This window comes from Varroa destructor, unplaced genomic scaffold (assembly GCF_002443255.2).
Source record: "Varroa destructor unplaced genomic scaffold, Vdes_3.0 BEIS01000002.1, whole genome shotgun sequence".
In the NCBI taxonomy this organism is placed as follows: Eukaryota; Metazoa; Arthropoda; class Arachnida; order Mesostigmata; family Varroidae; genus Varroa; species Varroa destructor.
The window spans coordinates 31,270,382-31,414,560 of NW_019211455.1; the positions used below are offsets into that span (position 1 = coordinate 31,270,382).

Genomic DNA, 144,179 nt, shown 5'->3' on the forward strand with positions numbered 1-144,179 from the left:
AGTAAAAGATGAGAAACATTTTTACCAGAATGCTTTCTAGTTCAAAGAAGATTACCAAGAGTATGATTGAAGTTTTTGCTTAAAGTAAACCACCTTTATTAATTTGTCAAGTAAAACTTGTGTAACAATAAAAGCGAATATGGGCAAGCCTTAAACTCCAATTCTCAAGAAGCAGTGCAATGAAGCTGCTCAAGGTCAGGCAGGCAAATTATGTTCTGCTACCCTGAAGAAGTAATGTCGGTCACAACTAATCGGCTGCCTTACTATAAAAAGGCATTTAAAGGAACGTTTGCATAGAATAAAAGTAAGGCCATTAAATTACCAATTGCTGATGTAATTCGTGTTTTTTGAAAGAATTAAACTATAATTTTTTTAAGCTGCATTGCTTTAGCTCGGACCACCACGTTGGAATATGCCAATTAGGTTAGTAATAAGGTATAATGACTGCTTTAATCTTGCCTGGTGACTCGCTGGTGGTATGATGAAAAATAAAAATAATAATATTTTAAATGTAGAGAAGGGATGTGATTAAGTGGATTTGTTCTCTCAAGGGAAGGCAGCTTAATCTTTCACGTTTCCCTTACATGGTACTTACTACTTAACTTATGCTGAGTTCTTCCTGCTAATATCGAATTTTTACATAAAAATATTTGAACGCTAATGATGATGGCCAGAGATTATATTGTATAGGCCATTACCAGTATTGTTTGCATGCTAATGTTCAATGCATAGTTTTCGTAGATACAAGAGAACGTGGCTTCTATTGAGCGGTACAACGTAGGCTATTTGTAATGTCTGTCAATCAAATTCTGTAATAGCATCTCTCTTACAGACCTAATTAATTTCTTAATCACGGAGAAGAGCATACCAGTAACGACGTTGGTCTCAAGTGTTTAGCTTTCAGAAGATGTTGGCTTTGCGGCTTAATTCAGCTAGTATTTTTAGTTCTGCTATGCAGAAGACAAGCTGAGCGCAGCACGATCCTACCCTCCCCTCTCCTCTCTCACTTTTTCTTTATCTTAGGTTTGTTTTTACTTCATCTTTGTTGGTTTGTGCTTGTGCAGACGACAATCAACAACAAAAGCAACTAACACGAAAACACACGTTGGTACGGCAGGCGCTACCCGCGCTCAGCTCCTGCAAAGGCCCGTAAAAGCTTGGATTTCAGAAAACCTTCAGTCTGTTTCAGTTTTTAGCAGCTCCAGCTGATGTTTTTTCATGTTGTCTGTTTATATATTTGTTCTTGATTTTACGTGACCACTCCATATTCAGAAGTGCGCTACGACGACGAGTTAGAAGGATATATCGAAGGAAGCACCGAAAAGAACTTAAAAATTATGGAACTTCAAGAGAAATCTGTTGCAAGTGAGTAATCTAAACTGTGTGTTATGGCTCTTTTCTTGCAGTTGATGGAATTAACTGCATCTTTGTTATGGTGTCTGTAATTTTAGTATTAATGAAAGATAAGGACCGTACATAAGCCAACTAGCCAATGAACCCAACCGTATCTTCGATAAATAGCCATAACTTGTGAAAAGATAAAAAGAAAAGAAAGGTTTCATATTAGATATAATTCTCTTTGTGTTTCTCTCGTGTACACACATTGCCTTTGAACCTGGTCCGTTGTGGCTCGTGTACATTAGATATACACATATTTGGTAAAAAAAAATAAGAACAGGGACACTATTCCTTGCATCTAGCGTGTATAAATATCGCATTAAGCTGCTCCATTTTATCGAGACCTGCTTAGATCGACTGAAATTGCTTGAAAGCGTTTTTATCAAAACAAAAACATTTGGCCACTATTGATGCGAATTATAACGTTTATACAAGTAAAGCGTATACTGACAAAATTGTGCATTTAAATAGGACATCTAAACTCTATACGCATTTGTATAAGACCGCAATTATTTGTATTCAAGTATTTCATCTATAAAAATATTCCTCATTTAAGCATGTACCACTTATTTAGCAGAAGTAATTATGTAGATTAGGTAATGCACGCATTAGTAGCATAGATTGTAAAAAGAACCTGAAGACGAAAAAATAAATGGAAAAAATGATCGCTGGATTCAAAATTACAATTTTGACAAGTGCCCCTGTTTCAATGACTACTTTGTTATAAACGTTTAACCTTTCAGGAAGGGTTACGGCAGTCGACAAGCGGTTAATGGGCCGGCTTGCTTTGAAGTACCAGGTGGATTTGAGGTACGTTCTTGCGGTACTTAAGGTCACCAAATGGGACGCTGGAAAGGCCGAGCTGGAGATTCAAAACGGGGAGGAGTGCCGTCATTTGGTTGAGACAATGGCACAGGAATTCAATCGAGACTCTGCCGAAGTTCGTAAACTGTTGGACTCGGTTAGTTGGAATACTATGGAAGCACGAAAATTTGCCCAGCAGCACCGCTCGTGGCGTATACCTGAGGCTAGCAAAGCGAAAGAACGAGACATAAAGAACGCTGAAGCGCAGCAGAATCCCGAAAATGAGAAGAAAAAATTTGCCTGCACATTTTGCCCGATGTCATTTAATCGGCTGCGGTTCTTTGAGGTACACGTAAAGGCGCATGACGGGCCAAAACCATTTAAATGCCAAAGTTGTGGTTTTGCTTTCGGGGCTGAAGAGCATCTCTCAGCCCATATCCAGGCGCATATAGACAAGAGCTATGCATGCGACCTCTGCTCCGGTCGATTCTCAAGACGTGAGCATCTAATTAGACACTTGGCTATACACGCACGAAGCAGTAAAAAACATATGAAACAACACATTAAAAACCGAATCAAGGAGATCAGCAAGAACAAAGATAACGCATTCACGTACAAGGGCAGCATTAAGAAAGCGATCAGTATTGCTAATAAGGGTATTGGTCTCAAATGCCGTATCTGCAGCCGAACGTTCACGACGAAAACATGGCTAACACGCCATATGAAGGACACTCACGATGACATCCCATTTCAGTGCAATATCTGTGATCAAATCTTTGCCGATCGGGATATTCTAGAAGCACACGTTAAATCTCACGGAAAACAACGATTCCGCTGTACATTCTGCAGCAGTGCCTTCCTTCGAAAAGATCACCTCCAACGCCACATGAACAGTCACACTGGTGAGCGAAACTTTGCCTGCGACGTGTGCGACAAAACTTTTATACAAAAAGCTCACCTCAACGAGCACAAGCGAAGTAAGCATGGTGAAGTAACTGGTCAGTAGCTGTGTTGCCACGAGCGTTGGGAATATTGAGCCTTTAAGAACACTCACGAATAATTCTTCTGTACATTAACGAAATATTTCATTAAACTCATTACATTAATGTCCCCTTGCATACGCACGCATTTACGTTTCCCATTTTCAAATAATTACAAAGGCGACGCATCCTATATACTCATTTACAGCACACTTTCTGTGGTTGAGAAAGAGACTCCGCAGCACCCGACTGAAGGGCATTATTGATGCTTCATAGGTACGAATATTTTTTAGATCTCGCGGAAACCCATTTCGTGGAACAGTGAAAATATTCCATCGTAAATTAAAGTTTATACTGTAATTACTCCATTATGCATTTGTGGCAATAAGCAATGATGTCACAAGCGACTTCCATTAATATTTCGTGATGGTGGCAGGTTCTTTGGCGCTTCTCCATAATCTAACAGGTGGAGCCCAACGGGACAAACGATTTTACCGTCGTTGTATTTTGTTGAAGAAATGTTTGCTGTAATAATTCCATTGGTGCTAACTAGATTGAGTCATGTTTATAGAACAGTGAAAAACGTAACATTTACTTCTGTAAGAGGCGAAAGAGGTTTAAATTCTAAATTGACTTAATAATGTAATATGTGATAGCAATTGTATCTTGTCATCAGTATCTGTATGATTAATACGTGCTATATATGTCACGGGATTCAAATAGACGTATTGAGCCGTGGTTCTACTAGCGTCATGATGCACGAATGTTGTTCTATTTCCTTAATAATCACTCTAATAATGTGGATAAAATTCGAAAAACGATACGATTGATACCGTTATTACGGATTTTTGCTCTTAGCTAGATTTTGATTCTAGGTTTATAATAGAAACCATCTAAGTGACCTTTTCATATTTGATACGCATTTACACCGAGGGACCGAATGACTTTAAAGAATATTGTAATTCGTGAAGAATACAGGGATTTGTAATTGTTGCTACTAAACCCTGATCAGATCCACATACTCCCACGTTTATATTGTTGTTCGTATAGGTTTCCTACACCTCTTTTTACCACTTACCTACATAATTTTTTTTTTCAACCGAAGTAAAACCCACTTATGTCCATTAAAAGATATTCAAGTTGACACCGTCCAACAATATCCGAGTGAATGGTGGGACGCCCATGTGAACTAATGGAATAGAAAATAACCATCAACGAAACACGAATGTTTCGTTTTTCCGCTCTTCCTCCCCTAGGCACTCCAAACCTCATCACTTAACCACCAACGCTTTTTCTCGATGCACTCGCCAGCGTTAGCTATTAATAATCGCTACATTATGACAACTCATATGGGACGTTACAATCCCGAAGAAACGCAAAATTGAGATGATCTTATTTTTTACTATTGATGGAAAAAAGCTTTTTAGTTGGACCTTGTTCAAGTTAAGACTTTCGAAGGAAATACTAAAGTTGCTCTTCAAGATGCGCGATGTCTTGTAATCTGACAGTCATCGAATCCATATGTCATCGCGAAAAACACATAATTATAACGTGCAAATGAATAGCCACAACATTTAAGTATTAATGCAATGTATTCAAGTGGTTCATTGTTGTATTTCACTCTGACGACGCAAACAGATATTGAGTCAATACATATTTATTAATATCAATTTGGAATCAATATGGAAAGCACATTAGTATTGATTCAACAAAACACGGAAATTAGAGATATCATTTTTTCATACAAAGGTTTTGCGAAATCTCTGAAGTCACCTGTAATTAGAAGACAACAAAGAAATAAAACAGTTCACGTAAAAAATAACCTTAAATAAATTAAGAGAACTAAAACACTATATGTATATAGGTTTACGACACTTTTTTTTTGAGTGAAAACCCTAAAAAAACGAAGTCTATAGGTGATGGAGGATAATTTACGACAGAAGAAAAGAGTATTTTTAAAGGGAACATTAAATGCTACCACAGGTGCGTAACGGTGCGTTCTCGACGCGTTAGCTGCATTAGTAACTTGGTCGTCAGATGCAAAGATGTCTATTAAATTAGAATGCTGCACTAAGTTAGGATAACTAGATTCTACCTTAAAATGTACTACTTGTATATAAGTGCGCTTTCGAGTTACTGTGTTAGTCGGGAGAGTAGACGACGTTCCTGCTAAAAGGTTTGTCGACAAATTTGCCGTTTGCAAAAATATGCATTACATTTGGAACACTAAATTACGTTACATTAAGGTTAATTTTATGACACATTTATGATCTATTTTTCGGGTCTGTTTTGGAAAATAAACAAACGTAAGCGTACGTGTTACCAGTTCCTCGCAAATGCTAATCACGCAGCCACTATGAGGTTCGAAGCGGTTAAGTTATCCTGTGCTGATTCGTTCCAAAGCAGCAATTAGCTAGTTTTTTTTAGCATTGCTTTTGTCTTATATACGAAAAACGAACAAACGAGCATGTTCAAAGCTAACCCTTCGCGAAGGCGAAAAGGTGATGTGCAAGATTATCCTACGTCGATTCACCGTAGCCGAAGATGGGTGCGATCTTAGGTGCCTGCCCTCGAAAGAAGAACGCGTATTTCTATGGTAATAACCCTTAGGATATCTTTATGTGCGTACGTTAGAGCCTCCATTTATTTCTGAGACACTGAAATGACAAAAGCGCCGAAGTCATTGTCCCAATGTTTCAAATTGCCCGCTAGCTAGAAATGCTGTCTCCGCAAATCAACACGTCATCTAATGATGATGACTGCTTGGTACACGGTCGAGTTATTCAAAATGTATAAAATCTAGTTTTTTTTTTCGCTATTAACCTCTAAATTTTGGGTTGTCAATTATGCTTCAGATTTTTATTTTAAAGAAAGTCGTTCACCGTCCTCATTTAGTTTTGTGTGTTAGGGACAAGCCGTTTGCCACTGTTGGTCATCGAATTCATGTGCAATTAAACTCTATTAGCAATCTACCGCCAGAAAGAACTCTGGTCCTCCTTTTTGAGGCCTAGCTTATAGGACGACCGAAAAAAAGAGAACGGGGTGCAAATCCTAGGTTATGAGTTGTCGTCGCTCAAAGTACAAGCAAAGATTGAAGGAATGCCCCATTGCCCAAGCGAGAAGGCTAAATTAGTTCTTACCCTAAGCAGTTGGTAATAAAAGATGGCTAGAATTCAACACCATGATAATAGGAGTGTGAAGGATAAAGAAGTGATTGCAGCAAAGAATACATCAAAAGGGTAGCAACTGGGCTTTACTTAGAAGGTCGAACACTTTTCAGAGGCAGTTATGGACAAGGGTGAGACGCATATTGCCGATTGCTAAATTCGCCTACTGCTTGGCAACGGGCTCTTTTTTTTGTATTTTGTGGTACCTTCGATATTAACACGATGAAAAGCAAACTTGTATACATACAGTTCAGTCTTCGCTAACACCGCGAGTAAAATGCATTAAAATGACAGTAGGCTTCGTAACTATATCTAGCGCACTCTTTAAATAATTGAAAATTCCATTCTTAAAACTAAAATGTGTTGAGTACAGAGTGCAGCTGTTAGAAGAACGTCAGGGCTCTTTTTATGTTATTATCCAATTATGCACAACCTTTGACGTTTGGTAAAGTAGCGATATTTTTTCATATCTCAAGAGTAGAGATGGTTGAATGGATATCGTGCGCTCTTCTTCCCCGTGGGGTTTGATTTTCTGCAGCACCAAGAAGTTAAATTAAAATCCTATGGTCCCGTTGTACAATCTCGACGATGACATTCTAGTTGACGGAAACTTACACGTTTTCTGAATGGCTTACCATTCCCATACTACAGAAGTTCTAATGCTGTCGCGGACTTCAGCGATTGGAATAAGATGTGAGCTCTTGAGTGAGCGCTCGTGTAGGATGGAAGGCCACATTGCCATCTAAAAACTTTAATTTCTGTTGTATTTATTGTCCCGGTCCACAGCACCAAAATAAAATTTATTGGTTGTACCGTTGACAATAACCTATTTATTCGAGCGATGACAAAGCTCTTTGAAAGAATAGTATCAGGATCAATCGGCACGTTGCGACTGTTTTTCAAAGATCTGGATACCATGCATTAGAGATAACTACTGATTCCGATAATCCAAAGGTCCATGCTTCAAGCGTGATGTTCGACACCATTGAGCAAGGTCTTTTCTTAAGAAGCTTTCACCCGTTCAATCTGTGCACGATTTGCCTTGGTGGTGCTGTAGATGAATCGCTTTCCGTTTATAATAATAATAATAAAAGATAAACATCTTATATAAGATGTTTATCTTATCTTTTAATCATTAGTGCCCACAGACCGCAGATTTATGAGCGTGTTGGAGTTAAGCTGCAACAAATAACGTATCATGCGTGAAAGTACTCTATCTAATATAGAATCCCAGTTTGATGAATAAGATCAGATACAAATGAACCGTGGAAACGGAAATAAAAGAAACTGCCGATCACTCATAAATCACCTTCGACGCTGTTGAGAATAGTAAACGCTGTTACGCCAATACTGTATAAAACACATTCTTACCTCTGTATAGCTGTTGTTGTGAGCTATAAAGGAGCACAAATGTACGTATTTCTTATATATCATATAGTGTAACCTACGTGTCCTAATTTTAGCTGTAAGGCTTCAAGTGTTTGAAGTTTTGCTACCAAATGTTCTCTGTAGAGTCTGACCTGATCTTGAAAAATCAATACTGGACTCGCGGAGAAGAATTCAAACAAACCTTTCGGTGAGATTAAGCGATAGAGGTATTCGTGCTGCCATCAGTAGATTTTGCCCCGTTAAGATTTCACGGAGCTCTTTTAAAGAGTTATGCAAAAAATTATGCAGTACTGTGGAACACGTATGACTACGCTTTTACGAAGAATGACCGTCAGTTGAGCCCTCCGTAAGAAAATTATTTCGCCAGACATCAGAAGTGGGGGGAAGACGTTCTGTGGGATTGTGACCTCGACGTGGAAATTTATCGGCTAGACGTCAGACGATCTAGCTGCGCCGGAGGATGATTTTACGCTTTACCTCACGTACCGTCTAAATTCGTTTGTTAGATCATGAAGCACCCAGTCTCCGGCTCGAATAATGTAAACATAAGCTAAAAAAGAACTGGGCGGTCAGTGTGTCTGTGGTAACATTGTAAATGAGTCAAGACATGTTTGAGTAAGACGCAGTTTGCGTCTGTATTAGTGTACAGATGAAATAGTTCCTTTTATATTGTTTTGCAAAAGACTTCATCCCCAAAAAGCCTCTACAGTAAGCATTTTTATGTATGAAAATAGTCGGCAGTTTGCGTTGTGCTTAAATCTTATCTGTCCAATTTGTCGGTTCTGTCAGTTGCTGTGTGTAATGATTATAGCTATGACTTCGATCAGATAGGAGGAATTCGCTAGCAACGGTAGCAGGATTGCTAACAGAAGCCAAAGTAGTCGGGCAGTCCTAACTGGGACTAAACACAGTATGCAGGAACGCGTGTCCGAACATGCATCGATGCAACATGAAGGCTGCTAATCGTTGCTTTCCTCAGGCATGTTAAGTCTAGCAATATAGTCGCACGGCCTTCTATGAAACACTTTAGAAGTGGCGGAAAACTGCTTCTAGCGAAAGCAGCCGCCATTAGTACTGTTTTTCAGGGCTCCTTACCACTTCGACTCGATTAACGATTGCTTCCAAGTCGAAGTGGACGGGAAGCATAGGGTCAATGTTTCGGTGGGTTCTCCCTTGATCAGTGTTGCATTGTGTCACACGGAAGCGAACGGTACATAGGCACACTCAATTACACACGACGTACGCCATTCATCGTAGCATAATGAGGGAAAGACTGTCTGGTCAGAGAGAACAATTTGATCGAGCATATTGTCCGCGCCGGCTACAGAAATTATCCAGCTGTTCGTTATTGTCTAGAATCTCTTCCTCTGTACTAGAGCTTGCCCTTAATCATCACGTCCAGGACATAGAAGATTGCTGTTCATTTCGTTTTCCTTTGATAAACCTAGATGAACGAAGCGTTCTAATTGCTCAAAAAACGAAGTGTGATGTAAGAAAACAGAAAATTACGTATCAACTTTGTCCTTGTTTTTAATTTCAACGTAAACGTATGCAGTGATTCAAAAACCTCTGTATAATCTGAAAGTACTAAATCGTATTGTAGTGGTTTTGCCTTTAGCTTGTACAGTGTCTTCTACGCCATCGCATGCAACTTTTTAGACTTATCAATTTAAGGCTTAGATCAAGCGCGTCGACAATCGCTCTTTTGTCTAATAGTTCTATTTTGTAAGTCTACAATGCCATATGTGGTATACAAATAGCAGTAAGGTATAGAAAGTATGTGCATTGCATAACCCGCAGTTTCACTTTTTTATTATTTTTAATCTTCGGTTTCTACCATTCAAAGACATCTCTTGTAGCTTTCTTTCTGTAGATGAGTAAAGCAACTTTTTCAATGTTGTTTTCCATTTAAAAAAGACCTTTGCAAATATACAATACATATATAGCATCGTTTTAAACGCTCTAACACCTTTCCAGATTTCGGAGTATAACTCTTTGCTCAAAAGTAAACGACTCGTTTGATCCAAAAGATCGAACCGTAGCTATTCATGTCCTCCTTCCAAAGTATTCCCTGTCGGATGCAACTCGCCTTTGTCGCCGTATTTTTTGTACTCAGTATGTTTGAAATCCGTCGGGATAGTTGTCAACTCAATCAGCGTTTTCTCAATCGTGTCCAAACACTTTGTAAAAAAGTTTGTAAAAAACTTTTAGTTTTAAAAATTGAACATCGCAGGAGGTAGGTTCGGTGAGTACGGGGTTAAAACAACGTGCATCGAATTTTTGGTAAAAAAAAAAGACCGTTATGTGAGTTGTGATGTGTGAATGCATTGGCGTGATGGAAAAACCAGGATTGATTGTGCTAGTTCTGGTTTCTTGCGTTGATCTACCTTTCAGTTAGGAACTTGCGATTTTTGTTTTAACTTTTGATAAACTTACTGTACCCTTGGGTGACTGTAGAGCCAAACCTATTAAACTTATATTGAATGATTTCTCGACGGTCAAAGAAAACTGTGCAAGTGAACAAATTTTTTGACCTCATTCGCGCAACTTTCTTCAGTCGAGGTTCGTTATTGAAGCCAAATTTGTGTCTCGTCCCAGCCGTACACTCATATCTGGCCACCCGTAGTAACATTTTACTTAAGCTTAGCTCTTCAACAGATGGTAAAAACTGTTCCTGACACAGTTGTTCACGGGTATCCATATGCTGGATATTAAACTGTTTTGGCACAAACTTTGCCGTAGGCCTTCTGACGCGTAAACGATGGGTCAGAACTCTTTAAGATAAGCCGGTTGAGATTTACCTTTTGTGTTAGCGCCCTTATGATAATTCAGTGGCTGGCAATCATGAATTGTTTTACCCTTTTCACGTTTTTGTCCGTGAATCGTCGTTATCACAGGCCTTTCAGTAAAAGGACCGTCCATGATGACCTGTTATCTCTGTTCGGGACGCTTGAACTACCTGTATACTTACACATTACTTAATTTCCTTAACGTTTTACAACTTTATAGATAGTGTGCTTTATTTCACACCAAAGACACGCTTATTGCTCCATTTAAGAAAACTAGCAAAATGCTCAGTAGATAAGTTTATTCAATCTCGTCAGAAAACTTGAAATTGCACCAAATTGTTATCAAATTGATCCTGTGGAAAAACAAGGCTCTAAAGAGCGCCAAATTTGAAACGATTCGTTCTTTTTCGAGGAATTATTTCAAGCCTGCGCTTTCGATTTCCAGCCTTCGGCACATCCAGTACTTCTTCGTTTGAGCTTTTTATAATATTGGAAATATATAGCAGATTAGGCTGAATGGTTCTGAAAGCGACGAACGAGGGAAACCTCGTCCCAACTTCAAAAACCAGTGTCTTCTTATGTTCCAAAAGAAGCATTTATTGAAGGAATAAGGAATATCAAGTAACATTACAAGCCCTATAAAAGTCACTTTTAAAATAGTATTTCGGAATCCTGTGCATTCCTGAGTTCTGAAATTGTAGAGAACTTAGACGATTCCGCTAGTGAAACAACGGAAATGCCAACACCTAAATATGGTACTGGGAGGGGACCACAGAGAGGAGTAAAAAAGCGGATTAAGTACCTCGTGGGCATTCTAAATAGAGCTGATAAAGACACCCAGGCAAATGATCTCTAGTGGAGACTATGGGACCAAAAAATGCAAAAGACCGATTGGAAAAACCCGCGACTGCTGATAAAAACGGTCTAATGAGCGGTGCTTTATGTCAATAAAGAGCCCTTCGGCATCAGCGACCCTTTAAATCAAAATGAATATAAGCATACTGCTTGCAGCACAAAAAAACAATGGTGCGAATCTACCGAGCTGCGGTTATAGAATGGTGCCGACATTAGCGCCACTGGTGCTACTGAGTGTGCAGAACGAATTAAAGACATTATGACGAGTCAAACTTTTTATATCACTGGAGGCACATAAGAATTACTACCAATGGCAAAGAAACTGGAGTCACACGTCGGCAAGCGAAGAGGGGGGTGGACCTGCTGGCATATCCCCAGGATATCAGAATTTTGCATAATAGACAATGTCCTGTGATTATTTGACGCAACCAAAGGCTGGACGCGGATGCTTTGGTCAAGAAAATGAAGAGGCTTACGTGTGTCTACTTTGACCTTTAACGAAAAGCAAAGTTAACCAACAGTAGATTAAAAAAGGCAAGGAAAGCGGGTAGTCCTGCGCCACCAGTGTTGAAAAATAAACACACACGAATGACAGCAATCGGAAGTTTCATCAAAGCGACAGTTAGGAGAAAATTCTACCTAAAAGGCTACCTGCTAGCAGCGAGGAGGGAGAATATCGAAATGACGCCAGCCACTACGCAAACAAACGACATTGCATGCTTGAGGACCATGCATAGAGCCTAAAGTGCATAAAGAGGCTCCATAGGGTAATGTTTTATCCACAATGCTTGTTTCTCCCTGATATTCACAGAAGACGAAAGCTTGAAGGCATCTTCGTTTTACTATATTTTTTTCTCGTTTTTGTATTCGGCAAATACGAAAAAAGTGAAGAGGGTTGTGGGCTTCTTATACTATTATATATTATAGTAATGTACCTTCCTCTGGCAAAAAGGAGTTCGACTGCAAAGGATAAAAATTTTAGTAAAAAGTCGATACTACTAGCGTACTAGCTCGGTAAGAAATTCATGAAGTAACCGTCAGAAGTTTAACTTCGTTTGACTGGATGGGCTTATGTGGTTTTCTTGAGATTTTTACGGAATAATTTACGATCAAATTACTTCTGAGCCAACCAGGAAGAGAGTAGTACTATTTAGATTGGCTTCTTAAATCACTCTGTAGGCTGAAGAATAAGGTGTATCCATGAAAAAAAAAAATTAAAATTTCATTACGAAGCCATCTGTAGTAAGTGTTTTAACTAGAAAGAAAGTCACTTAATTCAAACTTTAGAAACGTTTCAAGTAGTTATTTTAATAATTTCGCATATTTATTTTATGATACATATGCGTCGATAGCCGCAAATCGTTATGCGTAATTAGAATTATCTCAACTGAACGACAAGTGAGTTGCATAAGGTTATTAAATTTAAATTTATTAAGATTTAAGCTTCACATTAAGCCATTTGAGTTCACGGTTGACATTTAGAATTCGCTCAGAAATACACTGGAAGGCAGCTACAAACGCATGGTCAACCTAATGTTATAAAAGTAGGTTATTATGTTTTTTGTCATTTTCACTCAAAAATAGCTATTTTAGGTATAGAGGTATGTATCGCACTTTACTCAGTTCATAGAGGTCTAGCGATTAGCGTCAAGAAAACTTCCATTACATAGAACACGGTACTAAGTGTTTACCCCCCCCCCCCCCCTATCTAGGAACATAAACATATATTTCTATTCAGCCTATCGAGAGCTGTCGACCACTACTAAAAACGAGTCTTCTTACACAGACTTCCAACTGGTAAATTCCTATCCCAGTGAAACGTAAGCGAAATTAGTTATCGCGTTAAGAAATACCTATTTTAAAATGAAGCACGTTGTGTTGCACTTTTACTTAGTTCGTCCGAACTTCTAGAATGTATAATATATACACAATGGCGTCAGAAAAACCATCAAGAAAGTGGTATTTTATGTGTCTCTCTTATAGAATTTGTCAAAGAAAATTTCAGCAAAAAATGTGTTCTTGTTCCTACAACTCCCTCAGCTCACAAAACCATTAAAAATTCCCTGGGGGTAAATTTCAACCTCATTGCGACATGAATAACACAGATACTACGTTCGGTTTTCGGAAATACTCGTTTTAGATATAAAGACATTATTACTCAGAGCGTGGACATCTATCGATCGATAACAATAAATTACCCCTTCAGTGCTAAGCTTTCAACTGTTATCAGCTTGTTAGAAGAAACAAAGATATCATACTTAAATATAGCCCACCTTAGCCCACCTTACAGCTTTTCGTCGAGATGTACAAGAGATTCTTGCAAAAAAAAATACCTAAAAAAAGCAGAAACAACAAAATGCACCCAATATTTGGACAATCTGGCAGCTCCTACCGCGTTAATTATGAACCATCTGGATAAAATATAAATACCGTTGTACCGTTAGATCAGCAAAAAATCAAATATCTAAATTACATTGTAGAGCTTAAATACCAACAATAAATTTTCCAACAGTTGTCGAGTAAATCTTGCCTAAATTAATATTGCCCTCAGTAAAAAAAGGAGTTCCCGCGGGAGGAAGTATTTATCCGATCAATGAATGTGAATTTTATATACTAAGGTAGTTTAAACTTGATCAACCATTTTGTAAATTTGCCATATATATACATATAATATATCATAAGTAAGTGCCCCCCGGAAAAATACTAACGCGCTTGAAAACGAACTGAGATAGCTCATATTTATCAATTATCAACTAGCTTGGCACAAACCTGAACTTTACCGTTAATTAATGAAAATACACAGAACCAAAGATTATATCAAATACTTAGTATTTAAATCCAATTGCACTCCTTTTGTAGGGCTTGAAAAACAAAAAAGGCTTTCCCATATAAATCTTTGAGAAATTATTAAGGGCTGTCGAACAAATTGCGAATTACAATTCTTATTTAAAAAAGTATTAGTTCAATCCGACCACTTCACGAGGACAATTTGGGTAATGAAGTAAACAGACACAGTGTTAATGTACCAGAAGACCATGCGGGTTTCACCCCCCAGCGTAAAACGGGGTTTGCGCCCCCCTGTACTGCTATTATTTTAACGAAATCGAATCGTTGGGAATACAGCTAGATCGCCTAACGGATATAGCATACAGTCGTGTTTACCGTTGTCATTTGGTCGTCATTTTATCAGATTGTTCATTAAATTTCATTGAAGAACACTTACTTTAAGATACTTTGTATGTTTCGAGTTTTATGTCCGGTATCGCCGATGGACATTCCATCACACGGTTAGCTCCCAGCACGAAACAAAGTCTGCTTATGCTTGAGTTCGAATGTAGACCACAACGTATGCCTAAGATTAGAAGGCAAATATATTATCTATCACCGAGATACCGTAATATACACTACAGCTAAGGTGTACAGATCGACAGCATCCGTTTCCAGATCTCCTGATGTCTTGCACTATAAGCTGTGTTATCCCGTTTTATGAGTCCTATTTGCCTAGTTCAGTTAATCTTCTACAGTCATTTCTGCTCTTCCATTGGAATTACGGGGAAAAATAAACCCTAAGTCGAGTGTTACTTGCATGATAAGTGCTCTCTTCATGCCTTTCTGGCGGTCGCTGGTCAGGATCAACAATAACGCGAGCGTGTCGTCAATTTTTAGGGCAGTCCTTAGCCACTGAGGTTCCAAATGTATGCATTACCCCATGGAAGAACGCTTTGCAAGAGTTCAGCGATGGCAGCAAGTTTGGAGTAAATATGTAACTTAAAAGACAGCCCAAAAAAAGGAGCAAGTTTACTTATAAAAAATAAGAGTAAAATAAAGATTATATTCGTGAAAGTTTCTTGAGCTAAATTTTGATTGATCTTGAGCTAAAAAATTGAATCGTCAACTGTATCAAATACTTAATGCGCCAGAAAATTGAAAATATTAGAATATAAGAATTATTATAAAAAATAGGGTATTTCTAAGATAAGATCTTTAGAACGAATTTCATTTAAGAAGAAACTCTTAAAAGAGCGATTAGCTAATATTAGTAATAAAAGGGCTTTTATTGTTGATGACCGTCCTGTCAATTACTTAATCTGAGAGTGGTAATTCCTTCATTCAAGGATAATATAGCCTTAAAAATTGCTCTGGATGGCGATGTGGATGGCATGCAGTCCTGTCTCGTCGATACCCCGGAGATTAGTAACACATGTGATATACTGATCTGCTGTTTACCTTAGGCAAAATCTGAGACGAAGTAGCACACCATTGCCCGCTGCATAGTTCTCTCACAGGTATTCAGCCGAGGCCAAAGCGAGCACAGCTACTCGTATGGCATTAGAGCGTAATGCTCAAGCTTGGTCTTAAGTGTGGCGTAGCGCTTGCGGTAGTACGAGACCTTGATCAGCGTCGTGTTCTTACGCTAGCTGATATTGTATCGAACGCGGAACCGCAGAGCGTAATAGGCGCGAAAACGAGTAGCCTGTGCAGAAACGTAAGTAGTGTCAGATCGGGACCAATTATTTTCTGGGTAGTATTACACCGACCCCAAAAAAATACGTTCTTGATAAGAATTCGATTTGCGTCGGGCAAACCGACCCCCTAGGTTTTTAGTGGTACATATATAACGACAAACGTTTTGAAAGGGTGAAATAAGCTTTAATGGCAACAGTAACCTTTGTTCGTTATCGTCCATTGTTTGGATAACATATGAAGACAGCGAAGGAACTTTTCATTTTACCTATTTGCGGAGTTTATTCAAAATAACTTGCTTACGAGGACGCGTTGGACGAATCACAGCCAATAGCACACAACAGGTGATAATCTAAAGGCCCTGAATATGGTAAAAGCTGCTAATAAAGGTTCTGTTATTCAGTGTTACGCGTCACTTTTACCACACGCATCAGGTCCTTGTTTGTGGAACGTGAACTACAGCGAGGATAAAAGGAATAGCTTTAAAATCAGCTCATATTATTTTTTCTTCTATTATTAGATTTATTATATATTATATATTATCAAAGACATATAGATTATATGTCTTTGATCTAAATGTTAGGGACTGTGATTTGGCGCATTCATTAAATCATTATATATATATATATATATATATGTGTGTGCAGGAAGTAACACGCTTGAAATAAAATTTATTATATTTATTAGATCCTCTGTTATTTGACAATGGTAAATGTAGCTACATTGTATGAGTTAGCTAAGAACTGTAGGCAATGTGTCGATAAGGTACATAAAAGCATATCCATAATTGAAAAACGTGTTCTTCTCATCTTAGATCACCATATCCTATAGAGAATAATTAGGCCAGCTATCGGGAGAATGGCACAGAACAGAAAAAACCACGGAGTCATACCGGTTGAAGCAGTGAAAGCAGGGTGGTCCTCGTAACTGAAATCGTACAACGAGCTTTTGATAACACTGTGTTCCGGTATCCTCATCTAATTACGTGTCAGGAGCATAAAAGGAAAAAAATGAATGTATAGATAGAATTCTAGTCTATTTAAGTTGACTATTATATATCAGTATCCAGTTTTCTTACTCAGAATATGGTGTATTTAACATTATCATATCAAGTTTATGAGGTCAGGTATGAATATACCTCTCAATATGCGGTTCTTATAGTTAGCCAATGCAGCTCGTTCATTCACTCTTCGATTGTTGTACAATTTTATATTTTATTTATGTTTATATTGTATCGTAAAGAGTTGATCAACGAATAACAACACGAGCTTGCAAGGGGAAGTAAAATAGGACCGATGTTAAGTACCTATGTAATGCAAGCATAATTGAATAAACAAGCAATAATAAAGTGTCTGTGTGTTAACATACAGATAATGAGGTTGTGAGGTAGTCTGAAGACGTTGATTATCGTGGCACTTAATAACACAGTGTTTTGCTAGCCACTCATCCGTGTCCCTGCGATAGTCATTAAACTCTTTCGATTTCCATTCGGGATGCGGCTGTTCCTCATGACAGTCGTATGTAACAAGACGGCTTGGACCATGCCTTTGCACGAACATGTCAATTTTGCAGGATCTGATTGGCTATATGAGGATAAGTGCAATTAGATGGAAATATTTAGAGGAGAGGACCAATTTTAGTTTAGAGCTGATTGCTTTAGCAAACCAATATGGAAGTAAACTTTTCATATGATAATTATTGTTTACGTCAAGTGTGCCAACAATCGATGCAGGTCAAAAACGCTCCTAGCATAATTTTTCTGCTCTAGGACTTATACTGGTCACCATTAATTTAACCTAGGGAAATTGGTCTTTTGGTTGTGAGTGGGTCTATTAACGTTTAGGTTTGGCATGAAGCATGAAAATCCCACTGTTTATTGTCGCTTATGGAGGTGCATGTTGTCGTTTTATGGTTTATGGGCGTTTTTGTTGCATGGTTCTACGTTTCCACTTATAATAAAATTTATTTCTTAAACAGAATATTCTTTTTTACGCCTTTTCATCGCGCATTGTTGAAGAACCATTTTGCTAAGTTAGCGTCACACGTAAAACCGCGCGGACTTACCGCTCCTGGCATTGCCACGCATTCGTCAAGGCTGTAAAAATGGGTTTCGTTTTTTGTGCAGTTCGAGGGCATGAAATCCGCGAATATTCTGTATTTGAGGTATTGGCAATTCATCACGAGACCCCCGATTACTCGAAGTAATACGTCTTTCCGATCGAGTTTGAATTGCTATGAATATTAAAAAGTATAGAAAAATATCATTAGCCGGACCAAAAGCATCTCATACGATAACGTAGTGCATGTATACTATGTAGTCTGGTTATTTTCAATGGATACTGAACTGAATAAGTGGTCTTGGTGTAGATCTGGCCTTTTCGGCCATTATATGCCTGGCCTCGATTTAGTGGTTTCTAACTTTGGATTTCTCCTTAGGACCTTTTTTCCCTATAGCTACTTGCACTGACTTAGCGAAGCCATCATTTGACAGAAAATAAGGTTCAAACATTACATGAGACTCCGCTTAATTATAAGCATGATGCACCAAACCTTTTGCTTTAATTAAAAGCAGAAAGATAGTACCCGTAATAGTAGTAGAAGTAGTAGTAGTAGATGTAGTTTAGACTCCACATAGATGACTAAGTGTGAGCCTAGTATATTTTGAGTTTATTCTTGTATAGCTGGCTATAAACAATTCACTTCGAAAAATTCTACAGTTCTATAGCAGGTGGCTTTAGATTAAGTATTGAATTGGTAGACGGTATTATTATTGTTTCATTTCCTCCGTGTTCATTTAGTTGTTTTTACAACTCGAATTGCGGTATAGCAAATAATAGGTGTTTCAAAGTCACACGATTCAATCTAGTCAGCTGGATATCTAGCTAGCTTTTGGTAACCAACAGAAGCGAATACGATTTCCAAACGTATATGAAAATATCAGATAGTACCTTGTATATATTATGTTTAGTATATAAGATGGACTTACCCTAAATGCTACGTATGCCGCATATTCGGCTGCAATCGTGAGGTCCTTATCAAAGATCATGGACTTCTCGTCACATTCTGTGGCTCGCTCAGCTGTCTTGCGTTCATCAATTTTATTCAAGAAAAGTGAATTAACTAGATGACAGAAACATACTGCCACAATGCCTTTAATAAACCAAAACATCGTTTAGTAAAGCTTGAAAAAAACGTGTAGATTTTCACAGTACGTGTTTCAGCTGAAGTTTCTGATGATCCCACAAGAAATAATTCCGATTGGTAAACTATTATTATTCTTTGTACGTAGAAAAATCATAGAGCAGTCTGCCACGCTTTATTAAGCAAAACGTCTACGAAATAATCGATCGTATGTCCTCTCGATGCTTGTCAATCCTAGCGCAGTACGTACATTTTTGCAAGATAAACCATCGCTCCAACACGACATTACTCATAGATCTTTGATAATATAGGGAGAAAGCAGGGTTGCGTTCTGGTCGTAGCCGAAGCTGAAGATGTCCTGCTGCAAATACAATAGCTCATCGATCAAGTCAGTCAGGCACATGCCCAGACCGATAACAATTTCGAGCGACTCAACATGTACACAATGTGATACGTCACTCTATAGGCTGACGTGGACGTTCTCTGCGGGCGCTATTTTATTTTATAGATGATTGATTTAATACGATTCTCTAACAGTGGAACAGGGATGTTGATTTTATTTGGCATCTTTTTATTTGATGATTCCAAATAATGGTAACGTTCAGCTTCGAATAGCTTGCAATTTCTTAGCTTGTTGCTTAAAGGGTTAACTGTGAAGGATCCTCGTTGTGAGTGCTTCGATGATTTTCTCATAATTTCATTTGTCACAAATTAATTTCAGTTAAATCTATATAACGATGCTACGAACCACACAATGGACGTTAAACATCTGTAATAATCAATATACGTTACAGTTTTACTTGTAACGGTATAATAAAAGAGTTGTTAAAAGAATATTTTGGGTGCTCAAACGTTTTTTTTCACTTAATTGTATTACGTTTCATTATCTCTTAAGGCGATGTTAATGCCGACCCTTTTGCCTCGATGTCGTAGAAAAAAACCACATAAAATTTTCAATCTTCCTTAAAAAAAACGTGTTCTAAATAGTTGTATATATTGTAGCGGGTAGCAGACAGCTAATGACACAAGAATGCAATTTATTCGAAAAACACCTTACTCTCCAGCAGTTCGATAGCAATGGAGACAATTCAGATCTTGCTTTGCCTTTCATAGGCACCGTAGCTATACACAAACGTGTAGCGTAAGAATTTTGTGCAAGACAAATCCTTGAAACGAAATTTGTTAGTCGTATCCGTTTTTTTTTCTTCAAATTTCTTCTTCTTAGTGTACTCTTCTTCTCGAAACCTCTGCTTAACATTTGTGGAATACTATAAGGAATCTCGTAAAATCTGTTTAGCCACGGTTAGGTGTTCGGTTCACTAACCAAATAACTTTAGCCTAAAGGCAGCGGCCAATGCCTTTTTTGTTATAGACACTTAATATATTAGGTACCGCCGAAGAAAGTCATTCTGGCTTTGTATGGTCATCCCTCCTTAATTCAAACCCGGTAACAAGGGGTCAGGTAATTTCTATCGAATGTCTGCATTTCCGTTCGTGCCGCACGAATCTCTAGCACGTAGGCCATTTGGTTCCAAAATGTTGGAACTTATCAAACATAGGCGTGATGCAGCTCGTCATCAACACATAAGGTGTATCTCTGTCAGCTGGTACATTGTATATAGCCGTCAGTTGGCGACGGCGAAACTATTTTTAGCTCCGCTTTTTTGGTACTGCCATTCTGCTGAACTAAGCCAGTAGGAAACATTTAATTGGCCAAAATGTCTACTGATTCCCGCTCGAAGTAGTTAGCATTTGACGGAAGCATCGTGTTAAAGTCTGTACCCAAGTGTCGTTCGGGGACAACAACCCAACCATAAAAATTCTGTGACTCTGACCCAGTTACTACGTCTTGCAAAACGGAATTTTTTCCTGCATTAAACGTATTTTCGGTGCTTTAAAAGTCTGCAATCGGCGCAATATCATGAATGTCTTCGTCAGTAGCTTCTTCTAAATTGAGACTCGGGAAGTGCAAGCAATGCTTGTTCTTTGTATTCCATCTAGTAAACGTTTAAAATATGATAGAAGATTTAGGACAGGATATAAGGAGCCATTCAACATTAGCACGTAACGCGTCCTGGCCTCGTATAGTGCTGATTACACGGGGGAACAGGAGACTTCAATTGGACCAATCTTCGATGCTGGGCGGTTTGTCGCCGTCTATGGGAAGCTGAGAGACGATCCTCCCTTCGATTATCTTTCTAATAGCTCTTCGAATCCGGAGTAGAGGCCTAAGGAGATATCATATGAGACGAAACGATTTCCACTACGCAACGTACAATCCAGGCCGATTTCTTATCCATACAATTAATCTGCTCAGAGCCTGATTTAGACACTGAGGTAGGCTCCTGCCAACAAGAAGCAAATTTTAGTGATGGTCGCCGAATTTTTTCGACCAGTGTGAATCCGGTCGCTGTGCAACAATATGATCTGCTGAAGGAGGCACATGCTCCAGTCTTACCAAGCAAGTTAGTCATAAGCAAAATATTCCAGGAAACTGCGATCGGACGAAGCGCCTACTGACATTGAAAATCCTGCAATTCTTTTCCTTTTCATTCACGCTGAAATCTGTTGCCTATAGTAGTCCTGTGGTCGATGATCTGTAATCGAGCAATTATTCTTGACTGTGATAATCATTAGTGAACGTTGTTGACGTAGTTCTTATTTCATAGAAAGTTTGACAAACTTCCTGTACTGAAATGCATTTAAATTAGAAACATCAACACGAAGTAAAAATGGCGAGTACACCATTATTTTTAGCTGATAACTGTTGGACAATGCAGCTTTTAACGTGCCTTCATCTGCTAGCTTATTTTGTGAGTAGGAAGGACCAAACAAAGAAGCGCATTTGAGCAGGCACGTAAGGCTGACTATAGCTAGAAGGAGGCTGGAGACTGTGATAATCGTTAGGTGCCACACTGTCGGGCAGCGCAGAAAGCTTGCCCTAAAAGTAAAGGCATTTCGCCGGGATTCTCATCGAGAGGTACCGAAAACTAGTGATTTATTAAGCTTATTATGGCGCTTGAACTATGGCCTAAGGATCCATCTAATAATCTCATACTAATAGTAAGATCTAATGTTATTTGCAAAGAAAATTTTCAATGTAGCTTGTACTTGCTCGAAAGTTTGCTATCTCGAGCTCGACTGAGTCTGTACTCTCAATACTGCTGTTGAAGCTGTAGTTTAATAGTTTAATACTTGCACAGTAAAGTGCGTCTAGTGTGCCAGCGTACCAAAAAAAAGGTTATCTATGGGCTTCGCAGTTAAAACAGGCCATATTGATATATAGTCTCCTGTAATATCCGTACAGCCAATCTATAAGGTATCGATAAGTCTCGGATTATCGTAGTATACCTTATTGTACTGAAAATTATAAAAAATATTAATATAAAGTTGTGCGCACTTTATTACTACGCAATTGGGTGCCAAGAACAGTCGGGTTCAGATATTCAAAGGACTAAGCATAGATTATTATAGATAATGTCAGCTAAAGTTAATTAATTAGTTGGCTATGGTTATTACCCATCAAAATATAACGATAATAATAAATGACATGAAAATTATTCGCAACCACTTTTACAGAGGTTGTGTATAAAGCCAATGACGGTATTGGCGAACCTCACCGAAATGGGCACTAAATAAAACGCATATCTGCTACGTTTATTTTGGCTTCCGGTAGATTATAGAAAGCCGATATGAGCACAGACAAGATCAGTCCTCTCTGCAGTTAAAAGTAAAGCATTGATGTATGCGTGCTCGCTTTAATAGAATAGGAACACAAACGCTATCAGGCGTTTATAGCGCAGGATAAACAGATTACTGCTCGAAGTATAATTGGTTTCGCCAACCTGCAATGATAGAAGTACTATAGATATCAGAGCCCACAAAAACCCCAGAATAGCAACAACAACTTTTCAATCGAAAGCTAACAGATGGTGCTGCCACACTTCTATGGCCTACTATGATTAGTAAGAGATTTATTTTATGCTTAGCTTTTCTTTCAGGTTTAGGGGAATGACTTTTGGTCTCTAGCAGCTTTTGTCGTTGTTTTAGTAGGACTGCTTCGTATACTACGATAATGTAATCAAACACAATGTGTTTATTTTGAACAACTCTATCGAAAATAGAAACTGAAGATTCGGTCGTACTTTTCCCGTAGTCAGCTCTAGTTTTTCCGCCATCTTGAATCGTTTTTGTACAGATAGAATCTCCAAAAAGTTTTCTAAAAACCATTCATTTTATCTTTAGCAATACCTTGAAAAAAATGTGATGTAACTAGAATCTAAGTAGACTAATAAAACAATTATACTGTACGTATTTTATTCTTGCAATCTATCATTTAGATAGCTCCATTCACTTGCAGAGTCCTTGGGTTTCCATCGTCATTGTTTAAACTCACACGGACAGGTTACGAGCAAAACAAGTTTAGCTAACCACAAGAAATACTGCTAAAGCAGAAATTACTCTGTGGATCTGAAATCTTTTGCAACTATCAGAAGTTGGTGATAGACCTCTACCTTTGTCGTTATGTAGCCTAAATTATAGAAGACGTGCGAACTGACCTGATGAAATAGCATGTATACGGCAGCATATTATTTCATTGGAGTCTATTAACTGTTTTTCTCTACATGATAAAACCTTTGAAGCATGACAAACTAAAATTTACATCGTTATAACCTATATAATAATAGTAATAACAACATAGCAGTTGATAGCTGCGCTTAGTTAGTACTGAGTATCTGTTAGCAGCACACACTGTCATGCAGAGCGCAAAGGCTTGACATGTGAATAGATCTCCATTATCCACGAATTAACGGGCCTTCGTAACATACGCAGCATGTAAGTGTCCGTAAAGTTACAGTTGTTCGTCTAAAGTGTAGGTAAACATAGCGATATAGGCATACTAGGTAGTCCAGTTTGAGGCCCTCCTCGCCTGACCTTTACTGAACGACGAGCTTATAACGATTGCCCGAATGGTTCAGCTTGTAGATGGAGCAGTGACAAGTCTACACAGAATACGTTCCGTATTCGACACGTGCAAGATGGCCGAATGAAAGATAGCTGGGGTTAACAAAAGCTGACTAGTTCATTCTAACAGCTGCAACTACTGGAACTAGGAGACGATTCGAGAATTTTATAGCAAGGCCGCCCTATAAAATATATGGCATACAACAGACTTGCATGGAGTTCGAGGCCATACAACCGGACATTCAAACAAAAACAAATATTTGTATTTGTTTTTGTTTGAATGACAGAAACAGGCCATATGTTGAGCTTCCAGATCGCAAATTACCAATCCATTCAGTATTGATTAATTCAATAAGATTAGAATTAATCACAAATGATAAGCAAACGTCACGATAGAATTGTCCCTGAATGTACCGTTCGAGGCGGTATGGAATACCTTGACGACATCTTGACGGATATAGACTCTCGTTACCGTGTTGAACTTACTGGAAATGCAGAAGCAAGACTTAAAATCGTCTCACATGAAAAATTACTTTGTGTTTAACATGCAGCAATAGTCAAGAGCCTAACGCGTTACTATTCTGTTCTCACGCCGTTTCAATATTTTTTTTTAATCAATGGAATGGTTCTAACTCTGAAAGACAAATACACCCTTGTATCTTGACCATCTTGAGTGTCAAATATAAACAATACGGATTTTTCACAACTGTGCAATAAACCTGTTTCAATTATACTATCATGCTGAAGTAATTTCTGCGATTGTCTAAATAAAAAAATAATTATTTTTTAATTCAGTCACTTTTAGTATAATTTAGATATTGTCTTATCAACAATGTTTAGTTGTTTTTAAGACACAACTAAATGTATCACAACGTAACATATCATTATCATTTTGATAGATGATCTTTTGCATTTTTTTTTCTAGTAATTCCACTACTGTCAATTTTCTGTGGTCTCCGAGCGAAAAGCTGGAAATTTTTCCATCCCTTTACTGAAACTAACTAAATACCATTTATGGAAATCGTGCAGAGAGTGGAATAGATGATGGTTTTATGGTGTATACTACATCCGGATGTTGCCGGGCTTTATGGCGGATGCATCAAGCTAACTCAATTTTCGCCGCGTAGCTAGAAATGTATGTGGGCATTTACGTGGTAGACGGTGATAGCTTATTACAGTTCCGGAGTTACTGACAGGGGAGATCCGAATCGATCATTTCACAAAGCGGCAATTCACAATATACAACATTTTTATTATCTCGCCAAGCCCATTTTCGAAGAACATCATTCGAAGACGTTCTTTCGACAATACGACTAGGGCCTGGGCAGCACTTTTACTACAAAATTGTTAAATATTTCACCTTTTTAAGGCGAATTTCTATTCCAAAATTTAATGCGAAACCTCGCTCATATTTAATACGTTTTTTTGGGATACCTTTACTTAGACCTAAGACAATTTCACATCTAACTTACCAGCAACCCTCTACTTTTAAGTGCGTCGGGTCGCCCCGACTCATGTTATCCGAAGTAACTGACAAAACGGCCAATGCCTTCGACAACGCAATATTTATTTGCGTTAACTAGCTTTGAATATTTTTAAATATGCGACATGTTGAAAATACTATTGATCTAGGTGTATATTCGTTATCCTTCTACAAAGATACAGTATTAGACCGGTGTAACGCATTGTGCTATGCTGTGACTATGCTATCTATAAACAAATCATGCCTAAACCTGGCGACTTTCATATGTTTTCACTGAAAGTAATGCCGCCATATTTACGTGTGCTAGTGCTCTGATGGTACTTGTGTCTTTACTATAACGGTCTAGTACAAATCATAGCTGGCATCCTAAAGCTAGTACTGGACCGTAACTACTAAGGGATCAACCAGCCCCACGTAATGGAAGATGTCACAAAGGGAAAATGAACATTGCCCTTTGTACTGCTGCAGGGACATATTTGTGAGCCCTTGAGCCATTTGAGAGGCATAGCTCTCTAGAGGCACAAGAAAACTGACTAAATTTCTAGACTACCATGAGGCGCAGTGTTGTGCTGTATAAGAAAACGGAAGTGAAAGTTGCTTTTATTTGGAAAAGGTATACCAGCAAGACCAAAATGTGTTCTCTTGCTTCTGCTAAGCCCCTCCAGTCTCTAGCGATTTAGCACAAGCGCGACCAGGTTGTCGAGCGAAGTTTATGCCAGTGAAGCAGAATTTGCCATTTCCACGCGTTCGAACCCGCAAATTGTGGCAAATCGTCAGGAAAGCCATTTCACGATAAAAACCCTCGGTCCGACTAACAGGCCAACGAGCGGGCAAGTACAGACTAAGCGAAGCGTCACTGAGCATTACTATTTTCATCGACGAGAGATCCTGCATACTGCCTCCGTCCTCAATTTCACATGATTCTGTCCAGGTAACGAGTGTACTCGTTGTTATTATTATTATTATTATTATTATTATTGAGTGCTAATGGTTTCACAACGGAAATTTTAGGGAAATAACACTTTAAGGACTGACAAATCGTACACATTTTACCGTAGTACTTTTGGTGTTGTTATTGTTACAATGGAGGAGATTACCGTGAGCATTTTTCTAACTATTTTTCACTTTTTTTCTATTATCCTTTAAGTACTCTGCCGGTAACTAGCTGAGTAAATGTAACGATACCTGCAGGATAGTCTAGATCGAATGAGAATGCCTCAGAAGCTAAAATAAGCGAATTTTCTTTCATTGTACCACTCTTTCTCTACAGAGGATCGACAGGCTATACTGTATACAAATACAGTATAAACAAACTAGTTTGTTTGTTTATTTTTTTTTAACTCCTGTTTCCGACTCTGCGTCGCGTGACTTTTCAAGCTAACAAAACTAACGGCTTGCATTATTGCCAGTATACACGGGGTGTCCCGAAATTCGAGGAAAGATTTTCAGTGGTTGATATATCACGTCTTCCGAACCGTTTTATATTTGAGACTGTCACCACATTTTGTTTTGCTAGATTCTTCATACCGTTCGTATTTGGGCGAACCTACATTTACCAGTGCTGCTTAATAAACTATGTCGAATGAATGTCTTGAAGATAATTAGCGAGTAGATTAAACGTTACATTGAATGGCATTTTTGTAAGCATACTTAAGAGTCATGTATATGTTCTGGATTATATATATATATATATATATAGCTAGAATACCACTTATCTTCACCTGTGTTTTAGGTCTCGACATGTTTTAAAATGCCTGGTCCTATTTCCAGTTAAAGTACTCACAACACCTGGCCGTCTTGGGAAGCCTGTGTTGAAACATACAAAAAAAGAGGAACGCCATACGCGTCGAGTCGAGTTGAGTGTAGAGTTTAAATAATGGGGCGGCCGCGGTGGGAAGTTTTTGCTATGTCCTACCAAGCAGATTATGCTAAAGATCGGTGGGTGTGCACGTAGAAGGCATTAGCATAAAATCGTTAGTAGTTGCTTGTCGACAAAACGATCTTTGTAGCGGTTCACCTTGCCGCTACCTCCAATTTAGAGGTCCAATAATGAGCTTGTATCCTACGGAAAACTTTTCTTCATGTGCACAGCCTCTGGCAACCAAATGGCCTATCCGGGACGGTGGTGAGGCTGTCCTTACGAGCGATACAACAATGAAGGATTGGCTGATGGTGACTCAAATCAACCAAAGCCCCCGACCGATGGAAAGTCATGAGTGACCGTCTGATGATTGATGTTTTCCTTCGTGCCTACCGGCCGTAATGTAACGGTGAACATTTTCGGCTTCAGCTTATAACCTTGCGCAATGGTAAATTTACATTAGGGCCAATTGATCATCCTACTTCTACTTCATAGGAACCTTGCATGAAGAGCCATTCAAGGATATGCTAAAAATATTGGAAATTGCAAACCTCGAACGTTGCAAACATTGTTACTTGGGCGAATCGCGTGTCGTCTGTCCAGTGCATCACCCCGTCCTGTTGTATGAGTTAAGTACACAAAGCACAATGGTACCAAGAAAAATACTGCAGCCAGTGGTGGGAAGTAATCACGCTTTATTAAAATTGATTAAGTCACAAAAAACGTGACGAATAAATACACACGTTTTAATATATTGTGACAAATATCAGGCAAATAATAGACGCATTTCTGACAAGGTTGATACCTCACTTTTCTGAATACCGATTTAACGTTGAAGCAGTGGTCTTAGAAGGGCTCAAAAGTTTAGCCATCGCTTTATTTTTTCAGTTCTCTTAGCATTCTTTCATTTCAAATGTACTTTATTAAATATATTCACTCTTATACTAAAGCCCTGTTGTAACTTTGGAGGATTAATAGGTAAACACTATTCTGGTCGTATTCGAGCAAGCCATCTGCAGTGAGTGTCGGTAAAAACAACATTAATATAAATAGCGGGGAGTGTGGGGTGTTAAGATTCAATTCTTTTCGCAGCTAAGAATTAGCTAAATTGACCAAATAAAAGAAATCAAAAGTTGTGGCAAAGCTGACCTTTGTTACGCTATTCAAACTGCACGTTTAAGCGATTCCTTGACGTCTAATCTGTCCTTGTTGTTGAATGTATTATTACACCAATTTTATATTGAAATTATTATAATATAATGGTAAACAATCGATGCAACATAGACCTCTTAGGTTAGGTTGATATATATCAAAATAGCTAATAAGCTTTTAAAATAGCTTGAAAATTTGGAAACGAAAATCGGAAGCTCAATTATCTTTCCACCGACACATCTTCGACGTTGTAAAAGCTAATGCTATACTAATTCATCGATACCCTCATTTAATACTACGTTCGCAAACATTTTTCCTAACCTTGCATGGCCATAGAGAGAGAGAGAGAGAGAGAGAGAGAAAGAAGAAGAAAATTTTATAAGTAGACACCTAATAGTTACGCTTTCCCTTGAAAAGACCGCAGCGAACCTTGTATCGCAATTCACATATATATATATATATATATATATATATAATATATATATATATAATATATATATATATTATGTATATATTAGCATAATAAATAATGTATTTGTGTAGTTTATGTCGTGCGTTCAATATTATAACTTACGGTTGTAGTTAGATATCAACTATTATACACAGAACGCTCAACGCAGACATAATCAAATATGTATCGTCGACCGGTTAAGCTATTAAAAAGCAAAAACAGACAATCTAAAAACCTTAGGTCATTTAACCCTAGTTATTATGTGCACTCCGCCCCAATTCAAACAACGAATTGATCTTCGTCATATGTAAATGATGAAAATAGGTATATTACCACACGTACGTGGGTTAGAAATGCGATCGGGGTTGCTGCCCAGTATTTGCCGCGAAAATCATATGTATCCATTTTCGTTTCTTTTCCCTTTACGTTCTGTTACGGTACCTTCTGCGGATACTCGGCAATGGTTCTCTACAACATATTTGATTTTCTTCACAGCTGCATCGACATCTTCGGCGGCGACATCGAGATGGAAAGTAGCTCGAACAGAAGTTCGAGTTATAGGGAACATCCGAACCTGAATTTCTTCGCCAAGCTCATAAACTTCGTCGTGGTAGATCTAATAATGGACGCAATACAAGCCAATTCGTAATAACGTCCCCGCTAAATTACAAAAACATCCCATTCATCTAATCTCCCTGATGCACATAGTACTTGTATAGTAAAGCTAAAAAAAAAAGCTTACCGTGTCAACAAGTTCACAGAACTGAACTGGGTTGTATCCGTTCTTCATGTGAAGAATCGTCATATTGGTTTGAACCTTTGTCAGGTCTATTGAGAATATGTCATTGTCAAAAGGGGCAAGCTTTTGCGCAAAGGCATAGTTTTTTTCATGATCCTGAAAAACGCCATAAACATTAACTCATTTTTTTTTTTATAGCGTTTCGTGTTAAATTATTTGCTTCTCATATACACCTGGCTTTAGCTAACAGGGTGAAGCAAGTGTGCAAGCAAAGTGAAAGCAAGTTCATTCGTCTCGACCGTAGTAGTGAGCTGCACTAGCTAGCCTATACAAGGTTGAGCTATTCAACTAGCATCCTTAGACGGCAATCAGTCGCGTTGCTCTTCACTTGAAAAACAAAAAACCTGTGACTCCAATTCAGCATACTATTAGCATTACACCAAGAGTGCTAAGTGGTCATTGACAGAGTACCTTATAAAGCCCTTTATAGGTCGTGTTTAATGCGACGATACCGGCTGCTGCCGCAATTCCCACCTGACGTAGTCCGCCACCGAGGACTTTCCGTATACGCCGAGCCCTAAACAAAAAGGACAAATTATTATTACGAACGAACGTTTCTGCTTGCGTGAAAAGAATTTCTTTTCTAATTATTATTATTATTGATAAACGCATCAAGAAAATTAAACTTCTATGGGGCCTAGATCGCTGTAAAAGTTACCGTGAGTAGAAAAATCAGCGATTATGCCTTCACCTGAAACAGCGTTGAGCTAGACAAATTGCTTTATCTGTATAACTAAAATAAATAAACAGATGGAATAGAAACTGTGCAGCGAGAACTTACCCTTTACAAAAGTCCTTGGTGCCTGCAAGAAGCGATCCAATGGGAGCCCCAAGACCTTTTGAAATACACATCATTACAGAATCAGCGTTCTTCGTCAACTCGCTGGGAGCGCAGTGTAGGTATGTAGATGCGTTCAGAATACGAGCGCCGTCGAGGTGTAGGGGCAGACGATTTACTTTAGCGAAATTACCTACAAATCCAAAACATACAGTGCGTAATTAACGCGAAAAAAACTAGACTTGATCCCATTGTATATTTATTGGTCGTAGAAACAGCCGTATGTATATATATATATATATTGGTTAAGTGAGCTAACCAATCTGCTTCATGTAATCACAGTTAAGAACAACGCCTCCCATGAAGTTGTGTGTGTTCTCGAGACATAGAAGTGCCGTTCGTGGTGTGCAAACATTCTCGTGGGGCCTCAAGCGCCGTTCAAAATCCGAGATTAGGATCCGGCCGTCGTCTTGCGTAGGAGCCGGATTGATACTCAAGCCACCTAGCTATGAAAGAACAACACAACAGCATAACTTGGGTTTGTATCTTTCTTCAGCAGAAGAGAGACTTTCTCCGTGCAAGCATATATAAAGTACTGCGTTAATGTAAATTTCGTATAAATTCTTAGTGGACTGCGCGTGATCATCATCGCGTCCGTTGGAAGTGGCTCACTATAGTAGATAGTGAATACATACACAATAACAATTTTACTTTAAGACAGTCGCTAATGTATAGCAAATCACTTTATATTAAAGGTGATTTACTGTATATACCGTAAAACGGTGACGACACTGTTCTACAGGTAAAAACCCCCTTTGTTAAAAAAATAGAAGGCTCATTTACGCGAATATCTAACAGAAATAGCAGGCCTCTTGTTACAAATAGATAAAATTTGATAGTAATGTAATGCAATTCCAATGAGATTGCGTCGATATTGAGCACCCTACGATTTTATTCGAACCAGGGGGCGTCTAATGTAAATAAATAAAATCAACTGTAAATAAAATAAATCAAATAAAATTTCGATCGAAAGAAGTCGTACGATATAGGCCGAAAATTTAGATAAAGTTATAATAATATAATCACTGAAATACATCATCATCAACAAATGGCAGCTAGACTGGGATATCTAATGCAGCAAAGGGTGATATTATACAATTATACCTTCACAATAATAGGTAAAAATACATCTAATTATTATTATTTTGCGTACAGTACGATATCTTTTTACCTAGTCCGGTTAATACATCGTCACATTAGATCTCAGCTAAAATTGATGAACAAAAAGAATAATGAGAAACCTACCGACGAAGCACCACCCTGCTCGTTCAGGAATATGTGACACATATCTCCACACAGAATTTCATCACCGCGTTGCCTGAAATGATCATTATTCCAGCATTAAGTATTCCATTTCTGCAGTATTGTCACATAGAATGTCATGTCTATGACATATAATTGTATGGTAATAGGTGTTCTTGGTATGAGCACCAGACTAATCACGCATCGATCAGGGTAGCCTGTTTTACAGGCGGCTTTAGATTTTTTTTGAAATACTTATCGATCGATCGATCCGTCCGCAATTAAGATTCACAAAGACAATTCTTCGCGATTAAATACTGAAACAGACTGATCAAGCCAAATTTAGAACTAATTTAAATAACAAGTAGGACCGTACGTACTTGCAGTGTGTCATAGTGGCGCAGATGTTCGCCATTGTTCCCGATGGAAAAAACAGCGCGTCCTCCTTTCCAAACAGTTCGGCCACCATACGCTGCAATTCTGCGTTACCCCATATTTAACATCATACACACGAAGTAAATCATCATAATGTACTTTTAAAGTAAAGTGAGTAAATAACCGCTAGGCGAGACACATTTTTAAAAGCCTGATCATTACCTATAACCGTTGGGTCCTCGAAGAACATGTCGTCGCCGACCCTAGCCGCAGCCATTGCGTCCCTCATAGCGGCTGTTGGTTTCGTGATCGTGTCGCTGCGAAAATCGCACACGTGTCGGGCACGCATTTCGGCGTTTGGAGTCGATCTAGTTTCAATAGAGGACACCATATGATTATGACGGTAATGTATGTAGCACCAATAATAATCTGTCCGCGTTCGAACAATAAGGACGACAACTCCGCGTAAACAGTCTGTGCAAACACCCATATTGTCTGCCGTTTCAAATATATGACGCAGACATACCTGCTTCACAGACTTTTTTACTTATTTGCAGGCAGGTCAAGTGTGTGTGGTATCAATTTCGGCTATTAAAGTTACATGTGACATTTTACGCCAGTACCATTCACCTGGATCTTCAGCGTCTCCAGCGTTGGTATAAATATATTATACCTGCGGAACGCGCATCAACTGTGTTACTATTAGCAGAAATTCGTTAGTATCGTTTGACAAACGCCGAACTCATTTTCTATTGTTTGTAACATCGATCTCCCATCATCCCGTTTGTATTCATCTATGAATGAGTACAAAAGATCAATAGGGAAATGCTGTTCCTTTTAGAGAGAACAATCCCGAAGCCGTGACTCCCAACATCGCTATATGAGAGAATACTGCCACACAAAAATGCCAAGCGTTAGTAACTTCATGTTCTTCGATGCCCTATTTCGCCGCGCTATGTGATTGATTAAGGGGGAAGGTCCGATGCTTGGTCCGCATGCAGTGGTTCCCCCTCGTTAGAAGAGGTGCAAGGAGCCGTAACAAATGTGTTCTGGTTACATCTAGTCTCCCAACATCCAGCAACACTACACAGTACGATCGAGAAGTCCACATGCAGTCGTAGGGGGCGTTCACTGAGCGTTTTCCAATAGAAGTTCACAGAGAGAGGTGGGTGAGACAAAAGTGAAAAGGCTTCCTACCCTGGCCGGTATACTAAGACCATAATGCGACTATCTAGTCATCCGCCTCGATTTGCCGCCCAGTCAACTCAATTTCTAGTCGTGATATTTTCCGTGCATGAGTTATACATACATTTACACTTCATAAAATAATCTTCTCAAAAGGCCAGTTGAAATATATATTTCATATTGAGAATATATATTCTCAAATATGTATAAGTTATTTTTGTATTACATCTGCCTAATGGACCTGCTAGCCCTTAGGACACTTTGGTTGGTAAATATACTCCAGAAGGAAAAATACCTCTTAGCCTTGAAAAATAAATGTTCGGTGGTCAAGTTTTTCTTCCTGTAAGACCAGAACGCTTCTTCAGCGTATTCTGCAATACGCTGGTATGCGAATAAATTGGGCAACGAGGCCTTAAGAAAAAGCACTGTACATGAATCTTGTAATCATTTGAAAAATGGAAATTGGAGTGCCGAGGATCAGGATGGCCAGACGTTGGCATCCTAGGACAAAGACGCATTGTAAAAGGGTTCTCACAAAAGCAGACCTTCGACTTCCGTGACCTCTGTCGACCAAAACTGAAACATCACGCGTAACATATTACCTAATTAAAACTTACATACTGAAAATGCGTACACTAAGTATAAAATCGATTTCTCGAACCAGCAAGAAATGTGCGTGGTATATGTCGCCTGCGAAAAACCTGCCAGGAGCATGCGGTTGCCCAAAATGGGTTTAAGTTCAGCATCTATTGCTACGACATATTCGCCAAAAATGAAACGATGAATGCAGCCAGCTATTTCGAGTTTCTCAAAAACCGTGGGAACGACAATCGAGTATACGCAGTGTGCTTACTGACGATACCAAACGTTATCACAATGACTTAATTGCTTTCTTATTTTAGCAGAGGAATACCCAACGTTGGCTTTTGCTCGCTTATTTCTCCGCCCTGGTCCGTGATTATGGTGCTTTTTATGACCTATGAACTATGCAGAAACTACTAAATATATAAGTCTTATAACTATATATGATCCATGTGTGGTATATATGTACATAAAATAAAACATACATTACTATGAGCCATTATCAATGTCACTTCACTGCGTTTTTAGAATTCTCTTGAAGACTTTCAAGGGTTTTTCCCTAGAAAATACTTAAAACAGTGGGAATGGACTACTCTATCACCGACGGTAGAGCGATACGATGACATAATGGAGCAAATACTTTTTGCTTATTAAAGGTCAAAGAAAAATTCCTCCTCACGCATACCTGTTTTTGTATAAACACTTGTCACAACTCAGTTGAGCTAATCGGGTAACTTCCATCACCAATTGCAACTTACACTATCCAGCCTTTCAGGAATCCAAATAGCGTAACCGATGAGAGGGCCTATTTCACAGATCAGATTTGGAATAGAGTTACACACTTGCAGGTTTTTTGCGACCGTAAACCTGCAGAGTTTTGTTTCTTCGAAACAGTCGATTTAAGCTCCTGGATAGAAAAGAAAAACCCCCAAATCTCCAAGTAATAAGAATATAAATAATTATATCTGGATATATAAATGGAAATATCCGTTCCAATTTCACCCACTGCGATCGATTACTTATAATAACAATATTCGTTGTTTTTGCATTTTGTGTCTTCGCACCCGTGCCTGCCGTTTGATCAACAGATTTAGCAAATTACATTTGTATAAATACGCTCAGTTAATTACAAAAAAAGCTGTTATGATGATTATTTGCGAAGAGAAAAAATACAAGAAGAACAACCTAGATCAATTGCTTCGATCAATTCATTGATTATATTGAAGTGTACATTATTTTTTACGTAGTATCGCTGATAACTTAACTGGCCTATACTGTGATAGATGGAGTCTGGAGTAGTGGCTTTTATTTCCCTAGTAATTTTTTCTATATATAAGAAGGTCCGACCATATCGTACTGCATATTAGCAAAACACTTATATTGACACTGGCGTATCATTTTATTGTTACCTGAGTGCTTTTTGGCGGCTATCATTTTACCACGTATTTCGAAAGCTGTACGTGCTGAAATTTTAGCAAACGATACGATCTTTTGCCGAGGGATCATTGCTTTAAGAAAAAAGTTCTGCGAAAAATATCATATTATTTGCTATGCTAAAATGTAACCATGTCATTGTCGAACAGGTGACGACGCGAATATGAGGATCTGATATGATTCATAAATGAAAAGGACCGTGTGTATTAACCACCCGTCAATTACTACGCATTTAATTTCGTTAGTTTTAGACCCTCTCATAGCAGTTGTGTTGAGAAGATCGCGTTCTTTGATTGAATCTGGGTGTTCCGAAAGATGCCTAAACTATTCGGATAGCAGTATGTAAGTGTAAGCTTCGCGTTTTTTAAATGCGAATGAACTTTTGCTCAACTCAAAGATAACTTATTCCGCCAAAATCACTAGATTCTGAAATTTCTATAATCAGAACTTATCCTTTGCCAATACACCAGTTCCTGAAACGATCGTACTGTGTAATGTAAGAGTGCGATCGTTTACCAAAAAGACTAATTCACTTATACGAAGTATGAGCATAAGGCGCTACACGGCCGACCAGAAGAGTTCCTCTTCCACTGTTGGTGCTCTACATGGTGTAGTCGCAGTATCATGGCCTAAAAAAGGACCGTCTACCATCATCGTCATAACACATATCCGGTACCAAGACCAAATAATCGAAAGCTTTGAAGGCGCTTTGGTGAAGATCCAAATAAGTAAATCGATTGTAACTGAGTGGAAGCGATTTAGCGAGAAGCCTGCTTCTCGTGTCGCCAGATTAGCACCGTATCTAAACGTATTTGCGTCTACTTGGGACAGGGCTGACATCTTCTATTAGCTACTATGGCAGTTTTATCGGTACAAGACACATTAATAAAGCGATCATGGTAAGCGGGACACCAAAAAATTTATTACTGGCGATCGAAGCATTGGAAATGGGGTCTAATCTTGATATTGGGCCATAAAATTGTCGAGACCCGCCGAGATTGACCACGCAGTCGGTCGTAATTGGTTTCATCCAGATCGAGTATCGAAAGTTGAAACGATGCAGCTCCGTAGACAGTTATAGCTTTTCCGATTTCCGGAAGAAGATAACAGATACCGAAAAATACAAAACGCTGTTCACCAGAAGCAATACAATTATGTAGATGTTTAACTATTGACAGAGGCTCGGTTTAAGAGACTGTATAGGCATAAATTAGTAGGTTTCGTAAGCTGATAAGCTCCTTTAGAGCTTTTGCATTAATATCAAGAGTTTATACATATTATTTTTTTCTTTTATTAATTTAAAATTTTTATGGTGACGAGATATAGCACGAGAATCTTTAGTGCCAGGAATGCATACATCGCTAGTTAAAAAAAGGGTTAAAAATAGGGGTAACTTTATTTGTTTTTAGAGAATTTTTTTTATTAGATTATTTTAGGCATTTCTTTCATAGAAGATTCCGTTCGGGTTCGTCAGTTTTTGAGTCAGGGGTCTGTTTTTGAAGCTCATCATTCAGGGCATCTTGTCGTTATAAATAATTAAGCTTGCTTGACCCAGTTTTGTTTACACTTTATAACATTTATATAATCTAATTATTTCTAACCAATTACACTTCAGTTCAGTGTATAGTACACTTTCCCTACGAAAACTACCGCCGATAAAGCTCTCTGCTACGTATGATGATAGGTAACCTCCCCACTAGAGTCGACGTGTGTTGGCCGATGATAAAATCATGCCAACCTGCCATTTTTCATATTTGCATGTTCGAATCGTAAAATAAGTTTTTTTTTTTCTTTTTTTTTAACGAAACAATGATAATTTGAGCGACTCATCAGTGTAGGTGATGCGTTTGTCAACGGCTCTCGCTGTCGCTCCGGCACTCGTTGCGTCTTTAGAATTCGATTCTTGGACCTCTTAAGTAAGCAGTATTAACGCTGTTGATAGTATTAATGACCTTCTTGATAGAATCAACTTGCATAATTATCTCCTTGAGTCATGTCTAGCAGGCGTCTTGGCCGTGACAGCGGTTTAATAACAAGAATATATTAACATAGATCGAAGCGATATGATAATCTCTATTACCAAACGTCGGCCATATCTGCCCCTATAACGCACGGGTGATAAACTGTTGGAATGACATGAGATCGTTACGGTTACGGGGTGCGACTACAGTTGACATTCGATTACGCGTCTTGTCGTTAACCGCTATTATGACAAAACGGGGGGGCTGGGGCTGAGTTTAATTGGGATTCCTAACAAAGGCTTTACTTAATATAGGTTACACGGAGTCGTGTCTGGTTACTGGAACAATACACTAGATGAGACTACATAGTACAACCGATAACCTAATGAGCTTAAGACGTACGCCAGGTTCGGGGGGTGGTAATGAACGTTGGTGGGGTAAGTTAGCAGCGAATTACATCTTTGGTCATTATGGACGGATTCTAGAGCAGTTCGATTTATTGATCGAATCTGAGGTTACGACAATTAAAGCAGCTATTCTTAGAATAGTCGAAGAAATCATATTGGACTCATGTTCCACATTAAAGCTATACCAATATTGTTTTGATAAGTATTTACATCACTATAGATACTATAATATATATATATATATATATATATATATATATATATATATATATATATATATATTAATCATTGGACGTAATCTACTATTGTAAGATTAATTTGCTTTTGCGGAAAACTGACGTAAACAGAGAATCACAGTTATAGTTCATTGCTCTTTTATTGAACAACAGATGCCGTCCAGATACTTTGTCCTTGAAGCTCCGCTGAAGAAACTCCGTGTGAATAACCCAAATCGACTAAAGCTCTATTATTTTACCACATGCTTTATGAGCGGCTCTGATCGCATAAGTTGTATTAAAATTGCATGCATTTTTTGCGTAGTGGTCACAAATTTACACTTACCTTTCGGAAAATTAACAACACATATAGAAGTGCGTAGTTGGGCTCGATTTCGTTGGCGGCTGTGTGAGTCTTCCTTTATTTCTTTGAAAACGGGATTGTAATCTTGCATTGGCTAGGATTTGGATGTGGAAGCACCCGAACGAAACAAACCAATTAAATGTGTCTATTATAGACCTGCACGCGTCTGAGATGTGAGAGTATTAGGGATCTGAGTGTCTAGGATCGTGTTTGCTGAGGCAATCTAAAGACCTCCTGTGTTTCGCGCGCTTAGCTATCATTTTACCCTCGTGCAGTAGCCGATCGTCTTTTGTTTGGTTGCTTCTCGTGACGTCACAGGACCGTGAGGGGTAGATCCCTTGCCCTCCCGGCCATTGCTGAATCATGCCAGTGACAGCAGCCGCGGAAGCAATACCGTGCTAACAGCCCTGTCCGAACGAAAACAACTACCTCTGTTATAATGTATCAACAACTGGGACGGCAGCAGCTGCTAATCAATTGAAAAAAGAAAAGGTTAGAAATCAGAGGTAGGTCGGCATCGAACGATCTATAATCGGTCATTAGGCACTGATCAGTTTTTCAATACCCCTTAGACGCGGTTTGAAACAGGTACATAGTGAAAAGTAATAATAACTATTTGGACATTTTTAGTGCGAGTTTTGCTAATGTATTTTTTATGTAACGCAAGATGAAATTAGGCAAGGCACCCTTGAATCTTAATTTAATATTCATTTTATTGGACCCTCTACTAATCGCATGCCTGGCATGGCTGAACATCATTGTGATTAATCCGAGCCTTTAGTAAAGAACTATTAACCGATCTGTAAAGTATAACATCTAGACAGGACGCTTCTGCGTGAATATTAGTATCTGACCAGCCCTCGAGAAACAACAAAAACAAATAATCTGAAAACTATCTTTGCCTAGCATTATAAAATCGTTGTAGCTACTTAATCGCACGCCAGCACGATACAAACTAAGCTTTCGTGTAATACCATAACCGCTTAGTAAATGAATGCTGTTAGTGAAATTAATAAGCATGAGTGAACTGTTCGGCGTGCAACTAATTGCCTCCTCCCCGTAAATATGAGAAGAATTTAATATCCAATTAGAACTACATCTCTACTATCTTTGAGAGCTCCTACTTTAAATCTGAACTACTTTAAATAGTACATTGTTCAGTTTCATCATTGTAGTTAGTTATAGTATTCACTAGTTTTTTTATACCTAGGTTGTTTTAGGTAGCTACCGTTGGCCTTGTGCATGTCGAGGAGTGTGCCTGTGGTTTTCACTACTGCTACTGCCTATGCAGTACCGTCAGTTCGGGTAATCGCGTAATCGGCTTCAAGTCGGAGATAACCTATCTACGCAATCTCTTAGTATGGCAAATTCGCCGACGCAGCACACTGTGGAAGAAAAGAGTAGGTTAATGATTATTCTTCGACGCATCCTTAAACGGGCTAGAGCTTCAAGAGTCGCTTTGATCCTCAGCAGACAGATCGAGAGGAAAGCTTGATTGAGTTTATCGCTCACGGATACCTGACAGTGAATTTTGCCACGAGTCATCGCGTTCCAGGGACAGCTGGAAGTATTTGTACCTTCGACGTCTGGTCACTACGTGTACTTTCGCAAGTTTGTTATTTGGCAGTTTGAGTTACTTATTTTTTAACATTTTTTAGCGCGCTAGTATCTGCTAGACCCAGAAAATTAACCACCCGGATATGGGTTAGTGAGTTGGGCGGCGTAAGGGTGTACGAACCGTGTAGAACGATTGTGTTTAATTTTACTAGTTACTAATAATTTTTTTTTCACTGCAATTTAAATTCACTCTATTATGGGTATGTTAATGGGCTTCGTAATCTAATACATTCAGAGTGCACTGTACCCGACACGCAACCATAACACGTCAGGCTGGCAGCTAAAGATTTCAATCTAATATATCTGGATAGCGGCTGGAGACAATAATGCACAGATAATGAAAACAACTAATTTACTGACTGTAGTCCTATCCTTAGACAGAGATCGAGCGTTTTTAGACATATAAATAGATCCCTGGCCTAGATTCCGAATCTCAAGCGACCGGATATTCAATACTGAATAACAATGGAGTCTAATGTTGATTAAGACTAAACCAGATAGGAACAAGGCGAGATGCTACCTACTTGAACGATTCATGTTCGACGCTGAGAGAATGTCTTTGTAAGAATGCAATGGTTAGAAATGAAGACTAGCTGACTATGACGGCGTACGACTAACCCTGCGTAACACTTTTTTTTGCTGAATTCTGTAACAAACAATGCAACATAAATCATTATATAGCAGCGTTACAAAAGTGCTTGCGGAACCGCTTGGACGATTCATATTACCTCAATTAAGTGATGACGAAAATGTGTCAATTAAATTAGCTATTTAGTTGTAGAAAAAGCTAAATTGTTTCCTAAATTCCCTAATTCATCTTAGCCAAATCGTTTTACTTAAAATTTAGATAGAAACGTATCTATAGAAGCGAAGTGATCCAGACCGAAACTTCTCAACTCAAGGTCATTTCTAAATAAAGACCTGCTTTGGCATTGGTAACAGAGATTTGGACAGGCTTAAATATTACTTTGGTAACGTTTTTATACAAACCTTTCTCTTTCGTAGTATATAAATTTCGTGGTAATAGTTCGTTTAAGTTGGAAATGAAACTTCATATGTGGCGCACTGATGCCACGCAGAGGCGTATGCCGCTTTAAAAATGTCTGCTAAATGAAAAATAAGTTTTCTCAAGTATTTCTTTAAGTTTCTTTTGGAGACGTTTGCCTAGCTTATGATTATTCTTTGGTTGCTTCTTACTCAAACTGGATGTATCCTCCTGACAAATGTTACGCCGTTTTATGATGCGGAACAAACGAAGCTTTTTTCGACACGAGGGGCAACAGTCTAATTTTAGCATATTGAATACAGCAAACAAAGACTGAATGATTATAGATCCTATTTCGGATACCTAATGACTAAAATCTATATTGTGCACCATAAGTATTGTGACAGGAAACACGAGGACTCTGGTAGCATCCTTATGGTAAAGTAGTAACAGCAGAATCAGAGATAACTAAACATCTTTGGTAAAGGTGTTTAGTCATCTGTAATTTATATATGTATATATATATATATATATAATATGTTAATACGACTGGAATCAAAATCGCTGATTGTTCGCATCGAAACGTAAACAAGTAATATTTATAGGAAAATCCTAAATAAGGTACGTTCTTTTCCTTTCGGCTACTTCACCGAACGGCATAACAACAATTACCACCGTCATAGCAAGGCAAGCATAATATCCACAAGATTCGTGATCGGACATTCCCTGCGTTTTGCATTCATTAGAACCTGTTCTTCGGCGGCGTTCCGTTGGAACTGCGTGATGGCAAACGATCTCATCGTTTTGCCTTGCTATGTTACACGAGGAAAAGTGATACCCCGGCTGCTCGCGGAGTATCGTCGGGATACTGTGTGCCCTCGGTGGGTGCTTTAGGAAGTGTAGGTTAGGTAAAATGTCACCTTTGACGACAGGACACGTTTCATATGGTTACCGCTTGCGCCTGCAAATAAACAACGCAGTGAAATGCACCTAAAAAACTAAGTGTTTCGAGCGCTACCGCCGTCAGAGGGATCCGTGTATAATTGTACTGACGTCAGTTACTGATATGGATACTTACAGACCTAGTACAAGATGAAGCGATAGTTTGCATATGTAAATAACTACAATTAAAACGTAGCCGACTCAAGCGGCCATAAAATATCGACAGTCCGATCAGTCAGCAATAGGGTCAACTACTATAAATACTGCCATGCATAAAATACATGTGATGCTTCGGTATCCGTAGCACAGCTGCGATCTTTGTTAGAGCCTGGCCTTCCTTTAACTGTTGTTGCTTCCAGATTTGGCCTATTAATACAGCAGCCAAAGTCAATCGTTCTATGTATAGGTTTTCTTCGTCTCATGTCGAACAATTTGTGTCTTGAGTTCAGCCTCTGTCGTAGCGATGGGCAAGCAGTGTTGCACTGATCAGTTTCGTTATACCTTTGACAGCAGCTCAAATCGGTAGTGCGACGGTAGTAACGAAGATTGGCCAATAACGACGCCTCTTAACAAAGGAATACCGACGGAACGAAAGCCCCATAAACAAATAAACGAAACACTCTAGAGAAAGTGACAAATGCGGTATGTAGGGTGTCGACCAAAGACACCGGGACAGCGATGCAATCACATAAGGCAGAGGTTGCGGTCCACGTACCCAGATACGCTATCTAGCGTTTTTCTTTCGTAGGGGCTAAGACCTGTTAGCCCCAATAGTTCAAAATAACACTTCTTGTAGCTCGTAATCGAAATAGTCCGGCCTTAACCAAATAATATTATTATTCGAATAATTTGGCGCGTACAATGCTTTGTTTATCACGTATCACATGGCATCAGTCCCGAAGATTTCAAGCAAATCTTGCTGGTATCATACACTACGTATATTTCTTAGAGCAAGACACGTGTTGCAAAACTTCGTCGAAGTATATATGTATCTCCCGTTCTCAGATAAGTATTTGCCTGCGGCTATACATTCTTATTTTAAATGACACACTCAGTCAGCGGCTATAACTAATACATATACGGAGACATACGTTCATCTGAAATCTGGTTCCACACATCTATGTGGAAAAAATGGATCTCTTTCATCTACGTACATTGATACACGACTTCGAAACTTACGAACAGTTCGAAGGACACGTGACTCTCCAAACCATGTGCTACATCCTAAATCATGAGCCTACTGAGATAAAATTGCCTTTCGTCCTTAATTTATTCTGTCCGTATTAGATAAAGCACCCCTAGGATTTCGTTAATCTTTAAGCCTTATGAGAAAATTACTTTTCTTTTGGATAACAATTGTTTACTGCGAGGTGGCAATTATAGAGAGCTAAATCTGCTCAACAGACTATAATTTTCACCAAGCGGACATCAATACAACCAGCGGGAACTTGCAGCATCCACTCTGAAATGAAATCGCGTGTTTGAAAGTAAATTTTACATAGTAATTTTTCTTCATAGCTATATTTTTTACCGTTTTCAGTCGTTATTTGCAAACTCAATGATACAAGGCGGGCCGAAAGCCTTGACAGCTCGGCAAATGTTTTGATAGTTGGAGCCTTCATTTCACATTTGTCGAAGTAGCAGAAACTTACATACGACTTATTGCACTAACAAGCTGAAAATTGGAACACGGAGTGCGAAACGCCGTCTGCAGTGATGGGTTAATGCCCTGCACTTGAAATAAGAAAAAAAAAATATTTCGTTCAGTCAAAGCTCATGGCTTCACAAACGGCACTGTACTATTTTTGTGTGAGCGTACGAACACGATCTTCGTTCTTACCGTTTACATGGCGGATACATGAGAAAGGTAAGCGGCGATGGTTCGAAGTACCATCCGTTGAGCCACATTGACACGTCTGCTGCTAAGCCTTCTGAGCTTTAAAATCGTAAATACTATAGCTTCTGTGTTTACATTTCGCGCCTCTTAGATAGTAAGCGTAGCATCATGCAAACTGCAAAAATGGTACCAAGATGCCCCTGATACAAATGTGTCGCGTAGTTCAATCAGCAATAATTTTCGTATTTGCTACTACTTTAACAAATGCGAAATAAGGATTTTCTAACTGTCGAGAAGCTTTTCTTCAAACAGTCAAGAGGTTTTTGGCCCACCCTGTACTGGTTAAGCTAGAACGACTCGCATTAGATTACTAATAAGCTAGAACCAGAACTAAGTTACACAAAATATCTTTTAGACGTTAAATCAAAAAGGGTGAGTATCGAATGAAGCACTCTGTATAAGCTGGCGGAAAATCAGTCTTTCCATGACATTTGATAGGCATAATTTAATGCGTTCATTTTATTTCAGTTACTTCCAGTTATTCATTTACCTATAGCTTCACATAAAAGATGCTGTTAAATGTTTTCTATGCCATTTTGCAACATGAGTACTTCGAAATTGGATTTAGCTATCATATGCCAAAAAACATTTACAAAGAAAATTATTTCGAAAAAAAAGCCAATAAGATCAGGTGGACCATATAACGCTAAAATGCTCCTTTCAGTCATTACAAGATACCATAAATGCTATATACTTTTTCTATAAAGTTCTTCTATGAAATTATAATTTCGAAGGAGATAAAAGAACGTGTCTCCGTCGAGAACTTCGTACATGCCAGATACCCAAGAGATATTTCGTCTCTACCCGATACGCAGCACAAAACCATAGCTTCCGTGAGAAAATAAAGCTGTGAAAGCGGATCTAGCGCGCTTTTTTAATTTTTGAACTGAAGCAGACGAAATTTGGCGGGTAAATACTCCAATCTTCAAAAATCGAGCAAGAACCAATTTAGTTTATTTCAGGGAGCTTAGTTTCAATATCAATGTTTAGTGATTAAGTTTTTGTTCCTCGAAAACCACAACGCTACGGAAATTGACCGAAGATTGGTAAAGACATTAAGAGAGGATGTTATAAGCGGAAGGACGGTTGTACCCGATGCAAACGTCTCAAAATCGAAGACTGAAATGCTGAAGGCCAGCGAGGAGAAGACCAAATGTACGGAACCGAAAAACAAGGACGCATTGCCGCAACAGAAGAAGCTTTTTACGAAAGCACAGCTCAAAACTTGGATGCCGAAACCAGCGTTTCAAATGCAAAGTGTTATAGAATTATAACCCAAACTCTAAAAATGGAGAAACTGAGTAAAAATAGGTCCCTGTAAATTGACTCTCGGCAAGAAGTGCATGTGGTGTATTCTACATGTAATTTATGGAACTTAATTACTAAACGGCTAAGCGGTTACCATAATTGAGGTATGATTTAATCTCCATTGCCAGCCAGAGAGGGAGCACCCGAGAGAACGGCGTCGTCTTACGAGGTCAAATTCAGTCGCAGTGTTTAATAGGTTCGGACGTAGTACACGCAACGGGCATCAGGGACATTTGCTTTTATGATAGTCGGCGAGAATGAACACAGCCTACTATTTCGAGTTCTTCAAGAGACTTATCGATCGCCGGCACGGCGATCGTCCCACGTCATGGTCGGACGTCTTGTTATCTGGTATCAACGCCAGGCCTCATCGCCATGCATCAATTACTTCCTGGACTGAGCAAAAGGGTATCCAACGTTTGCTTTTATTCGCTTTTCCTTCCTGTTGGAATCTATGTGACACTGAAACGTTTGACATCTTGGAAATGTTAACGGGTGGTCAAGCATATCCCAGTATCAACTTACTTCGAGGAGCCGTAGGAATTATATGAGTGATCGCGACGTTGCTAGCGCGCTGGGACAAGTTGAAAAGAAATAGGAAAGTACCTCTAATGCGTATTGAAAGCTCGACTAGTTCAACAGCTGTTGAATTTCAGAGTCTACCAGATTCGATTGTAATATATGTGTATAATTTTGACTAAATATTTCCACCTTTTTTTTAAATGCCCAAACATGAAACATTCTGAAATACAACTCTCAATTCATCCAAAAATTTCCTTATCTTATCCCCTTCACTGTTTTTTCAGCATACAATGTTTAGTGTAATCTCCTGTATGTTTCACTCTCTAGAATTACGCGAAGCCAATGTCGTTCATTAATATTGTTTTGAAGATCAATGAAGATTTCCAGTCGTTGTTGTGTCTCCAGATAGGATAATCTTTGGAAAACCGGCTAGAATTTTTCTCTCTCTCTAAGGCAAAGGCTGTTCTTGTCGGTAGCTATGGAAGCTCTTAAGGACTTACAGCCATCATCCTTCAAGCCTATTACAAGCAAAAAAGCACAAAAGTTTAGTATCACAATGATTGTTTTGATATTCGAATAATGGAGTTACCCGGACTCATTCTTGTTACTTCGCTCTCTTCAAATAGTTCTCGTATGCATTGAATATAGTTCACAGACAACATTTAACAACGGTGCGTCATGATAGCTCGCTTCAACGGGAAAAATTGAAAAATAGATCAGATGATAAAATATACACTTATTTATTTTGTTAGCCCTTTACCTCTAGATCTCAAAGGAAATGTGGATTAACTTTTTCTATTTCTATTCATGTGATTATATGAGCAACTATACGTACATGTCCTACCGATCGATACCGCCATATATAAGAGGAATTTTTCGAGTCAGCTCAAAAATGATGAGATTTATGGGCATAGACACGTCGGTTACTGGGTACGGTATTGACCCTTTATAACATACGTCGCTGACAACGAGACAAATGACGATAATTTTATATCTCATTCTTCTTTTCTTGCGCATCAGTTCTAATCGCTGGTCGAGTTCCTCTAAACGTATCTATGGAGATGGCGCCCGGATAATTTCTTTACTACACGTATCATGATGGGAATGGCTTGATGCTTCATCGCCCACTTCCTACTCTATCTGCACGTGTGTGTCGCTTTACGATACACCAAAAGGAAGTCGGCAACTCTGATTCAATGCAAGCACGCACAGGCGCTGAGCCACGCACACATGCGCATGGCTCGGTCTGTTTGAGTCAACCTCACGATTCGTTCGTTTCGTTGCGATAACCACTACCGGTATTCTGCAGTAATGTCTACATAGCCGCAGCAGTGACCGTGTAAGTATCGCTGGCTAAATGTTTGCTGTTGTTCTTGAGGGGAACGAGTCGGACGGGAAAAGGTCTTACCTTGTCGACTGACCTCCCTCGACATAATAGCCCCAAGAAAGTTACTGAACGCGTCGCTGGTCACTTTGGCGGCATTTAAACTACTCGATGTCTCAGTGACCATCATCACAAGAACGCCTATGCATTTGATGGTACATAGACCAATAGCCATCTAATCGCGATTACGCGACGCCAATGCTAATCTCTCGCTTCCAAGGCCAGTACGCACAATTATTATTGTATCGTATATAATAAAATTATTTATTAAAGAAATAGAACAGTAGTCATTACATTTATATGAAACGAACGACATAGATTTGTATAGCAGCACTCTTTTGTGAAATTATACCTCGGAGAGAACCAAAAATGTGAAAGATACGTTAACGCGACTAGTTCGATGAAACAGGCCGAGTTGTTCACCAGGCTTTAGAAGTTTTTCAGAAAGACAGCAGCCTATAAAAACACACAATTGATAATATCCTGCACTGCACATGGCTGTCAGTCTTGCTGCTTGTAGGCTTAGTTTCCTGCCTATGGAAACCCCAGTATTTTAAAGGAGCTAGACAAATGTCTCTGTAGGCAACCCAACAGAGTACGTTTTAGATAGGAACACCCAATAGCAGGTAATTACGGCGCGACGACTTCATATCAGATATCAGCAAAAGTCGACGATCTTAATATTTCGATCTACTTTAAATCTAGTGCGACTTATCGATGCCGGCCTATGAAAACGAGCCGATATAAAAAAATTCTAAATATGTAAATCTAACGGGAAACGAGGCACGCTTTGTCGGCGATAATTTCGCTTCACGATAGTGCGGTGGCAATGTGTCTGTTTGCTAATTTGCAGCGAATCTTTGGGGTCGCAATAGAAAGGTTAATTTCGTATTGAAGATAGTCTGTTGTCCTATGCCATGCCAAAACAGTTCAGTAGGTAAACCTCAAAACATCTGCTTAGGGACCTAACACATATAGTACAGGCAGCGTTTTCAAAGTGCCTCATATGAGCAGAATGCCAGTCACCATAATTACCGCTATATTTTTACCGACATTAACATGGATATTGTCAAAAGATACTGGCATGCAACGACCTAAGTTGTTTCTGCCCTCCTGCTGATTTTCATCTCACAGTAACATTGTCTTTAGCTTTGGCACAAATCGCTCACAAATAAACATTTGCTTTTGTGAAGATCAGATTTGTCTGGCTCGACTGTCCCATATTGAAGATCCGATAATTCCAAAATTTTAATCCTGCCTAAACGAAATTATTTCAAAATCACAAAACAAGTTGGTATGCTGATTCAAAGGAGCGAAATCCTAATATGCCAACATCAAATAAACAAATGTTTATGAAGACTTTCGTCTAATTGATATTGGCTATACGTCATAGCAATCCCAGGGCGCACTCCACGACGCTCTATTTTTGGGTGAGAAATGACCTATTCACGTAATCGCTAAATAAGAACTTGAAAGCATTTTCGTCTCTCTGTGCTCTGCCACAACGATCCCTTTGGAAACTACCAGAGTGTTGCAACAATCGATTAACACAACCTATTGTTTTCTTTTTTTTCTGGCTTTTAACCTGGATTATGATAGCATAACATGAGTGATTTAAAGACGAAAGCGTGTTCGTGGACATTTGGTAGGAGCCGCTTGGTATACGCATCGATATAGTTCAGCCTAAAATTGCTAGCCATCACTGCTCGTTCAATGTATGTAGCATACGACTGTCTCCGGAATTGCTAGACTGACAAAGTTAGTACAAGCTAAAACAAAGATGTCCAACATTCAAGATACTGCTGTGTAGATGTATAAGCATATATCTGACTAGCTATGAAGTTTTTCCTGCTACAGTAGCCCGACTTATATCGAGAAGAGGTAGCTTTAGCTCTCATTGGGTTCGTAATACCCTTGTATTTCGTAAGTAAAATGATAGAGTCGGTTTGCCTGTTCGTTCGACCTTAGCGGTAGGCTGGGAGAATCAGGAAAGCTGAACGAAGGTCCTGAATGAACGTCGGAGTGGTTGTCAGTAAATGTATTAGACTGCCGCAATTGCGTAAAAACTTCGTTTTGAGAGTGCCAGCATTACAGTATACAAGTTCGGTAGATATCGGGCGCTTAGCTTATCTTTGAAAATCTTGAATAACTATTATTTCGCCTGATTATTTACCGGGAACTGGGATAGCTTTAGCCTCCTTCGTTTTCCTTTAATGTCATCATTGACTAATCTCCTCGGTTAGCGTCAAGCCACGGTACATAAACGAGACGGAAGCTCGAAAGAGCTCATTACAATCGGAATCTACTTTTGCTGTACATGATGAGGTTGGCCATGTACAAGATTATGTACACCAGAAGGTGTCATTGTCGGTAGAAGATCGTTGACGATGAAGGAAAATCAGAGCAACGGATTAAGTTTGCCAGCTCATGCCGACTCATGGCGTTTCTCTTTATGACACCATTATGCAGGGTAATTCTAGCGTTGGGGCGGATGTTTTTCAATGGACCTACCTATTTCCAAACGCACTCAACGTTGTCCCAACTTTTCAAAAGGATGAGTCTCGGGTGCGGGTCGAAGTCTGCTTTGAACTTTACGACGGGGTCAATTAGGACGACTCTGTTTTGTCCAATAAAACGTTACACGCAGCCATTGTTGATCTGTCTACCAGAACGAAATCGATGCTGTTCATTCAGTAACGCTTAATAGTAGACTAGAAAAGGAGACAACCGCTATACAAATGTATTGGACAGAAATTCGTAGACAACTCTTTTAAACGATTTTTATTCGCCACTATAATTGTCTCGTTGTTCTGGTATTATCTATGTTTCAATCACGTCAAGCGGTGAACGTTTCGAAGCGGGACAGAATGCGTGCGCAATTGCCACTTCTGTGTTTGTCAAATACTCTGTCCGGAATGCTAGCTTTCTTATTACGGCGAACGTTGATAATCTCGAAATTCCTTGCAGTTTTGCCATTTTCCACGTTTTCTTATTGCTTCGCTTAAACAAAATTTCTCGGAAATAGCTCCCTAGAACCCCCGCGGGAAGTGGGTACCTTAGCTTGATTGGTCTGGCGTGTCTACACTATGTATGGTGGGTGTAAGAGTTTTGATTTAGTATCATTTTAGTAGGTCGGTCAGATGTCCACAACGCTTTAATGATTACTACATTCTACGGTGAATGTAAATAACTTGCATTGTTCTCTAATTATTCTACTTTCGATTTCATCGAGCACTGAGCCACGATCTTGCAGAAAAATTGATTTTTATTCGACAATACTATACAAATCGTATACCTGATAGTAGCTTGAGATGATTTACCACATAAAATTTCGCAAATGTCGTTTGAAAAACGGTTCCTTCAAAATTACGCATAAATAGGAAGCAGATGCATCCAAGCCCCCTTCACATTCTAAAATAACTACAGAGAAATAAATATTCGTCCTGGGTTCTAGAAGCAGGTCCACTTCACAGAGGCATTTTTTGAACTTTTCATTAATAAACCAGTAATAAAACGCTGATCTAAGCGGATCAACGTTAAGTTCGACGATCGATCATATTGTCTGATATTCACTACTGTGATGTATATTAATATTTGTGACGAATTATTTTTTCGCTTAAATAAATATATAAATTGGGTGCTTCTATCTTTAGTTTTGCATTCTACTTAAACTATCGACTAAAACATTTAAATCTGAAAACAAAAAATGTTATTGAAATCAAGCTATCCTCACTATTTATCTTAGGCGTATTTTTGCAAAATGCTGAAATATTTCCGTATAAATACGGTATGGGCCAACTACAACTAACAAACAAGTTGTCCTAGATTGGTTAGTAAATCGTTTCCTGAATTAAAATGAATTACTTCCGACCAGGCATATTGTCCATAAGACTGTGCCACTTCAATACTGCGTACAAGTTCAGCACGAAAATTTGCCGTCTTGTAAGACCGACCCCACAAGTTTTTCGATAGGACGAAGTATTCCATGTTAGAGTCCTCGATTACCATTCTGGCGAGGAAAAAGGGCCAGGACGCCTACAAGGATATTCGGATTTTTGAACAAGAAGCGTCCGTAATTATGCCGAATCTAAATATAGACTATGATTTGAAAAGCTGGCTAAGCTTCCAAATCGTAACGTTTGGTTAATCGCAGCATACCGCTAGAGCCCTAAACTTTATAACCGGTGATAATAGTATATACAGTCGTTAACTAAAAAAATGAGTCTTCATCATGAGAAGTTACCCATAGATTTCGTTAATTGATGGTTATGATTTTGTAAGGCCATGGAGTAATATTCTGATATTTTTTGGAAGGGTGGATAGGACTAGCATGTTACGGGTAACTTACGGAAACCACAGGTAATATCGTATATAAGCCAGACTTTATTGTTCTACATTACAGACAGATTATTCTACATATTACATTATTCATTAAGCAGTAGTAAATGTTTTTACGATACAAACACTAACCACAGGAGCGGTCGCTAACTTGCCCAGGGTCCAGGCATATTCGCGACTACTGAATGTTTTGAGCGTGTAATGTAAACGACCCAGAATGTATTATCGAAAAAGTATCTGCACATTGTGCAAATTGTTTTGTGACCGTAAATACCCAGAAACTTTACGTTTTCCAGCAGAACGATCTGCCGGTTCATACCAGTAAATTAATGCAGGACTCGTTGTTGCAGAACATGGACCCGTTGTGAAGTGTGCACATACAGCCGCCCTATAGGCCAAGATCCTCTGGAGCTTGGTCTATAGGGCGGCTGTATGGAGCTTTACCGAAGGAGTTTCGACATTACAACGTCGACGCTAAGCCGTTCGCACATTTGCAATAGGATTTAAAATGAGCCAGGCAACGCTTCAAATCCTGAACTGAAGCTGCAATTATGCTGAGGGATTATAATACTAAACTGTCAAAAATTATTTTTAGTGTGTTCCTACTTTAACTAAAGTACGGTACCAAGTCACCGATTCTCCATATTGACATGTGCAGCTACAACGACCCGCGACTGATTTAAGCAATGACCAATCCGATTTTGATTTTGTGTTACCATTGGATCACGTTAATGACAACAATAACTTGTTAATAAAATAAAAAAAAATTTAAGTCAATAATAGTCCAGTAGGTTGGAGGGTTACCTGTGAAAATTCATTCTAAACAAATGTATTAACGGAAACCTTTTTCGAACTATCGCTGGAACTTTAACGTGATTGCTATACGTGGATTGATGTCCATTTACAAATCTTTGCGATTAGTTTTCTATGCTCACTAAAATTCATAGCACTGCTGCATGTTTGACGATCTTTTTTACTATTTATTTTTTATTTACTTTAAGCAATGTAGATTTTTTAATCGTTCATTTTTTTTGCCAATATTCACATGCCAAAGGCTATACTTATTGTGATTTCTGCTATATGCGCAAAAAATTCCTAATGACCAACTCAATGTCGTTAAAAATTGAAAGAATCTTTTTAAAAAAATGGCCCATTGAACTACAATTAATTAAAATATAGCTATCTTATTAAAAGAACGCCGCCGTTGAAAACATTTAAATTCCATTGGAAAATATTTGAGATTAAGGACATATAGAGCCCGTACTTTTTCGTACGCAATGTTTGCTTGAAGGTAAGGTTCGACGATATCGACTGATTGTTTCATTAACAGTTGCAATAACGTATGGAATGTTTTTCCCTCAGATTGTTGTCTCTTGGTAGCTAGTAGCATGTATTGCTTTTTCACGCTAGAAAAACGAAATATAATAAAATTGCCGGTGGGTGTGTAAGTTCCATAAAGGTTTACAAAAAAAAAAAACTAATCTATAGCAAAGGGTGGGCCCGTATGCACACATTTAATGTTCGACACATCCTTTACCGCTGATTATTTTCTAGCTAAAAAAATTCAGTTATTTTACCATAGTTCTACAGTGATCTTCATTCAACAACTAGAATTTCCCGGTAGGCAACACTAGTTCTTGTGCATGACTAAAGTAGATTAGAGATGTCGAGCAGCCTGCCGAGCCGACTCGATCTGGACGAGACACTTTTGCATTGTGGTTTGTAAGAGATCGGCTGGTTGGTGGTAGCTTGAGAACCAGAGCAACGCGACCCCACATATACAGGCTATGAGTCGAATGACCTCGATCTAAATGACAACAATCAAAAATATACGTATGGATCATCATTCAAATATAGCATAATGAAGGCATATCAAGAAAAACGGCATACTGTGCTGTTACGCACAAAATTTTTATCCCTACAAATCTAATTCAGCCATCGTCTACTTAACCTCTTCATTGATTTTTCTTTGTTTGTGTTGCCTTCCTTGGATAGAACAGAAGTTCTAAAGACGTCATTAGAAGCCCGTTTATGCCCCTTTTTTTTCTTATGCTAAAGTTTTAGAGCTTCTGTAGTTCTGTGCTACCGACCTAGTCTTAGCCTATCGAATTGTAAGCTCTCACAAGCTTAGATATTTACTGTCGCCGCACTGTTTAGCTTAGCCGTATAATCATCGGGTAATTTCAATCTGACCGGAATAACTTCTGTGCGCATTGCTTTCTCCATCGCGTACATACTTTAATTACCCTCAATAAACTATTAACTTATTAGCTGAGTTAAATCATTTAACAATGAAACAACCTTTACACAAAGACTTTTCCTAATATATATATATATATACACAACCATACTGCATACTACTAATGAGGGTAACGTTCATGGAGTTCTATCACGATGACCCAATGCAACTGACAAACAGCGAAGCAGGTATAATAGCATTCGTTGCTCCAACCTTACATCTGTCAGAGTGTATCGGGATCGGGGGGTAAAATCTACAAGTCGATAGAGGCTGTTCATGTTGGTAGCTCTTTCTTATTCTGTTTTGCTTTTATTTAATTAAATCCGCTCAAGTGTTTTCTAGAATATGAGTAAAAAGCTATTTATGCTCTTAGGATAGAAGATATATAGACAGCTCCGCCTATACCTTGCGGAGCTGTCTATATACCTTCTTCTTTCGCTGAGTTTCCCTTTCGAATTGAGTCGTAGACGCATTGTGGATGCTCTGGGTTTTTATTTTAACATCTTACTTTATTTTTAGGTTCATATACTTTCACTGAACTCTTGCACGTTCAAAACTATTGAGTATAACGCAATGTTTGATGTTGTCGAAGTTTTCTCGGAATCATTGGAAATCATGTCTGGTGTCGATGATCCGCGCCCTAGTTACCTTTAGGGTATTGTTAATTAGCATTGGCCAGCTTTAGCGGTTAACTCATCACTTGTACATACACTATGCTTACGGCTGCAGTTAGTACTACTAACGAAGTGAATAGTCAACAGTTAAGCAAATACTGAACCTGGACGTTTTTTGGGATGACATCGTCTACAGGGAACAGGACGAGATTATGTTTAACCATGACCTCAGCCGTCCAGAATAGTCCGAAAAGCAATAAGACAGCAGTTATACGGATACCCCCAGCGTATCGCAAAATCAAAGCAATCGAAACATACGATAGCCAAGACGCTATTGTTGTCATGTGAACGGCTATGTCCTGGAAGGGGTAAATAAAAGAGCCGTTAGCTATAAACGCATTCACAACGGAGATGTATCCTTCATCGACATCGATCGAACCGAGCGTAACCCACCACTCGTGTATTTTTCGGCGGCCAACAGGACTACTGATTAAACGCAGAAGGCTTCATCTCCGAAGGGTGTTCCAGAAGCCAGCACCTCAGATCAAAACAGTTCGCTTACGCCTAAAGAATACTATAGAACTTACCTCATTTGAGTGCATGTCTACCATTTTTAATACCTGCAATTCAAGGACGTCCATTGTAACATGGCGCAACGTATCCTGTTGTTCCTTTAGGGTTTGTTCGTATTTCAAAACTTGTTTCAAATCTTCTTCCACTAGATCATATACAACCTGTTGGGTTACCGTCAGTTTTTCCGTACTGTCTGCCAGGCGAATGACATCCTGTAATAGGCTATTTCTCAACTGAAGTAGTTCGGTCGCATTTTTTAAATTTCCTTTCGTCCATTTTTGTAGGCGTATTAAATTGCACAGACTGAGAGAATGCTCATAAAATATTGCAAGAACTGCGGATCGCTCGCCAGCTACAATCTCCTTGAGGCCTTGGCAACCTGGTGGCGGTCTGTCACAGTGAACGCGCGGTTCGCCAAACAAAGACTCCATGAGATCATTGTACATCTCCAGGGACTCGAGATATGGATCTGCAGGGCTGTTCCAGGCGCACTTACGGAAGCCAGAAGATGACTTGATGCTGCTGACCGAGGCTATATAATGGGCCATAATTCCGGGTATAATGAGGAACGCATACATGATATTAGACTTCGTTTTTCTAGCCAGTTCATACGTTAGCGACACCCATACGTTTTTGCCTGCTAACAGTACCTTATAGATCGATGTTTAGAAAAACAACGACCCTATGTTAGGAGATTGATATATACAGGAAATTGAAATTTGCGATATAAGACAACAATCGTCGCATGATTTTGTTATATTTCGACGTTACGCAAGGTATAATCAGCCGCTGCAAAAAAAAGGAACACTTTAAAATATGAGATAGATAACTAGGATTCACATAACCTCATACAACAAGAACATTATCCAGGTTTCTTAGTTTCAACAAACCTTTGAAAGTCCTTTTCGTAAAGAAGTTGAGGGCAGAGAACGAGTGAGAATTGAAGAACTCTCGAGAGACTTTTGCGTAATAAACAACCGCGGATCGGCCTAATTTTTTGAGCGTGACTGTTGTCAACCCGCAGTCTTAACTATCCGAAATCTATATTAATTATATATAAGCTAGCTGGTCAAATATCGATTTCCTTTACTAGATATATATATAAGCTCACTTGGTGTTGTTTCAAGTAGGGCTCAATGTTTGATGTAGCATTCAGGCATTTACAACAACGACCTTTTCCTTCAATTAGTTCATATTAAGCCAACGTTTATTTCCTATCGAATCTGTCAGGACATGCTGGGCGTATTTGGCTTTTTTAAATAATTCTGTTCGGTGTAGCCACAACGAGTATCGAAAGTGAATTGTTTTTGGAGAAAGACGCCCTTGTACTATTGTAATTATTAATTAATGTATGTAATTAATAATCAGTCAATGCTGAACAGTTATTGTGTTAGCTGTTCAGGGCACGGGGCCTCGGTCTGAAGTTCTGAAGTATAGTGGAAAAGCTGTGTGAAGGTACGGCAGCTGACCAAGTTCCATTAGGAGCTATACGCAGTTCTTCCACGCAGCTTGTTTCTTCGATATGGATGTAGCGTTAAACTCTAAACACTTGACGTCTAATATAAAAAATAGACAAATCGGTATAGATAATCTTTGTACAGAAGCTTAGCACATATGTTTTTGGTTGCGTGGCCTGTGAAATATATTTGTTGTAATGGCCCGCTACGGACAGCTGCTCGAGCTGGAACTCAATATACACATCGATTATATGCTAGTTAATTTTACAAGACAAAATCACACAATTGTTACTGCCATGTACCGATGGCGTCTCTGTGATAAATGACGGCCAGGTACATCGATTCAATGACGTAAAAAAAAGCTTGAAAAGACTTGACCAGAAGGGCTTTCCAGCTTGCGCTGTATTTTGGTGCGCGTTAGCGCCACTTCTCCCACGCAGTAAATGATAGCTTGATTTCGCTTTTCAGCAATTTAACGCCGTTTTTTTGATATCTACTATGAATAAAATGCCCATTATATGAGCCTAACCTATATTTAAGCATTAAGCACTGCTATAATAACCGTTTTGCTGGTTAAAGTTAGCTTAGTTTGAGTGCTAATGCCCCTTTTTGGAGTGATTCTACGCTCGTGCTTTTCGTGTATTGACTGAGCCTTGCGATCACGATCACGATCACGATCACGGACATCGCTGCAAACGTAGAAGGATCGTCCGTCCAAGCTGAGAATAGAATCGTAGACAGCTGGGCGCGCCATCGGTCATTCCACTAATGAACGATTCAGTGGTTTGGTCATTTCAACAAGTTATCGACGTTTTTATTTTAAAGTCAATACAAATCGTCATCACCATAGTGTAGACGGATCAGCGTCGCCGGGCAGTACATCCAGTCGAAATTCAGAATCGACCAGGGCCGCTGGTGGCTTTCCCCAGTTTACGAAGCAAGCCAAAAAGGGCTCTTCTAAATACTGAATGCATTCTTTTGGTCTCCCGAAACCCTAGTCTATCAGCTGACATATGCCTGCGTTTGATCGCTTGTGCGAACAATCAACTCGGAAACGAGTTTCAATGTATAAATTTAGCGCGACGTGAGGGCAGGTCTGTTTTACGGTATGTTCGTACCCTTGAACTTCCCGACTGCTTCAATTAAAATAAAGAAAAAAGAAGTCAACATTTAACTTGAATGGTTGATTCTAGGAGCATGTTTGCGATGGCCGATACCAGCTGTTGATTGGGCTGGTTTCTATCGTTTGAAAAATATTTTATACAGGTCTCCGCTAAAGTTACAAAGCATCCTAAGCGTTCGTGTATACCGCCGTATTGCCATCAAGTGTCTAACATGCGATAGTAAATGATTCAGCGTGATGCACCAAATCGCTTCAAATTATAAATGTGTTACGCTTATTAAAGCTAAAATGAAATCATCTTTTCTTCTGTCACGAGAATTGTACATCCAAAATCTCTAGCTAGAAAGGACCACCTCCTAAATAGAGGAACACTGCCTGCAGGTTAGCTGCGTTGGAATTTAGTTTGTTGGCTTTCGGGTCTTGAAATATTGCCTTTCTTTAGTAATGTTTCATTTATGCGCCCGTCTGAGCAAAGATGAATGAGACAACATCCGCTGCTTATGTCATCTACAATTGTTCTCTTGTTTACGACAAATAGAAGCGATACTAAGAAGTATCGCTTCTTAGTACACATAGACAATTTTATTAATATCGAGCAACTGCGAGAAGCCATGGTAACGGGTTAAAAACACCATGAGGAGACATATTGCGACACTGGTTTGGCGGGAAACAAATTGAAATCGTCGTCAGTTCGGGAGAGCTAGGAGAAGCTCTACGCAAACGCTAATTGTCAACTTTTTTCCAACGCCAAACGTAAAGTTCGAAGTTGATTTAGCGGTCTGTATGTTGCGCGCGATTTCGTCAATCGTTTTATCGTCAAGTGTCAATCATACTACGTTGCTTGCTACGTACCACTGGTACAAATAACTATTATATTTGAATTGCCTACTTGTCAGCTGTCTTTTGAAAAGTTAACTGGCAACGTTGTGAGTTGGGCGAAGGTCCCGCGACTGAGTGATAATGCATTGAAGCTTGCGTCAGATTCAGATTATTACAGAACTGTTTCATCTACTATTACTCGTTTGATAGATGTGCCTTTGTCGAGCTTGATAGAGCTATTTCAGGGATACGTTATAGATTCTCTGAACATGTATTATATAGTCATTAGCTCTGGCTTTCAATAGCAAAAAGTAGGCCACTTTGTTTCGGTGCTATTTCGAAAATTTCTCTTTCGATAAAACGTATTAATGCTTTCCGACAGTGTCAGTGCTATATGTTGTTCTGTCTGTGTATGTTTGTCTTTTCCTTCCGTCCTTTTTCAACTCGTCCCATATCGGACAGGATGCCTGTTGCCGTACAACGTATAGGACCGGTGCCAATGGTAAAACAGATGGGATACTGCGTGGGCGACTACACCGTCAATTTATGTTATACTTTAGCAAGACAACTTTATAATATAAACCTAGTTTATGCTCTGCAGACAACTCGTCTGACCTATCGATCACCATCCCTAGTATTAACACCAAATGCTGGTGCCATTTCTTCTTCACTGTTATATTGTCTATCAACTATAACTACTAAGCCTGAAACCGGTGTTTGCTAGCACGGTCCGATTGTATCTAGCAATTGGATCGTAGCTGAACTGCGAGGTCGGTTCCTTCATCTACAAAAATATTAACAAAATCAATTTTCAACGGACTAACCAGTGACTCGGATCAGTTTGTCAAGTCGGGCACGTTTATGCCTTCCGAATTTTTGCACTTACTACCGATTTCTTCTCTAGCTTAAACGAACATCACGTAGCAATGATAATAAACATGCTTAGTTTTATTATTGGTATTTATTTGCTGATAACATTTTTCGGTGACGAGCAGAATGTACTCATTGTCAAAGAACGAATGCCTAGGACAGGACTGGATGCACGCCTGGATCCAATGTGAAGTATGATTAATGTTTTAGTATTCAAAATATTGCCCTTTTTTCAGGTAGGTAAAAGGCCTGATGCATTATGCAGACCAGACGTTATTGCCGAGGCAATTGCCTAGTACTAAGGGAACCTCACTCATTAAACCCTAAACCGTATGTACATTAGCCTCGGTTGGGAAACTGATTTCAGTATCGCTTCAAATCAAGACCAGGAAATATCGCTATGGAAATGGTTTGGTTAACCCATCAAATATTTATTAGTGGAAACTTGTACAAGTTACAGAGAAAGAAACCTGCTCGTCAGTTTATGCAACGAATGGGACACGTGTGTTTTTATTTGCCGAACTTTGTACCGTAATAGTAAATTCACATCAATCTAGCCGTCAGTACAGATTAGATCTTACTTTCGAATAGGTTTACTATTTGAAAATAGGATTTGGGTAACTATCGAAATAGATTGCCCTTTTGCTATTCCTATATCAGCAGTTTGGAGTGAATTAACTATCTATTATTTTTGGCTGTTCTCTCCAATTTTTCATTGGTCATTGGTCCACAGACTGGAAACACTTCGCGTAGCGTTATTGCTGATAGTGCTTTGGTCGTGAGCGCCAATTTGGCCGCCCTTACTGCAGAACGAAGAGATGGAAACGTCAAGTCAAGAAGCAAACTGAGCTAAAAGAACAAAGGCCGAATCCATTGACGGGAATCTGGCTGTCCCGACTTGGGAAAGAATGAAGAGAAGAAAAGGAGGGAAAACTGCCGTTTGGTCAGTTTTCGGGGTTTGGGTGGGTGATGGTGCGCGCTGACAGCATACAACCAAGGGTCTGTCAGTTATAAAGGCTTTGTAATCGACTGAAAGTGATTCTATTCCTCGTGAAAAAGAGAGCGGCGGGGTCTATAGCTTTTAGATTAATTAGGCCTTTTTAATATTTGACTTCGTTAGGAGCGATTATCTTTGGTTTATCAGAGTATTTCAACCGTAGCTGGATAATATTTTTGGGCCGCTTATACACTTCAGCGTTTTGTCACCTAGGTCGGCAATCTATCTTAATCGCTATGTACGATAGGTGGCATTCTCGTACGGCCCAATTTTTTGGAGCAGCCCATTAGTGTACGAAAAATCAACAGGCTGAACAGCGATTCAGCCAGATTCAGTGCCGCAGTACCGCTACCGTAACTATCGCTTATGTACAATATTTTCTAATTGTTTATATTATAAAAGCACGCGAACCTAAGCTCGAATTTAGCTCCAAATATGAACAACAATTCCACCGACACGGTGGTGTGAACAGCTGACAAATCGGGCTATTCAGTGCCCTTCTGTGAAATGCCTTGGGATTAAAAAGTCTCCATGATGTATCACTCCATCCTAATTCTGACCGGAATGGGTAAGTAGAACCTTAATTTTTTTCTTGCTAAGACGGACAATTAAACGAGTTCGTTTTCCAAGCCGACTAAAAATTACATGCATTTTTCGAAACTCACTTACGTTCGTATAAAGTACTATCAGAATCCATTGAGTGATTCGAAATAGTTCAGCGTATGTTACTTTCAGAAACCCGTAACTTTCCTCTAGACACAATGTCTAAGTATAAACTTGCGTATGTAAGTGAAAATGGTTGCATGCAGAATTGAACAGCACAAAATGCACAAAGTAATCCTTGTATGCATCAGTCAATCAATTCGTTTTAGGTATAACCACTACACATCGAAAAAATGTAGGATCTAATGTGACATTGTACTTCTAACTGGCTTGCTAAATGCCTACAGCTCTAAATCCCATTTAGGGATTAATACCTAGATAGCTTTAGATTACCTTCTATGTTGCCTTTGTAGCGGTGGCTTGGATGCTTAAGCTGTCGGCAGTAAAGGATCAGAGCACGCGTGTTCAAATAATCAACTATGCCCCGGTGCTGGTGCAGTGGTAACGTGTTTGACTGTTGAACTCTGGAGCGTATGGTGGTCCAAACTCGAAACCAGGCGTGTCGAGACGCTTTGTTGACAGCCAGCCATCTAAGGCAATGTCAGCGCCAGTATCAAACGTAACAATGGAAACATCTAATTACAGTAATCAGCTCCGCTGATTATATAAACGTGTTTTTACACTCGACTGGGCTGAACTTGAAATGCGGATAACTTCCCCCCCCCCCCCCGGTCTAAGAGATAATTATTCATTTTATGACAGATTGGCTAGAACAGCAGGATCAAGCTCCTTAATTGCGACATATGCACCACAAAGAGATAGCTTTGGCACATACTTTTGCCCGAAACGTTATACATAATATAGTTATGATGTTAATTTTCATCTAGTGAAAGACCGTATTATTATCAAGCTGATGATTTAATAACTTTGCACTTATACAACCGTTTCAAAATAATATCGTCAGCTTTTCTTATACGATTGATTATATAAATTTTGGCTGACGCTTTGCCAGCATGTTTGCACGCCCTAGTTTACTAACCACACTTGTAGCTGAGCAAATTTAAGTAAACTATAAAGCCGCAAGCAAGCTCGTTGAATTCAAATACTTCAGCCAAGTATGTATGTTATTTATCGCGTGTTACTATGTTTATGTCTCGCTAATCGTAACCCCTCTCTAAACATGGCAGAAGGTCAATAGTGTATACTTATTTGAAATTTTCAGTCACCAAAGCTGCCTCCGTGGTCGATGCTCAAGATCCCCAGGATATCACAAGATTTCCATACCTCCACTATTCGTTTAGCTGCGTTGATAAAGCCATCGGTAAATTTGTAACCTTACCCACTGCATGTGCGTTGCTCAACCTACAGACTGAGAAGTTATCACCTACTTTTTTGCCAGTTAGTTACGAAACGAATATAAATTAGACTACCAAGTAACATAATGCTTACCTAGTATAGTCAGAGTTATTAGACTATCTGCCCGGGCGTCTCAGCATGCACGAACTACGTATGAGAAGTGGCAAGTAAATAGTGCCGTTACCGTCATAAAAGAGTGTAGTAAACAGTTAATTCTGTTATGCATCTTTCAACTATAACTAATTCCATAATATATACATAAATAGAATAAACAATTCAATAATAAATAATCCACATGTGATTGTACGTTAGTCCCTAAGGTCACTGTGTCTACTACTACAACATGAGCTGGAAACTCATTTCGCATGTGTGCACATAGGAGCTCAGTGTTAAAAGCAGTTGAGCTAGAAAAGTGGACCGAAGGTTTCCATTCGCGCCCGCTTCAGCAAGAAAAACACTTTACGTAGCCGTGTGACCGTCCTTGAGCAGTTTTGAACAATCACTGATTTGTTGTTGGTCGCATGATATAAATCGTTGACGTTCGATGAATACTCGTGTCTTCACCGGTTAAGTTAGAGGCAACCCCCACGTTTGTCTTCGACTGGATCGTGCATTATGAAGCTCCCTCCGATTCACAACCATCGCGCAGCACGGTGGGGCTCGACGTGAAGCAGCCCGTAGCTTTTTCAACTTGGGGATTATCCTTTTATCCGGTTTGCAGCTGGATCCTGTTTTGTAGAACGGAACTATACGATATAGATTCTATGCCTGTATACTCACGACGTCCTGATCAGGCGGATGGGTCCTGTTTTGTAGAACGGAACTATACGATATAGATTCTATGCCTGTATACTCACGACGTCCTGATCAGGCGGATGGGTCCACACGGGTTTATCATAAATTTCATTATGCGTAGTGAAGTGTACCCGTTATATTGTGCTTGAAAAAATAATTATCAGAAATCCTAATTCTAGAGTAAGTACACAGAACAAGTGCATTGTTATGTCATCTGCAAGAAAGCTTCCTAGCCAGATCATGTAGACAAGAGAATACATTTCTACATAATGTAAGATATCAAAACCTCTCAGAAAATGGTGCATTTTTTCAGGCCCAGTAACGCGTTACAAGTCACATCCAGTGCAATCTAATCTTGCAGGATATTATGCAGATCCCGCCTTTGGATGCCAAATATTTCATATGTGCGACGCGTTCGGCCGGAGAATACCCCATATATGTCCACCTTTGACCCTGTTTAACCAGAAGTACGTCTATCATTCGAACCACGAGGGATTTATTGTTTTAGATAGCTTGCTACTAGATTGACTCCTAGTAGAAACATTTATTTGTTTGTTTACTACGGCGATTTGTTTTTTAGTGAACAGGCGAAATGAAGCTAGCAAAAAATTATGCGTCCACCAAGGGTGAACCTTGCTATCTATACTTCGAAGAAATTGCAATTTGCTCGATGTTTCAGAGTGATAAACTTCTAACATCGTGTGGAGTGTTAATGTCCGCCATTAATAAACCTGATGTATGTTTAATTTTGATAGTATACATTATTATTATTATTATTATTATTATAATAATTATAAATTTTTTATTTTTACAGGTTCCGCGTCTGCGACTGGGCCTATAACGTTCAGTGTGAAGAAGCGATCGATCACTACTACCTCAACGAACTTACCTATGAGGAACCTGTGTTCGAGGATACAGGAGAGCGCCCACGCTCCGATGAAGATCCCCTAACAACATCGCGTGGAAATTTGCTGTCGATAGGGAAAATTAGAAAAATATCCCGTATAAGACGCCGTCGACTCAATGCAGAAGAATGGCCAGAAAAAGAGAAGCAAAGTTCTGTAAGTATTGCCTTTCAATAGGACGTGTTATAATCTATCCAATTATATCCTGTTGTCTCACTTTAGTGATGGAATATCATATCATCACTGATTTGTACTGTCGTTGGTTAGATATGATTAATTATAGAGATACAATTCACTTGCATACACGTGTTATCTTGACTAGCCTTGCTGTTTTCAAAGCATAAAGTAAACTTTCATTATCTTTAAACTCCCATTTTCGGCATCTAGGTTATGCCGGCTTCGAAAGATACCAAAGATCGCTCAACGGAAGATGCACTGATAGACAAGGACGCTCTACAGGTTCGCCAGGATGACAAGGGTATTTATGACCAAGAAACAAAAGGGAGGACCCCCGATAAGGAGAAAAATATTTCGTTTTCAACGGAATGGCTAGAACTAAAGGACAAATATGTCATTTGAGGAGAGCCAGCAGATATAGCATACAGATAATAGAGGATAGCAATTATAAACAGCTGCTTTAACTAGTATTATGTGTATTTATTTTATTATCGTGCTCAACTTTATATACATATAAATATTGAGTTCATTCTGTTAAGACAAGGTAAATACTGCTTACGCTTTGACTCAGCAAAACGTCGGCAAACATTTGTTGATGGATTGTTTGAATTTCCATAAAAGAAAGGCCATGAGTAGTGCGTCGGGGAAGGCAGCTGTTCTGTCTGTGTCTATTTAGATTTTGTAATGAGCCATTTATATACAATACATGATATTGAAAGTATGTTTGCCTAATCTTTATTGTCTCTTTATACGTTTATACGGGAATCGGGTGACAATACATAGACTGATCTTAGTTTTAAGGCGCATTGAGGGTGATTCGTTGGAAGCCGTTCGTTTTCATTCTTGTACATATGTAACTTGCCTCGTGGATTTGTTTATACGTTAGTCTTAGGATTATTATTATGATTAGAGGTTTGCTTCAATTCTACATAGGCATCCGTATAAATGATTCGAATGGTCACCAAAAGAGGCTATAAGGAAGCGAGATAAAGGATCGAACGCTGCAAATATATTTAGAGCATCGCGTAACGATTGAATAAGTTTTTCGGAAAGAACCCAGAGTTCGTTGTAACGTACCTTGTTCTGTTCTTCAAAGCAGTGGAAGCGGCAGCGTTACTGTAGTCCAAATGCATCACAAAGATTAATTTAGCAAAAATATTATACATTACTCTGTCAATTTTTATAGGCGATACGGTGCGGATAGCAAGCTAGTAGTTACAACTTCTGTGCAATCCGTATGGGAAAGGTAGTGGCGGCGTTTATCTAGATAAATGAAAGATACTGGTCATTACATGAACAACGTCGAAGGAATTATAAGAAAAGTATGCATCTTTTCGATTGATTTAAGATTATAAAAATCACCCATCAATTCAGAGAACATCTCCAAAGAACTCGCTGATAACTACAAAAGCCGGCTGGTACATACGGGCGTGCATGGATTTACTAAAATTAGGAAGCTTGACCAACTAAGAAAATAGGATAGTGTGAATTGATTTAGCCTATACATTCAGCGTCAAATCTCAAAGGGATGAGCGGGTATCAGTAAAAGCGTTTGTTTAATGCAAACACTCCTACTGATACCATTTCCATGGCTGTCACATTTTTACGGTAACTGAAAAATAAGTGCAGGCATATTTTTTGCTAAAAACTTAATTTGACCATTTTCTAATAACAAAGAAAAGTCAAAACTCACTTTACTATCCAATGTCGACTTATTTGTTTAACTATTTATTGTTGTAACTACTATTGTTTTAACTATTTATTCTCCGCAATAAATTTTACTTTCAGCGTACGCAGTCTTTCCTCACTTCTTCTATCTCAGCCCATAATCTGCCCAGCTCTAATCTACCATCAATGCAATTACTGTTTTCTTTATGGTCATCGTACTCATAAGACTGTTATCAATAAATAAATAGAACGCCCTTGGGCACCTTCTGGAACACCATCAAGTCGGTCATTGCAGCTCAGCCACTCACTTAAACAAAATCAATAACAACTGCTCCTCGGCGTTTCTGTTCTTTGTTTTCGTATAGTTAGCTATGTGTATGAACGTTTTTCTGTTCTTCTTTTATAAACATAGAAATAGCAGTTGTATCCTTGTGTAAAATAAATAACGTTTGGTTAATCGCCAAAAAATACATGCGCATCGTATCAATTGTAGTACCAGTGCAAGCGATCAGTAAAAAATAAAGATTTCAATGTTTCATCCGCACTCTATTGTATTTCAGCTCAATCTTAACATCTGTGTCTCTGTGACGTTTAGCATGATCGACAATTAATCTGTCTATCTGCCCACACTGATGTTGCGGAGATGGGTGGCATGCCGGAAAAAGTCGCACATGTAATCGCTCAGTTACATACAATGCCCTGCCGTTCCTCCAAATACTTATTTTCCTAATAGTATTTGGTTGAGAATCTTCGCATAACGCATAGGCGTTCCACCTATGTGCAGGTAGACGCGAAACACTACATTTCTCTGAACTCGTTCCGGGAGTTGCTCGAAACGAATTCTTTAAAAGGTCACTTCTGACCTCCAGCGTTCATCGGCCACCATTTTATTTATGTCAGATACGCTCCGAAATCCAGAACAATTTAAGCCAATTTTATAACCTCGTACACATCTTCTCTGTTTCAGCTGACTCATTCGGAACAGAAGCCAGGAGCAAAATAATACGTCATACATGCGCATATTGCCTTCTTGGAATAACGTCGAAGGACAAAAACACTTCAACAACCTTCAACCCAAAAACTACTTATTACATTGAGTATTATGCACCATTCTCGCAGGGTAAACGATTAAAGGTAAATTGTGATTCCACAGAACAAACGAAGGAGATATCTGTAAATTGGTCGCGAGGAACGCTATTTTGGCCTGAGTGTTCATTAAGACGCCGACTTGCGATTGGTGCCTTCCGCCCAGGTAAAACTCCTATCGCTGTGGCCCGTTGGTTGTCCGTTGAACTTTACAATAATCGGTTGAAAACTCGAAGCCGCTGCAGCCTTTGCTGTCGGTTGATACGCTACACGCTGACGAGAGGCGGGAGGCGGTACAGTAGGGCCGTTCCATTCATTGTCCTGCTGAAATCAAGTATACGTTTAATAACTGCAAGGCGTTAAGGAAAAAAGTTTGTTATGGTTATCGAAGAAAGCTTTGACCACCAAGTTTTTTTTTTTACCTTGTGAGCTGTTAAAATGGATTTTGTGCCATTTCACAATAAGGTAACAGTAATAAACGAGTTTCGTATACTTGTTGTCCTACGTGTAGGATTTTACTGATTGTTTATCGTGCTGTTCAGTAATTTTTTTTTTGGGACGAAATACCAGTTACTCCATACATATTGGAATATTTAAAGAATCTTTTTTTTTTTCAACATTATATCGTAGTGCGCGCATCTTAGACGACATACTTGATCGGGAGTGTAGGCAGGAACCCTTGAGGGGGTAAGAGGAGCATCGGGCACTTCGAACTGTTGCGAAGGATCATGGATAGGCTTCTGAGGTCGGCGAATGGGTCCGGTGTATGAAGGAACATCGCTGCCACGTTTCGAGCTGCTTACTTTAGTGAATGAAGGACCGCTAGGACCAATAGGGCTGCTTGGTCTGTGAGCGGTGAAGCTAGGGCCAGATGGTCTGCCAGATCCATGGGCAGGTCCAGCGGCAGCGTGTGTAGAAACACTTGGTCCCGAAGGGCCAGTCGATCCATGAGCGGTAAATGAAGGACCACTAGGAGCACTAGGACCATGTGATGAAAAACTTGGTCCCGAGGGGCCAGCTGGTCTATGGGAAGTGAACGAAGGGCCGCTGGGAGCACCAGGACCGTACGATGAAAAACTTGGTCTCGAGGGGCCACTTGGTTGATGCGAAGTAAACGAGGGACCACTAGAAGCACTAGGTGCATGCGATGAAAAACTCGGTCCCGAGGGGCCACTTGGTTGATAGGAAGTAAACGAAGGACCACTAGGAGCACTAGGACCGTGCGATGAAAAACTTGGTTTCGAGGGGCCAGTTGGTCCATGGGAAGTGAACGATGGGCCACTGGGACCGTGCGAAGCAAACGAAGGACTTTCAGGTTTGCTGGGCCCATGCGCGGTGAAGCTGGGCCCAACTGGGCCACGACCCCCGTAATGGGTGAATGTAGGTCCGACAGGCCCATCACCCTCCGTCGCAGTGAATGTTGGACCAACTGGACCTTTTCCTCCGTGAGACACAAATGTAGGGCCAACAGGACCATCGCCCTCTGTAGCGGTAAACGTCGGGCCGACGGGTCCTCTGCCTCCATGAGATATGAACGTAGGTCCTACGGGACCATCACCCTGTGTGGCAGTGAACGACGGACCAACGGGGCCTTTTCCCCCATGAGCAGTGAAACTGGGTCCTACAGGTCCATCCCCCTGCGTAGCAGTGAACGTGGGTCCTACAGGTCCGGATCCGCCGTGAGGAGTGGACGACGGTCCAGCAGGACCCGAAGGTCCATGCGCTGTAAACGACGGACCTTTAGGCCCGCTTGGGCCATGGGCAGTGAATGACGGTCCGCCCGGACCAGAAGGTCCGCTAGCCGTGAACGACGGACTTTTAGACCCTCTTGGGCCATGGGCAGTGTATGACGGTCCGACCGGACTAGGAAGTCCGCCAGCGGTGAACGACGGACTTTCAGGCCCACTTGGACCATGAGCAGTGAATGACGGTCCAACCGAACCAGAAGGCCCGCCAGCCGCGAACGACGGACCTTTAGGCCCGCTTGGGCCGTGGGCAGTATATGACGGTCCGACCGGGCCAGAGGGTCCGTCAGCTGTGAACGACGGACCTTTAGGCCCCCTTGGGCCAGCTGCGTTGAATGAGGGTCCAACAGGTCCTGGTCCTCCATGGACAGTAAACGAGGGGCCGGATGGGCCAACAGGTCCAACAGCGTCGAAGTGCGGACCCTCGGCAGCGTGATGCTTGATTACTTGGGCTCCCGGAGCGACAGGACGAATAGGCGCTGCTGGAATATTGTCGGGATAAGTACCCAATTTCTGTAATGCAATACACATTTTTCAAAGTTATGAGCCAGAGCTACCTTGCTTATATTTTGGTAATAGTCGATAACACAGTGCCGTAGATGACTAAGCGTCGGTTGAAGGAGATCAGGAATTGTTGTTTGAAGTGCCGCCTATGACGTGTACCACATAACTTGTGTGACGTTCTTTAGTTATATATATATGTTACTCTGCGTGGTGAAATATTTTTTTGTTTTTTATCTACGAAAGAATCCCCTATGTAACAACGCACCTTTTGTTTCTGAACATGTCCGGTATTCTGTAGAATGCCCCGAGTGCTCTCGACGATATCTGCAACATCGTTTGTGAACACGGCTCCCCCTACTTCTCCGGGCTTAGTTCCTGGTTCATTTGTGCGGACTGTAGCTCTAAAACCGTCCTTATCGGCCTGATAAGTGACCTGACGCACTTGGCCATCGACATCAACAATTTGATATCCTCCGCGGCGATTATTATCGGCATCAGTTTGCTCCCAGCGTTTCCGATTGGTGTCCCAATCTGTGATGTCGTACTCATACCGATATCCCCCTTGACCCTGTCGAATTTCACAAATGAGTAAAACAAAAGCAAAGTTTACTGCGACTTGTACAAAACTGCGTCCAAAGTCGACATAAATTTACATCCATTCTTAGCAAGTTTACGTACGAAAACTGTGTGGGCACACATTTTACCGTTACATACACGAGAGTTAGAAAAGGCAGAAGTTGAATAATTTCAAGCAAATAGTTACTAGGGTGTAGGATAAATGGTTAATAGGACGCAAGTTCATTGAACACAATCAATATCATAGTGGAGACTTACATCTTCCGACTGTGAGACGCTGCTGAATCCATCATTTGATCGAGCCAGCGCGGCACCCACCAACATGAAAACGACGAACGCCTGCGGAATAACAATAAAATTTCAATACCATGCCCTCTATTATGTTGGCCTAGTACGTATGCATACAAACTATATATTAAAGGATAAAGCTAGGCTGCCCTCGACCATAATCACATAGCCAATGACTAAAATAGCATGCGCATAAATTTGTGTATGTTCAGAAAGCTGTAAAGTTGGCCATATGACCAATAGATTCTTAGTAAACGTAACGAGTCTCGCAAAACGCGTATATGATGACAAAACGCTGGGCAAATCCGAGTTACTGAAATGGAACAACATAATAAAAGATTATACAGAATTCCCGCAATCGCATAACATTTGTGATTGCCCATTAAATGACTATCATTTCATTGTATGCGTTTTATTTGTTTGTAAAGTCAACGAACGACCTTGTGGGCCTCATATGTAATCATTACATGTTCGATCCGCACCTGAATTCGTCGACGCAGTACCGCGCTTGTACCAGGGGATTCGCCATGTTGAAGACGACTTAAGGTTTATTGCTAGCGGCATATCATGACGCCTCATCATATAGATTTCCACTAGTTTTCTCTTTTAAAGTCAGCAATTGAATTGACAAGGTTTTTCGACTGTTGTGTGTGTTGAACTGGAAATGACTGTTGTGAGTTTTTATTAGTGAAGCGTACAGACATCTACCAAAGTCTTCTGTGCCGCCCTTTCGGTCCTAATAGCCATAGACCGGTGCCTCAGTGACGTCGGATACTTGATGAATGAAATGCAAGTCTCCTGTGTGGGACTGATGCTAATAGTAGGCGATCATAGCAAATGATGCGGACATGCCGTACGAAAGCTTGTTCCACTAAATATATTTGATGTTCTTATTGCTGACGTCCTATGACATCATAATATAATCGTTAATTAGTGTTACGGCAAATTGTCCGCTTCTTATTTACCACTGCCACATTTGCCCATTCAGCTAACATAAAGTTGTGCCTATTGATTTTAATAGCTATGCGTTCGTTAAATTAAGGTTGGCCAAGCACAAACTAAGCTATTTATATATTACTAGCAGTGCTTATGTTACATTTTACCGAACGAACAAAACAATACATTAACTAAGGCAAATAATCTTCTTCAAATTACCCGGTTTTTACAACGTAGCTCTATTTTACTGCAGTTGGGTTTTGTCCGGCGATTGCCATTCGAAAAGAAAACCTCCTAGATAGGAATCAATCTGCCTGCAACCTCGTTAGGTATCTTCGCAGTTTTCAAGGTGGCGCACTATCAGGCAATCACGAAGGCTGATTACCAGTCGTGTTCCGAAATTATACAAGCTTTCTTTGACGAAGTAGCAAATAAAAGAAGTATGATTATTGTGGATGACGTCGCTATTTTCGTTGGCCGCAAACAATGAGTTGGATTGGCTTAAGGACAATGGACAGAAAGCACACCAAGATGAGCAGATGTGCGGAACCAAAGTTGGCCACCTGGCCACTGGGGATGACCACGAAATTTATGGGGAATTCCCAGCGGTTTCTGTTGAAATAAAAAGCGCGTAACGAGTGGACAGAAGATACGATTCTCCGGCCCTTCGATACGAAAGACCGAAGCAAAGGAATAAGGGACTATGATGGGGAGGCTGTATGGCAGACAGGACAAACATAACAAGCAACAAAATCGCTTTTTCCCTTTGAAATGAATAGTAGAGGTTCTTTGCGCGTCGTTCGCTAGCCGGATCCCACGTGGAGGGGAAGATGGGGTACGACCTCGATAAACAACGTAATTGCATCCGATATATATTAGCAAAAATAGGTGTTCTAGCACTAGAAATAAACACGAGCTTCTGAGGAAGGTTTAGGGTTGCAAAATAAGTTCTATAGAGGAGAGCAATATTAAGGTGAGGTTTGTTCATTGTATTGCTTGTGCTTCGCTGGTTGGAAACTCGTGTAACGCTTTAGAGTGATATATTCCGTTCTGGAGGCTTCTAATTTTATTAGACACAGCCACCAAAGACGCTTAGCGTAAGCATAGTCTACTTAATAGAAAGCAATATAGCTTATTCGGTATTGCGTTCAATATACCGTAAAACATACACTTGCCACTTTGGACGCTCATAGCTATAATAAGTAAAGTTGACAAACTTGACACGCATTTAGCAAGGCAGTCAGGTTGATTTTGGAACAGATCTACCGATCCGACTTCGTTTAACATTGCTATTAATCTTTATTTGACACATGGGCTAGATAGGCCGCTTAATATAAGTATCATGGCTATACAAAGTGTCTCCCTCCCCGTTTTTATTATACTTTCCCCCACTTGATTTTTTGTTACACCGAATGTTGACAAATTGTCTTTGATTGTTAAGTATTTTCCCAGGTTGAACGGAAGAGAACATTTCAAGTTGTTCGGTCCGTACTATGTAGGTCAGCCGTGTTAGCTGGTCTATTTAGATGATATACAAACATATATTCACTGCAGTCATGGATATTTAGGTTGATGCTTATTCTATAATAAGAATAATCATAGTGAAATAATCGTGCCCTTGCTCAGCTATTGTTGTATATAAGGGTTCCATTTCTCATACAGAGCCGAAGTAGCCACTCGGTAATGGCAGCATTATATGATACATAGAAAATATCATTTTCATCTCAAATTGAATAGCGGATTTCGAACTTACGGAGCCATTGATCGGCCCCTCTTCGTATGACCACTTTTCAGTCTCATGTTGGAACGAGGTAAGCGACCAAAAAGAGTCGAGGTCGCTTCTAACAAAGAGCTTTTAAAAGCGAAAATTTTATCTTCTACATATATGCATGTATGTAAGTTGTCTTCAATTCACAACTATCTATGTTTTATAGATTAAACATATAAGCTTATACCTAAATAAAAATTTTGACAATTCGCCCTAAGCAACAGGGTGTTTTCATCCACCATTTGCAGATTCGATAGATAGAAACCATTTTGTATACTATACAGTATCACAGTATAGTTCAACTTTTAGCCATGTTCTATACAAAGGGTTTCCATGAAAAACTGCGTCAATATGCTTGGCTAGAAGCGAAGAAAAGATACCCTTTATATGAAAGAAAATATAGTCAATTACTTTTGTATGTGCAAAAAATGCTTGAATTACAATTTAGGCTGATTTTGGCACACTTTGTCATTATAGCTTCTATCGTAGTATTCGTTAAAAACTTTTCTACACAGAAAGGTTTACGCTTTTCTGCATGTACCATCTTTTTGACAATATTTTTAACGCTATTTTCCAAGATGTGTTGCATTAGAGCGTGGGGGGCCTCAAGTAGATTCAAAATCATCGTAAACAAGTTAATCGCGATAGAAAATTTATTTTAGTCCAATCATGACAGCCTTCCATACAGTTAGAGCTCACGATCAGCTTTTGTTTGGAATTGATATAGAACGTAGGTACATAATTGCAACTAAGCTTCGTTACGTATTTTCGACATTTTGGCTAATAGCCAGGATACAGTTAAAAGCGAAGCCCGCTGAGTCGGTCGTAGGTCGTACCGGCTTAGCAGTGAGCAGCAATCCGACTGAACGAGCTCCGCCGACTAAAGGGCGCGGCGTTGCTATTTGACAGCCTAGGGGAGAGGAGGGGGCAAGTTCCCCTGTTAATGGGGATATCAAGAGTTGTATTCTATGAGAAATAGAACATAAACACTTCACTGATAACGCGTTAGAGTCGAGCGCATTACGCATACAGTTTATACGAGATTCGTAAACGAGCATCCTTCTTTCGGGGTTTTCCACATTTTTTGGCCCGTCCTCAGTAGAGTATATATGTATATTTAAAAAAAAAAGAGAAATTACAAATACGGACTGCCTTGTTTGGGCGCTTCTTATTATGACATCATTTTCTTGTCTACAATCCAAACGCTCAAGCTCACCATTAAATGTGTATTACCAACCATTAATAAATGTAGTTCTAACAATATTCAACTTGGAATTACCAACACGAGACGTTTTTATTAAGAGTATTTGTTCTTGCCAACATTAACATAGTCAAATATTACCATTCGGACATGTGGACTTTACCCCGTCGAGGACGCATTTTCAGCTCGTCGCTATTGTTCGCTAAGCTACGAAAACTCTACCCATTTAGAGCTGTGCTATTTGTCGATATCCTGCCGATCACCGCTCAAAACGCGCGAAAATGGCCACTGACTTTCTCCACCGTAACAGCGGTCCGATGAGTTTGACTTGAAGCCATATTTAGACAGGGCTATCCATTTCTACGCAAAACGAGACGCCTTCGCTAAGCTCACTCGTTCGAGTCACCCCTAAAGGAAACCACTGACACAACTACAGATCCGGTAACAGCGTACGCGCTGAGTTTTGACGCTAAAATTTGTTGCCAACTTTAATTTTTGTCAATGAAAATATAGGCCTGCTTCACAAGTTAGTTACTTACTTAACAAGTGTTGCTCTATCAAAAACACGAAACCTTTGTACGTGGTTGAATTTATATTGAACAATAAAGGGAGCTTGAATACATGGCTAAAACTGTTAAAAATATCATCCAAATTACAAGGCACTATAAACCCGTTGAAACTTCTTCATATCCATTGTTTTACATATTCAGTATAAATTCTAAAGCGTAACGGGTTTATACGACAAACACCTGTTGTTTCCCAGTCGTACGTATACTGTATGCTTGCACAGAACGGCAACCACAACTGGGTGCTCGTGTTCGCAGCACGCTCTGTGCGTAACAAACCTTTCGCTGTTTAACCTAATGGGAGTACTGTTATAAACCTTTATTACTGTTACTATTGTTATACACAATACAGACGTAGCTTTGCCTTGAGGTATTCTATCTCGTGCGTAGTATGCATCAGAACAGGTAGCAAAGATGTCGTCCAAAAGCTGTTGCACCTCACTGCTTGACGTGCGTTTATCTGTGTTTCCTACGAAGCGCTCTAAAGCTGTTATTGTCACAAAACAGCCAAAGGTACCATTGACTCGTACTGGCGGGCTCGTGCTGAAATCGTCTTCAGCAGTGATATGCCAATCTCTCCAGCGAGCCTCAGAAAAAATATCATCTTTACATCATATTTAAAAGCATTATCTAAGATACACGCGTTTTGAGAACCTACTTACGGATATTACTCGGCATACCATCTGAGCATGTTTATTGTTTCAGTATTTCGTGTTGCTATCGGATTTACTGTTGTTATTGGTTTTTGTTGAAACGATGTGAAATGCTGACTGCTGCATCTTTCAAGCACGAGACAATCGACGAAACGTACACCCCCCTCTCTCTCACCTCTCATCCGCTCGGCTTCCCCTCACTGTTGTTTTTCTGTCATATCTACCATGATAAACCAGCACACCATGACCTGTACGGAAAGAAGAGAAACTCAAAATACTGAACTTCTAGAGATGTCCATAGAATTGTGTCTGGAACACCGTTGCACCTATGAGCTAGTTACGGAGCGCTGCAGCTGTATTGATGACATTGAAATAAACACACTAAAATGGGAAGCACCCCCTGAGACGCGGACGAATGGCCCGACGCCGAACGCTTCGACAACAAACGCATCTTGTCTAGATGATATATTTCTTTTACATGTCTGTCGAACATCGATCTGTAGCTGAGACACTGGTCTGAAGCAGACAGGCGGCGGTCGACAAGTGAGCGAATAGGATTTCTAGCTTTCCCAGCGTGTCCTACGACACAGTTACTGGTGCTGATCTACAACTTGTACATCCAGCACGGACGGAAAAACGGCCGAAGAAAATTATACACTGACTCAATTCCCGCTATATAACCATTACCATGGTAAGGGAAACTCAGCCCGGGGAAGTGACAACAACGGTAGTGGTATAATGGTGATAACGATTCTAGAATTCAAAAAATATGTGTTGATGCAGCAAGTACAAGACGTTCGTTTGTCATGTAAGAACGAAATAGCAAAGGAATCGTTTAGAGTATGGCGATTGAATTGGGTTTTAGCATTATTATCTAAGGCTGCACGTTACTGAAGACCTATACATCTGTTTTTGATTACGTTTCGTCACGAGAAAAATAAAAAGCTTTAGCATCTACTACACACGATCACAGTGTGCACGGAGCGAAACACGAACCCTAATTCTAATTAACTCTAAAGACCTAATTCTCATTAACGAGTAAGCTAACTATAACATGAATTTTCGTTGTTTGTATTGTTGATCCATAGCACAGAACTCTCTCATTTGACATTTTCTGTGCATATTGACATGTGCTTATGAATCGTGCATAAGTGATGAACTGCAATTGGTATGGATGAAATTCTTAGCGTTTTCTGTTGTGAAACGGCTTGGAAACGTTAGCGACAACAGCCTAATTACATGGTGTCAGTCAGACGACAATGTCTTGTATAACATTTCGTCTGGCTTCAAATTCGCTCATTGAGAGAGAAAATTAATTTTCCTGTGGACTAGCGGCGGAAGTTCAACAGGGTTGGCAGCTGACCAACACAAAAACGTTTGTAAATGCCCGCCTGCTCATGTTTTTTTCCGACAGAATACGAAATAGAGTAACGAAAGACGAAATGCAACAATCGTTAATAGAATCAAACTAGTGAACATAACACTTTATGAACGGGTGATTTTGGGCCAACAGGCACAAACAATCGGCTATATCAGCATCAAATTAATGTATCAATATAGTCTTTTCACTGTATGCCCTTCGAAGAATAAACCTGTTTCTCCCAAACGAGTGTACCTCGTCAGCATGAAGCACCTGCTCTACAACGGCTGCAATTTACAGAACTTTTTTTTTTTTTTTTTTTAACAACCCTTACAGTGTACACTATGGAAAAAAGATTCGGGAAAGGAGAGCCGATCCTGCGGACGCTCGCAATGCATATTTTCCTAGCTATTACTAATGATCGTTGTGGTTATCTCGCGATTCGGTCATTTACAAACGTAGCACGCAATTCCTGCGTGCGGTACTCCGTGCTGTTCTATCCTTATCGAGTTATTGCTTGTGGATCACACAACCTCCTAAGCGGACTATCTAAGCGTTCTTACTTTCCCTGTTCCGCTTTTGTTCCGATTGCCATGTATCGTAGCAAATCAGCGATGGCATTCACTCGTGATGCTTCATTAGCGCGGTGAAAACGTATAAATCTGTCTTTCGTTCAATAGGTATGATCTAGCTAATGATCATCATCGTGATCGTACGTGATCCACCGCATCGCAAGCTTCTTCGGGGGCATTCGTCTTTAGTCAGTTAAACAATCTGTCTGTCTGTCAGTCAGTTAGTTGATGATCGTCGACTGTCTTCACAAATAACAAAATCAGGTCACCATAGAGGTTTGGTATGAGCTTCAACTACTGCAGCGAAAATTGTTTCGAATTAGGGAAATCAGGCAATACGCGCTAAGCGGGATGTACGTTAGCCGCACCGTGAGGAGCACCTTTTAAGTCATATAGTGAATGCAAAATAACTAATATAATAAGTAAAGAAGATCTAGCTTAACTCTTATCGACCCATATACTTAATGCGTTTGGAGAATAAAATAAAAGCACGTACGGCAACGCTAAGTTTTCAAGAGCAGCAGTAAATGACTTACGGAGCTACCTCGTGGAGTTTCGGAGAGCTAATTCTGCTGAAAGGCTAAAACGAAAATTGGCGAAAACAATTAGGGGTAGCTTACAGTTCATCGTTGAGATGAAGAACGTACTTCGCCAAAGTCAGAAACGTTCGAAATCAACTTAAATAGCAGGAATATGAATGCTGTTCAACTAAAACAATGGAGCAGAAAAGTTCTGACTATCCAATATCTAGCATTTACGTAATGTTTGGATTTAACTTCCATATTTGGCTTTCTATATATACTAGATAAACCTCCTACACAATCCCTGCCGTCACGTATCAGCGGCTCAGCTGCATATATGAAACAATACCCATATTAAATTTTGTTCCAGCGCCTGACATGGAGCTTCTTTATCATTCTAGGATTCATAGACGTATGTATTTAATGATTCGCGTAGAGTTAGACACTATTAATATATTTAGTAGATAATGCCAGTACATTTAGATCAAAATATGGGAACGCGACCTCATCACCAGTGTTCTTTCTGTATTGCAAAGATTCATGTCGTAATAGAATTGAAGCTCCTGCTGATATGGATCATTTTAAGACAATTTAGCTGGAGGCCGTCCGAGTTTTATACTACTGATTGGCCAGATCGGATCAATTCTCGTAACTGTAATATCTTCATGGTATTTAGCGAAGACTTGATATTACAAAAAAATTTGCTTACAGCTTTATCTTCATCTCATAGCTTGATATAGAAAAAGTAACACGGTGTTCGGTATAGTATTTTTAAGGCACGGATAGCGAGCCAATTTTGTGAGCTCGTTCCTGATATAGGGAAACACGAGACTGGGAGGTGAAGTGACATATTTCATTCTATGCAACACCAATCTACATTCAAAATCGACCGCCTTCTCCTCTACTCGCTTATGATTTGTTAATTATCTTAGGTGTTAGGCATTAATGTACATCCGATAAGGCACACCGATTAATAATGGTTAACAATTTGAATTAATTGGTCGACTTCACTCACTCTCATGTTGATTGTTTTGTAATGCTCCATCCCGCATAAACACAGTGTCTCTCCGTCTGATAGTCCTCAGCACAAACCGCCACAAGCACCTTCACTTACTAGGATCAACAAGCACGAGGAACTTTGCCCCTTATAGGATATAGGTCCCCAGGTCGAACCTTGTCTAAGTGACCAACTACACAGCGGAGCCCTCTATTCGCGCGCCAGTGCAACGGTCAGCTGTGCGGTCGTTGGTCACACGGCAAATATTCAAGTTCAAATGTCCCCTCTGGCACGCGTCGCGTGTGTTTTATACCCACTCACACCAACATCTGCATCCCCGTCAGCCCAGCGACGCCACCTGGCGGTGAAGGTTCCAAAAGTCATTGGGGAATACCAGGGAGCAGGGCAGCGACAACGGACAACCGCCGGCAGGCTATAGCAATAATAATAATACGTTACGTTCGCCCGCTCCCTCACTGCCGAGTCTTGTTGAGAACCGTCAGTGGCATCGGCAACAGCTGTCGCGCCAGCACTGGATATTTGGTTGTAACAGCCCGTAATGCTGCTGCTACTGTTAGCGCCAATGGTTCTCGCGCTGTTGCCGATGCGGGTGCCGGGGCAGCGACCACGACCGCTAACACGGTCGCAGCGGAGGCGGTCGTTGTTTTTCTTGTTGCTGAAGAAGTTCATGTTGATCGTGGCTACAGAGGCAGCAAAACCGATCGTAATGGCGTTTTTGCTGTTGACGGCTTAGAGAGAGCAGTGAACAAGCAACGCATACAGACGTGGGGAAGGCTGCGGGAAGACCGCGGCGCATGTCGGTAAAGATTTAGCAGAAACCTCTGACGCATCTGCACGCCCGCGCTGGACAACGGCTACGTATAGTCGTTATCGCCATTTACTGAAGACAGAGTCAAACACACAAAGAAGAAGGGATCATCGATCAGTCCAATCTATTATAAGATAATAGTGTCGATGCCAATCGACAGTACGACCAGGAGCAAAGAAAGAAGAAGAGCTCATACGTATTCACAGTTACTGCTTCAAGTTCACCATCGTGAGTAAAGCAGGTGCATCGGTCGCCCGACTAACCGGCAGAAGCTGCTGCTATTACACAAGCGACTACAAATGCAGCAGCGGAAAAATCGTCTGTGATGACAACCTCAAGGTCGTTTAAGCAGGCTCCCAGATTTCAGCAAATAGACGATCAAACGGCTTCGGGGAGAAGGGCAATGGAACGTCGCAATGAACCCTGTATGGGATAGATAGCACAATCAATCCAATTCTCAAGGAATAACATAAGAGACGTTTTATAGCTATAGAGGATCGACCAGAGATAGCCATTGCCATTTGTATACAGTCGTATTGGCATCTGATCGAAAACTTTAGCTTTCAAACAAACAAAAAAGAGTGCGTTACTGTTTCTGTGGACAGCAGAAGCAATCAATAGACATGATTCGTATGTACAATTCTAAATACGGATAATGTCGGAGTTAAGGTGCCGACTTCAATTCCCTCATTGCGTAATGTTTGCCGGCAAATTATAAGCCTTTTAGCATCAACATGTGTACGGTAGAGCGCGAATGGTCTGGGTCATCATTTGTCTATTTGTTAACATACTTAAGTGTCATCACAATTTAGCTATGGATATACTTTTCAAATGTAACACAATAAGGAACCAATTCTCTTAAGGGCTAAATAACTATTTAGAAGTAGAAACAAACGAGCATCGGTACCCTTATCACGGAGCAATAAAGATCACCGTCTTGGGGCCTATTCTCTTGCCGTTAATTTGAATCAAGTGTACTTTCATAGTAATATCTAGTTATATTTAAGAAATCGACGGGGAATTTGTTTGGTGTACAAAAAGGATGCTGATGCTAGGGCAGATACGTACCTAGTTAATTTGTCTTCGGTTTGTCTTCGGTCGGCAGAGAAGCTTAATGGCAGATACGTTTTCGCTCAAGCGAACGATTAGGTCAAACTGTCCTCATATATTATTAGTTAGGAACATCCCTCATGATGCTCTAAATTAGGTTTGTGATCAAACTACAAGGGCTCAGTGAGGTAACGTGAAATTCGGCTTATTATATATTTACTAATTGCTTGATTGTGTTGATAAGTTCGAATTCCTGCCTGTTGCGGGTAGTGAAGTTCTCAGTCGAAAGACGAAAATACCTAGGATTAAAATTATTAATACATGCTGCAGTGCACCACCCATTCCCCGAATGTGTGTCCTAACATAATGATTTTTTTTGAAAATGTGTCCTGCTTGCCTAGACCAAACCTTGCTTCTCACGAACTGAAATCCTACCAAGTGATGCCTAGGCATGCGCGTCACGACATTGTCTGCTAGCGCTTGCCTTTTTAATTGTAGACATCGGGATACCAACGATCGGTCTTATAGCTTTCAGACTTCAGTAACACACGAAATCACTGGCTTCCTGACTTATGAATTTATTTCGGGGCCTATACGAAAACACGTTAGTATACTTTGCTTGGTTTATGGAGTGTCTGGATGCCTACCCCTTTTGGTGGAATAGCAGCACATAGTCGCGGCGCCAAGCCCCGTCTCGCAGAATGAACAACAGTGCTCTTTCTGTTTTTTTCTGATTCGGAACAGAAGCCCAGTGATGAGTATATAGTCGAGAGAATATGCTCCTTTTTCAACTCGAACAGAAATCTTCTTTAGGCGAAGATCCTTCCGCTGCGTTCTTCGGACATCGGCCGCCTTAAGGCCCGCAGCTTCAAATCTGGCACTACCAGAAGCAGGGGATCGTTGGTAACGTAATGCATTTATTCTGGCTATTGCTAGCTTTCGCGTAAAATAGAAACGACTTTACCCACCATAGTGCACAGGTTCACTAAGTAACCTGGTGGTTGACCTCGCCAGCCGTTTGATGTCAGGCATACATCCGTCCATTCGGTAGTCGCGCGTAAGCTCTGCGAAGCCCACGAAGTTCACAGACTTATTACACTGGCACGATCATTTGAGGTCTTATAGGATCGGGTCAATAAAAAAAAAAACAGCCTGACGAGCTCGAATAGACAACGTTACCCCTGTATGAGTATGTACAGACACGTGTGTAGTACTCTGCCGTGTGGAGTGGCAGTTTACGTGGAAAGCGCTCAGTATATGGGTCTTGAATACATCCCACGTTCCCGTGCTGCCAATAACCCATTCGAACCGGTTCTGGACTGTGCACGACGGAAGCTCATATATAAATCCAAAGAAGCGCTTACACGAAAAGGCGTCGACACCTGCGGCTATCTCCCACGTTCTAATCTATCGCCAGTCATTGTAAAACGTTTCACTACAAACCCCAGCCTCAGAGTTGATACAGAGATTAGTCGATTCATCCATTCTAGAATCATTTAGTCTCTTGCCAGCTAGACTTCACTGTCTTGTCACTGTGATCAGTTGTAATTACGGCGTTATAGTACGGATCGAGCACGATATATTCCTTCTACATTTCGTTCTTAAGTCGCAATATACTTACATGTCATAGGTACGCACCGCAAGAGTGTCGATGCGCTGCTACCGGCACAAGTGCTATCTAGTCAGCGATAAGCGTGGAAATTATTCAGTATGTTAGTTTTTATAATCAATGGTGTCAATTCCATTGATTAATGATAGGTACCATGAATCAAGTTTTAAGTTATTACGTAAAAATAAGTCTTCTAATAACGTTGCAATGTTGGGTGAAAAGATAACTTACCAGTTCATGCCACACGATTTCACGGAAAAAACTGAGTACTCTTGACAAGTTTAAACATACTTAAATAAACGTTTACATTTGGAACTGCCGTTAATCTTTGCTTCTGATAGCTTGCCCCCAGCATGAACGGAATTGGACCTGTACTCGGTTCCGAATTTAAATAGCCCCTAATATCTTTAACTTTAGTAGGCGAATATGTTACCACTAAATGGTTACGCGAACCGTAGAGTTTGTCAATCACATGTATCGAAATGCAAGTAAGTGCAAAACACAATCGGCAGTACCTGGCTTAGCTCGGAAAGGCAAATCCGCTGGTTAACTTACCCAGTTAAAATAAGTATTGTGTCACAGTTACTGGGCGAGTTTCCATCTCATACATCATACGCCGTGATTGTATGTCAAAACAGTCGCCAAGCTGAACGCGTTTGTTTTATTGATAGTTTTATGTCTGTTCGCTTTAACGAACATTCATTCGGTAACCAATTAAAAGAAAAACCGTGTCACGTAATGCAAAAAAGTACCACGAATAAACAATTCCACTTAGCCATGTAGTTGACTTAAATGTTTAGTGGGTTGACATTTACTTTGTAAATGTAGATAGTCGCTTTTTACCGCGCTCAGAGTTCCTTTAATTCTAGAACTTATTTGAAGCTAAATAGAGCTAAATGAAGCTAAGCGTATAACATATTTGATACTTAAAATGATGAACAGGGAATGACGTGGTACACGAACCGATAGACACTGAGCTCTTAACATATCTCCCTTGATCCATAAGCTTGAAAACAATGATGCTCGAGGTATATGGATAAGACTACGAACATATTTATGCAAAAAACTCGTGGCAGTAAATATCTGATTTTATGATTCTTGGATATAAGGCAAACTAGCATTGCTGGACAGATTTCAGGTGATAACTATAACCCGTATTCAATTAACAGTGCTATGAATGAGATGTTGCCAAAATACAAGTCCCATTTTAACAACCTAACGGATGGTAATTAACAGACAGAGAGACACAAAACATTCTGGGACTCAGACCTTCACCGATCGCATGCCCAGTAACAACAGCAACAAATGGGGCGGGCAGTGATCTCGTTTTGTTTAACTACGCTCAGGCTTCGGAAATCATAACGCCCTTCTTTATCATCTAGCCATTCCCCAAGTTAAATGCTCATTTGTTAGCCCCTGCATTAGCGCACTTTTGATGCCATTTTTGCCCTAGGAGTGAATCGAGTCTTCTAATCTATGTCATACAAAAAGAAAAACGTTTCTTACACTAACTATGTGAATGAATTGATCTTTAGAGAAAGATTCTGGTCGCATATAGTAATCATACTTGTATGTATTATATTGCCACATATATGATATCGTGCTCTCACAGGTATGTAGGGCTAGACCATGCTAATATCTAACAACGCCTAATGGTAGCTGATCGTGATGCTAGCTTTTCCTTTAGTCTCGACAGTATATTCTTTAAAAGAAGACTCGCACGGAAGAAACAGAAGACTATTATTAGAATATAGGTAAGTTGGCAACTTTTAGCGGAATACAGAAAAGTAGAAAATCAGGGAGAAGAAAAAGTTTCATTTGATGGGAAACCATTGTTCGCTACATATCTCTTGTTCTATACATAAGGATAGGCCTTGCACCCCTGCAAAAACCCGGCGATAGGCCTGCGGCTTGAAAAATCACATTGAAATCGCTTATGTTTATAGAGAGTTAGTAACTACATAATGGGTAGCTAGTTCGCTGTCGTTATTATCCGGCCTGACCTTAACGTAATATAATTTTTAAAATTGCCTAAATTGGGAGGTTATAAAAAGAAGAAGCACATATCGTCACTAAGATGAAAATAGGTTGAAGAATATCATCGCGCGTAAAACAGTAGTTAGATGGCTGAAGTTGTTGGCAGCTTATAACACTTGACATCTAATTAACTCTTGTTTAGGCGTGCAATTCTTAATAAGTATCTTATCTTAAGTTAATTCGTTCAGTAATTGATATGTTAAACGAGTCAATTGCTTTATTTTATGCGTGAAATCTGCCCTAGCCTGTCGTATCCTCTAGAATACGTTTGACCCTGCTCCGACGAACACAATGCCCACCAGACTTGCATTTATTTTAAACGTATCGATAGATCCCACTAGATTACTAATACCAATCATGTAATATGAAATTATATATATTTCCAACAATGCCAGGAAGAAGCAGTATAATGTTTAGACAAACGAGTTCATTTTCGGCCGCTTTCGACCTTTTAGGAAATTGATCGAACACATTCAGTTCCAAACATTATATTACATTGATAAATATGATCACAGACACAAACACGTTAACTAGACATATGAGGTGTTTTTCTTTTTGCTTTACCTTTCAAACTGTCTTAAATACCATACGTTTCTTTACAAATTTTTTTCAGGAGTAAAACGTAATCTTAGCTGAGTATCCGTGCATATAATAGGGATTCATTCACATTCATTTGGTTCTACTTAGTGCCACGATATTCTAGACACTTAGCAACGTTTAAGTTGTTTTAGCAACTTAGCAAAAGACTTTTTGACAAATATACTATACCAATTTTATGGCTAGAAAGTGTTTGTCCTTCTTTCTAAATTGCCACTGTCTCTCATCAAACATAATCTTCATGCGTAGAAGCTTTCCGAACAACTGGTTCCTGAAACGGTCAAAAGTCAAGCCAATAACCTAGCTACGAATGAACTTACAACCTATTATTATTATTAGGATGGCCAACTACCTTATTTTCTGGACACGTTTACTAAGTAGGGTCGGTCAAAACCCTCTCGTTCATCCGAATTTAAGGGAAATTGTTCGTAAAGCAATAGCCTTTCTTTGATCAGGTCTTCTAAAAATAATACGACTTGGAACGTCGCCCGTATCACAGTATGACCAAAAAAATCACCAAAACCGAATCTAAACGTACCATTAAATAAACCGTTCGCTTGAGGGTGGGCAATACAACGAAAAGAGAAAGGATGACTCACACCAGATGGCTGAATATATAACATAAAGGTAATTATAATTCATGAAAAAGATTGATGCAACAATTAATTATGTATACGCAATTGTAGCCTTTACTTACAACTTAGTATAAGTTCTAATCGAATTTCAAAATTCAACAAGCTGACAACTTAAATGGCTACAATCGTAATGGCGCAATGGTCACGCTAGCTGCTTATGGGGAAATGTGAGCGTGACCTAGATGGTTGAGTATACACAGTTTATGCCTAAGGACCAGCCAAATCGTACGATACAACGCTGCTAGCGTTGTTCATTTTAGAACTCCGAGGTGATCGAGTACAAAAATAGTCGATCTTAGTACTTGTTAAGGTAGAGCCTGAGTGTCGCTCTTTACCTTTCAACTACCGACGAAAGTAAATTAAGGCTAGGCTAAAAGTAGGAATAATTGAAATTACCATACGGACAATACGGTGTTAGCGATAATCTCGGAACTGAGTGCAGCGACATAGATCAGACGAAAAGTATTCTATTCAGCAAGCATTTAGAAGACGACGTGCAGGAATCTTCAGAGTAATGACCTGTATTTTCCAGTAGTAAAATTTGTCTTCGCATTGGATGTCTGCCAAGTCAATTGCTGTTCCCGTCTGGCACTTTCATAATTATCTTAGATTAGTGTATGGAAGAGTGCGGAATTTGTTAGTATCCGTCAGTAAACCCCACGAAGAGGTCGTCTGGGCAATACCATCACAGTTTTCTTTAAGCAGCAAAAGGACTGCGACAGTACGAATAAAACAGAGAAAATACCAGCGAAATTCTATTGTTGCTTAGCGATAAAGGATTAAAGCGTTATTCTTCAAAGCAGAGTTTGCTTACCTCTGTCCAAAATGATGATGACGTATATGGAGGGCATTACCTTATAGTGTAGAGTTCGACATATAACTTGGAGGCGCTGTTTGTAATCTTTAGTGCTGTCCTTTGTACTCCTGATACGCCTTCTTAGTAACCTAATAATAAAACAAGTTGTTATGACTAACTAAACCTACCTAAAAGGGAACTTTGTAAACACAAATATCTCTCCTAGATGGAATTTGTAAACACAAAGATCTCTACTAGATGATGAATGTAAACATGAGTCAGAAACAGGCACATGCAAGAACTAACTTTGGGCAACCATTTTTCGGCCAACAGACCTTACAGTGATTTATAAACTGACAATGGACAACTCTGTTTATGTTTGGCCAGGCACACAGGGAAGCTTCCTAACATGATTCTCGTATGTGTCCGGGGCAGCCCCAAAAACAATTAGCGCTTTGTATGGGGATATAAGTTCTGCGTTTGATCGCAAGCAGAATTTTGATAGAGAAAATGGTCTTTACGTTAACTTCATACGACGATCGCGGCGCGCTACCGTGCATATTTGTTCATCTCGTGAGAAATTAACTCCTTTGCCTTTTGCACCCTTTACATAATACGCAAGACGATCAGAAGTTACTTCTTGAATCGCTCTGATGTGTTCGACGATTTTCTGGTGAGTCTGCGAAAACTCTTTTTTCGGTAGTTGTAACAGTATTGTATTTCCACTTAGAATTAAGCTAATACATTCTGTTATGTGGGTGGTATTCATTACACGTGAAAAATTAAGAGGTTATACGCATGGTGCTTGAAGTGACTTTCTTTTCTGAAGTCGCATAAGAATTTCTCCCTTGTTGCCATTTGTATACGAGTAATAGCCGAGGAAAAATAACGTATGTTTAACTTTCAGAAGGCAACAAAGGATGCGGAACAAGAGGCCCGTCAAATTTTTGGACTGCTCGATATCATTCTCAAAACCCAAATCTAGCCCAAGTTTCAAGAGAGGATTCATTTGCACAACTATATTTGTCCAGCTTAAAAATATTCACTACGTCGACGTTAAAAACAGATATGATCTTCCTTCGCCCTAGCTATACTGAGGTAGCTATAGATGATAATTTGTAGATGCCAACAAAATCGCTTTACACATGTAAACCCGTCATAGACTTTCGTTTTTCTTTTGTCAATATTTATGGGCTAACAATAGTACCTTTTCAAGGATATATACAACGAATCAATCGTGCTTGCGCGTTGTCAGGAGGGCAAAAGTACCGCTTACTGTACAGTCACCGATTGTTTGTTATCTTATTCAGCCGCAGAGCGTGTATAAATGGGTGTTCCGTCAATGTTCCTCGATTTTTCAGCTCGACGTTCAGAGTTGGTAGTTTTTTATTTCAGCTGCGGTTCTCATGAACAGCTGGACTATTTTAGCTCAGAAGAGGGCATTCGCCTACATGTTAAAGGTGGGTATCTGTTTCTCGTTTTATAAAAGGCCAGTATTCTTATCGGGCATCAAAGGGAGACCGTCTGAACTTTTCGACAAGAAGACAGAGCTCTTGTACAAATTATATATTTTTGCATTTCGGATTTAACCAAATGCTTATCTACGTATTATGTGAGTTTGATTATGTGGTGCATAATGGGTGTCCTTTTCTCGGAAGCAATTTTCCTTGAAAAATCCCTCGCACGGGAAAATACTGACGTTATTGTTTTCTTTTATTAAGGAGCCGAAGGCTTTGTCGTTTGATCTTAGTACTAGTTAAGTTCTCCATTGTTAGCCAGAAGACGAAACGTGTAGATGAATACCTTCGAACATGACGCACGTCCGTCGTGCTGTAGTCTAATCGAACGCCAATAAGAGCCGCGTCGAAAGATGATTTCAGCTTCATTGGTCAACCTGGATTCTGATATATATATATTTAAAGGTGTAGTTTGGCCTAAGAGGCCATAGGGCATTTCCATTATAACAAAATAATGGATACATAGCTTAAAACAACATCATTTACCACCCATCCAATGCAGGCTAAGGGCAAGATCATATGTGTCCGATTATGTGTCAGCAACAGCAACTGTTATGTACGACGTCTCACTGTCATTATCCTGCAGCCATGCATTAGTCGTCCTTCAGCGCAGCATATAGTAATCGCTCATGAACAGGCCCCTAGGGGCATGAAGGAGTCAAAGCAAATACTTCAGGCTCTTCAACTTACATGTATAACATTCGTGTCATTTGTATAATATTTAGTTCTAGTTCGCAATTGATTGTAGTTTGTGGTACTTGACCAGTTCACATTGCCAGCTATGGCCGGATGCTTTTTTTTGAGCGTTAGCATGAACTATAATAGTTCATAATTGTTTAGGACTGAACAAGTGCAGCGCCATGATAATGTCCCGTTTTGCACAAATGCGCAGTCAAACACATAATACTATATAATCGGATTGTTATCACAGTATACAGAATGGATATCGCAGTCAGCTGTTGGTTTGCTAAGAGACATCTTACTCTAGCTCATTTGCTACTTAGTTTCCTTACAGGTGTCTACGTCTGTGATTTTTAAAATGGATGTTGTAGAAGTACCCTTTTTGTCCTACCCTGATCGCTCCAATTTTAGGCCGCTAAATAGTTACACTGCCCCTAAACGTGCGGACCTTCTGCTATGACCAAGCGCGTCGTTTTGATATATTATACGAAAAGCCCATAGCATAGAACATTCGATATTACCTACAGCTAGTAAAACCCAATAAATGTTTGGTATTATTGGTGATTTAGTCTTTTTTATGCGATATAATAATTACTGTGCAATCTCGAAGATTGTAAACGAATTGATATCGAGTGCCCCGTTAGAAAGTTGGGTGTATCAATCGTAAAGGGTTGATTTGGAAAGGACTATGTCCCCGGTGCTCGAATCGCTTAAAAAATATCCGATAGATCTAACTAGATTCTGTTCTGTTCCAAGTTAGTTTTGTATGATAGTGTCGCTTGCCCAATAGAACTGAATATGTCTGATAAGCAGCAACTTATCTATCGAAGCGATTCTCTTATCACCCGTTACGCCATTACCGAGGATTTCAACAAACACTATTACATACTCAGCTAGAAAAGCTGGTCTCCTTAATTATACTCACTTCTAAGCGGACATTTAACCTATGGACGTCTTGAGACGTCCGATGAGACTGAGAAAGCAAAATGCTATTATAATTTTGCATTTTTTGAAAATACCGCCGTGCAAATAGCTTGTGTGTCTGAAGTATTTCTGTACATCTGACAAACTAATAATCTTCACCTAGGGTATCGATGTCCACTTAGTCTGCTCTTCCAGTTTAACATCTTGCACAGATCGCGTCGTACGAAATCAGCTCGTGGACACTGGTCCAGAGAGATAATAACAAAAACTGCTTTTTTTTTTTTAAACGTTTATTCGCATTCATCGGTAACTTAAAATAGATTTTTACCGTATCTACGTAGGATGAGAAACTCCAAGTAACCCTCTGTAATAAAATATTACCTAGAAGACAACACAGTCTTAAAATATCGAGAGCAAGTCTATTAAACAGGGCAAAATTTGCTCTTATACGAAATGCCAAAACCGTCAATAGGCTAACGGGCAGATTGCCCGCCTTCTGCCATCACGATGGGGCGTAGGTTCTGTGGACGGCCAACTATAGAATGGTATCGTTCTCGACCTGCTGGATAATTTCAACATATCTACCTCAGCTAAGGTAACGACATAAAGGCTTCTTAAGAACAAAAGCATTTTGCAGCCCTAACCAGAACCGATTCATAATACTGAAAATATTGGCATCATAAGCGCTGGTATCCAGGGCTCCCTCTTGCTTTACCCTTAAAGCACTTCATCAATACTTCAGTGCTTTGGCAGCAATGTTTTACTATTGAGAGAAAATAATGTATTTCGTCGTGCAGCGCATGCAAATTAGTTGCACGCATTTCGTCAATAAACAAAACAAGCCTGTGCTGCACGTTCAGCAGAGCATCAACCGTCATTCTCGAAAGACTATAGGATATTGCGCCAACATTGCCTCAGTGAATTTTCAACGGAAATTTTCCGACCCACAATTGAAAAGTTCCGGATGAATTTAAGATTTAAATCATCCAACTTAGTAAACCATGAGGAGTTTTCTTATCTCGCTTGACCTTAGCAGTACAGTTAGCCAGAAGAACGACGCATCTCTGTGTTCAAAGTTTACGATTGCAATATGCAAGCGTTTTGAAAGTTATTAGCAGTGCAAACATATACGGTTCGCATAAGGGAACGCTTGGCAAATGGCCTTACGCGTGCGCATTATATGGTTTAGTTAAGAGAGAAAATAGTATCGAATCGTGGCCCAGCGAGTTGATAGGCGTCGTCAAGGGTCTGTTGTAGGAACGCACGTTAAAAACCTATCCTGGTTACTATGGACAATTTATTCAGCGCATTTCATACCAGTGTGGATGGATGGATAATGCACGGACTTGACAAATCCTATTGATGCCTTGAATCTCTTCTTTCTGATATCATGCGTCCATCCTCTCACACGCAGTATAAAGAGGAGAAAATGCTAGAATATTTTTGCAGGCAATCAAACTTGTGTTGAATGAAGAGCAAAAAAATAACTACCTCGCTTTTTTTGCTATAGTTTCATCTATCATCGTTCATAGACAAACTGATTGTAATTTATTTTATAAAATTTATTACATTGAATTGTATGTACATAATCATCCTGGGCGCTATATGGGTCACTGTATTGCAAGCATCTACAAAACCGGATGCCGTTCACGTTAATCCTTCAGACAGATACTGAAAGAACTCAAAGCCTAGAAATTCAGCTTAGCAGGAACGGGCAGACCTGTATATACACCCCGTTTGACTAGAGCATTGTACTTTTGCGCCGGTTGTTGTCAACAACGCATTACATATGGTTGCCTTTAATTTTTACGGCTTTGCCGGCATCGTTCGAGAAAATACCATTGTTTATACACGCACCACGTTGTGGACAACCATAAACATCAATCAGAATCTACTTAGAATCTAGGTAGCGAAATTATGCATAGCCGCGATAGTTGTACAGGTTTCAGTTGGGTTTGAAGAACGAATTACTGTAATTTCTTCTCTCTTCTCGAACCAAATGTGTGTCACGAATGTGCCAATACAAGGGTCGGTTAAAGAGAGACTCCACACGGGCTATTAGATCTTCGTGTGGGCTAATCATGAATGAATTGTAATTTTTGACCTGTCTACGTTAGAAGTCAATGACTAAGGAACACTGGCTTTTATAGCCATAATCACTATCCTTTCCTAGAATAAAAGGGTTTTCCTCCCAGATTTGTCAAATGACAGGCTTGTGATAGCTGGCACCTCCTATGGCACTGAGTTCTCTAACGCCCTAAGTTGAAAGTAAATTTTGGTCCATATAACCCGACTTTTTCTCACCCTATTTAAGTATTATCTTATACTTATCGTCAATTGACCACCACCGTTGACAGCACGCTTTTTTGACTAGACAAGTAAGAATTGTGCTATACCTATAACTCTTCATTACCGTAGCGGATGGGGTATAAGCTTACATCTATCGGGAAGGGTCGGCAGAAATATATGTGGCGAACACCTTTCTGTACTGAAAATTTAGACAATAGATTTGCCTTTGAACAGCAATACTAACTTAAAGTCACACTTTACGTCAACCATCTAAACTCGGGAGCTTTATAATCCATGAGTCATCTGGCTGTAGCCCGGTACAATGTCCTCGAAGATCTTATGCACACACAGTTTTATACATATATATATATATATGTGTGTATAATTAATGCACACATAGTATTCTAGCACACATAACACACGCGTAGTAGTAGCATATATACATATATTTAACATTCGATTCTTTATTAGGGATTTACCTTTTGTGCAACTCGATAGGTAAGATTTCTGAAGCGAGCACAACTCAGTTCAATATATCGTTCTTCGATTTTGTCAATAAGCCTAATTTGGCCAGCCAACTCCATGGATATGTAACAACACCGAACGTAACATGGACAGAAATCACCTCACAGCGCAGCATATTCCATTATTATACAATTGCTTTATGTAAGTTACGCGATTCTGCGCAATCTTTGCGTCGTTCGTCCTGTTTTGTGCCCACGTAAACGGTATAGGAATGAGCGTTACAAATGAACACCAGAACAGGCAGAAACTGGTGCTACCTTTGCGATACAATTACGCGAACAGTCTTCTCACGCGTAAGTTCCGCGTTCACAAACAGATCAACGCTAATAGATTATTTCTAAAGGAAAACGAATAGCAACCCTAGTATGTTCTCGCAATCGTGCTTCAGCTACAATTGCGAGAAAATGATCTGTTTCAATCGTGGTCACTAAATTGCAAATTTTGATTTTCTGGAAGCACAGGTCCAGCAAGTCATACACAAATATTGTGTTATCGATCTGTAGGCCATCAATCACGACGAACTAAACCTCAAGGACATTAAACCTTAAACTGATAATTCAGGTATACACACACGTCATTGATGGCTAGCTAAATCTGTAAACTTGTTATTGTAAAGTCTATTTTCGTTTAAGTCATAAATACATATCTGCATATCACTAATCATCAGTCGTGCTGGTGGCATGCATTTTTTCTACTGTGATCGTCACAAGTCTCCGTCAAGTCGGACAGATCATGTTTTATCAACGATAATCCTAGCTACATATTACCGGTGATTCTGTTTTCAATAGGCATAGTTCCATCAGGACGTTTGAAGTTGTATTTGGAATTTCGCACTAGCGATCGTAGGGTCGTATTTAGTGGGTTTTTGAGCTCGATATTGTTGACAAGTGCTAGCAAGACGAACCTTTGGTACGCGTCCCGGCAACTCCTATCTAAACGTAAATTTTCGACCCAGTTACTTAGGTGATAATACTATTTGGCTAATGTTTTTCTGCTAATTATTATTCTCACATTGCGTGTTTTTGCAAAGTTGCGGTGTTACAAGGTTCGTTAGTTCGGCAAGCGCATAGCAAACGCTGAAAAGTATCCTGTAGGCAGACTATTTTAGGATAGCATTAGTGTATCGTAGCTAAAATAAAACTAAGCTGGCGATGTGTGGTTTGATGGAGCAGTTCGTCGGCCATTGGTCCTATAGACATAGTAGGTTCGGTCCTGATTTGTTGAAAGACATATCGAAGTTGGCAACCATTCATGTGCAAAGGCCAAGACCATTTAGCTTTAATCTAGCGTAGGTGAACGGAGTATCGATTTGTTGACGGTATTCGTGTATTATAGAGACACGGAAGCTAAGCACCATTGGCGCTTTTATTACTGGCAACGATATTTTATAGAATTTAGGAGAAACTCACGTGGGGGTATCAAAGAGAGAAAAGCTGCCTGTCTATTAGTGTACAAGTTTTCCTTTTAGATACGTCCTTTAATCGTTTATGGGAAGTATAACTGCTAACTAGACTTGTTCTCAGACCAGTTTTAAATAAAGCAGTGTCAAATGGCATTTCATATATTGACCTCACTATAGTTAAAACTACTAAGGTGTAGGCGAGATTTTACAAATTGTGTCCTTCCTCGCGTAGCTTGTGGTCATAGGCAGCAGCTTTTGTTCTGCCAAGCCAATCTGGGCTATTGAAGTCAAGGTAATTGCCCTTTAAGTGACAATTATTCCAGAAACGCTTACCATTCGGCTCTTGTGAGCTGCGGGTCGTAAGATCCAACGCAGTTATTAGCCAACGGGAAGTTAATCGCCAGAAAAAAGATGACACTTAATAAAGCGCGTCTGTGGGCTGATTGCATGAGTTTTGTTCAGTTCAAAACAATCTTCCACGGTAGCGAACCCACAACCAGTAAATAAGCCCTATCCAATCTTCTGTTAGATACAGCGGCACGTGTTTACTAGCAACAGGACACTGGACTATATCAGACTTCTTAATGGCAGATATTGTTCATGAAATATTCACATAAAGAGTTGCTCAGCTGATCAGAGTCATTAACTAGTTTCGATGCTATAAAGTATAGTTCGATAGAAACATGCAGCTGCGCTGGATTTGGGTTATGACTTTGAAAGGAACTTTCTTCCTAATTTTGCCCCGAGTGGAAATATAGCCTATCCTCTATCTGTCCTTATTAGCGCACGATATTAACAACTGGTATCGATTTATTAAAAAATGCGATAGTAAAGAATGATCGTCCTTTATCAGGGGAAATCTAATGGCGTTGTTCGGTTACGAACGATGGTGACTGCTAATCGTCCGTTTAGCAGTCCGCATGACAATGGTAATACAAACAATAATAATAACATTTTGGCATTAAATATTCCTCAGTAATATTCTATTATAAATTATCGGTATTTTGGGATTACTTTTGTAACGGCATGTTTGTTCCGATTTTCTGGGATCTAGAGGAAAACAGAAATGAATCACCATAGACGAACACGCTATAGACTATAGAATTATAGTTTCGAGTCGGGGGAACCGCATACGGCACACGTCTGAAGTAGCGAGTCATCGGAACTTTGATAGTTCCTATCCACTAGAACTAGCCTAGTTAGATTAACATAGAGTAGAAGGAAAATATGACCTTATTTCGAACTGAACTTGAATGTCTCTACTATTCCTTTTTGAGATTACCCTTGATAATCAAGTTGTTAAGTTTATCTAGTGGTTACCTCTGAAGTCCTAAAAACGTACGTTTGCATAGTTGTGCCAAATAAAAATCCACCACGTTTGTGCTTAGCTATGCAATGTCAGTGGCAAGGAATGATCAGACGAAATAATCAACCCATCTCGCTTCTATCAGGATAATTAGTTTCCACTTTGTTTTCCTTCTGTCTACCCAGAGTTACTTCAGTTTCGTTATCCGCACAACCCCAAACCATCATCATAGTTCACTAACGACCAGCAATCGTTTTACATACACAAAAAATAAATCAAACCAGCATAATAGAGAGACTTCCATCGTCTATTAAAAAAAAATGCTGTATGATGCAATTTAACAGTCAAGAGAGAAGCTTTAGCACAGATGATTTTATTTGAAATCGTTGCTTCGGCGTCTCTGTTTGTTCGGCTTTCTTCGTTTTCAATCGAAGCTACGAGGATTGGATAGAAGAAGCTTACGTACTGGACAATTGCATCACCTAAGGAATACTATTAAATAAGTATTCAGTACCGGCCGATGTTTTAAACAAAGGTATTGAGCGTGCTATTATTTACTGTTGGGCGCTGTAATCACCCTGTATAGTGATGAGATTCTCTGTAATACATAAAAGCTATATCTAGTTTTTTAGGGGAAAAAAAAGCCCATCTAAGCGCAATATTAGATCCATTACCAACAAGTTTATCGTTTGGCTACCTGTCAAGCGCCATTTATATGAGCCGATAATGGCCTCTTCTGCTATTGAATTTCTGAGAAATTTCTCACGATAGAGAAGAGAGAACATAATTTTGTTAGGTTAATTAATAAAAAGTGGGTACTTATGATTCTTAGGATTCGCTTCTTGCGCTGCTGCTCAGTCCGAGATTCCAAAACGTATCTCACAGCGCCCAATAGTAATAATGGCGCGCTCAATACTTTTGTTTAAAACTGTCATTGGTTATGATCTATACCGGGACGACCGGCCAATGCATCGGTTAGGCACATTTTTTAATGTTCTAGACCCTTTTTCTTGTATACACTTATATTCTTCAGATGAGCAGTCTTTCGAATTCCGATTTAGTTCAGGGTGTTCCTGTATTTAGGATAAAAAAAAAAACAGCATTTTTTAAATGCTTTAAGCCTTAAAGACAATTTGCTGTTTTGTGCACAAAGTTAGATACCTATATAGCGCTCTTCTCTCGCTGTCAATGCTAGAAGTAGAAAGGCGCAGAAAAGCGAAGATTATGAAGACATTTAATCATATAAGTGTTGGTCTTCAGCGAAACGCCGTGAACATCATATCAAATACATTTTAACAAGCTGGTGGTGCTATTGAGATAAGCCTCGAATAAAGATAATGATTAAACCGTTCATGACAAGAGTTTTGCGGCTCATTTCATATTTTCACGGCGGTATTTCTGGCAGCTCTGGATTGCTTGAGGTTAAAAAAAAAAAAGGACGAAATGTCTGATCGAACCAAAAGATGATCTATTCTTGCTTTACGAACATCTAAGATACACTTCTAAGACTTGGTAAAACCAAACCTATTTTCCCATAAGTTTGTACGAAGTTTAATACAACACGCTGACTATTTTTCTGTTCGTAAGATGCGCAGGCGCTTAGGGGATAGACTAAGATCTTTGATTTTATTATATTAAAAGGATATATATTATTATTATATTATAATTTATCAAAAGGATGCATTTTAACTTAACGCAAAAGTACCTTTCGAGCTTCTCGATGAACATGAGGTTCTTTGTTACCTTCTTAGTGTCTTCATTCGATGTGCAAATGACTGGCTTTTCGAATAATTGCTTGAGCGCCTAGCTCCATTGAAACGGTGTTCATAACATCCAAATGTATACATTGCTCCTTCACAACTGTGATCTGTTCAAGTAGGTAGAGCCAGACATCAAAGAACTCACCCGTCACCCGTCCTTTGACAGAAGGGATAGATCTACCGTTGACATAGAAGAGCTAGATACAGTTGTGGGTGTCAAAATCCCTACCGAGTAGATCTTATATGCGATGGGACCTAATGGGGTCGGACGAAATAGAATCAGTGGCCGAGGAATAGGGCTTTTGCGACTCAAACGGGTTTCCGGTTGAGCAGAACAATGTCGCCTTCTACCAGTCCGACGACGCGCTGGCTGGCCAAGTAACTGTGATGACATGATATGGCCGCCAATACCTATATGCACGTACTAATAATCGACGAATGGTCTTGGACATTGGCTCCAGCTGCTCCGAGGGCCGATGTTGCCAACCAATGAAACGCATTAAAGAGGCAATTTATTGTAAAGCGAACGTTGCAAAACAATTCTAGTCTATCCGTACGCTAGCGCTAGCAACACCCGAAACGAGCCGCGACGGCATGACCGCGGCCGGCGCGCGACGGCAGCACGGACCGAAGTTGTTGTTATTGGTGAAAAGCCGGCAGCATCACGCAGCAAGCCGCCTCTTAGAATCAAATGAGTAACACTCACACGCGTTTCGATAATACATTCCCGATGGCGTCATATCACGTAAGAAAATCATGCTATATACTATGCTTATACTATTGTGTGTGTATTTATGGCAGATCTACGAGGTTATTTGGTAGAAGCATTGGATTGCGTGATGTCTGTTCCAGTGACAAGTAGCTAGTAGAAAAAGCAATACTCACGTACCGAACTTACCGCGACAAGGACAGAATACTCAATTTGCCCCCCCCCCACCCCACCCCACCCCCCGTAAACATGCATAATATAGGAGATTGCTTAAATGGCTAACTAATTGTACTGTACAAATCTCGTATAGCGTTTGTCAATGGAACACCCACCTCGACTGGGTGTTCCATTGTTGCTCGTACGGTAGAGTCCGGGCGTTATATAATATCTACTATTATGTGTTAATGGTACGTTTCAAGCTATTAGGATCGAGGCGAAATTACTTCACTTCACATTATCCACGACCTAAATTCGTCTTAGTTTATGTATACCGTTACGATACTCGAATCAGATGCTAAACCTAAAACTAAAAAAATCTAAACCAGCGGATCTATTTATTTAGGATATCCTATTTGTTGCAATGAGGTCTAGCGACAACTCCTGTTCGTAATAAGATATTTATAGCTATCTTTCTAAGGCCATATTGATACGTTGGCTACAATGTGAAGACTGCCTAGGCATAAAGTCGGTTACCTATATGTGTAAGACTATCTAGAATAACTTGTCGTGGACATGTTGCCCTAGCCTAAATCAATCTGTTTTCACCGACGCTCGCGCGCTATAGTTTAGCACAAGTGATTGTTGCTAGGGAAGAAGCACCATTGAAACTTATCGTTACGCGCGTTATGTTGAAATATTATACACATCTTTCGTTTGCCCTATGGTCATGTTTAATCACGTTACAGAAAGGGGAAAATACAGCCACGTTTCCAGTTAACAGCCACACCGTAAACATGCGGCAGTGACTATCGACTCTGTTTACGCGATAACTTTAAATGGCTCCTTTCAGTTTGGCCAGGAAAAACGCACCGCTTTTACAATATTTGTCGTTGATAATCTGATAGAGTTTGGAACGCATTTATTACGATTCTAATTCTATAAAAGCTCGTTCTAGATCAACTGCGATTCTAGTACGGTATCAAACGGATTTTAGGAAAGCAAATTGCTCTACGAAAGTTTCTCGTACAAAGGCTCAACGGTCAATTCGACCATTGTAACCAACGAGTGCACCCTTTTATCCGAGCAATTATTCATTTTTATTCAGTTTAGAATTTTCGCCACCTTTATACCTACACTATTTCTAGTTCGTCATAATTTATAAAATGTCCTAAATCCCCCAGGACTAACAAAGGGCCCACAGTCAAGAACGTCAACTGCTGCATAGGCAGAACAAGAAGCTAAACTTAGTCAATAAGCACGGCATTGTAGCAGAAACATAAATAAGGTCAACGCAAAGAAGATGAACAGTAATGATGATTTATTACTGCTATCATAATATAGATACGCTGTGATTTTCGTCTATTTTTCACGCGCAATCTTTGTCTGGTCAGAAATCTATCAGTCTATATATAGCAATCAGCCTCTTGGCTGACCAATAATAATGGACAGATAAAATCTTATTCTCGTAGATTTCCCTATCGGAAATCTTTCTTTGCTATTCTTCTTCGGACAACTCTTCGACGCCGTACACTATAGAAAATCATAATAACTCAGGGCTGTTGTTATCTCACCCTACTACGTAATGATCTTGAGTTACTTTTGATCTTATTTGTTATTATAAAATAATCTGACATGAAAATACGAGCTTACGTCTAAGCTTATGTGTCTGAAACGTCAGATGTTCAGATGGTTCATTTGGCCTTTTCTGTATCCAAGTCCTGTTAACTTTGGTTCTGTTTGTATACGTATTTTTTTTCTCTGTCGCGTAATGCAGTGGAAATATAGTGCTTTTAAATATGCGAGTTTGTTTTTAACACTAGACAATCCATTAAAGTGATAAAGGTTCACTCGATAGCCCTGTTTGTGTTAAACTTCTATCTATCGCAGAGTTCACAGAGAGAAGGATAATTTCAAAGCCAGTATAGGTAACTTTTGACGTGCTCTTACGACCTTTCGTTGGGTCAAACAAGTGTGACAATCAAAATAGCGTATCAGAAAATTGTTACAACCGTTAAGTCAGCCAGGAGAAGTATAGTTAAGCTATTCTTTCTGGATTGATCGACTTTTTTATTCATGTATGCCACGTTAGGACGCCACGAATAGGACTCACTGTAATTGATCACCTACCCAGTCTCAGCTCGTCTGGGTCTGAGAATCTAGTTTACGGTACACAGTACAGGATCGCGCGTCTAAATTCGAATTTTCTGCGCTATGTCTCTAAGACTGTATCTAAACAAGCATAAAGAGCTAACTTCATACAGCTAACTTCGTTATAATATCTTCATGAGTGGAGTATACGTAAAGCGTTGCTTAAATACGGAAATTTCAGTGAAACTGCATTTAATTGAAATTGTTATGTCGACAGCAGGAAAAAGGGCCAGTAAGTACAACAAGTGCAAACAAAAAGGTGCAAAGGCCTTAAACAGACAAACCGGTAAAACCTGTCTCGAAGATCCAATCGGGAACTGGTGTTCCCCTCGTTGAAGTAGGCATCAATTTCCAGGTGTACCAAAAATGGCTTCAAGCCATTTCGGTAAATATTTGAGCCCTGTAAATAAAAATATTAATGAAGACATTTCGACTCGTCTCACAAAAATGTTACTCGACCTTTTCGAGAGTCGCCTGTAAAATGGGCTATGTGGGCCATCAATTTTTGCCCACTGAAATTAATCTCCCAGCACGAAGAGACTGGACCGAAGTTTATCTTCGTTAAAATTAGCACACTTTTATCCGTCGTGTCTTCACTTGATGATAGTTACAAACTGAGGCATGAAGATAAATAAAATACAGTCCCAATAAGCAATAATAGTACGTGTATAGTCTCGTTATATTACGCAACGGAAACGGTATTGGTAGCATAAGTTTTACTATATAGACAGGTGGCTGGCGTATAAGCTGCAAACAATATATGCAGCTTATATTTATATAATCAATAAATACAGATCAATTAGACTGCAACTGTGCAACAAGTCAACAGTTTCAAAGCGAAGGGCTTTCAAATAACAAGCATCCCATAAATTAACGTTGCCTTTTAAGAAGCGCGAAGTTATTGTCGATGTCAATTACTTAACCAAAAACTGTAGTAGCGTCTGCAACTAGAAGTTCTGAAAGGCCGCTAGCGCTGGTTCAAGATCATACAAACAAGAGGGGGCAAAGCCTATTCTAAAGTTAGCATAACACTATTATATAGACTGCCACATTAAAGAACCGATTACTCACTTAAGCTGACCAACAACTCCCCCTTTTCTACTTGTCGTCAAACTCCAGAATTGGCCAGTTATGATCATTTTAGACCGTACGTACTGTTGAAAACCTGCAATTCACAACGGCTGGCTTTACGTTTAGCTGTGACATGGTTAAATCACGATGTTTATCATAATGACAAATGTTGGTATTTACGATCACCGAGCGTTTATATGACATAACTTCCGTGTAAAAAAAAAAATAGTCGAATCCGAAATTGAACCGTTTTTATGACCTCGAAATTTTGGATAGATGACTGATTATGGTGAATTCACTGTCTTTTACAGTAGAGTCGGATTTAATATTCCATTTCAGATATGATAGAACGACGCCTCTGAACTACGTGGTTTTATCCTTTTATTTGTTGCCTTTTTACCATAAACTTCGTATGACATTAAGATAAACACTTAATCGGGCTGCAAAATGCAGTGGAGACCCTGAACCCAGTTACGCGAATTCATATGCATCCAGGTGTTGTGTATAGCTTGTCTGTATTATCAATTAAAAACTAAGTAGCTTCAAAGCACAACTTACTTCAGTAGAAATATGAAATTAAACGAAGGTATCGTATTTTCGCCTTCGTTGTCAACAACGTATCGTACGCTGTTACTTTTGAAAGAAATACAGACGACTCTATTATCAATAATAAAACAACATTATCGTTATTATATGCGCCACATTACAAATTATCACGATTATAGATCCAAATCTATCATGAATAAATATTTATCCTACAATAGTTTTATATGCTTTAGTGCAATCAAATTGGTTTTAGAAAACGACGCAGCTGATCGATATGTCTGTACTTTGGGCAATACAACACCCGGTTTCACAGTGCCCAGCAGAACTTCATCATATGGATTTATAGTAAACAAATCGTTATCTTTGGCCTGCAAAAATTCGCAGTGAGTCGTTATCAGGCATCGTTTCTTCTAGTCATAATTACAGCCTTCTCCATGAAGAAAAGAGACATACAGCAGTTCTTCTTTAACTTCATGGCTTTATGCAATGACAGACGTCTTCACACGAGATCATTGTAGCTTATATGGTATCGCCTCATGCCCATATGGTCGCACCATTCCTTACATATATATATATACACACACGTCGACAGTTTGAAAAGCTGTAGTTGTAGCTTAACAGAGAAATAAGTCCTTTTTTTTTTTTTTCCTCAAATGCTGTTTTATTTCTGAATATAGTATCCTTGTAAGTCCCCCACCGTAATTCCCACCGATGTTCCCAACTACTTAATCCGCCCAAGCAACTGTTGTATCTTGCCTTGAAAAATGTGCGTTGACAAATGTAATAGCCTCTTTATATCATGAAAATATTTGTTTTCTGGGCGATATCTCAAGACTAAGGAACATGTGAAAATTGCTGGGGGCCAGATCTGATGAATGTGGTCAATTCACTTGAACCCCTGCAATAGAGACCACTGAAGTGTGAGACGGCGCATTATTTTTTTTGTGAAACAACACTACTTTTCAGTACTAATATCGATTAACACAAATAGACGTTAAAAAACAACTGAGTGTTTAAATATGGCTGAAATTTTCACGAATATTATTCAATGCAGGCCAAATATATAACCAGAACATGTGTGGCGAATAACGCCATCTTTGTAATGAGACCGTGGCTATGCATGCATGTATAAATACATGTAGAATAAAAAAATTGTAAGATATAGCGAATCTTTGTAGCTTTAAAACGCTTTATCTTAAGTCTGAATAGAGGCCTTCCAACAATTTTAACATACCTCCTACTGCCAAATGTCAGCTTTCAAGTGACACCGACCCCGGCCAGACGCGATTCACGTTATCTTAGATATATGACTGTTAAACCACCTAGCTAGAAAAACGGTCAGCATTTTTCAACAACCCAATATGTATATGTATATGTATATATATGTATATATATATACATATATATATATATATATACATATATATATATATACATATCTATATATATATATACATATATATATATATATACATATATATATATACATATATATATATATATAGCAATTTGACCATAGCAGAGTGATTACGGCAGGAAAAAGGGGCCAAAGAGGTTAAGTGGAAGCAACTTTTTCTCCACTTACATAGCAAAAGGAGCTGCATAGACACCCACAGAAACATCATACCATGTTTTGAAACAGATCAGAGCATATTTCCTGAGACATATTTCAGACGATTTTCCCTCTGTCGGTCGTGAAAGAACAAACAGCGAAGTAAAGGACGTTAAGCTTGTCAGTCCCCGAGAAAATCCCTGTTCCTTGGACGATAAATTCCGACGAAAAGCGATAGGCATTTCTGTGACGAGGCCTTTTCTAAATCATTGAAAGCTACTCATTGATAAAAGACGACTACCTTCGCTTCCATGCGAGAGAAAAAAAAAAACCAGAGAAATTAACAGGAACGCATCAGGCCAGATACAGCTACTTCAGAAAAGCGATGGCCATGAGGGCATACAATTCACTTAGCTTATGATTATTTCTGGCAGAATGAGGAGAAATAAAATTGAATAGCCCTTATCGGCAACAGACATTTCAAAGACCGAGTGGCATACGCTGTACATTTATGCTAGGCAACTTAAAAGGGATTTCTCAGTGCTGTATCGGGATGGGCCCACAGGTGTGCAGTTAAACCAAAGTGATAACGTTGATTAGGTATACTCATGAACATATAATGAAACAAAAATCTATTTTGGTCATCTTGAAGGATAGTCCTTTACAGAACAGCCAGTGCGTTCTCGTTTATGAATATTAAATTTTTAACTTAGACGGTCATTCGAGAATCGTATGCACTAAGTTTGCTAACGTAACTGATAGTTATCTCTAATACAACGAACTAGAACAGTAACAATAATATACGTAGTTTTTATAGAAATCAACACACAGCCGTTGTAAATCTCGTACACAAGCATAATTGCTTTTCTCATTATTGTTGTACTAGTTTATATTAGCGTCAGCCGATAGGATTAAATGGATAGTCATGATGCTTTGTTGCCACTCAATGGAGACACACAGAGAGGCTATTACCGAAAGATGATGATCAATCAGCAGATATTTTCCCCTCTCCTTTTGTTTATTTCTTGTAGTGGCAAAATTGGCATGGCATTAGATCTCACAAATCTGAAAAAGTGGCGGAGTGTCTTCAGATATTATTAACAGCAACACAAAATAACTGAAGTGTTTCTTCGGGCCAATTTTTAGCTGCACAACGTAATTTACATGCTCGCATATGTCTACTGATTGATTTAGTATGCTAAGAAAAATATTGTTTGCAGTTTTTTTTTTTTTTCTTTATACCGTCCTTCATAAATGGGGCTTGTTTTCGTAGAAAAAAGCTCAAGTACACAAAAAAGCATGACCTACATATATGTATATATCTCTGGTACAAGCGAATCCAGTGAACTCTGAGGGTGAAGAACTTACGCGCTGTTAGCAAACGAAATCCGACCGGTAAATACTCCAATTTTCTAAAAATTTGTGCGAAAAAAAAACGGTTGAGTTCACTCCAAAAGAAATTACTTCAGAAGGAAAAACATTTTTAGGTCTCAAAAAAATCAACGACGTTTAACGGTGAAGTTGCTGTTCGTCGAAGGACTTCTGCATTGAGCAAAGGAGTATCCAACGTTGGCTTTACCTCGCGTATTTCCGTGATCTAAGTCCGTGTCATTAGTGGGCCTTTTCCTAGGAAGGGCAACCAGTGGGTATATATATTCCACTGTCGATTTACTCCAAAACGTTAGAGATAGAAAAATGATGTGTGAGAAAATGAATAGAGAGTATACACGGCTGTCTATAGTACTATGATAGCCGTAAACGAAAGTCTCTTACTAGAGAACCGCACTTCGATTTGTTGAACACCGTTACCATTTAATTGTAAAAAGTTTGGTACCATGGCACTTGTATCCTCGCTCTAAATTATCTATAATTATGCGATAAAATTTTGGCTAATGCCGCAGTCTGCTAGTAGCAGTTCAGCTCAAATATGTTTCTTCAGTAATCCTTGTTGTGTGGCATATATTTTTCGAATTAATCGTATGAATTAAAGTTATTTATATTGTTATCATGTGAGTAACCTACTTTTAACGCTGAAATGAAATTATGATTCTGCAAGCTAATTTTCAAAGCGTGTAAAATCAATCAGTTATACTGCCGTTCATTATTCGGGTGTCAGTCTTCATATGGCCAGACTTTTGATCACTGCTGTATACTGTTGTGTCGAAATATACATCCAAAAGCGATTAACCATGTAGTCGTCCCCTGTTTTCGGTACTTCTTCAATGCCCGTTTTCGGTACCATCGGATGATTGGGCGAACGGCACTCTGCACCGCGTCATCACCCACAGCAGCGCAAAAACTTCTATTTTCGTTGATACGTCTCTGTCCGGACCGCGTGATCCGCACGCTGAGATGCCGATAAGAATTGAGTGGTTCAGTACAGCGGCGTTTTTCATGGTGACAGCCAATTTATGTTGCACTTCGTCACCCTATCTGTAGCGACGGTGCAAAACCGGACTTCGCTTGCGGCCTACTCGGGCCGGCCATCGTACCCAGTAGTGTTCAATATACTAAACCATAGCTAGTAACGGTGGCTGCAGAAACTGCACAACTTTGGTATTTTGTGCTTGACCATGCCGACTTCTAGGAAGCTTCCAAGGGCGGAACGGCCCGTTGACGCTAGAGGGATTGGAGAGGGTCATACATTGCCACTGAAGACTTAATGTCATTTTGCTCAGCACGACGCTATACGTATCACAGTGCGAAAGCTGACAGAAAAGCAGAAAATAAGCAAGTATGACTAAGCTGCAGCAGTAAGGATTATTGAGCTACGGAGTGGCTGTGCTTTCAGTACATGGAACCTATTGACTTCTGTCTGTTTTAGGCAGTCAGGAATGGCGTTCCAGTGTGTTCGTGGTAACAGGCCGCGCAGTGAAGACCATAACAGTCATACTCGTACCAATGACAACAAGGACAACGACGGTACGATCGCCGCTAGTAGCCGTCCAATAACATCTGAGACAGAACTATGAAACATTTGTCGCGGTTGTCTTCGTTTCGATATGCCTTGCCGTCGAGGCAAAGTGTGTAACTTTGTAAATTCTGATAAATAACAAAGGGTTCCGACTATAACGAGGCTAATTTTAAAGGCAGCGATGCATGAACGAGAGGGGAGTAACACTTTCTATGAGACGGTTTACGATAGCGTTCATTTGTTTCTAAAGCAGGGGACGGCTCTAGCAACAACAACAACTAGTATCGCTGGGTGGATGGATAGGCAGCATATTGGAATAATAGTAGAAACTGATAAATTATCATTATTAGCTTGTAGGATTATTAGCTTGTTGCTCAAGGACCCAAAGTTAATTTACTAGGTCTCATTTAAAGCTTGGTTGTTGTCTATGAATTATTTGAAAGGTTTTAACCTGTCGTGCAGAGTTTTGCGTGTGCACCCCTGCGACTTATACTTATTATCATTGGCCCACGAGAAGAACGAATGCAAGCACGTACTCAATGCGTATGAATGTGGCGTATTACGAAAATGTTTACCTAACTTAACACGGCCTGACAAAATACATATCCTAACTAGCCTACGAATGCGCCATTGAATGAAGTTGTACTTTATTTTTTAGCGAACGTTTGAGATATAATATAACAACTAATCTATAAGCTAAACTACTACTCAAGTTTTTTTTATAGATGCGATAGGTTTTGCATGTTTTCTTTTCTTTTTTGAATAAATAACAAATCTATAAGTTAATCTCTGATTTATTATTGCCGGGCGAGATGAGTTCGTACAGAAGCTGTCCACCGATGAATGGAAACTGGGCGAAAACTTTCGACAGGGTATTGTCGATTGATGCGATGACAACAATAAGAACGCCTTGAATGTCAGGAACTGCAAAGGTAATGACGGGCGGAAAATGATTTGTTCATTGCTTTAACCAAGACTGGCCTAGACGGTTACCGGTCTGTGGTATTAGGCCACTGGGACTAGTACGGATTGTCGGTTACTTTAGAACTGCGTGTTGTTCACGCACATTGATATATATTATGGATATGCGCGATTACATGTTGCCGGCAGGATAAATCAGTCAATATGGCTAACGATTTACTTACTAGCTATTAATACAAGTGTGTTTCTTTACTGAATTAGTTCCTGTCGTCTTTTTCCTCTAGTGTGTGTTGTTCGCAAAAGGCCTAGAACGAATAGGAAAACGTTGGCGGTCAATCACGTCGGTGCGTGACGTGATCGTTACAAATAGAGCCTGTACTCGGCCTATTTTGGGGTTTGCATCTAGCAAAAAACGTGTATTAAAGAAAAATATTATCGAACTTTTAAGTTTTCGAACCGCATAGGAGTCAGAAATGTAGTGCAATTATGGTTACTATATATTTTATAAGGGGACTTTAGATGTTTGGCCAGTTTGGTTTTTGTTTAATTTACTATGAAGAAAAAACTTTTATTTTCTATAATAAACTGAAAGCAAAATGTCACGTTTTGAAACAGATTTTCAGTTTTAATCAACTTTCACTCCGTATTGTGTAAACGGCAGTTTAAAATGTTAGTATAATATCCAGAAAATAGTGAACCCTGTTATTTACGCTCATTTAATGGTACAGGAGCGTAATAGTTGGCAGCATTTATGAAAACAGGCATCGCTAAAATGGTGATAACTGTTGCCCATGCAACATAATTGATGGAAGTTATGGTGGGCGTCGTTAGTATATTATAGCTTATTTAAAAAATTCGTGGTTATTCGTTACTTTGTCATTGAAAAACTCAAGGCAAAGTTCTTTCCCTTAATAATGTCTGATGATTGTTACGGGTTTCAGATGACGCGTGCCCATAACCCATTCTCAAAATTCTTTAAAGACAAATTCAAAACTTTCATTATCAAAACGAGCCTAATTTTATTTGATGATCTGAGATACGCCTTACGTACGTCTGGAAAAGGCCCCATGCTGCTTTTAGCGAGTGCTCTTGTGGGTTGCCGATCAAGGCGGCACATCCGTCCACTTTGTGCACCTCCCCCCCTGTGCGCTCCGAGTGACTTGACGATATACATGACCTTCCGAATAATTACGATCATAAATTCGTGATTAGCCATGGAGATGTTGTTGTATTAGAACCATAGATAATCACGATAACTACAGACGCTTCAATGAGATCCAAACGCATTTGGAAAACAGTATGCTAATTGTTGCATTTGCCCCCATTTCTCGAGCAAAATGCCCTAGATGTGCCATACCTGGGTCATTCGAAACCCTGTCTCACAGTACCCGGTAAAGACATTAAAAAATTCCCATCTATTATGAAGAAACCTGTTTTGGAAAACTCTACTTTGTCCAAACGTAGTACGAGCTCATTCGGTTTGATAAATCTCCGATTCCATTAATACCGTAGAACCCATAAATAAACCATAAATACATAAAACTTGTTGTAAAAGTTGAGGAACTAGCTTTTGCTCTATTTAATGTAACCCTGATACGAATAAAAATGGATATTGTTATTTTAACTTAGGTACAACAATGTTTTGCAAGAGCAAATACGCGGAAGATATAATAGAGGGAATGATGCCCTACAAAAACATGAGAATCTCCTCGTTATCTCTGCTGCTGTCAAAATCATCTTTTTGTTTTTTATGTTAAATTTAGAAATTTTTTTTATAGCGGGATCTCCTTCACACGCTCAAACCAAAGCAGTAAAGTAAACTAAGTGTTTCTTGATGACAGCGTCATCCGGTACTTATATCGGTACCTCTACAGGTGTATTCTGTGATGGTTCCTGATATTAAAAAGACCAGCCTTAGGATTCACCTGTTCACGACTAACCTTGGCCTTCGCTAGGTTACACGGAAACCAGTGAAACACGAATGAACGCATAAATGCGTCCTACTTAGTGTGACTATTACTTATGGTAGTAGTAGTATTATTAAGTATTATTTCTCACGTGTAATACATGACATAGTAGAAATTGTGCTGTTACGCCTCTCCAGAAATGAGGAGCGCCCAATCGTTGACTATAAACTGTTATTATGAACCAGTTTGTAAGATTTTTCTCTTCTGTGTTCGCATCTTGTTTTTTTTTTGTTCGCTCTTCGTAACATAGAATTACAGCCAATATCCGATCTGCTGATCACCGGTAATCATCCGCTCGCTTGTTAAATCGCCCGCTTATCTGGTCGCTTGGCGACAATACAGTGTAGCGCAGACCATTGGGATGAGCGATTAAAATAATATCAGTTTTGCTGCTGAGACGGCAGTTACAGAAGAGGGAAATAGGTTGCCTACCTCTCGTTGGTAATAATCGTTGGAGACAATGGAGATTGCCTCCTTGATAAAGATAGTAGGCAATATTACCAGCAATGCGCGCTTGACAGCGACGCCCAAAAGGCATCGAACAGCGGGTATAAAACATTATGGAATTCAGGCTGTGTACGAACGTGTAAGCACAGGAACTTTTGATCGACGTCATACGTATAGGTAGATCGTCGCTGAGAATGTCCACTAATATGAGGCGTTGTCGTGAAGCAAAAGAGTTCAACTCGTCAAGGAACGTCAACGGAGCCATATAACCATATGAACCATCAACAAGTCCTCATTGAATTCCATGTCGCGACAGTTTTCTCTTGAGTATAAGCGAGATAGTAACTGTTGCTACTTCATAATGGTATTTAGTCAGAGAATTGTATCAATAGCAGCTATAAAATAGCACGTATTCGACCAGCAATGGTAACAGTTTTATCACATTACTAAAGAATAATGATATGGGAGACAGTGGAGGTGATAAAGAACCTTTTTGAGAATCAACATCACGGTGAAGGTGTTCCGCACAGTGAAGGCTCTAGCCGTATCGTACTAGCTATGAAGGTACTATATTTTACCTATCAATTGTTTGCTGCCCCGAGTGCGTATGGCAAGTCGGCAAAAGAGAACGCACGCTGTCATACTATGAACATTAGACACGATAATGATACTCTTCGTGAGTGCTTCATTATTAAACTTTGCACAGAGACAACAGGTGGTGTTCTTTCTGTTCTTTGTCTGAGAACAATCACCGCGGTAAGGATACGCCCTTGGATGCTGTTTTGTCATTAGATTTCTAAACGGTGCGATGAAATAGGCAAAGAAAAGCCAGAATGAAAAGTCAGAGACAACTTAGTGGTACACGCTTGCCTGAACTTTGCCCCTTACCTAGTAACAATTATGCGGAGCGCTTAGGCATTTGCACTATAAAATGATTGTAACAGGTTTTAACTTAAAAAAAATAAAGCGGCAGAGAGCTTTATAGATATACCTGTTATATATCAGATTTCAGTGAACAGCAGTGTATTTTACTTTTTTTTTTTTTATTTATGTTTTAGACACAGAACTTGCGCCATTCTGTTGGCTGTATAATCACATATTATATAAGACTATGAAGTGTTATATAGAAAATTAATGAAAAATGTTTCCACGGAATTATATCAAACTTCTTCTATGATGGCGTTATAGCGTATTAAACCCGGCGTTTTACAAACAATACGTCATAATAATTTAGGTCCCTGGTGAACAATTCTATGACAGTAAACCAAGTCACTTTTTGTGTAATACCTACTATTGTATTCTTGGTAACTTTTTAGAAGTCTCTTTTGCACAGAAGTAGCGATTACGGTGACGCAATCCAATAACGTACGATCCGTTTTCTTCCCCAAATTATTAGACGGTTCTCTTTTTACTATTTACTTTATTAACTTAGCTATTTTCATTTCGCACATTTGTTCTGATAGCGGGCATCATTGTGTAGATTTGTCCATAACTTACGTGACGGACCCAAAACCATGACGAGAACACCTCGACTTAACATACGCATACGTACCATAGATATGATCTACCTATGCAACACTCTCATGCGTCTAACTAGTGAGAGCTGTGACACCAGCGCTTTCTTTAAGTAGAGAGGTTCTATCTTACTTTATCGATAAAAGTTTCCGTCGTTTAGAACAAAACAGAGGATAGTTCTGATCGTTATTACTTCTCTAGTCAGGCTACAACGGGAAATGTTGAAATTGGCGCGCATAGCGACAATATATGGGAGCTAAGTGTAGATAGCTTTGATAATACTGAAAAAGTGGTAGGCCGTGTTCATCATCACGTACTACTAGGAGCTTCAGCGTACGCTTTTTTGGTAAAGTTACTACCGAGGTGTCTAATACACATATACATAAAGACAAAAAGCTTCACGGATAACGTCGGTCAATTATATATATATATATATAAGCACGAACACATATATTTTTCCCTTTAAATATATATTTCCGTTAAACTTAAGTCTAACCGAATGTAACATTTTAATATATCATTTCACATGGAAGCGCGATACTTTATGTGAGCGCTTACTTAAAGGTGACATGTTGTTCTATATATTTCGTTAATACTTTCGGATACAAGTCGATACTATTTTTCATTCTGGCCGAGGAAGGAGCCGTATATTCTACATATTAGCACACAAATTTCGATATGTCTACCAGTTTCAGTCCCACAGTAGAGCGCACACACATACACAGGCTCTTTGAGCCCCAACAACTCCAATATGCCGTCTGAGATAATGCACTACGGAAAAATACGAGCATAACCCACGTACAGACTTGTAAAAAAACAATCAAACATTTTGAATTTGCGTTCGTCTTTCTAATCTAAATCTAGCGTCTAACCGTTTAACCAATGTTTTTTTATTACATTCACCTTATCTAAGGCTTTACATTACCTAAGAATTTGGGTTTTTTCAGCTGCATGCAGATGTCACGTGGCATTAAAGAATTATTGCACTTTGTTGCCAATCTGCAAATCGACTACAATATATAGAATACAGAAGTAAGTTAAAATAGCTTGGTCTGAATAAACAGGTGCTCTTGTGTGGTGCTTGACGGTGCGGCCTTCGATAGTGATGTATTGAGCAGTTTTTTTTAACCAGTTAAAGATTTTCGTAAAAGGGTTCCGAGTTCTGTAAAATTTCGCATTTCTGGCGCGGTAGCGATGTACGAAGTGGACAATGGAAATCCCACGTGTCCGTACGTACCTTCGCCCATATAAAAACGTAAAAGAACAAATAGAAAAACTTAATGGATTTGGCGTACGGTAGTACGGTGGAGGTTCAATATACGCGCATTGACTGTCTGCATCATCCAAACAATGTCGACCACTTCTTCAACAGAAAATCACAATGAATCGCCAGTGAATATAGAATAAATAGAATACGATGCTACTGTTAAAAGCGAACAAAGTGGGGGCCCAACAGAATATTAAGACGATGACAGTCGCGTTTTCAGATCTAAACTATACGTCCATATCGCCCAGTTTGCATTGTACGAACGCATGTTCAATAGTCATGGGGGAAAATTGATCAAATGGTACGAAAGGTTGACAAAAGGAAAAGCAAGAACTTGCTTGAATTCCTCAATGTAGACCAGCATCTCCTGAGCACGTTCGGCGTTCGGTTCATGAAGGCCATGAAATTGGTTTGGGATGACATAATAGATCGGGCCTAAATTTGTTTATCACCGCAGAGTAGTAGGCCTATTAGTTGTTATCCGTACCGTATCGTTTGTGAGGCGCACTCAACGTAAGGATCACATGCTGTCTAATTGTGCCGTGATAGCGAAAATACAGCAGATAGCTAACCAGCCGAATGTTCATGAGTGTCTTCCTGTCATCGTGGTACATAGGTCCACAAGTCGCGTGTTGGAAATTTATTGACACTGACCGCTTAATATATATATATATATATATATAAGGGGCAACAGCTTCTTTCTATATACATCTGCTTAAGGCGCGGCGGTCAGCCAATAAATTTCCAAGACGCGACTTGTGGACCTATGTACCACGATGACAGGAAGACACTCATGAACATTCGGCTGGTTAGCTATCTGCTGTATTTTTGCTATCACGGTATATATATATATATATATATGTGTGTGTATATATATATATATATATATATGTGTGTGTATATATACATAAACTCAGACGTATTGTAAAATGGAATTCGGTGATTGGCAGAAAAACACTTTTTTCAACTTTCTTGTTGTGTATTCACTTGATACCGAAAGTTACCACGTAATTATAATATACATTTCGCTGCGTTGCTAATTTAGAAGATTATTATTGGTATTCGAGTATAGTACAATGAGAAGTAATAATTCATTCTCTTTAATTGGTTTCGAAGAAAGATTTTTCTATTTTTTAAGTAAAGATCGCAGGTAAGAGAAATTGAGTCCTATAAAAAAAAGTACGAGAAACAGATAAACAGAGTTTGTGTCATTCCTATAGAAATAATATCAAAGCATGCAGTAAGATAACTTTGCTAGTGCTTGTCAGCTCCACTATTTAAGCACACCGATTGCAGTGTTAATAACAAAATCTAACTATTAATTATTAATTTATGCGTTGGAACAATATTATACAGCAGATAGTAAAACAGTAGTGTATTTAGTTCATATTTTACTAAGCATTATTCAGTCATAATAGTTCTTTACTGATAAGCAGATGGATTTTTTTCGACCGACGATTGCCGATAGAAGATTTGGCCGGAGTATCGAGCAGAATGTAACTTCTTTTAGCCGAATTATCTGAGTATGTTTACAAGGATACGTGTTCAAACCTAGTCTATTAACAGGATCTACTGGTCGTAAGGCATCGCAGTAATTCCGCCTTGTAGAAACAAAAGAGATCAGGCCGTCCGCCTGCTTTCCCAGAGAACTAAACGTTATAGCGATATATAGGTGTTGTTGTTTTGCGCTAAAAAATGCCACCAATAAATCGAATCACTGTGTAAAAAAAATAGAAGACGAAACGCCACATCGCTAACTAAGGACTGTTCAGCCTCATTTCCTAACATGTATTGGTATCGCTGGGTTCAATCGAGCTCAGTGAATGTATAGATATGATACAACTCAAATAAATTGCTAAATAAAGTGCAATCAATACGTTAACTTGAAGTGCGAATATATTTTATGACTCTCCGCGTAAACAGACGAGTCTTTTATTTTAGTCACTTATGTCCTTTATTGGCCAATGTCGTGTTTATAAGCAGTTCCGTTTAGGCTATGGCACGACAATTGTTTCTGAGCCGCGTCGTTACAATGGATCTCCATAAGACAGATCACATGATCAATGTGGTACCTATTGAATGAAAATGTTTATTTGCATCGCTGTTACTTCGCCCTTCATCGCGTCTTTACATTTCATCGAATGTCTCCCTGTTTGCAATTTGGTTGGCCGGATACGCCGGACAGTAGCTTGCTGTGTTATGTACCGCACCGCGTCGTTCCATGCGTTACTACGATACTCTTTTGCCGGTTTAGCATAATCTGGGTAACCCAGACCCGACCACTTCACGACCTAGCCCGTTCGTCGTCTGGCCTTCATATTACAACCGTATTCAGAAATTACGGCGTGCCAACGTACATTGCTAGCTTGTGTAAATGTTACTTTTGAATCGAGTTGCGACGTCCCCATGTAAACCATGAGGTAACTTTCGGAGACTGTTACGAGGCACTGCGTTAGAAAATTGCTCGAATCTTGCATTTTTTTGGTGACTAATGACATTTTCGAAACGCCAAACGCATTATTCTCTATTTGATCAATGTGTGCGGGGTGGCAAACTGATAATCGAAGCGAAACGGAAAAGGGGAGCTGTGTTAAAGATTTGAGGCGTGAGTAATCTAAATAGGCAGTCAAAGTTGATTGGCGCAACAATTGCGGCAAAGAAAGACCATAAATCGTGCGGAAATGGCTATGGTCAGAACCATTGCTGTAGGGACAACACCAAAACCTGTGCAATATCGACGCGGGCAGCTCATGGAGGAACCGAAATGATTATGATAATTACTTTGATTCTAAAAAAATAAATATCATTCTTGTCCTTCTGCCATGTGTACACATGATTCTGTTATTCTGTCGTATAGAACAACAGAATTAGCTAATGTCACGTTACGTCTTCTCGTTTAGTCGTGTGTTTCTGTGTGCGTGTGTGCGTATGTAAGTCGAACTGTCTACCGTCAGTAAGTATTCGTCGGATTCTTTGAAATAGACCCTGTTTCTTGTTAGACAACTGAAAAACAGTGTGATTACATTGGGTGAGTGGCATACATGACAGCTTTTCCGTTATTAGAAGGCAAAAGCAGGATAGGAGTTGTCCGTCCAAAAGGTTGTCTAAAAACCGATATTAAAGCTTCCGATACCACTATCCATAATATATCGATAAAAAAAAATCGGCCTAGCAATGGTATTTTTGATCGGATATTCCCAAGAGCAGATCGACTGGCTGATCACTCGAAACTTAATCACAGGTTATTGCTGAAAAGTCAACGCGTCCGTGCTTGTAAACTGTCGTTTTTTGTTAATGTACGTTTGGTGTATGCCCTAGATAAAGACACTTTAGGGATATTTACTGTATCGCAAGTCCATCGAGTTGAATTATACCAACCATAGTCACACAAGAACTTATCCTTGTGTACAATGAGAACCTTTATAATGTACTAGATGACTTGCATCCAGTATTATAAGCGTACTAGTTACCATGCTGTGAGAGGTGTATGTGGGTTTGCCGTTATGATTACTATTATCAGTATTAGATATTGCACGTTGAAGGTCCAAACTGTGTGTCCCAGCCGAAGGAAACCTTTAACAGGCGTGATGCAAACCGATGAGGACTGTTCCTATAATTTGAACTGCTGATTCAATGACAGTTTGTTCATAAAGTGGACAAAAGCTTGAGCTTTGCAATAATTATACAGGGAAATATTGATCTTCTAATTATCACATACTTTTCTGCTTTATTTAGATACTGTGACTTTTTTACATTGCTCAAGCAACAGCCCATTTGTTCCATAGTATTTGCCCTTGGCTCATAACAACAATCCCAGCTAACGCCCTAACACGCCCACAAATAGTACGGGTAATTATGAAAGCTGATGCACAGTACACAACAGACATATTTACTCCCAGAATATCTTTATTCCTTTCTTTTTAGATTAGCCAACGATACTTCTAAATGACCATCTGAATAAATGGCTTCGATGAGCAGAGTACGAGAGAAGACCTTTCTTCCAGAATAAGAGCCGCTCTTCCAGATGCGGTGAATTCTGTTAACTGTTAGAATATAACTTTTTAATATAATTAAAGCTGGTAACCGCATTTTTGGCCTTAAATTCAATGCACTTATATACGAGCCTGAATGCCAGCCTTATTCGTTAACATGAATCTTTTTTCGTCTACTTTCGAATTGAAAAGCCCAAGGCGGGTGTACACAGGTTGGGAATAACTCTTCAGAGTTAAAACCGTACTTATGCCGGAGAAGTGGCCGCGCTCTGTAAAGCTGCCATTGCGCCGTTGGGTTGGAAATGGAAATAGAATTTAATCGGAAATTCCCGAAATTCGCTGTATGAGCATATCCATGAGGTACTCGTAGTCCCATGTCGTTGCGTAAATAGGGTGGAGACTCAGCTAGCAATATAGGTGCTATGCCAAAACCACGTTCTCGTAAGGATCTTTCACCATTCCCGTTTAGCAGATCAATATCCATGTTGGATATGCATAATATCATCTATTGTTTGATATAAAGTCATCTCGAAAGACTCCCTGTTCGGTACGTGTTTCTTACATTTGGTATCTTCTAAAAAAAACGGCGTCAATGTGGCCTCAAAACTTTAAATTAAAGGCATGCTTCTATGACCGGCCTATATTAAATCACGATCCATAAAACAGAAATATTTTATTAATGACGCAAGCCCACTCAGTTCTCAACTTTGGCACGAGAACTAGTGCCGAGGGACTACGTCTGCTAACTTAGTCAGGTCCCGAGAATAAATCGTCTGATTTATATATATATATATATATATATATATATTATTTAAAATAGAATAACTTTATTGGGATTCGGTCGATTGTATGGGACGAAATACAGTTGTATAAACAATGACGCAATGACTGAACGCAAATCTTCCGAAGCGGCATATCCCGTAAATGATTTACTCACGGAATATAACATTAATCTCTCTTTTTTAGATATATTTCACTTGATCTACCAACTGAGGTCGCGGCCGGACATAGATTGCATCCGTCTTTCATTTCGTACAATTTCAATCCAGACATCTAATTTTAATAAAAACCACCTATCAATCGTAAAGAGTAGAGAGACTGGTATAAGTTTATAGAAAGGTGTGACGCCTTTGCGAAATGCACCATTCCTGGTAACTAATTATAGTCCTTATTACATTCTGCAAGAAAGATACTATCAGTAATAACAATGACTAGATTCATAATCATTCGGAACAAAAAGATAAATGAAGAATACGTGTATATGCAAGTATATACTGAGACCTGGAAAACAAAAAATGTTTCGCAGAATACGTTTAGGCCGGCTTGGTTTAAGCTTATAAATAAAATAAAATTTTATTATTACATTTGCATAGTACGATTATATAATATGAGCAATTATAAACCGATACGAGTGGCTATTACCTGTAGATATAACAGTAGAATGGTTGAGAAGCTGCGATTCAGTTTTCAAGATTTAATCGATGGTACGCTGTTTGTGCGCTCTGATGGTTAAAAGCCTCAACAACGAGGCAGAAGGAACTGAAATAAATAGACAGGTTGATATTATCTAGAAACCCCGCGACGCCTTAAACCAAACTCTCTAAATAATTCGTGTGATCCCACCATTGTACGATAGTAAATACGTTTCAATATTTGTACTTCACATAGACGTAATTTTTATTAGTTATTCTACTAGTTATGTTGCCTCCAGCTTCAAGACTACTGTTTCCCACTAAATTTTCTCTGTTTTTTTCGATAAAAGATCACTATATATAAATATTTTATCCACTCAAATATTGCCTTATTTGGCAAAACTACGTTTTCTAGACAGGAAATAAGCTGTTTAGATTGTGCTAATATAGTTATCTAATATAAGAGGAATCTATTTGACTACCAGACTGAAAACTGGTGGAAAAGCAAGGTTCGCTTGGGTTAAACCAGTCATATAGAAAAATACAGAGGCGTAAGCTTTTTGTTGTAGATTAGAACAATAGTAACGAGAGACATTTGAGCTGCCACGTTTGCCTTAAATACCATAAAGAGCAAGTTTAAAAAATGAACGATACTTATTGCTGAATCTGTGGATGACTATCAGCAAGCGTTAGGTAATTACGTGTTTAAACAGATTTTCATAAAACGCGATACACGTGGTTATTGTGAGTCAAATAGTCGCCCCATGTACTTCGGCATTTTCGTCTGACGTGGTCACAGATTTATTCGCACTGACTGCCCGTTCCCCGGAACAATCGTTTCTGGGCATTTTTAATTTTGCCGCGGTGACCACTTGACGGACGCGAATGCAGGACGGGAACTGCACAATAAATAGATTAGAGCACAGCTGTCATTTATCCATGAAAGTTGCGAGTCAACGTCATGACATGCACTTCCAAAGGACTTCCATTAATTTGATATTATAGATAACTTGTGGTGCCAAAGCGCACTACTGTGACCCGGCCATTATTTATAGTATTTTACTACCCATCACCGCAGAAGAAATATACATTATTTGCATTTCTGAATAAATGATTAGGTGAATTTTTGGGATCTCAATTAATTCAGTGCATGTATTATTTCGTTTTGCTTAAAAATTAAAATTTTTAAGAACGCAGATGCTCAATCTATAGATTTATGTGTTTATATTCTGTATCTAGCTGCCTGAAAATAAAACTAGCTAATAGATTCTTTTCCTTTTTCCATTGTGGTTCATTAAAAACGAAGTGAATAGGCTTATTATTGGGCAGTTCTAAGTATTAAATTAGCATTGACGTCATACGTACCAAATTAACGTCAACGAACGTTATTTCCTCGTTTTTCCTGGCCTATTTTCGATCGTGTTTCGTTGAAAAAAAAGCTCGGGAAACCTTTGTTTCTCTCCTGAGCTCAAGTCGGCTATAACTGTCGAAGCTCGCTCGGACTATATAGAAGTCGTAGCTGTTCTGAAGTCATTTAGATATATCACTAAAGTATCTAAAACGGTTCCCTTTTGTTTCGGTTATAGAATACATTAGAATAATACGGATAAATTTTTACTTAGCTCAGTTCGGCCTTGTATTCAAAAAGTTCATTGAAAAGATTCGCAGGTCCGTCTGATATAATATTGTATGAATCCAATTTCCATTGACGTGTGCTGGTCAGTACCCGTTCGGTGGACGCTGCATTTAATATAACACTTTATTAAGACACAGTCGTGAATGTAGTTCGGGCGCCATATCGTTGGCAGAAGAAAATCAGAATCCATGCCAATTCGAACCAAATTGAAAGGTCAGGTTTGTTTATTTCGAAAGGTTTCAGAAAAGGTAAAAAGTCAGCGCGTTGATTAGCGAGCTGTAGCTAGACGCTCCGTATATAAACTCAAAGTGTGAAAAAGTAATCCATATGCAGCCGAAGTTCTTGTCTTGCGTAGCAAGTTCGTTTCATACTTCTAATTAAATATAAACAGAATGCGCTCGCTAAGTTATTTTCTACTGTTTCCCTGTTATAAGATGAAGTTCCTCCAAAATGAAGAACTATACATTTCTACGAACTCAGAGTAGAGGTGGGACTATCATCGTTGTTCTTGCATACCTGCACGTCATTTTCAAGGTGACAAATTGTAAACCTGAGAGAATGCAAGAAAAGCAGTAAATCAGGACGCGACATATTGTTTTTAATATCCACACAAAGAAACTGTGACCTGGAGTACACCAAGTTCTTTTTGAATAATATAACTAAATTTGATAGAAAGCTTTTTTACATTCTGTAGGCGGCTTGTATTTCATCTAAACGTTTGGTTCTATATTTATGTATTGGAAATATACATTCGTAGCCATCTGAAATAATCTATCATTCATGTGGGTGTTTCCAAAATTAATAGAGGAAAGCATTTTGACGATCGTCTCTGTTTCTTACATTGTTTCTTTTCTGCCTACATTTCTACCTGCCCTATTTAGGCGAAATTCATAATGGAGAATAGCGCAATAAGTTGATTAGCGGCTCAACACATCAAGGATTTTTATCCTTTGTACTTTTTTTTTAGGTCTTTGATCACCGTAAACAAAATATAACCAACATTATAGTCCCGAACTCTATATATTACAAGAACTTTCTATATTAAACATCAAATAATTAACACCAAAAACTTCAGAATAATTTCTTCACTTCTATTCCTGTTGTTTAGATTCCAGGTCAACTACCCTATGTATTCCAATTATCGCACCTATATATATATAGATACCTATACTATACATATATACATACTATATATACTGTACATACGATACTATATATATATAGATAGTACCTATATATATAGATAGAGCATGGCCCTAAAAAATCTACAGTATCTTAATATAAAAGCATACGTTTTTTTCATTGTTTACATAAGTGATGCAAAAGAGGTACATAAGAAAATATTCCATTTTCGAAAAAAATCTATATTTTTTTTTAAAGAAAAGCGCACTTGAAGAAAAAATATAACATTTAGCCGTAAAAATGAACTCCCCAGCCATTTTCCCATGGACTAACGAAAAGTGCAGTTTTAACGGATGTCTTATCATTTTATATGCGAAAAATAAACTTTATGGTGGGAGAAAGCTCTATTAGGTTATTGCATTTCGAAAAGTTTGAATGTCATATCTTTATAACAAAATTTATCATTTATTTATCAGTAAGTGAATAAATGACTTTAATTATTTTTTATATCAATATTAAGTATCGTTGCCAATAATAGTTGCTATTGTTTATTAAGACAACTGTTAGAAAAGCTTTACACGCTTTCAATGGCCGTTTTCAGCGCTGCTTCGCCGCACCTTACAGAACACTTTTCCGAAACAAAAATATTTGAGCCCGTTATTGGCCACAGTAAAAAAATCAACCTCGTACTTTAAAAAAATTAATATTTAATGTCCGGCTGGTATTTCACTTGAAAAAAAGGTAGGTGTCCAGCGTTCAAAAATAGAATCCTGTAGTTTTTTTATTATTTCCTATTATTATTCCTATATTATCCTGTAGTTTATTTGTTTTTCTTCATTCAAATGAAAGAAGATTGGAACCATCTCTGTAAAGATATATTGTGTGTTACTTATATCTCTATTTTGTCATTAAAGCCATTTGAATTATTATTCTATTACTTTGCATATAAATGTATTACATAATCACTATTGTCAGGGAAACGCAGAAAGTACGTCCAGTACGAAAAGGGTCAGGGGTATTGTTTCCTTACGAAATATCATCACTTGAGTGTTACTGAGTTCAATTCAAATATGTCCAGCTTTTTTTTAGAACGAGAGATTTCGCCACCCCACAGGTTTATGCCAGTTTACCAGCCGAAACCTATTGCCAGACAGAATTCTCCGAAGCACACTGCGTATTCGCATCATTGGACATGTACAGGGGTTGTAACCTAAATGAATTTGTCAAAGTATTTTCGCAATACGCATAAGATACATGAAATAGCTGGTTCGTGCTAGAGGAAAGAGTTTGTTTTCGGCTTAAGCCTGGGTCGCGGCCTTCTTTCATTTACTCAGATGGTCACGATTGATGCTATCGCAGCCTCCGGCTGCCAATAATGTGTCATCGTCTTTATTCAGAAAAGACCTGCGCGAGTTTGTGTCTAGAGTAAGTGATGTAGCTTCTATTCTCTTTGAAAGCTAGCTTTTTGTTACAAAGCCAACGTATATTGTATGCAATACAACACGATACTACCTTTTTCTATTCATGCATATTCTGTCTTCGAATCACAAAATTAAACACGCCGAAGTATGTTTGCAAGTAACTATCAATTACTGTAAATAACTTTAGATGTTTAGTTTTTTTTTTTCTTTTGACTACATTGGCCGTCATGTTTGTGCTGATTGCTGTGCACTTCAAGAGTACTATCGTTCGAGGTTTAATCGTTTATCGGAATTCAACATGCGAGAAATGAATAACATTAATAAGTACACCGATTGATCGCCAAACAAACGCCGACGTTGAGTTCCCCCGTAACATCGTTAAATCGAACGGTCGTGTACTGTGCTTGTCGACAACTAAGTTTTGTCAATCATATGTCGAAATTTAGACAATTATAAATCTGCGCTTATCTACGAAATGCTGATAGGATCGGTTTACTGTCGCTCTTTTTAGCAGAAGTGTTTTACATTGAAACCTTTCTGGGTTGCTAAAAGTAACGAACGTTGTGTTATATATTGATCTGTCAGAACGGGTCGGATCTAATATTCAAAGTGATATCCACTTGCCAGGTCTAGCCCTTGTTTTTCTGTCCGCACTTACGTCCTTAGAGCACTCCGAGCTCGTTCTATGTTACTGCGTAGCGGTGTAGCCTATGGGATCTGCGAGTGACCCTCATTAGGTTGCCCATGAGTACGTACTGTCTAGAAGATAAGCCTCCTCCACGACGAGCTTCTTATTTATTATTATTATTATTAAATATTCATTTATTATTGCCTTTATCTTATTTATTACCTTACGAATGTCTTTGACCCGCTGTGGATCGCGATACTACTCAGCTATCAGTGGCGCAAACATCCAAGCAGCTCGAAAGACTTACCGAATTTTGGCCATAGGATGAACATTGTTTTTAGATGCGTATCGTTATTAATGCTGCATGCAAACGTGAGTAACAAAGCAGGTTTAATGCTACTTGATAACGGCGGTTTAGGGAGAGGCGCCAGCTTGAGCTATTTTTGCGACGCGCTCCCGTCTAGACGCCACGCGTCCTCCCGTGCAAGGCCTCGACCTCACTTAATGGCCTTAGCTGTCCCAGTGGCTTATCAGATAATCGGCATCAGCAGCTACGGCAGTCTCTAATCTACTGCTAGCAGAAGCAGTAGACGCAATAGTAAATGCAGTAAACTGCTTGGGTGACTGAAGGGTAGCAGCGAGTGCGAGGTTGTGGGTCGTTGTCAACCTCGCTGCTTAGTGGAAAGGCAGACAAAGGCAAGTGCGTCCGACAGAAAGCCTGCGAGCTTAAGCCAGTTACCGAAATCTGCCAAGCGCTAAGATGGCGTTTAGACCGAAGTTGCAACTCCCTGATTGAGCATCTTTATGATTATTTCTATGAGTAGACTTAATCAGCCAGTACAACTGCAGCATGGCCGTCAGCAAGAAGAAAACAGCGTCACGAATGTTTAGTCAAAATAATGCTCAATTTATAGGTGTTCCATCTATTACTGTAGTCTAACAGCGGAACCTGCTCGGATAGCTTTTTTTTTTAATCGTTTACGCCTCGCGAGAACTTTAATTAACGACGTTCGACATCGCTTGCGTAAACTCGTTCACCTAAACCGCCATTGCTACTCTCTGCGACCAACCTGACCCGAAAATTTTAAGGATTTAAAAATTCGTCCCACGACGACGACGACGACGACGAAGAAATGCAAAAGTCTAGCTAGTTTACATTGCGTGTGGCTTTTTCATACAACCAAGCAATACAATTATGGGGTAAATAAGGAACGCGGGTAAGCGATCAGTTCTTTATTTATTTCTGCTTAGGCTGCGCAGAAATTTTTTGGGGTTCCGCTTTGGCCGACCACCCCCGACTGGTCACGTTTCAAGTGTCGGCTGCACAATCACGTTGAACACATCTAATCAGTAGGCTTCAGAATGAGTTTGCGGTGTTTTATGTATAGTATGTTGATGGTAGTCGGTAAGTAGGAACACTTCTATAGGTTCACACTGATGAAATTTGTCAAGGGCAGCAAAATTGAGTACGATGCAAATCTTGACCTATATGAGTTCGGCCCTTTAAAGTATTGACCATATAATAGGTGATAACGAGTTAAATGGCTTAAACATAGGCAGTTTTGAAGGAAATGCATAGTTTGATAACTGATAACAGCAGTATGATAACCAGAATTCTACATAAAATACAAATCGGTGCGTGTATTTTTTTATTAATAATAATAATAATATTATAATTATATTCATGATTGAAGAAGAACCACTATGATTTTTCTCATGTTCGGTAGTGCTTATGCGACATGTATTAGTGAATGAATGGATGGTCCGCGCTCTTACTGCGCTTGAATTTAGTAGACTACATATAACATATCATAGCTTAAAAAAGCTGCAGTTCAAACACCTGACCTTAATGGTAAATAACGAGGCCTCAGAATCTTTATTTACCACAGAAATGATATTGTTCCAGCAGACACAACTGGAGATATGGTGCAGATCTTCGAATTTTGTGGGTCATAGCTTATATGGATGCTGTTGTAAAAAATGTTCTTGAACGACTGGTCGTCGTTCTAGCCAAAATGTTTCCTACCAATGGAATTATCGATTGATTAAATTACCATTCTGTACCCTCTGTTGTGGGCATGAAAGCGATGTGCTTCATTCTCCTCAAATTCCTTTTAGAAACGACAGTATAGCAATGCTCGCCCAGGCACATGGGACGCACGGTCTTCGATATGGAAAATCGTACCACTGACCCAATCATTCGACCACCAAAAAACGGAGGATGCCTGGCGAACTCCAGGGCAAAGCCCTATACGAGCCGATAGAAATCAGGCGTATTTTTAACATTAAGGAAACACAATTCAGAAAAGAGGCCAGGACCCGACTGCGGAAGGATAGGACGAAATAACAGAACCCTGTGACCTTTAAAAAAATAATTGTTTTAGCTATGACAAAGATAGCGACTAAAAGGAGTGCCGTTATATAGGAGTCGTCTGTATCAGTGCGCATCACAAATGGCAGCACACATGAGTGACTACAAAGAATCTTCAAGATACATTGTTTCAGGTTATTTTGTTCTGTTGTTCGAAGGAAAACATTATTATTTAGCGTAATGCATACTACCTTTTCGTAGTAATTGAAGAGACAGTAACGAAATCAAGCAACCCTCTATGGGTGCTGGGGCAGCACTAACATACGTTTTGAAGTCACTGAGCCTTTATAGCAGAATGCACCATTGACCTTTCGCTTTGGCCTACGACGTCGAAACATGTTCAGCCGACTCGTGTCTCCTTGGCGACGTACTGCTGCACCGATCATTTGGAGATGAGGCGAAGAAAGCAAGACAATTTGTCTATAACATGGTTGCCTATAACAAAATTTTTAACAAGTAGTTCTATTTTCGCCCAGCTGGGTTTATCCTGTGAGATTGTTTAATACTGGAATAAATTAAAATAGGTGTCGTTGTTACTTATTTGCCAGCAGAGCAACGGTAGACACCAGAGCAAATGCAATCTTAATTACCAGCTTATGTTTCCATAACACACACAAAAAAGGGCTCCACGGCAGGTATCAAAATGTTAAGCCTAGTAATCACCGATGTCGACTGTCAATCAATTTTGCAGCATACGAGTTACATGCAGCGAGGTACGACGCGCGGCCACATTACCGGCTGAACGGCATCTCTACAGCGGAACCGCTCAGCTATATTTTGACAGTCTGTCATGAGGAGGGGCTAAATCCTTTTGCGATCGACATATCTAAGCGCTAAGCGTCGATCCCCTTGGACTTATGCTCCTACTCCTCCGTGCGCAGAAAGACATATTTGCAGACAGTGTATTATTGTATAAAATTTAACGAATCCTTTTCCGTTGGTTAGTTAGCTGGGCTCGCACCAAAAATGTATGGCCCATTTTGGGACAATGAATATATAACTTGTTCAAAATCAATCATAATGTAAGTAGACATCAGTAAGTAGGACCACGCAGTGCCGGTTAAAATATGCCATTACTACTTAGTTGAATTGATTTCTGCGATTTAGCGATAGGTAGATAATGTAATTAGGTCAGTTGCATTGAATTGATATTTTAATTCTGCCGAAACGCTAAGCAATGTATTTATTTCACATTTCAGTAGTTGTTGAATCCTACTTTTAACTTATATGAGATAAAAACAGGTGAAAACGATATTCACTAGGCACAGGCAAGAAACGTTATCGTTTTTGAGGGTTTTAAAGCGTAGACGTTATTGCTAAAATACATTTATTAACACATGATTTCGATGTAGCAACGCAGGGACAAACATTTTTTTTCAGATTCTATTAGAACGTTGTTACACTCTTCGTAAACTCCTAAAAACGAATTAGGTGGTCTTTGAAATTGACTCACTTCATTAACTAGTTGGGCCAGAATAATGATTTACTCTGTGTTAGAAATGCACGCGTTTACACACAGCGCTCCGACAATTTCTAGGCAGTCGTGCATCTGTTATTTGCATCTCCATTTGTAATTTATAATAATAATAATAGATAAATGGCGTCCCGGATATATATCCCGGTCCCGTAATCACACAACTATCATCAGGAGAGTAAATTAATTGAGCCCTAAATCAAATACTCTTTTGCTCGATCCGGAAAGTAAGTAAGGCACGGCGAAAAGGCTTGGCCTTGTCATCGACTAACCAGACTGCGTATTCGATCGTCATACCAACCGTCCATGAGTATCGTCGAGGAACTTAAGATGGGGGGCTGCATTTATTGCTTTATTTTCGACGAGTATTTCGAAGTAGTATATGCCTCTGGTGTCAAGTGCAAACACTACCATTACCGTATATTCTATTCAACATTACTACAGTTTCAATTTCTTTGCAAAGAGACACGATTCGCTAGCCTCGTCCCCTTCCAACTGGACGTAGAGGCCGAATTGTGCCTCGTCTATGGCGAGCGCATTCACTAGGCGGATTAATTGTTTATTGAGGTTCAGCAGATTATATGTTAAGTACACCACACGCCCGCAAATTTATTCATGCGGAACCCATTTTTCATTCAGTTTCCGCACTTTCAATATTTTGGGTTACAATATTGTGACAAGTTGCGTATGATAGTTTTGGTGACAAAGTTCTTAAACTGTAAGTTTTATTTTTGTGAGACGCCTTCTCGGTTGCGGCAGTGGGTTCTTGGACACTTAGATCTTTGTTTGTGAAACATTTGCAGAGTTCATGTACTGTGCTTTCGCTTAAGGTCTTCTTCTTAAATGTCTTCAACAATATTCGATAGATTTCCGCAATGCTTGACTTGATCACAGAACGTTTATTTTCAGGACTATATTCTAAACTCATTTTTCTCAGGGTGAACTCAGCCAGTTTTCACTTACAACTTCCAAGAAGTATTCACCAGGCCAATATACAGAAGCTATTCAATTTCGAAATCTGCCAGATTTGTTATGCGAATTCATTGGGGTTTTTTAAGCTCTAAAATCCTTCCCTTTATCTCTTTTACCTGTGCTTGTGTCATACATAATGTTACCATTGAAACGGTTCTCTGAAACAATTAAGCTACCAACATCTGTATAAAGTTCCCTTCGTTGATGAGTATGATACAATACAATGTATATGCCTTATAGGAAAATAAGAGCGCGGTGGAAAGGCTGGCCTAGAATAGCTATCGAAAAAGTATGCGAAATCCTGTACTGGGCAGGAAATTCTACTAAGCGTTTACTTCGCCTTTATGCAACGACCGAATGCGTGCTATCAAGGAAGTGAGAAAGTGGTAAAAATCTGCTAAGAGCGAAAGACAAGAATATTAGAAAAAAGAAGCTACCACGTCTATATAAGCTATGAGTGCAAAAAGAGCTACAAAGGAGACAAGATACCGCCGACCAGCCTAGTGCGCTAATTATACGTAGAAAAGTTCAGAACAGAAATTAAATAGGCGGGCAAAGGCTACTCAATGCCGGGGAATATCTAATACCGCTCTCAATGGTAGGAGCGCTGAGGAAAGCGACATCCAATACCAGAAAATACCTGCTAACAGACACCGTTTTACATACGATACGACAACAGGGTACCGAGACAAAAGGATGGACAGAAGAAGATAAAAGCAATAGAAATCGCGCAAACAAGTGGAGAACGACGTTTCGGAAAGTTCTACAAGGTTATTATGAACAAAATAAGAAAGTCTCAAAAAGGACTAACATTAAAACAATGAGAGGGCTACGTGGGCTCAGCCTGCTCAATGGATAGAAATGCTTTAAATGCTTTAAAAATGAAATGAAGTGTCTTAGAATGATGAAATTAAATGAAATGAAAGGTCTTAGAGACGAAAAAGGCTACAGAAATCCCGAAGGGTAAGTATCATCATCGGACTCTGAGTATGGTTTTCGAAAAGGTAGGTCTACGGTAACGGTCATCGACGGAAAAGGGTGCCGCTAAGCGGTACAAAGCAGCCAGGCAGAACCTTATTTTGCAATTGAATCCCGCTGCAATATAATGTTGTCGGCCAGTATGATAACACTATTTGTAGTTTCGGGGTACCTATCCTAACCGAAGCCTACGAGGACTTGACGTGAGGTCATATGCGACTAGTCAATCTACGCATCTTGATTTAGCTGCACAGATGTGATTGTTTAATGCTCACATTCCCAATGTCAGCATTAACGCTAGTTTACTCATGAAACCCATACAATATTTATGCCATACAATAAACGACCTTGTACAAAGTAAATCTCCTCTCTCCTGTTCTCTATGTAATCTTATACATCTTCAAAAAGCGGTTACGGCAGCTGCGTTTCTTGTATAGAAATAATTCATTTGAGCAGCAGGACGTATTTCACTTAATTCTATTTTCTCCTCTATGCAACAGTGATGTGCCATCTCGCCTTTGAAAATGAAGACTTCACTGTGACGAAAAATCTTCTCTGATCTCCCAAAATTAGCCAAGATTGTGTTTTAGGTGGCGACCATCAGGCGGCGCCCTCTACTGTCCCGTGATCAGGGCAGGTTTGTGGACCTCATGATGATCATTTGGTTCGGAGCGTGCTTCCCATGATCGCAACTGCTATGGCGGTTACGACGCGGTCCAGGTCGATCACTAGAATCCTTCGCACATTTATTCTGTCGTAGAATATGAGGTCGCTTGCGATCATTTGCCTTCTCTGCACTAACTTTAGTTCTTCGAGATCGTTTTTGTCCAGCTCGGTTCGACGCGATTGAGCAGGCAGATAGTCACTATACCGCTTGTAGAAAATATCACTGTCTAATTGAAATACAGAAGCTCACGTGCAGCTTTAGATGAACGCAATGTTCCTATTACAACTTATTCAATTGACCCAGTTGTCGCAGCCCCAGGCTCAGTGTTTTGTACCATATAGCATGTTAGATTGGTGGGTTTTGTTATCGTTGACGAGCTATTCTCAATAGCGTACTCTCCATTGGGCGATAAATGAGAAGTTTAGTGTTTGCCGCATGGGCTTCGTTTGAAGCGCAGCTGTTCCCCAAAAGACGACCTAACGACCGATGGATAATCAGCGTGATCCATGTTCCTTAAAGAGTCGATCTGGGTCGGACAAACCCGCGGCTTAAGGACGCATATATTGTAACGATGGCGCACAAACATCGCTCTACATTTAAATACCGAAAGCGAGCAAAATAATTTCGACTAAACATATTGCTAATACGCGCTGTGGTACTCGACTGCGCTATTCACATATGTGTCCTTAAAAAGGTTTTTGTTAAAAACCTATTCTTTTTGCTCACTCCGATTCTTTCGCCTTGACTGTTGAGAACTCACCCGTTCACGGTTGTGCTTTTCTTGACATTTCAGTGTAATCGATCGCTTTTCTAATTGCAGGTCCGTTCTATTTTTAAATTTAAATACTATTACAATTAACGTTTGGCCCCCTAGGTTTGAAATTTCCGCGATCTTCACGCAGAGCGACCATCTTTCTAGCCTGAGAGTGTAGGCAAGCGCGGAAGTGGAAGTGCTTCAGTATTCGCCGCAGAGAATGCCTACATATCTTGTGGGAGCGGCCGGGCATGATTGCGACTCCAACCTCGATTTGCAGGATGCACAAGACCGCAAATTTCCTTCGATGCTGCCACTGAACGCAGCCAGAAACATCGATCACTGCGTTCTGAGAGTAATTTACGTTGACCGGCACCCTGATCCGTTCGGATAGTTAAGAAGTATATTTTGCGTTTACCTTAGAATGCTTAAGCGCGGTACGATACGTCAAACTCAAAACATTTGAAAAATTTGGTAACAATGCAAGTCCTTCTACACAAATGGTCCACCACAGCCCTGAGCTCCGCAGCCCAGCGCCCCACTTCGTGTGTCCTTAAGTTCACTAGTGTCTCCTGAAACCATCTTCGCTCCTTTCTTGCTACAATCAGTGACAGTGATAGCACATTAACACCTGCACAATTTAGTTTAATCCTTAACATGAAACGCTTGTCCTTTCGGGCAGGCCACGTACACTTCAGACCTGCAACACCATGTTTATAATAAAAGCTAACTGAGCGGAACAAATAGTTGATGCAATACCGAAATAGCTTAGTGAGTAACGTATTGACACGTTGTGGCCTAGTTTCGAACCCCAGCATAGACCGACTTTGTCGCATGCTGGAAACCAGTCAGCCGCATGATGGAATATACCTAACGGCAATACTGGACGTAAAACTCGAAACATAGGGTAGATGAGATAAAGGGCTGTACGGGCGTGCTATGGATAATATATTACACGTTTGCTAAACAGAGTAGGTTCGATGAATAGCTTAGGACAATCGGCGTGCAGCAGCAAATAATTTAAATGGCAGATTCATGTCTGTGTTGCATGATTGTGTCTATTGGGTATCGGTCTAATAATGAATATTAGTATTTGTATTTAAATTGTTTATTAATTTTATAATAGTTTCAAATTGATAAACCGCATACTTGCCATACAGCCCTCTGTAATTATACAATGCCAGATTTACCAGATCGACAGAACGTCGTGGTCGGCATGCGGGTCATCATATTGCGTAACAACTCCATGATTAATTGTCTACCATCAGCTCGTGTTTTTCACGATGCTTATGTTTGTCATTGATATTGAATTAGGGCTCACGGACAAATCGAAAAGGATCAGTGCTGCCGTTCGAGTTGCAGTCCAGAGAACATTGTTTTCCTCGGAGGATTTCGTCCAGTTTCTCCTTATCCGCTCGCGTGGTGCTCCTGCGGATAGCTGTGCGTCTATTGGTTGTCGAGCTCCACTGTAACACGAGGCTGCCTAGCCTATCTTCGCCTCTGTTTTGTTATTTTGTTCCTGCAGCCCTGTCGACTTAGTCGCGAGTCCGGGATTCTTCAGTGAGAAGAATTCCTATGGTTGCGGCTGTGGGGCAGCCGGAGCGCGAATCGCTCCCGCAGTGGCGTGCCTTGGTTTTCCCGAGTAGTTTTTCGTGAACAGTAGCATCAGTAGCAGGATTCGAGGTTACGGCTCGCCGATAGGACTGGGGGATCGGTTGGCTGTTGGTGCTTCGAAATCCCGACCCGGATGAAGATTAGTCCGCTTACTTCCGCCAGTCAGCGAGTCTAAACAAGCGGTCAAGAACAAATCGAGCCATTGTGGGAGGGTGCACCGTAGTCAGCAAACCATGCCGACTGTACACACCTAGCTACGTTTGGCGTTGCTGTTGTTGCCGTTCTAGTCGCTAGCCTCCCGCTTCGGGTAAAGGAGACGCCGTTAGTCGACAGCGCAGAAGCGGTTCTTCCTGACCAAAGCTAAACCCAGCGTAGAAAGCGCTTCCAGGTCAAGTTCAGGTTTCTGCCATTACGAAACTAGACATGGAATCAATCCGTGTTTTGTTATTCCAAACATAAATGGAGAGCAAAATCATCTGCTCTTTAGAGATGTCATAGATCGATAATTGATGGGGAATTGAGGTTATCGTATTAGAAGAGCAAACTATAGGAGAAATTGATTTGTTAGAGTTCTTCCTTACACGCGATGAAAGTTGAGGCCGAGAGCAAAAGAGCCCGTTTTAAACTATCTTCGATACAGTCTGAGTGGCAGGAAGAAAGATAAAGCAAGCGCTACCTTATCGTATACAGGATTCTAAAGCGGAGCTGCCAAACCCACCGGCCAACAACAGGCATCAGTAATGGTGTAAGCAAAACCAATTTGCTGACTAACGCAAAAAGAATTGCTATAAATCAGCGGGTTTGCCAGCGACGTTTTCTCGCTTTCTAACTAAAACTGAAACCATTTCATCCACCGTAATCGATCATCATTACCGTAACGACGCACAACAGTGAAACACTGATCTCTCTTGGTTAAAGACAACACGGACGTTGCTGGCGTCTGGCGAAAATTGCTGACTGCGTAACGTTTCATAAACTGAAGTACATAAAGACAGGTAATACTGTAGGGGGAATAAATGTAATCAAACCGTACGATCTCCGACAGACGGACATCATCAAAGTCAGTGCTGAATATAAAGTGAAACGCTGCTATATGGCTCCAGGGAAAAAATAGGCTTTGGCAACATTGGTAACGTTTATTAGAAATTCAAGCTGGCCGTAGATGCTGCAGCTTGACAAGAATACGATGACCAAAGCCCACGTTAAGAACAGCGAACAAAGGCGTGTTTGGATCAAACTTGGCACGGGTAAGCCAATAGATGGTGAGGCTAGATAGCATTCTTTTCACCTCACATGTTCTTCAGCAGTGTGCGGATTTCATGTGCGGATATGCAATATCCATTTCTATATAAATGATAATTCAAGCATCGAAAATATCCGGTAAAGTAAATATCACGCGTCATAAATGAGCTCACCAAAAAGACTCGTTACTGCCTAAATGCTAAAATAAGTAGGACTGGCAGACAGCATGCACGAAGTACATAGCATCACCACGCTATGAAATGTCAACAAAAAAAATGTACCGGAAACCAAGGAGGATAATCTAGTCGACGTATCGGGCAATTGATATTGACCGAGGGTGCGATTAAAGTGATCGCTTTAAGATGAATGATCCCAAAATTATCTAAGGAAAAGTAATTGCAAGCAATTATCTCTCAATAGCAATCACTACCGAACAAGGCCCCCTAAACCTGCTGTGAACAGGTCTCGCACATCGTAAAGTTTATCATACTTATGTCAACACGCAATCGTTGAAGGTTTCATTATTATGGTGATATTTTTCCGCGGTACCTATTGACTGGTCTCTCGTGATACGACACCGAGCCAGCTTTGGCTGTAATGGTAATAGTTCCAAACTTTACGTTCAAGCTGCCTGTCGATACCTCGCAGGTTATTAAGCTTATATGAATATCATTGTTGTCATCACAGGACTATGGACCGCTACTGTAATTTATTATTTAGAGAGAGATACCAGCGCATTTAATAGACACGTTACCGTGTCCGATAGTTCTGTTTTTAGTTTGTCATCGAGACTGAATATAGTCACTCGTGCCACCACACAGTTACAAGGCGCTAACAGACCCATGGCGTGCTACGACATTATTAGGAGGAGACGTTTCAATACCTTTGCTCTAAATTCTTCTGCTGCGTTATCGTACGCTTTTAGTGTTGTGAGTCATTCATGGACGGTATCCGCTTCGGCAAGCGGGGTTCGGTGTTCTTGTAGAATTAGTCAAGCTCCGAATTACCCCCTCGACCGCTTGGTATGTGCCGATCTATTCTATTCAAGTAATAACATTAGCACTAGACGTTGCAGCCTGAAACAAGATTAAAGACTGAAGATTCCAATTTCGATCCCCGGTCTAATATCGTGAAGAAAGTCACTCGCACTATATCCTGTGCCTATTTCGTTCACGCTTACTTATTCCTGCACCAATGTTAAAAAACATGCCACAGTTCAGAGGTCTACTTTCCCTAGCCACAGATTAATTCAGCCTCTATGCAAAGCGGATACACTTAGTTTTTTCACGCTGACGCTTTCATCGAGATGTTCAACCCTAAACGTTGTCCAGCCTTTTTGAAATGCATTATACGTATGTGCTATTAAATAAGGTCTAAATGGACATTATTCAAAATAATTGGATAAAGGGATCATTTGCAAGTACATCTAAACGTATTCCATATGGAAACGTATATCTCAGGCCAAATGTACTTAAAACCTCTTCAAAATCAATTTCGACGCTATACTCATTTCCTATATTGCCCAGTAGCAATAAACATTTCCTACCGTCTGCAACGGATTTACTACTCATTAGGCGATAGCTACATACGTAACCACAGTACACACCAAAACAAAGGTAACTTATAGTGAGCTAATTTCTCTGGGCATCTTTTCTGTATTCGCCGAAATATCAGCGTTTTTGGACGGGTCACGAAGATTTAGTTCCATGAGTGTCATCCAAGCGACCAAGAGTCCCCTACCGATGGCATCGACCGTAGTAGTAGTAACTATAACAACTGTGCTAGTGAACTGGCCGAGCAGGCGCTAGCAAGGCACTGCAGACAATTCAGTTAAAAGTGAACGTGTGTATATATATATATATAATTAGCTTTAATGTAGAAAAGGCACTTGAATAAACTGAAATGTACAGTAAAAAATCTGCATCTCTACCACCGCACAATGTCGAACTAAAATCTGAAAGGTTCTTTTCATAAAGTTTTAAGATTGAAGCCATTTAACTTCAAGGACTTATAGCTGGTGAGATTTTGGATATGATACGTACGCACGTGGCGCTTCCCTAAATCTTTCATAGATATTTACGCAATGTAACAAAGACATAACTTCATGAAGATGTTTCTATAGCCTTTCTTTTCAACGCATTCCCTCTCATAATACGTTCATAACGTCAAAACAAGAACTCGACAGTAACTAAAATCAAAAGTAGAGGTTCAACTTCAGCGATCTAATAAATGCAACTTAAAACAACCCAGGAAGAAACGACTGTACAGCACGTACATGGTGAGACAAACGTTTTTGGGCAGTCTGAGAAAAACGTCTCTTGACAAATATTTTTTGAAGTTTCGAGGATCTTCTGGCTTGCTTTGTATATAACTAAACATAGTTTCGTTTTTGCCAATCTGGCTTTCCCTGAAGATTGACAGTCGTATATCGGTAAAGTTTACTCATAGCTTAAACGTGATTAAAGTGATAAAGCAATCGACTGAAGGCACCTTACTTGGCTGGCATGCATTTTACGTTTTATCTTGCTCCGAAGAAGTTTATATATGAAGGCATTAAACACACAACCAGGCATAAGCGTTGGCGCTGTGCGTCTTTATCGGCTTAGACCGTAAAAACTTTCTAAAACACGTCTCGATATACCTGACGTCGGTTTTAATACCACCTTCACGAAGAGCCTATTGAACATAAACTTCCGTGGTATTAATTTTTTTTTTTTAACTTTTCTGGAGATACATGCAGGTTTATAAAAGATAATCGCGCCACATAGCCACCTGTATCAAGCCTTTAAAATATTTACGTCACGACGGCCTCAATTAAGCTACCTTGCCAAACTCTAAGGCTTGTTATTATAAGGTTTTCCATTAACCGACTCTTTGCCACGAATGTATCACAGCAGGTCTTGGTTTGTGAGATTTTTAATACACATAGAAACTATGAGGTGCTCGCGCTCAGCTTTATATCCGTACGTCGTTCGCGCGAAATTTGTTAGTTTCTTTTGATACACCTAAATATTTCACTGAAATCGTTCATCTTATGTTTTTTTTTAGCTTTTAAGATTTGCAAATCAAGATTGTCGCTTCGCTACTTGCGTATTAGATCTAAGACTTTGCCATTATTGTAAAATATTCTCAGTGACTGATCCCTAAAGATTCAAACCTATACGGTAGTAGATAGAAGTATACCGAATTATTACAAAGATTGCTTTTTCGTTAGTTTTTATTGAGTCTAACCAATAGCATATAGCTGGTTCTAGCCTATTAGCCATCTACCGGCATATCCATCTAGCGTGACAATTTGAGAGAGTAGCGGGAATAAAAAGCGTATATATCTGTTGCTCTTTTAGCCATCTTCAGAGCCCCTTGCCATGTAACATCTCGATATCCTGTCTAGATCGAGGGTAACTCTGAATGTTATCTATTTTCGTGTATTTGCACAACGTTACGACGGTATCGGACGGAAATCCCTCGCTGTCAGACGGGGCATTTTCGTGGTGATAGCAACGGACAGAAATAGGAAAGTGCGGCATCTTTCCCTAGGCGTTTTCTACGACTAACTCAGATGCGCGCGTGATGTTCCATCACTTTGTCAGCCATTCTCCCAACGTCGCTGCTATCATTGAGTCCATCGCTCTATCACATTCCCTCTTAGTCAGATGCCCGTTCGTTTCTTGACGTTCGAGATCCCGGGAAGCCAACAGTTCCCAATCTCCGTTCATTCGTTGCTACTGTCACCAAGGCCGGTGGACTTTATTCGTTTGGCTTCGTTCGATCCTTTCGTCCTTTTCGATGGGCGATTCAGCCATCTTTGGGGGTAGAAAGGGGAATGACGACTAGAGGAAGCAACGTTGGTTCCTCTTGTTGCTGCAAGTACTCTGAGGATATCAGGGAAAATTATGATGGGGATAACCTGCTGCCACCAACTGCCGACCCATCCATCTATACAGTGTACATCCGATGTGCAACTCAGTCCTGTCTTACACAGGGTTCAGTCCCCCATTTGGGGAAAAACGGCTTCGTTCTGGGTCGGTCGATAGAGGCCGTAACCGCAGACTCCGCTACTATGTCTCTGTTGGCCGGTGGCTCCTGAACTGTCTGCTTTGCCGTTAGCCACTTGGCAGTGAGAGGAAGGCCGTTTCCATCTTAGTTACCACGGTATCATGAAGGCATGGCGTGGACCATCACTAGGTTACACAGGTAATGAAATATGAACGAAGCGGACAAAGGTCACGACAAAATCTGGCGAGCAATGCTATGAAAATTAAACGCAAGATAAAACAAACTGACACAATTTTATGGTTTAGTCTAAACCAGCTAGGATGTTTTCTATAGAATAATAATGTCGTACTTTTCTGGGTTCGATTGTACAGATATGTATACTGTTAGATTAAACAGACTGGTACTTGGAATCAAACAATGAGCAGTTTTTTAATGCCCTCGATGGTCTTCTTTTCGGTAGTAAAAAAATGGCCGTATTAACGTCTGGTGGCTTACTGTTGAGCCTGAGTAACGACGAGGTTTTCTTTCTATCTTCTCGAAATAGAGCTTCGTACTCGTGTCTCAGTCTCGATGAATCAACAGCGCACAGTTTCAGCCCGCTACATGTTATATGGTAGCCTTTGTCAGGTAAGGTGTAAGGTAGGCTATTGAAAAATGTATAAACGTTTCGCCATTACAACAGCAGCCATAGCTTTGTCGGTGCAGCAATGTCAATGGCTACATATATAACCATATATTTTTTGTAATGTAAGAATCTTAATCAGTCCGTTTTAATCAGCCGACACTATGCCTTCACGAGCGTTCGCCGGTTATAGCGTTCCCTACTTCTGTCGTACTGCACTGCCGTCTCCTTCTAGGGGCAATTAACAAACGCCCGAACTCACAAGTGGTGACGTTCACCATTCTGAATGACTGTCGAGGTCGTCTCACCACGCATCCAGACTGGCCCCTCGGCATAAGTCCAAGTGATTATTCAGGGCGATACTGTTTAACTTGGTCGTTGGTGATTCCTTGTTGGCAAAATTCCCACGCCTCAGACATAGCTCGACTGGGCACCTGAGCAATTCTGGTAGACATCACGTTTATTTTGGTGCTGACGGCTGGTTTCATAGGCGTTTTAAAGCTTTCATTCTCGTTGTTGCATTTAGTTAGCGGGCAAACGTCGCACTGCGTGAAATGCTCGATGCCGGATGCTGATATCCGTTCAACGTCACGCCTTCAGTTCGCGTAAAGTCTAGGAGGCGTCTAAATAAGCTTTGCCAAAGCTTGCGAACATCAACGGCTTTAGACCTGGCACGGAAGCACCGGGCCCAATCCGTAATTACCAATGATTACTATCGTTAGATGACCTGTTATTAGACCCGCTCTCACGGCTTAGCATCCCTAGACCAACACTCTTGGTCTAAATGATACAAGCGTCCACTTGAAAGCTCGACGATGCTGACCCAATTGAAGAATGAAATTTTGATTTTCGGCATTGTATTTGCCGCCAGCTTATCCTCGAAACTCGCGTCCGATTTTTGTCAATGAAGTTTTTTGTACGAAAGTCCTCTCTGTTGTGTTACATCGTATCGTGAACATTTTCTTTAAATGTGTCGATTACTCAATTGCTTCGCTGGTACAGGATTAAGTTTAAACTTGAGTACTGAGTAAGTTTTGCACGGAGACAGTCACAATTGAGGAATCTCGGGGAATAATATACCTAGTGAAAATCTCATTGTCATAAATGCAAGAGTATGACCTCGTACCGTTTACTTAATGCGAACTTTAACGGGAAATTCGTATCTCTCTCTCTCACAAGTTACCCTTTGCTTTACCCTTTCCTGAATTGAGAGGAAGGGTACTGGCATAGAACTGGCAATGGGATCCGCATCCTCTTCGACCATACAGACGTTTCTGAATGTCGCCCCAGAATTGTTTTGTCGCGGCTCATACAGGGTCATCACGAGCGGTTGTTTAATCAACGCTCGAGCCATGTGTTCCGTGTGCATTGTTTAGCTCATTTTGGCGAACGAAGTTGTCTCGAAAACAAGCGCTGTACCATGAATATATGTGTAAACTTCACTTGCGCCCATTGGTAGGCAAACTATACAAACAAACAGTTTCGAAGTGACCGTTATACTGAACTGAAAGCAGAAAAAGATTGCTTTGATATGCATTCATTTGGATGTGTACTCTAAAACGCGCGCATGTCAAATTATCATAAAATTTCAATATTTATTTTAAGAGTGTGGACCAATTTTATAACTGTCAGATCTGTTCGGAAGTAACCTAGTTCATCTGGAATAAGTTTCCCAGGAAACTTAAATGTAGCTACGATGGGCACGACGTCTGCTTTGAAATAGCAAGTCCCTATCTAATAGTTGACTCTATTAAGGCAAAGAAAGAGTGCAATTAAATTTATTGAATTTCGTGTACCAGTTACGTGTGTATGTTCCTATATTCCGCTAGAAAAAAAAAAGGCCCAAAATGAACTGTTAAAGAATTGGATTACGTGAATCGAGGCGAACGTTGCGGCCATGTGAATGGAAAATACGTGTCAAATAATCCATGACGGATTACCAATTATCGATGGAAGATATCCACCTATTGCGTCAGTGGTTCCCACGGGTTATTTTTCTTCTCAGCTGTTTAGGTTGTTTCGAACCAGGTAAGCTTCGTTTCGTATTTTTACATATTCTAAAATCCTATAACAAATACTTAACTTGCCAAAAATGAGGTATATCTGGTGTCCAGTGGCTACTCACTGAGTAGTCATTCTTGATAGGCGTAGCCAGTCATACCACGTAATTACACTCTAAATCATATACTGCTAAAGTCCATTGCAAAGGATTCACCTATAATATTGTATAAGCATAAAATCCACATAAATTGTTAAATAAATAAAAGGAAGTGAAGTTGTTTCGAAAAGTTTCGAAGTCATTCTTTCTTTTTCAATGCACCTTTCTTAATTTCATTTTCGCAGTGGGCTTTTGTGTTATCTCTCTAAGCTCATGCTTTGGCTAACTTGTTCCCTTGTTTTTGTCATACATTTAGCGCGTCTGTACGTTCTGCTAGCCACAGCTACCGCGTAGAGAGTATGCGAGTCTAAGCAAATTTATGCTATACAGATTTAAGAAAATGGCCTCCAATGGCTTAAGCTCACACGTATCGTAGTTAATGGCTGCCTCATATTACGGTAAAAAAAAGTACAGGATATGCATCAAAACTGAGCATACGATCTGGAATCACTTGCCGTTACGTACCAATCACGTAGGCTAAATTTACATTGTGTATGTACTTGTTTGCAAGCATATCAGGGAAATATTCCTTACCTACAAGCTTACGCATCGGCAACGAAGCGCACGATTATCATTATCTCTAAACTTTTGCCATGAAATGAATGGTACAATCAATCTCATAAGCCGATAGTGGATCATCTTGTAACTATATCTTTTTATGCGGCTTTCTGTTTTTATTGAACCTGAGGATAAGCGGCTGTCGCCGCTCGACCGATGTGCTAGCAAGCAGTATCACGTCACACATGTACTACCAGGCATTTTATGACCTTTCTCGCACATGAACCGTGCTAATTTAACTACCCTACGTCACCGTTCCGCGTTCTCCGTCTACCATAAAGTAATATAAGAACTACTCCATCTATAACCAGGGTTCGTACTTTCCAAATCATCGCTGGTATTCTAGTACCCGGCTTCAACGCTCGTCTTGCTACCCTGGTTCGGCATTGCATTGCAGTATCTCTTTACAATCCGCATTTTACATGACTTCAATAATGCCTTCACTGACACTCTATTCGAATCATAACATCACTGGAAAGTATTGAAGAATGTTGATATTTCCGATCACCCAGCGTTAATATAATACAACATCCGACAACTGTTCATGTATAGTAAAGGAAATGGTCTGTTTCAAAATGAAGCATAACCTTTTCACCTCGAAATTTTCTGTAATACACGTAGACGACTAAGGTATAGCAGTATTTACAGCTCCAAATCGATGTATGGGTATATGTATTGTTGTCCCTTTGTTTGTTGCTTTTTATACTATAAGACCTGTATGACGCCAACATATATACCCAATCGGGCTGAGAGACGGTATCACCTTAGTTCTGTGCTGTAGACAGTTACGCGTTCTCCAAATTATATGTCCTGTTGTGATTGTGGCGTTGGAACACAATAAATAATTAACCTCTAAAGATAGCTGAAGCTTGTTGAACCATTGCTGCGCGAATTGTCTCAGTGTGTTTCGTGTGTAGTTTGGCTGTATAATACATCTTTCAAGTCACATAAATACAGGTCTTACTATCTGTTAACATGAGTGAACAGAGCTCCGCTGCCTAACCTTTATACATGTATGTGTACACTGTACTGTTATTGTGTACCGCTAGTGACGGAAATACCAAGACTAAATACATTTTAATACGTACAGTAACACCTGACGAGCTACTCACGTATGCATACCATATATGGTTTGGGGCGGTCAGCGCCGTTTGGGCTGGTACCTTGAAGCCAGCTCTTTGTGCTAAAGCCAAATGTTTCTCCCTGGCACTTCCCGGCACGCGACGCTTACCCGTATGCATTTCAGCGTTCTCTGCATTCGACCGCCTCTCTAATACAGGTTTCCTTGAATGCAAACTTTGGAATACGCGTTTGGCTTCCCAGGCTTTGGCAACTCTCACACAGAGCCAACACTTTCTGGATTTGAGGATGTACGCCCAGGCGGATATGAAAGCGTTTCAGTAATCCTTGTGCGATTTTCCGGATTCTTGCATACAGCCACGTCTTCACCTGAATTCGTGCGATCCAGAATATAGTTTCGGGTACAAAACAGGAGCCCGTTCAACAGCACGTACCTTGGAACATCTGCTTTTGTGTCAAGTCTAACGATGATCTCGTTTAGACGGGCCTCCGTTATTTGCATTCACTTGACATTTTCCACTCCAAGGCCTTTTAACGCAATCGCGTCATCAGCAAAGGCTTTGCATCTAAAACGGATCCTTAGTTCCGCGCCATGCTAATATGCCGAACCCGGGTTTTATTAGCGCTAGCAAGCTTAATTCGGCAACGACATTGCGGACACCGAAGTTTGACTTTACGCAAGCTGGCTGATCGTACCGACGGTTCATTTCTGCTGGACATTTGTTCGTTCAATAGTCACGTACAACGTTTTCAATTACCGAACAAATCAAACGACGGCGCTGCAGTAAAATAACTCATGCAAAATTTTAAATTCGGCCCCTACATATTTTACCAAACATTCCACTACGGCCCCTTGAACTATGATTTCCTTTATCCTTGAATTAACCTAGCCCACCGGTAATTCTAAGCATCTAGTCTCTGTGTGTAGAATCACCATGACCTAAGCCGTGCGATACTGCCATGGAAGCCCTCCAGCAGAAATCCGCGACGTCACTGGGTCTATTTGAACTTGCCGCCAAAAGCTGTAAGGCGCAGGTTGACATTATGGAGTGTGTGCATTGCTATTTAAAATACGATACGCCATGTTTCTTTTCCGACTTGTTTCACCAATGAGACATGGACTCGCGATACTTGTGCCTCTTATGGACAAATTTGTTTGCTACACTGGTTACCGTCTTGTTGTGGTTTCATTTAGTCCTCAAATTAATTAATTTCTTGACAACTCGCTGGCATCAGACGACGCACCCGCACGATTCGCTGGGCGACACCTCGTGCCGATATGCTGGTAGTAATGTGAACACGTAGGAGTAGATGTGTTATTGGTTCACTCCGTTATTTTATATATTGTGCGCTCCGCTGAGACTGTTACTACAGTTGCTGGTGTTGACCGAACGATCCTGACCTTCGAATTCGAACGTTTATTATTAGTTGTATTTTTCGATATTCTTCCGAACACGTTATGATGCTTTATTATAGGTGAGGTTTTTCAGATCTTCAAGTATTGCGTACATCTATCTATATGCTACCGTTCACTTCTCGAATTATAAGCCTACATTTATTATACTAAAATCTTATCTGCAGATATTCCAAATAATGTTGTAATATGGGCGACAGATCTCTAGCGAGTGCATTTGTTGCCGAAAGCTTTTAATTGTTTTAGGAAAGAAGGAAAGATATTAGATCGACAACGCCGTTTTTGTTGATATCTTCAACCGCTTGAATGCTGTTTGCCAATCACGAGCTACTCCCATCAGTTTTGTACAGATGGTTCTCTGTTAGACAAAATTTTAGACACCTATAAATGTCTTAATCTAAATGATAGTACACCCCAAATCAAAACCGCTGCTTTATGACAACTGAACTGTACGCCCTTCATCATTTAAGGACAGACATTTTCGTATCCAGACACGTATCCATGCCTCTCTACTCGTACCACGTCTTATCTTTTTCGCTGTACATTTCCAACAAACAGTGCTTTGACTAAAAATTAGGATTTATGCCACTTTCTTCCAAATGAGCTGTCTGCGTCTATATGGCTATATACGAGACATGCAGAGTACATGTATAGTGTCCTTATTGCTCGACAGAGCTAGGATATCAAATCATCTTTTTTCTTTGCTTATGTTTGTGTCATGATGCCTGCTATGAAACCTCATTACAGATCCGTCCAGATTTTACCAACAAAAGAAAGCCGTACTAATCACACTACTGGCTCGTGTATATATATATTTGTTCGGAGCTATTTAGAGGACCGCAAAATGAGAATATTAAATGGTTTGGTTCTACGTCGGCAGTGCCTATGAGCATTGCTTCATGCGGCGCCCAAAGGAGAACAAACTTCGTCTGCATTTGCTTCCGAATCTAGAGCGCCTAAGCCTAGTAATAACTTACATCAAGGTCTTTGTTATTAACTAAATGGCAAAATGACACTTTACCATTACTACACATATTTTCGGATAATTTAAAAGCAAAGAGGAGATGGCTATATTTGGAAAATTCCAATGGAAAAACCACCTGCTATGGCCGCGGAATACTTTGAGAAAACCACAGCACGGGCAATGCGTTCCCTATCAGCTCAATACGAGATTTACGGCTCAAAACAAGTATTATTATTAAACCGTAACGAAGAAAAAAAATACCAGTACAAAAGGGAAAAAGATACTTCCACTAAAAAACTCATTCGAAACGCATCTACGCCACAGAAGAATTATGGGTCGGTCCCTATTGTTCGTCAGAGAAAAATTAAGCGAGAGTATAACGTTGAACGAGACCTGAGCGGCTGTGACGAAGAGGAAGCAGGCAACGTAGCCAAACACACCCCTGAAGAGCTTCCGTGTGATACGGCAATCAATAGCACCCAGCGTGGTTTGTTGATGACAATGCACAAACCCATTGTTACGCTTCAGTCACAGCTTGAATCGAGATAAATCAAATCAAACGTTGACTTTAGTTCTCCTGTTCTTCAAATTTAAGCGCGAATTATTTCCATTACCTCCATGCCTTAAAAGGGCGATAGGAGACAGAGCGTCCTAGATAATTCTATCGTCGAGTCTCTCGAACAAGCTACCGATCATCACGAGATTAGATGTGACAAGTCATAAGTGCACAGCTGTTAAATGCTGGCTTTACCGTACAAGGGAAATAGAGCACATCGAATATATTCAGCGAGATCTTTATCCTATTTTGTGCGATTCGAAGAGTTGTCAAGTTATCCGATCCGCGATATGGTTTCAGACAACCTATATGCCATGCCATTATATCAGTAACATTATTTTTTTTATCCAAATGGAGGAGCTATGACTATCCACTACACAACTCTTTTTAAGGATAATAAAGGTACATTTACTCGCATACATATTTTGTACGAACTCATCCTTAGATGTGGCTCGAATTATAGTGCTAGAATACGTTGTGTATGCAAACAAATCTGTGATTATAATTATAATGTTGCTAGCTCCGTAAAGTTCAAGACTATATTTCTATAATAATGCGATGAAGGTTACATGGCGGACGGAACAATACTTGTTGCGCCCGCCCGCCCGCCCTTTGAAGCCCTTTACCTAACTCCCTTTTCATCGCCGAGCCTAAAATTAGCAGTTCCTTCTGAGTGTGCATCAATGTAATGGACGCTGATAAGTACCCTTTCAATTAGTGAGAGAAAATTTATTATTCGGCAGTACAAATATGACAGTACTTTGCAATCGCCATGTGTCTTTGCAGAAACCCAGGTTCGAAAAAGCTATACGTTTTATTATGAGTGGCATTCGTCACATTGATATGTGTTTACAAAGTGTTCCATACCTGGGCGCAAGAGACCTTAAGCCAGTTTGAGTCTTGTCTAGAAAGCTCTTCGCACTGCTTTCTCTTGGCCTGTTACTGCGCCCTCGAAAAATGGCTCAAACACCGAAAAGAACAAGCATCTTTTGCTTTTGTTGTTTGCATACAGACGCACTGTTATTTTACACCCGTACAGGCCCGACTTATCATACGGCCACTTTCTGGTTAGGTTAAGCAAGGAAGGCACACGGAATCGTATTTTATGCTGA

The 144,179-nt window shown here is 39.7% G+C and overlaps 6 protein-coding genes and 3 long non-coding RNA genes across 22 annotated transcripts in view; 5 read left to right on the top strand and 4 right to left on the bottom strand.

Annotated features, from left to right (window-relative positions):
• The window catches only part of LOC147757664 (uncharacterized), an 18,898-nt gene extending 17,919 nt beyond the window's left edge, over nucleotides 1–979 (bottom strand). Inside the window, exon 1 of the long non-coding RNA XR_015322464.1 lies at nucleotides 869–979. This is a non-coding gene — a long non-coding RNA (uncharacterized LOC147757664). The remainder of the gene's footprint in view (nucleotides 1–868) is intronic.
• LOC111245022 (uncharacterized) overlaps nucleotides 1–5,045 on the top strand; it is a 5,827-nt gene extending 782 nt beyond the window's left edge. Inside the window, exons 2-3 of one of the 3 annotated variants that reach the window (XM_022792738.2) lie at nucleotides 1,273–1,365; nucleotides 2,142–5,045. In XM_022792738.2, coding sequence (XP_022648473.1) covers nucleotides 1,338–1,365; nucleotides 2,142–3,208 — 1,095 coding nt within the window. In that variant the 5' untranslated portion in view covers nucleotides 1,273–1,337 and the 3' untranslated portion in view covers nucleotides 3,209–5,045. Of the gene's footprint in view, nucleotides 1–1,023; nucleotides 1,366–2,141 lie in introns of all 3 variants that reach the window. The other 2 variants (XM_022792737.2, XM_086981892.1) reach the window with 2 other exon arrangements.
• Nucleotides 5,046–13,148: 8,103 nt separating this feature from the next.
• On the bottom strand, nucleotides 13,149–38,678 carry LOC111245187 (uncharacterized). Of its 7 annotated transcripts, XM_086981887.1 has the most exons (16): nucleotides 38,284–38,675; nucleotides 34,606–34,725; nucleotides 32,376–32,521; nucleotides 32,159–32,258; nucleotides 31,782–31,854; nucleotides 30,796–30,982; nucleotides 30,480–30,669; nucleotides 30,110–30,215; nucleotides 29,642–29,794; nucleotides 18,833–18,928; nucleotides 17,911–18,078; nucleotides 17,215–17,429; nucleotides 16,739–16,773; nucleotides 15,610–15,856; nucleotides 14,969–15,149; nucleotides 13,149–14,734 (listed from the first exon to the last, which is right to left on the bottom strand). In XM_086981887.1, exons 2-14 carry the CDS (start codon nucleotides 34,659–34,661, stop codon nucleotides 15,792–15,794), a joined length of 1,590 nt encoding a protein of 529 aa, XP_086838013.1. In that variant the 5' UTR covers nucleotides 34,662–34,725; nucleotides 38,284–38,675; the 3' UTR covers nucleotides 13,149–14,734; nucleotides 14,969–15,149; nucleotides 15,610–15,791. The 7 variants fall into 7 exon arrangements, with proteins under 7 accessions (XP_086838013.1, XP_086838011.1, XP_086838012.1 ...); XM_086981885.1 differs by lacking the exons at nucleotides 13,149–14,734; nucleotides 14,969–15,149; nucleotides 15,610–15,856 and having other exon boundaries at nucleotides 16,512–16,773; nucleotides 38,284–38,673; XM_086981886.1 differs by lacking the exons at nucleotides 13,149–14,734; nucleotides 14,969–15,149; nucleotides 15,610–15,856 and having other exon boundaries at nucleotides 16,512–16,773; nucleotides 34,606–34,827; nucleotides 38,284–38,673.
• On the top strand, nucleotides 25,802–31,502 carry LOC147757665 (uncharacterized). The gene is made up of 2 exons (XR_015322463.1): nucleotides 25,802–26,366; nucleotides 27,527–31,502. It is a non-coding gene; the product is annotated as an uncharacterized LOC147757665 (long non-coding RNA).
• A 14,054-nt stretch (nucleotides 38,679–52,732) lies between the features above and the next one.
• On the bottom strand, nucleotides 52,733–55,013 carry LOC111244739 (uncharacterized). The gene is made up of 3 exons (XM_022792109.2): nucleotides 54,768–55,013; nucleotides 54,312–54,506; nucleotides 52,733–53,101 (listed from the first exon to the last, which is right to left on the bottom strand). The coding sequence occupies exons 1-3, from the start codon at nucleotides 54,786–54,788 to the stop codon at nucleotides 52,952–52,954; spliced, it is 366 nt and encodes a 121-aa protein (XP_022647844.2). The 5' UTR covers nucleotides 54,789–55,013; the 3' UTR covers nucleotides 52,733–52,951.
• A 4,658-nt stretch (nucleotides 55,014–59,671) lies between these two features.
• On the top strand, nucleotides 59,672–64,290 carry LOC111244487 (uncharacterized). 4 transcript variants are annotated; one of them, XM_086981894.1, is made up of 5 exons: nucleotides 59,672–60,554; nucleotides 61,812–61,910; nucleotides 63,054–63,207; nucleotides 63,555–63,801; nucleotides 64,033–64,290. In XM_086981894.1, exons 1-5 carry the CDS (start codon nucleotides 60,518–60,520, stop codon nucleotides 64,222–64,224), a joined length of 729 nt encoding a protein of 242 aa, XP_086838020.1. In that variant the 5' UTR covers nucleotides 59,672–60,517; the 3' UTR covers nucleotides 64,225–64,290. The 4 variants fall into 4 exon arrangements, with proteins under 4 accessions (XP_086838020.1, XP_022647421.1, XP_086838019.1 ...); XM_022791686.2 differs by having other exon boundaries at nucleotides 59,674–60,554; nucleotides 63,102–63,207; XM_086981893.1 differs by lacking the exon at nucleotides 59,672–60,554 and adding an exon at nucleotides 60,616–61,189.
• Nucleotides 64,291–65,511: 1,221 nt separating this feature from the next.
• LOC111244486 (uncharacterized) lies at nucleotides 65,512–78,559 on the bottom strand. Of its 2 annotated transcripts, none has more exons than XM_022791684.2 (5): nucleotides 78,282–78,559; nucleotides 69,660–69,740; nucleotides 69,091–69,393; nucleotides 67,230–68,834; nucleotides 65,512–66,900 (listed from the first exon to the last, which is right to left on the bottom strand). In XM_022791684.2, exons 1-5 carry the CDS (start codon nucleotides 78,309–78,311, stop codon nucleotides 66,706–66,708), a joined length of 2,214 nt encoding a protein of 737 aa, XP_022647419.1. In that variant the 5' UTR covers nucleotides 78,312–78,559; the 3' UTR covers nucleotides 65,512–66,705. The 2 variants fall into 2 exon arrangements, with proteins under 2 accessions (XP_022647419.1, XP_022647420.1); XM_022791685.2 differs by having other exon boundaries at nucleotides 65,512–66,897; nucleotides 78,282–78,558.
• A 7,768-nt stretch (nucleotides 78,560–86,327) lies between these two features.
• On the top strand, nucleotides 86,328–86,975 carry LOC147757666 (uncharacterized). Its single transcript, XR_015322342.1, has 2 exons — nucleotides 86,328–86,489; nucleotides 86,724–86,975. It is a non-coding gene; the product is annotated as an uncharacterized LOC147757666 (long non-coding RNA).
• Nucleotides 86,976–137,604: 50,629 nt separating this feature from the next.
• LOC111245674 (uncharacterized) overlaps nucleotides 137,605–144,179 on the top strand; it is a 14,107-nt gene continuing 7,532 nt past the window's right edge. Inside the window, exon 1 of one of the 2 annotated variants that reach the window (XM_022794324.2) lies at nucleotides 137,605–138,365. In XM_022794324.2, the coding sequence (XP_022650059.1) occupies nucleotides 138,266–138,365 (100 nt within the window). In that variant the 5' untranslated portion in view covers nucleotides 137,605–138,265. Of the gene's footprint in view, nucleotides 138,366–141,198; nucleotides 141,419–144,179 lie in introns of those variants that run through there. The other variant, XM_086980276.1, reaches the window with a different exon arrangement.

Bases quoted from the DNA above. Each gene is read 5' to 3' on its own strand.
- LOC111245187 (XM_086981885.1), bottom strand. From the start codon at position 34,661: ATGGAAGTTACCCGATTAGCTCAACTGAGTTGTGACAAGTGTTTATAC. The intron at 30,216-30,479 runs GTAAGTTCTCGC...CTTTTTGTTTAG, and splicing joins ACCAAGGACTTTTGTAAAGG to GGCTCGGCGTATACGGAAAG. The intron at 18,929-29,641 runs GTAAGCTTTTTT...GATGAACGCAAG, and splicing joins TCTGTGAACTTGTTGACACG to ACAGCTGAGCGAGCCACAGA.
- LOC111244739 (XM_022792109.2), bottom strand. From the start codon at position 54,788: ATGGACGTCCTTGAATTGCAG. The intron at 54,507-54,767 runs GTATTAAAAATG...TACCCCTTCCAG, and splicing joins TGGACGTCCTTGAATTGCAG to GACATAGCCGTTCACATGAC. The intron at 53,102-54,311 runs GTTCAGTATTTG...GTTGTCATTTAG, and splicing joins TCATCCCAAAAAACGTCCAG to ATCGAGGTCATTCGACTCAT.
- LOC111244487 (XM_086981893.1), top strand. From the start codon at position 61,123: ATGGTGGTCCAAACTCGAAACCAGGCGTGTCGAGACGCTTTGTTGACA. The intron at 61,190-61,811 runs GTCAGCGCCAGT...TGAAATTTTCAG, and splicing joins AGCCAGCCATCTAAGGCAAT to TCACCAAAGCTGCCTCCGTG. The intron at 61,911-63,053 runs GTAAATTTGTAA...GCATTTTTTCAG, and splicing joins CTGCGTTGATAAAGCCATCG to GCCCAGTAACGCGTTACAAG.
- LOC111244486 (XM_022791684.2), bottom strand. From the start codon at position 78,311: ATGGAGCATTACAAAACAATCAACATGAGA. The intron at 69,741-78,281 runs GTGAGTGAAGTC...GTTATTCCGCAG, and splicing joins ACAAAACAATCAACATGAGA to GCGTTCGTCGTTTTCATGTT. The intron at 66,901-67,229 runs GTATGTCGTCTA...ACTTGATTTCAG, and splicing joins CTGCCTACACTCCCGATCAA to CAGGACAATGAATGGAACGG.